The following is a 121,896-nucleotide window of genomic DNA, read 5'->3' as shown; positions in this document are numbered from 1 at the left end:
TGTAGTTTACCCCTCATAGAATTACAATCCCCAGCACCCTCAACAAGTCACAGTTCTCAAGATTCTGTTTTGGGGGGTGGGGAGGAAATGTGCTTTAAATGTGTGGCGTGTACACAGTTCCTGAAGAGTTGCTCGATGTCCCTATGTGCTTTCTCTTTTCAGAGCTCCAGATCAGCAGGAAACACTGCTTCAGCTAAGCAGGCATGGGAATGTAGGCCAGGAGGAAACACAAGAGAGACTGGCGTCACACAACTGCAAAGCAATATAGCCAAATGAATACAGCACGGTGGATGGCAGTGGAGAGAAACACTTTGCACTTCTATTGATTAGATGGACAAGAAATAAATCACCTTCAGCAAATGTGGTTTACACCCACAGCACATTTCAAACAGTAAAAATCACCTCCTACCTGGGGTAGTTAATAAGATTTTGACAGGCGACAGCCACTGAGTAGAGCTGACTAACCATGGTTGTGCACGATGTGTGAAATACCCTTTAAAAAAGATTGCTTAGCCTGGAAGATGATGACAAGGGAATCATTGGTATGACACAGACCTTTAAAAATACCAGCGCCAGTATTATTTACAAGTAGCCTTTGTGCAAACAGTGGGTCCGAGCATGAGCAGATTTTAAATCCCTGCATTACAATTCTGGTGGTGGCTTATGAAATATAAGACACACCGTAAATATATGTCTGCTAAAATTACTTCATAACGTGCAGCATAAATTTTAAAATTTCTTAGCTGGGCCAGATGTTCAAATAAACACCAAACACTACAAAGTTTAACCAACATGGTTCTATTTAAAAACTAGTTTCAACCATGGCACTCAGTGACAACAATACAATACTTTCTTCACAAAGTGATGAATATAAAAATATGCCATAAATTCATTTGTAAACTAGTATTCTAATACATGTATGTCATTACAACATACCTTTATATATATATTTATATATATAACTCTTTCCTGAGATACTTAGGGTGGTTTTCATTTTATTGTGTTGGATGCATTATCTTTGATCACTTTAAAATACTGGTGCAAGTGGGAACAACCAAAATTATACATTTAAAGTAATTAATGCAAAGATTGGGCAGAGGAACAGCTCTTACACATGTTGCATTTAGAAAAGATGGAACAGACACTGCCTTAACCATTTGACTCTTTCTGGATCAGAAAGACACCTGAAGTTTCAATTAAGAATCTACAAAAATGCAGCGTTTCAGGAATGTTAGAGGCTGGAGTAGAAGACAAATGATACAAAGGAAAAGTCATAATTCTTGTTGACTAGACATTGCCTGCAGAAGCATCTGTACATGCTGTAGCCAGTTCACAGTTTCAATATTGATACTAGTCTGTCTTGGAAGAGCAAATGTCTTTTAAGGTTTCTAGCTCTTCTATAAGTTTCTTGTTTTGAACTTCTAACATCGCAACACGACTCTCCAGACATTTCACATATTCTTTCTTCCGCCGTCGACATTCTTTTGCAGCCTCCCTGAAAAAAGCAGAAGTAAAAAGGGCAAACAAAAACACTTTTTGGCATGCTACTGGAGTGGCGGGAGCAGGGAGGGGGCAGGGAAACGCAGTGATGATGGTCAATATAATATGGACACCATTATGCTTTCCAAAATTTAGAACAACTCTTCAAAAACACCTAAGGACAACTGGGATTGCAAGGGCAACACACTGTCCCTTCCTCAAGGGCCACATGGCAATCTGTAGAATTGCTTCATCTCATGCCTTGATTAGCATTTTTAGCAAAAAAGGAAAAGGAAAAAAGGTCCATTGCCCATTGCCAGTTACTCTGCTTTATGGCAATAAAGATCTTTGAGGGCCTTGAGTTCCTCAATGAGAGTCTTGTTTTGGTTCTCAAGCACAGCCACGCGATTTTCAAGACATTTGACATACTCCTTCTTCTTCCTGCGACACTCACGAGCAGCTTCCCTGGAACCAACACAAGGCAAATGACTATAGGAAAAGGCACAGCACAATGACAACCTGGATTAAAAAAAAAGAACCTCCAGCACCAGAAAAGCTGAAATCAGCAAGTGCCAAATTGGTAAACTGTACAACAATCACACCACCAATTCTACAGACAATGCAGAGCAGCGGGAGAAGCTTGATGATAAACACAGGAACAGCGTCAACGTAGCATATTCAGAGTGAGAAAATTGCAACACGGATGGACAGCGTTCTATTCAGATGTTAACAAAGCACCGCTCACTACATCAAAACTCGCATTAGAACAAAAAGCACAGGACTGACAAACATCCCACCTCATCTGTTTCCATAATTGGCCATATTCACATGCATAAACAGGGGGGAGAAGCATCAAAGCCCACGTCTGCCAAAATGTTATCAACTAAACTGTCTGCAAAGATCAATGTCATGCTTTCTCTTCAGACTGAAGTCTAGATACCAGACTGAAATTTTGACCCTCAAAATCCTGTTTTGGGCAAAAGGTCAAATCAGTTATAAAGGCATTAAAAGGAACCTGAATGGGTTTGCACTTCGGATCTTAAGTTTTAAAATAACTATTATAGCTTAACTCATTGTACTGAAAGAGCATGGCTTGCCTGACTCCCTAGTAAGTTCATGGCTGAGCAGACCAGCTGGAGGTTTACTAGCTACAGTTCAAATTATAAGCCATTTTACTGTACCAGCTATGGCTAAATGACAGGAACAGCATTTAAACAAACATGTTGTGCTCTTTACAAAGGATAGGAAAGTCCATCCCTTCCATTGATGGTGTATACAATAAGATCCAGCTCTTCTTTAGGTAAATATGGGAACCTTCTATCTTGGATTTGCTGTTATTGGCACATTTTTTCATACTATTTTGGGAACTCGGTTAACAATCTGAAGCGTCTTCTCTCCTCCTCTGAAACTCAAAACAGCTTAACTGAAGCATGTTTGAAAGTCACCTATGTGAACAGCTCTGAGAACATTTTTGTTGTTGTTGAAAAGCAGTATATAAATATTCTAAATAAGCCCAAACAAGCAACAGTGAGAAGCTTTCAGCCATGCCATCAGCGCCTCAGTTTCTGTTAACTCACCTAAAAGCTAGGGAGATTTTATGGGGCGGGGTCCACCCTCTTTTTCGTAGGGTTCACAAACAAAAGGCACTTCTGCTTGCATGAGGGGGTGGGCAAGATTTCCCCCTAGAAACATCTGCACACTCAAGCTGGGATCCTACTAGCTACCATATTTATTTATACAGAAAGGAAGTACACCTTAAGAAAAACTGGTGCGTGTTGCACATGTGTTACTGATGGCAGACACAAGGCTAAACCTGGTAAGAGAATGAAAGAGAAAAAGAGAGCGCAAACATCTGGAATCTAAGGCATGAATTTTTATGGATGAGCAATTTAAGACAAAGGGCATGAGAAAAAGCAATACCATGGATGCAGTGAGCAATGGCAGGGTTAGTTACAATGAGACGACTTTTTCCTACAAAGCGCATAACAACAGCAGACATTAATATCAGAGTTCATGCACTGACACCAAAAACAAGACACACAAATAGCACAAATAAGCTGACCACCACCACAAAAGGGGGGAGGGGAGACATCCAAATTGCAAATTACAGCAAATTTGTTTTGCTGTAACAGACACGAAATTAGTTGTTGGGAAGTTAACAGAATACCCCTCAAAGTAAGCAAAACACTTCCACCCTTCCTTTATAGAAGCAGATGCTACATTGAAATTGCCTGCCTCAAATTCATATCCCAAACACTGTCAATAAGAGAAATGCATAAATATAACCTCTCACCACATCTACACCATACATAGTTGTATAATATATGAAAATACTGAATATAGCATTTCATAAGCTATAGATCTTAAGGGGGAGAACTCTACAAAACACCCAATAATATGCATTGCCAAAAGCCACCAGTGTGTGCCACCTCCGAGGGAGGTCCAGAGAGTGGCAAAGACAGAACGGGCCTTCTCTGTCGTAGCCCCTTGTTTATGGAATGCTCTCCCCATGTTCATACAATTCTGTTATTTTATATTTTACTTGGGTGTAAATCGCTTCAGGACTTCTTCAGCAGGGAGCAATGCATAAATTCAATAACCTATCCTCACTTTAACCTCCTATCTCCCCCTCAGGAACTATAAAGCAAAGGTAATCTAAGTTTTCCATGATCTCATAAGGAACTTCGGGAGGTTTGTTGCCATTTATATCCCCATAGCAAGTGAAGAAATTGTGTTTCTTTTCTATTTGGATAGTTGGCAGGTGGTGAACTTAGAAACCCGCACAGACTAGGCTGACTCTTGTTCCAAACAGCCACAACCTGTTTCAAATCTGCTACCACATGAAGTGGTGGAAGTTTGGCTGTTCTGCCTTTGGAGAACAGTTGTTCTAAAGCAGCTTTTTTGAACTTGGGGTCCTCCAAATTTATTGGACTACAACTCTCACGATCCCCAGCCAGCGTGGCCACGCTTGCTAGAGCTGATGGGAGTTGTAGGCCAAACATCTGGGGAGGCACCAGATTGAGGAATCCTGCTTTAAAAGATTCAGTAATGCAACTGTATAGTATTCAACGGCACTTTAAGTGCCAGGGCAAAGGTCATCAGCAGTCAAGAGAGAAGGCACTGCCCTCTTCTCCCCAGTAAATTACGTGGAAAAACCCACTGGCCAATTTTATCTTTGGGAAAATGTTCCTTAGCAACTATACTGATTTACCACCCCCATCTTTCCTGTCATCAGCTCTTGAAAGTAAATTCAACTCATTGCTTTTTCTTGAAATAGCAATACCTATTTTTCATGAGCCTTAGCTCTCTTTTACGCGTTGCTTCTTCTGCGAGCTGCTGTGGGCTATGCAATGTTCCTGGGGATGCTGCCATGACTACCCCTTGAGGTAAGGCTGTGGTTGGAGTTCGGATCTGGTAAGTTGGCATGTCACCTGTAGCAGCTACAACAAAAGAAGAAAATGACACAAAAGAAATGTCACACAGTTCCACGATCTAAAACGTTGGTTAGCATGTTGGTTTCGAATACCAGGAAGAACTTAATTCACATTCTGTGACCAGTTCCTTAGATTTGAGGAGGTTCTCCCACCACTGCGGTGTCACAGATAGGGCCTTCTCAGTTGTTGGTGCCCAAGTTACGGAATGCCTTTCCCCAGGCACCAAAAGTTTTGACATTTCAGCACCTGGCTAAGATCTGCTTTTTTGCCCAAGCAGCTTGGGGATATTAGTCTGCTGCTGAAGTTCATTTTGGTAGTTTTAACATGGTATTTTTACCTGATCTTTATTTACTTAATATGGATGCGGTGGTTGTGTTATTTTAAAGTTATACAATCCACCCTGAGATCTGTGGATGATGGGCAGCCTAAAAATATTCAAATAGATGAATTAAATAAGAACCAGACGAGAATGTTCTCCATCTATTCAAGTGCAAACAGAACAAAAAGTGCATTGTTTACTGTAGAGAAAACCAGCAACACAGAAATGTTCAAAGGTCTAAAAAGCACTACAAACATGTTTTCTTATAAAACAAAAACAATCAAAAAATAAGATTCCCAGGAAAATAAAAAGGTGGGATGGACAATACCACAATGTAGATGTGAGGTGAACTTTTCTGAAGAAGGCATCGTACAGCTGGGAAGCCACTACAGTGGTACCTCTGGATACGAACAGGATCTGTTCTGGGGCCCCGTTCGCATCCAGAAGCAAACGTAACTAGCGACGGCACATCTGCGCATGCGCACATCGCTTTTCACCGCTTCTGCGCATGTGTGTGACGTCATTTTGAGCGTCTGTGCATGCGTGTGCGGCAAAACCCAGAAGTAACACGCTCAGTTACTTCCGGGTTGCTGCAGAGCACAACTCGAATGTGCTCAACATGAAGCATATTCAACCCGAGGTATGACTGTATTGAAAAAGCCCTCTCCTTAGCAGCTACGAGACATTTCTCCATCTCTGTGACAAAGTGTTGGGACTTTATACTATACTCTACATAGGGCTTAACACGCTATAGATGTGACTTAATTTATAAGCAATAGCAAAAATTGCTGTAAACCACTCTGGTATTTTTTATGAATAGTGGTATATAAATATTTCTATAAATATAAATAAATAAAAACAATCATAAGAGAAACCATAGAATCATAGAATTGTAGAGTTGGAAGGGACCGCAAGTGTTATCTAGTTCAACTCCCTGCAACTGAAGAAATATTTTGTTCAACATGGGTCTCGAACCCACCATCCTAAGATTAAGAGTCTCATGCTCTACCAACTAAGTTAGCTAATTAATGGGCAACCAAGTTCCTCAAGCCCTGGCAGGCCACTATATATAGCTGTAGGAAGCCATTTTCAGCCTGGTGGGTCACATATTTTGCAGGCCTATTTTGAGAGGTACCAGCAATCAGTAACTCCAGAAAACACAGGGATTTTTAAACAGAATTTTAACAGGGCCTTCATCACCTCACATCTAGGAAGCAAGAGTCTCAGGTCAGCCTAGGTCTGTCCAGACAGATGGATGCTTTCTTGATTTATCGAAGCCAATGATCACAGAAAGTGGGATGGGCTGCCAAAGTGGCAGATTTTTCTTGGGCTCTACCTCACTTTTGCTAAACGAAGTTAATAGCTAAATGCAAGTAAATATCAAAAAGTACATTTTCTTCCTTCTGTCCTTTAACAGAACAAATGTCAGTGCATCCAGATAAATTCTGCAATTATTATATATTGAATCTGTTGTCATGGTGACCACTACCAAGCAATGTCCAATATTGTTCTTTGTAAAGTATGGGGAAGTAGGAGCAAAAAGCAGTAGGATAGATAAAAGAGATAATATCCCAATGAATGTCTTACCCTGCTAGTCCTTCTTCAGGGAATTTCAGGGACATAAAGACTGAACATTTAGATGTGCTGTCCATAGCTGTCAACTTTTCCCTTTTCTTGTGAGGAATCCTATTCGGAATAAGGGAATTTCCCTTAAAAAAAGGAAAACGTTGACAGCTATGGTGCTGTCTCTTCCTATGGTCATAAGAAAAGCATTTTGGGGAGCAGGAATCTCATTCACCCTATTGTTTGGTTTTTTTTTTGCTCCTACTTCCATTTCTGGGGGGGGGTGTCTGTTTTTGTTGCAGTTTGTAAAGTATTTACAAATATCAGCAATAAGTATATGAATGGCCACTGCTGTAATTATTATTATTTATTAAATTTATCAGGCTGCAGTCTGGTAGCTTTACACAGGTAGGGATTAATGTTCCAGTCAGTGATATCATTCTTCCTCTGCTCCCACCCCCCACCATATTATGAAGTTTTGACACTGCTGACCATTAACATTTTAAATTCCAGTGTAAGAAAAGTGGCTTTAAAACAGCATGCAAAAATGCAGAAGTAAAGAGATGATAGTCTGGTTTTAGGTGAACTGCTTTGAGGGTGTTGTTGTTTTTCCCCAATCAAGCAGTGTATACATTTTATGAAATAACTAAATTCCCAAAAATGTATACAGTACACTGTTCAACTTTTGCCAAGTTTGAGTTTGAGAAAAGCACAACAGCCATTGTGTCATTGTTCCCCTTTACCCTTATTGCAACCAGGAACCTATTTTGTACATTGCATGGGGTCATTTAATTAAGCTTTGCTTACAGAACTCCATCTCAAGACTGATACAAACTGGAGAACTCTGGTCTTGTCCATTATGCCAAACTTGCTCATGCTCCCCCATACACACCCCTTTTTGTAATTTTAACATCCAGAAAAAATATTGAGAACTCCAAAGCTTCTCCATGACTCTGAGACATTTTACTTGGCCTTAATAATTTTTTTTTACTCAACTGTGTCTTCTGGATTCCCTCCCCCCCCCCCCCAGGTATCAATATGGCTATCAGCAATGTTTATAGCTGTTACTGTTTTTTTGCTATATAAATTGAATTGGGGAAAGGGGGGGTGAATCCAGGTTTCATTCCGTAACTAAACCATAATTCATAAAATAACCAAATATTCTATGGTACAAAAACTGTACCTTCAAGGAATGATCAGTCCGCTCCTGATTCCCACCACAAATATTATTATTTTTTTAAAAACCCGCCACTCAATACTGGCATGCAGAACCAGGCATGCTACATATAACAGAAATCTGAGTTTCACCCACATTCCCCTCCAGACACGGCTAGCAACCTTTACCACAAGGATTATAAACTTCGCTCAAGTCTGCTGCGCTGCTCCTGGTCCTTTGGCTCGTGTGAGCCTGAGGTCTTTTATTACTATTATTTAAAGAAAATATCCCGTTGGATCAGCAAACAAACAAAAGACACACAAGCCAGGCTTACTTAGCTCCAGAGACAGCATGCAGGCTACTGAATTAATGCTGTAACAAACATGCCAGCAGCGGCGGCAGCACTGGTTGAAGCAGAAAGGAACTGACTAAATCACAGCATGACTCGCAGCTGACGTCAATGTGTTTGTTGTTTGTGGAGTTTAACTTTTCCAGCCCCGCTGAAACGCGATTCCAGGAAATCTATCTGACGTCAGCCTGCTGAACTCTGCTGTGGAACAGGCAGTTTTTCGAGTGGAGGAGGCGCAAAAGAACTAAATCATAAAGCCCAAAGCATTGCTGGAGCACCCACGCGGGTCACTCAGATTTCATTTCTGCTCTTTATTACCTGTCAGAGATGGAAGACCGATTACATGGCTGAAGTGAGCACAGTCCACACAACTACAGGCTGGCTGCCGGAAGCTGAAGAAGCAAGCTTTCATATACTTCCAAGCTGTTTAATCATTCTAAAAAAGCACCAAGGGAGACAAGTTCCTTGTTCGCACTGCTTAAATAAAAGGATTGCTTCAAAGCTCATGTTAGCAAAGAAAAACAGCACAAGAACTGAAAGAGCACCCATCGGTCTAACTAACTAAAATGCTGCATCAGCTAAAGAAATGTTAATGACAGCTTCCAGGAGTCTATAAAAAAAAATGTGCTTGGTAACTAAGTGCTCTAGACCAGCAACGCTGTCGCTGGGTGTTCTAGCAAACAATTCCCCCTGCTTGCAATTTGGCTGTCTAAATCCCACAGATTCCGTGGGATTTCAGCAGCCCAGCTGTGAACAGGACTACAGCCCCAATTTCCCCTTTCGAAAAAGAAGCTTACAGAATTGCCTACCGGTTTCGTCTCTGGTTACAGCCATGGCCAGCGTCTGCTGAAAAGCTTCTCCTCTGCCACCAGCAGAACATGAAATGTTCCAAACAAGCAAGCATGTGCAGGATTACAAGCTCCAGCACTGACATCATAATGACCTCACTAGCCTACCCCGTCATTAATGTGCTTTCTCACTGGAACAGCTCGTTGAAACAGGAGCCCAGGGAAAACCTTTGCTAACAAACAATCACTTCAGACTTTTTATATAGCCTAGCTTCGCTCTCCCCGCAATACAAAGGCAGGCACAGATCCAGGGAGCCGGCTATAAATCAGGCTCCACAGACGCATCTGCAGCAAGGGCAGATGTTATTTCGGTGCCAACGCTTTTCAAAATAAAGGTTCTGAAAACTGTACTTTAAACAATAATGCAATTCAGTATCTGTATGAATTAAAAGTTGGCAAGCCAGGGTAGAACTGTTTCGTACCATGTTGACAGTCAAGACACCATAAGAGGAGCCCTCCTGCTTCATGATGACGACGACTTAACATTTACTAAAACACCTACATTTCTCCAAGCACTATACATATATTAAAAGATGAAACAGCCCCTGCTCAGAGTCTAATAGACATGATACAAAAGCGAAAAGGGAAGAGGAAAGGAAACATGGGGACAACTGCTGCTTCACTAGCTAGTGGAAAAAGTCAGGTTGGTCCCCTTTTTGTCCTAATTTTCTACCTGGGAGGCAGGGGAAGCACCCTCCCAGTTGGTCCTAAGTCACCTGGCTAGTGACAGAGGCTAGAGTGTGCCTCCTTTCAGCTCTGCAAAACCAGGTAACAGAGCAAAGGTCGTCAAGTTCAGCATCCTGTTCCTCACACTGACTAACCAGATATCCCACAATCAAGACATAAAGGCAATATCCTCTGTGGACTGCTGTTTCCCTGCAACAGATACTCAGAGGCACAGTACCTCTGACCCTCGGGGCAGTATGTTCTTACCTTTATCCTCACTTCTGAGTAAGGATGAATATAAACCCACATGAATAAATTTTCCATTGCTATTTATCTACTTTTCATGCATTGCCACCCTGCCTTTCAAGGCATGTTGCCCTCGGCAGTTATCCCTTGGCATACTTACACTTGATAAAAATTGCACAGCTCTTGGTAACTACTAAGAGACAAAAAAGATGATGTTGATTTTCTCTAAACCCATCAGTTCACCCTAACCTCTCATAAATATTTTCCTGCAGATCTTGTGGCTGTTAGGAATTTCTTCTTGTCTCCAACAGCCATGCTGTGAGCCTCTACCATTTCTGTATAGACCCTTTCCAGCATCAAGGCCAACAACTATTATAGGGACTCCATTGCAGAATGTTACAGGGTAATAACCACTTGTATATAAACTACTTGGAATAAGGGGCTCTCATATGCAGTTTTTGGAACCAGAGTTCCATTCAGCCTCTGGTGTGATGACAATGGAGTGCAATCACAGGAGTCACCAGATGTATATGGTTGTTGCTATAAAAAGTATCATGCACATTTCGGTCCTTGGCATGGAACAGAAGCAGCAGCAAAGGAACAGAAGTGCTTTAGTACAGGGTGGGCAGATGATAAATTGGGATCTACAGGTAAATCTCTGGGTGATTTTCAGTGGATCAGCAGGAGCTTTATACTCCCAGAGGTTTAGCACTAGCAACAACTAGAAGGCTCTCTCACACACAATTAGCTTGCTGAAATGAAGAAAGCTTGTGGGGAAAGTAGGAATTGATTTGTGTGAGAAAGCACTCCAACATCAGTGAGAACAAATGCATTGGCTGAGCAGCAATTCTAAGTGTGCAGAAGTCTCCCTGTGCCATCATTCTGATCTGGCTCTGGGTGGTAGATCTGGAGGTTATAGTAAAAATCAAATTAGTTCCATTGAGCCTGAAGTCTGTCCACTCCTGGCTTAGTTTCCAAGTCAGTGAAGAGGCAACACAAGAATGCAAAAGGAAAGTACTCTAGTGCTGAAGTTAATGTAAGAGGTGCCTTTGCTTTGTTGTGTAAATGTCCACCCAGGTGTATTTTCAGAAACCCTCTGTTATGTACTGAGTTGAATAGGATCCAAAATACAGCAGTCTGATTGGTCCTAGAACAATAGGATTCGGAATGCAGCAGTCTGATTGGTCCTATAACAATTCAGCAGTATGATTGGTCCGCAGGAGCCACCCAATCCAGCTCCAGGTGGAAGTGAATCCACAACCTGATTGGCCTACAGAAAAATCCCGGAATTAGCCAATCATGTGCAGCCCATTGTGTAAATAATGTATATAAAGCAGATATTTGGGGGGGGGGGGACTTCCATTCCTCCTCACCACTATGAGCTGAATAAAGAGCATGAAATCCACTCTCAATTCCGAGTATATTTCACTCTCATATCCTCTCTCTCAACCTCCTTCCTATTTTGCTCAACAGGCCTGGTTTATTCTGTGCACAAGAGAAGTTAGCAATGTCTTTTCATTATTATAGCAGCTTTCCAGGCAGTGTTCACAAAGTGGTTGCTTATCATGGTTTATTGCAAACAGGATTTATTGTCTGATGGCTCCTACTTCACTCATTCTCCCCTGGTGGGATAAACAAACCAGGAAGTCATAATTAAGCTCAGCTTTCCATGAGGTCTAGACCTCAGATCATTGTTTCTTCCTTCCTACCAAGCCAGTATTGCTAACCAGACTAAAACTGTTGGTTTAGGAGTACTGGCTAGTTGGGGAGCAAGCCACAATCCTGGGTTTGGATGTTACAGGAAGTCAGTCTTAATTGTTGGCTTCCTGGTTTGTTTATCCTGCTTGCATCAGGGAAGGAGAGAAGTGGGTGTAATTTGACAGTGTTCAACAGCACACTTCCCTTTCCTAGCAAACCATAATAACCCAGCAACACTGGTTTATTGTGACATGTCCATTGAGGTAGCTGTAGTCTGAGCCATTTCCTTTGGGGAAACTGGTAACTAAATGAAATTAGAATTAAATGAGATTACCACTTTTGAACACAACTTTTACCTGGCACCTTCGTTATATATCTTTAGGCACCAGACAAGAACATTCCTCTTATCCCAGGCCTTTGGCTAATTAAACAATCTATGGCTTTTTAAGCTGGAGGGGGGTTGTTTTTGTTTGTTTTTGTGTTATGTATTTTTTCCATGTTTATATTGTAAGCCACCCTGTGATTCTCAGATGAAAGGCGGTATAGAAATTTAATTACTTAATAATAATAGAATACTCTTGACCCTGCTTCTTTGTGGCTTCACACTAGCATCTTAGGATCATCTTGCAGTTTATCGTTATGTCTAAGACTAAGAAACATTTAATCTAATTCCTACTCACACATCATCCATTGTACATAAGCAACACACAGTAGTATAGCATGACAGAATGTGCCCTTGTCACCATAAGCTGGGCACAATGTGTAGCTGAAGAGTATTTGGCTATTTTATTTATTAACAAAATTTATATACTACTTGCTTGTAACAAAATCGAAACAACAACAATTTGCAAATCTCTCCTCTCATTTTGCCTGGTAAAGATCACAGATTATCAGACTTCTGTGTATGACGTGCTTCATCTCTGGACATTACATGCAAGGCAAGGAGGCATAAGAACCTACTTCTCCAGAGTGCATTAAGTTATATGCAAATTTGCCAACCTCTAAAGAGAGCTTGAATTTCGCAGACTCTTGACTTTTAAATGTGGTACTTGAGTTGAAGTTACCAACTGTTCTACCACCTACATTGAAACAAACCCTTCTTTCATGTCTGTTAGAGGAAAGGCAGAAAGTAAAGTGCAAGAGACTTTTTCAAAGCAAGAAGAGGATGATAAAGGGAACAAGTCACTCCCTGGCATAGCATCCAAAAGACCACAGAAACAACCCTGGTGTCCTAGTAAAGGTATACATAAAAAAACAAACCTTTCCAATGCAGGACCTCCTGTCCTGCAGGAGCCACTCACACAGTGAAAAGGTCAACATTGATCAAATTATATACAGAAATATATTGTACCCACCTCAACATTGAAAACTAAGTTACTGTATCATCCTTTTATCCAAGAATCCATACTATGTAAGTACACTTCAATTTTTTTTCTAGCAATGATTAAAGTTTATCAAACCATGCTCTGCTCTTAGATGAATTGGCCATGAAACACATATATCTGCCTATAGTGCATATTTTACAATATTGATGGTTAAACTTTATTTTCATGTTTGTAAGCTTATCATTAAGTATTTTACCTTAACTCTGTCATTTTGTAGATGTATTCTGTTAAGGGAAGAGGGTCTTTTCCTGTTTCTGTTTGTTATTTGCTGGCTACTTATAGCCCACTTTTCTGTTGAAAAATCTATTAAGAGTTCAAAACAAATAGAGACATACAAATGCCATTTAAAAGCAAATATAAAATGAAAGCATACCTTGGACAACAACTTGACTCCCAGGTACAAAGAACTGTTGTGTGCCATCAGCTGTTTGGGCTGCATATTGTACAATTGTAGCACCGGGCTGAGGAGCTCCTGAATTTGTCATTGTTAATGTCTGCAACCCCTGAACGCCGTCAGATGCCTGGTTAGAGATCTGGATTGCTCCACCTTGGGCTATAGCAACTTAACAAAAGCAATAATGGTATTAACCAACGGAAACAAGGGTCTTTGGAACAGCTCTAATCCAGCCATTCGTTAACTGTGTGTTGGGACACGTTAGTGCACTTTAAAAGAACTAGTAGTGTGCCATAAGAAACTAATAATGAAGAGCTTTTTTGAGGCTCTGCAACCACTGCTTTCCAGTCAGTCTTCTTCTACAAATGCAGGAAACACTGCTGAGTCTTTGCATCAGGAGCAAGTGATTTCACCTGATACAGACAGAGAACAGAATTACCTGTCCTCAGAAAAGGCCTGCCATTTCACCTCTGCAATTCTCTAATCCTGGTTATGCTATTTACTCATATATATATAGAGAGAGCGTGTGTGTGTAGTATGCCTCCTGTGTTGATTTAGAAGAAAATAAGGGTGACTCAGTTATCAGAGGTTTAGGAAACACTGATCCAGTGTGTACCACCACTTTTGTAATTTGGATACAATCTAACTCGGGAAAGGGTCGCTTGTAGCCCTTCAGATATATTTGGACTTCAACACTTATCTGCCCAAGCCAGCATGGTGAATGGACAGGAATTATGGGAACTAAAAATTTAGTAACACATTCCCCAACCCTGATCTAAGTCAACTTTGTATTGCCTCAAGGGGTGCTTTGCCATGCAGAGACAACTTTTATCAGTGAAATCTTGTGCAACAGAAGACAGTACAAAACTGCTGCATAAATTATATTTGAATTTTAAAAAGAATACGAATAAGCTGTTAACTTTTCCTTACATGACCTGTTACAGTTTTCATAACAAAATGCTAGATTATAGGATATAGATTTTAGGTGTCAGAACAGGAACAGCGTGATGCAAAGTTAAATGTTCCATTCTCAAGCATGACAAAACAACCTTTTAAATAAGCGCTCCATCACAGATATTTCAACTCTGCTCATACTTTACATGGAAGATATGCTTATTGAAGTTTTATATGTCACCATGTACAACTCTCTACTGCATTTTCCAGTCAATGCCAAGTTGTTGGACTCTGCACTCTAAAGCAGAACAGTAAAAACTAGATTCTACACAAAATCCCCAAAGGGCACAAACTAGTGGGAACAACTTTTGTACAATTATTAGGATTTGGAGTGTTTCCTCCTTTAAGTCAAGGATGCTTAGTGCAGGATTAGTTCCCAGTGCACTGATGTCTAATTCTAAACTCATAAAAAAGATTGCAAGTTGCATTTCTTTTTATCTTAAGGACTGTATTTATGGAAGAAAATTGTACAAACTTCCTTGTGTACCCTAGCTTCCAGTTATATAATGAAATACATTGATTGGAAGCAACACACATTAAGGAGCATAAGATTTGAAGAAACAGAATGGAACAAAGTGAGCAAAATTTAATTTTTGCTTATCAGATCATTACTGTAAATTATAAGAGATCTTTATTGATGTAAACATGAATTTCACTTGGGTTTTAATTGAGACTTTTTATTGAATATTCCCCCCACTCTCCACAATAGATCTAGCTTACTAAGTTAGCGATTTACATTTTGGTTTTAAGGACAAAAGCTAAATATCTTGTTTGATGTTATGAGATACATACTGTACTGCCCGGTGCTAGTCTGATAAAGGCTCGTTGGCACTGCCATGGCAGGGATGCCAGAGGGCGCTCCTTCTTCCTCTGGCTTTCCTTCTTCAATCTTAGTGACACCGGGTGCATCAGAAGAAAGTTCATTCAGAATTTTTCTGACACAAGTAAAAACACATATACATTTAAAAGCAACTGGCCCATGAAATGAGTGACTCATTTTAACCGAAAAGCACCAATTGTTACAACACAAAATTATAGCTTACCGATATGAAGGCCTCCTTGAAAGTATCTCCCTCCGTTTCTGAGAATCAATGACAACCTCTGACTCTGTAGATTCATCTGCACTTGTAGCTGATGCTACCTAAAATATGAACATTAAAAAATTAACCATCTTAGGAGTCGACTCAGAAGAGTTAATTTGCAGCATGGAATCCAGATTTGCAGAGGAGATTTTACTACCAGTGATCCATCTCACAGGACTGTCATAAAACTGCTTTGAAAATTTAACAATGCTTTGTAAATTAAATACAGCAGCACTAGCATCTAATGGTAAGGCTATTGATAGGGGTGGCCCAGAGGGCTGAAGCCTCAGGTGTTTTGAACTGGATCTTGGATTCCCTGTCTACACCACCCTTTTTTAAAAACAAACAAACAAACAGCTTTTTTAAACCTTGCTTGCAGAGCTGCTGGACACAATTCAAATCACTGTACTCGTCATATCCCCGATCACCTACAGGTATTATTATTGGGTCACATCCAAAGCAGTGCCAGAGGTGTTTTGCCAACACAGTGCCAGATCTATCTCCTCTCTTCCCCCCCAGTGTAATCTCCAAGTGCCTATTTTGAGGGCGGGAAAGGGGGAGACTGCTGAGTAGAGGAATGAAAAGTTCTGATCCTCTAGTGCATGTCTCTTCCATTAGCAGAACAGGAGTGTTGGGTACCATACTTGCTTCTATCTAGTTATATATTCTCCTGATGGCAGAATATGAGCAGTGGCATAGCGTGGGGGGTGCAGGGGGGGCCGGCCGCACTGGGCGCAACATCTGGGGAGGCGCTCGAGACTCGAGTGCTAAAATCCACGGGTTAGGGGGCGCAAATTACTTGCCTTACCCCGGGTGCTGACAACCCACGCTACGCCACTGAATATGAGTCAACCCTTGCTATGAAATACAATGAAGCTCTTCTCTCCATTGCTAGGGCAAAAATTAGAAGTCAATGATGCCAAGTAAATGTTAAGTAAAGCCTGCAGGAACGTTAAGAGAGATGCAACTAACCTGAACAGATTGCAACTGTGGTGATTGAATAACTGAAGGCTGAGTTGCTTGAATCACTCCCTGCACATGGACCGTTTGACCAGAAGGCAATTGCACTACAGTTACAGAGGGAGATCCTCTTCCAGTTGTTGATCCCGCTACAGAAACCTATTGCATTGGAGAAAAATAACAGTAAGACATTAGCAGTGTGAGCACCTGCATACCAGTGATGATGATTTGGCAAAAGGTCTCCAGGGTGAAATTAAGGTTTAGCCTTTGAAACATGATGTGCTGTTTTCCAATACAGTAAAAGTTATATCAGCTTATATCACTTTAGTTATTTCATAAAATTTATACATTGCTTAATTGTAAAAAAAAAAAAGACTTTAGAGCAGTTTACGCAGAGAATAAAACAATAAAATCACCAGGGAAACCTGTTAAAAAAACAACTAGTTAAAATATTAAATGAAATAAAATCAGCAATAAGCCAAAAACAGATTAAAACACACATCAATATTCTACATGTCAGGGTAGACCTGCCTAAACAAAAATGTTTTTAGCAGGCACTGAAAGGAGAACAGTGAGGGCACCTGCCTGATGTCAATATATTACAATGACAATTGGGTTTCCAATGCTTCTTGCTTCAGAAATGTAACACATAAAGCACTGGCACATGGTACTTCACCCCAGTGAAAACTGAAAGAGCCTTTTTTGGTTGAAATGACAATGCAGTCCCATATTGTATAACTTTGATGGGGACAGAGGGGTAATCGTTTTTGTAGTCCTTTTATAGCAATAGACAGTCTATTTGTGCAAGTTAATGATAAAAACCATTTTTAATTGTTTTTCTTGTCTAAACACTACATTGTGTATTGAACACAAAGAAGCTCTGAGACCCATTTTACAAATGAAGAACAGAAGAACTAGCAACTTGTCAAAAGGTGAGTCAGCAAGTCCATCATTTAATGTCAACTTGAAAGTGAATCTTTCCCAGCTTAGTCCAACATTTCATTCATGGAAATAAAGGAGCTATTAGTGCACCAAGCAGCTGCTTATACTGAAACTGCATAGGAAGAAAACTATGCCCAATGGTTTGCTCTATATGATGTGGTCATGATAAATTACAACATTTTAAAAAGTTTGAGCCAAAGGTGCCCAATGTATTCATTTTGGGATGTAAAACAAGCATATAAAGAACTGAGCATGAATCACAGGAAAAAGCCCTCTCTCTTGTAACTTACAGTACATGCACAATGAGAAGTACTAAAGTCACTTTTCAATTTCTTAAAATGGCTGGATAATATTTGAAAGTTTATAAGGAGTCTCCCAAGCATCCTGTGCTCCTTTTATTTTTTTGGATTTACAAAATTATTTCTCTAATGGTAAACTGACAGTACAATGAACAAGTTTAAATTATTTGAAAGATGCATTTGTTCCCTCCTCTAGTTTAGTTGCAATATTTTAAAACTGCACCCTTTCCTATTCTGACATTCACAAATGTTTGCTTGATTACTCATGTGGAGGTGGCAGCAGTTCTAGCAATCCTGACGTCAATAAGGAGAGGAACCAGCTATGGCACTTGCATTTGAATACGTGCAAAGACTCTATATTACTGGAAGCAGACAGTCTGCAGAACAATTTAGCAGACTGGGAAACAAAGTTTTATAGCACTGCACAGAGTAATTCCAGAAATGGTCAGAAACACACACACACAGTCAGCTCTTTCAGGGGCAATTTATTTCAGATAAATAGGTATTCTGCAGCTTCTACTGCATATGTGCAGTATTTCAGGCTTGTTAATGCTTAACTTCCAAAACTACACTTAGTCCATTGTACAATATAGACATTTAAATCCAGGTCAGACCCAGCCTCTATGGTTTTATTTAAAACTCGGGAAAGTCTCAAAGGTTTCATTATAAGCTTTAAAGAAATAAAATAGTATCATAATTGTTGGACTGGGGCTTAAGTTAGCTGAACTTAGGTTTGATAGATTTCAATGGAACCTAAATGCAATTAACCAAAATTATCCAACCCTTACCATTATATAGCACTTTTTAATTGTTCAGAGTATGCAGTGTATATATTGCAGCAATTCTTCCAACAACCCTGTAAAATAGGTTAGGATTATTATCCCCATAAGGCAGATTTGAGGTTGAACTCAAAACTGGCTGGTTTGGACTACCTAGTAGAGTCCATGGCTGAGATAACATTTCAAAATCGGGCCTTCCTGGCTCACAACTCATACAATAGTAGCACCAAAAATCAGAGACAAATAATACAAGTGACTTAAAGTGGAGTTTGTGCTGCCAGAGTGCTTTTTCATAAAAAGCCCTACTGGACAGAAAAAAGCACAAACATGATGAAAACAACATAGAGGCAGATTACAGGCAAGGAGAGTTCATCTCCTTGAATATCAATCCATGTCTGTCTTCTCAGTCCTTGCCCCCAAAGAAAACACCTGGGGAAGAAAAGGTGCAACTTCACTGCATACAAAGGACAAAGGACAGTGGCCACGTTCCCAACAAGGCAGCCCCTCATGGCACACATATTCCTAACACTGGCTTGGAATGGGTGAAATAGCCACCTACTGCTAGCCTAAGCCAGAGATGGAGTCCACGTACTTGAGGGGTTCTGGACAAAACTGGACGTAAGTAGAGATTTCATCATCATTTTACACTTAGTTCATGCATTGCTTATGATCAGAATCCCAACTACTAGAAAGGTCTAAACCTAATTTTTACATTTTGCTCAGATATTTATCTCTGTACCCCATGCTATCCCAATCTATCCTCACAGGAACTTTGCAATGCAGACTAGGCTGAATGGCACAAGACCTTCCACTGAGCTAAGTGGGCTTTTGAAGTGAGAGGTCCAACGTTTTATCGGCTTCCCCAAAGCCCAAAGTATGCAGGCAAGTCTTGTATTCTTCTACCTGCCTGCAGTAGCTAACTATATAGGTGTTGGTGTCTGGTTACATGTCAGATTACCTGTGCTATAGTAGATATCTGATTTTGGCCAGATGGAGACTGTATAGTAGCAGCATCACTTTCTGCAACAGAGTCTGCTGCATTGCCATCTTGCTGTGATTCACCTGTTTCCATGGTCATTTGTCTAAAAATGAGAGAAAAATGCACAAGATAGTACATGAAACAATTCATGCCTCTATCACCATTCACTTCATCTCTTCATTTTTGCCTTCTTTTTAATATGTGATTAAATAAAGCATGACATCATAATATGATACCACAAGAGAGGTCCAGCGCATTTATCACCAGCTGAAAACCCAAATGAAGGAACACCACCTTTTGATATATGAATGTCCTCCCCATTATTTAAGACAGGGAACCTGTGGAGCCTGTGCCCCTTAAAATGTTGTTAGACTCCAACTCTCAGATTCAGCCAGAATTTCCAACGATCAGGGATAATGGGAGTTGCAGTCCAGTAATATCTGGAGGGCCATAGGTTCACCATCCCCACTTTAAGACTGGAGGACAAGGCCTTCCTCCATATGCCATTGTTTCAGGAATAAACAACTTCTAGTGATCAGAGTAGGGAATTTCCAGAGGTGGCACTAGAATTGTGAAATGCTGTCCCCAGGGAGATTTGGTGGGCTGCATACAGTGCCATGTATTTCTTGTTTTTTTTGTGTGTGGGTTGGTTGGGTAAGCTGAGTTTGCTTCTTGGTTGTTGCTTTTGAATTATTATTTCTTTGGAAAATGTTATTTATTTTTAGCACCCAAGTAGCATACAAATATTGTTGCCGTATATTTTAAAAGAAGTTGGTGGGACTGTACAGTTGCCCCCCAAATACTGGAAGAATATGTGGATTATATTAAGTGTATTGCTGCCTGTAAGATTCTGTGGCCTCCTTTCAGACTATTACTGAATTGTTTGCATCCTACAGAAGAATGGAACTTAGAACTTAGGTTGCAAACTAATTTGCTTCAGCTAGAATACTGTTGGGCAAATACTAGACTCCGGAGCAATTGACACCAATACAGTGGTACATCTGGTTACAAACTTAATTCGTTCCAGAGGTCTGTTCAGAGGTCTGTGCTGCCGCCGCACGATTTCTGTTCTCATTCTGAGGTAAAGTTCTTAACCCGAGGTACTACTTCCAGGTTAGCGGAGTCTGTAACTCGAAGTGTTTGTAACCCAAGGTGTTTGTAACCCGAGGTACCACTGTAGAGACTTAGCAGAGAAAAGTGATGCATTAGTGAATGTTGTCAGCTTAAAACTATAAAAGACCCCAGGACAGCAAAAGCAGCCCAAGCAGTATGCTACAATAATGTAAGGGTCATGCTTTATTTAGTTGAATTGTATAAGTGTGCCAGGAATCATAGAAGTTTTGGCTTTCTTATAAACTGGGTACATTTGGATTATCATAGTATAAAGAGTCATTTCTGTGGGCTCTGGCTTCTGTCATGGTGTTCCGTTGTGCCAGAAGTGGTTTAGTCTTGCTGGCCACATGACTTGGAAAGCTGTCTGCGGACAAACGCCGGCTCAATCGGCCTGAAGCGAGATGAGTGCTGCACCCCATAGTCACCTTTCACTGGACTTCACCATCCAAGGGTCCTTTACTTTACCTTTTTGCCTAGTATAAATATATTGGAATTAGATTTAGGCTGCAATCCTATCCCCAATTACCAGGGAATAAGCACCCCCTGCCCATTTCAACAGGGTTTACACTTGAGTATAAAAGTTTTAGTAGCATGTCTCTTGGGCTTGATTGCTGTCCCAATAGCAGGCCTGTTAATTGGTTTTCTGAACTATCACCCGAGCCCTGAGACTTTGGTTGTAAAAAGAGACTGTTAAGAAAATAAAAACAGATTGGACCAGTTTAGCTTGGCATATTTGTTCAAAGGAATGGGCTTTGAATCATAGCTAGTTAGCCAAGTAGCCATAGGAGCAAACTGGTAGAGAACTTTATCCTCCACCCAGGAGCTGGAGGTGGTGTCCTCAAGAGGTTTGTTGTGCAGTTAAAGAGAACAAAAGGGAACAATAGCCTTGAAACTGGATTTGAAAGAGGCACAGAGGCTTGATTTACTCTTGGGAAGAAAGCAAATCTATGTACTTCCAAGAAATCTGAAGAGGAACAGGATCTACTGGAGTGTTAATGCAGTGAATTTTCCATCACAAATTTGTGCAGAGTATGTGTGTAAATAAGACTTATATCACATTAGCATTGCAAGTCTCCAATTACCTTCATTCTAAGAAAAGAAAACCCAAGGTTTTTGCTGGGAGCCCTGAAACTTCTCACTACTTAAGAGACTGGAGTGCATGTAACATATTATGTTTTGGTCTCTATCTTATATCTTTGGTTATGTAAAATAGCAGATGTTACAATATATATGATCTTACTTTTAAAATAGCATAATTTTCTTCTTTTTGTATTTAAGAAAACAAGTTAGAGGAGATAAAATTAATAATAAAAACATGAGTCCTTGCACTGTTAAGGACAAGAAACTCACAATAACCCCAAGTTTGTTCAGGTACCAGAAGGCATGTCCAGATAAGGGAAAAGATCACATCCATTTATGGTTACAGAAAGTGTCTTTGACAAACATATGCTCAGTACGTTTCAAGATGCAAGGACCAGCATGACGGCATAAGCCACCAAACTGGTACCTTTGGGTGAGAAAATGTTTTTGGAAATGCCAACAAGGAAATGAAAGGGCCCCCCATGATTCCTTGGAACATCATAGCAGATGCTGGGACACAAGTTGTAGCTGAATGTGCCACGTTGGTCTGAAACAATTTTCCGGTATACACACACAGAGGTTTTTCTTGCAGAAACTTCTGTTAAATTCATTGGTTTTAAAATAGTCTAAAGCCAATAGCTTTATGTATCACTTAGAAGAAAGGAAAGCATTCTGTTAAACAGCTGGCACTGGGGTGAAACTAGTATAATAACTCAGTTGGAAGTCATTCAGCCTTTGTTTCTCCTAAATCAAGGTTTTGTCTGTAGACTAGTAAATTCTGCATGTCATTTTTTTGAGAGAGAATTTTTTTTTGAAGGAACTGTAGTTGTTTTCAACCTGTAACATTGGCTTGTAGAATTAGCTTAGGATACATGAAGCTAATTATTATGGGTGGTATCAGGTATTAGTCACTCAAAGCAGACTCGTTGAAATCAAGAGTTATTAATGTCATTAATTTCAGTGGACATCATTACTTATTTATTTAAAAGCATTTATATACCACTTTATATTTTTAAAATCTCTTAAGCAGTGCATGATAACCATATATGGATACCACATGTCTGCAAAAAGTCTGTGTAATGCACCATATAATTCTCCTTATCCCAAAGGAAACTAGGTTATCACAGTGACCCCAAGACATGTGTCTATCTGTGTGAATGTGAATTGGGTAGAGATGCAGCTGCCACTGTGATGGTGGCAGTCTTGGCTATCTGGCACCTGCAGCTATATGATATAAAGGGTTATAGAATCAAAGAACCGTAAACTTCGAAGGGACCCTAAGGGTCATCTAATCCAATCCTCTGCAATGCAGGAATTGCAGCTAAAAAATCCCTGACATATAGCCATTCAACCTGTTTAAAAACCTCCAATGAAGGCGCCTACCACCTTCCAAGGTAGTCTGTTCCGCTGTCAAGCAGCTCTTGCCATCAGAAAGTTCTTCCTAATGTTTAGTCAGAATCCCCTTTCTCATAATTAGCATCCTTTGGTTTAAGTCCTACTCTCTGGAGCAGCAGAAAACAAGATTGCTTGTGACAACCCTTGAGATATTTGAAGATTATTATTTCACTTCTGTCTTCTTTTTGCCAGGTTAACATATCCAACTCCCTCAGCAATTACTCATAAGGCTTGGTTTCCAGACCCTTGATCATCTTGGTTGCCCTCTTCTGCACATGTTCCAGCTTGTGAATATCCTGTGTGGTGCCCAGAAATGGATGCAGTACTCCAGGTAGGGTCTGACCAGGTAGAATAAAGTAGTACTATTACTTTCCTTGTTTTGGACCCTAAACTTATGTTGGTGCAGTCAAGAATTGCATGAGCCTTTTTGCTGCTACATCTCACTTATGTTAAGCTTGTGGACTCATTAAGACACCCCAGATCCTTTTCACATGTACTGCTGTCAAGGTGTCCCCCATCCTGAATTTGTGCAGCTGGTTCTTCCTCCTTAAGTGTAGAACCTTCTATTTGTCCATACCAAAAATCATTTGATTATTTTCCAATCTGCCCGCTTCTCCAATCTGTAAAACTCATCTTGAATCCTTGTTCTATCTTCTGTGATATTAGCTACCACTCCCAGTTTGGTGTCATCTGTAAATCTGATAAGCATCCTCTCTATTACTTTAGCCGTCATTTATAAATATGTTGTACAACACTGGGCCCTGGATAGATCCCTGCGGCATATTACATTTCATTAACTGGCTCCTACAAAAAAATCATGCCTAGCAAGTAAATGAGTATTTTTTTTAAAAAAAAATTGACATAAAAATTTCAACTTTGTTGCTAGTCAAATTGAGAGCATTAGATTGAATACATAAAGAAAAGCCTTCTTTCTAAATGTTAAGGTCTTTATGTGCTTGGTTGTTCCTCAGGTTATCAATCCACTAATATATGAAACACATTCTACATATTTGCAGTGCGGAAAAATTTTAACAAACCCAGCCAGATGGGCGGGGTATAAATAATAAATTATTATTATTATTATTATTACTAATTAAACAATGGCTACCTTATGTTAATTCTTGCATGCTGTTTTTTGCCACATTTGCTCATTATGATTGAATTTTTTTTAAGGACTTCTTCCTTCTCCAGACCACTCTCCCTGTTAGTGAACCTTGCAGTGAAGTTATGTTCCATTTATGATGTCATAACTAACTACCATAGCAACCAACACTCACAATGTTACAATACACAAGGTTCATTAGAATATTGAACAGAAGCGCAGAAGAGAGAAAAAAGCTTTCGTTCAATCACATGCAAGAGATTTTATAAGTCTTATGGAACACACTCACCCAGTGAAGAATTGGGAGGGGGGGAGCATCTTAGCTAAAGTTCTGAATTAAAGATTTGACAAGAGTTTTGAAGACCTAATTGCGATGCAAGAAAGACTGTGTGATCCAAGGTACCTATGCCACAATGTCCAACTCAATTTCATACTCCACAACTGTGGTTTTCAAACTTTTGTCAGCAAGTATTTTCCATACATCAGGTAAATAATACGCATTCACTTGCCAGAGAATTTCTGTCCATGGCCAAAGATTCTGGGATAGGTTTGTTGTAGGGCACATGCCCCATTGATTTGACATGTTTAGGAGGCTTGTTACCCCATGTAAAGTGAGAGTGCACCTCCAACACTCCCCAGCACAAATATAGAAGGGTTTTAACACAAAGAAGAGCCTCAAACATTGGAAACAAACCTTTATTTGGGGAGGGACACACGCCTGGATGCAAGAAAATACATCCTACAAAAAATCTACATAGTTTTGCACTTTATAGAATATATTCTCAGGAAACACGGAATCTTATTTCACATGCTAGAAACAAAAGTGGATCCAAATGTTTAATAATGAAAGTTGCTGAATAATTGAATAAAAATATGCAGCATTATGCTGATGATGTCTTAAAAGTACACTTTCAAAATTTTACTTTATTCCAAGTTATAGCTTTGTTTTTTATTGTTTTTGTAAAGCCTTGTTATACTATTACCATTAATTTTTTGCAGTTAACAGTTTATGGATGTAGTTTATAAATCTTGAAGCTGGGTATTTTTTCATGTTCATGTGCAAGAGAAAGAAATTTCTCTCCATTTATCATTGTGGCTTCAAAGACTCTGAAACCTTGCATTTCGTAATTTCACACTTCAACTCGTGATGACATAAAAATCATATGTGCTTCTTCTCTGTACGTGATGGAGCTGCATCCTGGTCCAAGAAATGTCGAAGTATGAAGAAAAAAATGCTAAACATAGCTTCATATACTGCACAGCCTGAAATTTTCCTCACTACAGTGACTTTGACTGAAAAAAGCATGAATCTCACATTTAGCTGAAAACTAGTCCTTTTCAGGTAACCATAGTTAATACAGCATCATTTTTAGGTGACTTTTTACAGAAGAACATACTAAACAGCAGTTGTTTCATTTAACATTCCAAGTTCAAAAAAGCCAAAAAAGCCATACCCATAATCCAGGTACAATGGAGGTATAAGGTAAACTAAACAGCTATGTTTCTTGTTACAATACATACATAAACATGTTCTAGAGGAAAATCCGAACCTCATAATATGACATGGTACAGTGCAATGATTCTTGACTTATGTGTTTCCCAAACACCTTTTGCTTACTGTTACATGGAAACAAGGACTATTACATAGCTATATCACCTCTGTCCCAGCAATAACATAAAGGGATGATCAACCTGATCACTACTGGAATTAAATGCCCATTAAGAAACTCACTAATATGTCATGTAAAACTAACCTTTCTCCTGTACCTTCCTTCCTCTGCTTCCCTTTTGTTTATACTTTTAGGTTTTAAAATTAGTGCAGGGCTTGAGCTATTATTTTGATGTACTAGTTCATTTAAACAGTAGAAATAACGGCAAAAAACCCTATTCCTTGAAAGTTGTGAAACTTTCAGTTCTGCTTCCTGTTTTTGTGTATAAGATTACTTTCACTGGACCAGATACTGTCTCACTTGCTCTGTTATTCTGTATAACCAACAACTAAACACTGTTACGCCTAAAGAGTATAGCTTTTGGGGGGAGGGCAAGATGAGGAGAGAAGCACTTTCTTTACTAGTTATTTTACTCCATTTAAGCAGTATTTAAAAGACACCACCCTGCAACAAATAAATTAGATATTTTTATCAACATAATTGAAAGTCAAAGTTATTGAAGACAGCTAGGGTCTGCATGAATGCTTTCCATATACAGATTGAAGGGAGATTATGTATGCCTTGGTTGTTTGTAATATTACCCCTCATACAGTCCCTTTTTCCTAATTGAAGCCTAGTGTTTTCTATTTCAAGATAAAGAAAAACTGGTGGCTCCTTTGACAACTTCCTTCAGCCTTGCTGGAGAATATGGTGCCTTTGTTTCTTACATTTTCTCTACAGTCTGTGGCAGGGTATGCATGGAAGACAGATGAAACAGTCAAACAAAGCAATCCTAGGCATGTTTACTCAAAAGGAAGCCCCACTGTGTTCAATGAAGAGCCAGTTATTTCATACTAACAGCCAAGCAGCTTCACAAGACTTGACCTATGAAACATTTATAAGGGGGGTCTGCATTGGGTTACATCACACCAATCAGCTAAAAATACACTTTAATGTTTTGTAAACTATCCTCTTTCCTTCCGTACACAGAACGTATACTTTCTTTCTTTTGCTATCAGCAAATATTGCATTTCCCGGGCTCATCCTGTTAAAATTTAAACTGTAATATGCTTTACAATCTGTGTGCTCATGCTTACCAAAAGAGTGTGACAGATCATTGCTAGGATTCCTTTCTTGCCTTCAAACTGAGGCTATGATAACATAACTTGACCAAAGCCAGATCAGACAGTGAGACCATAACATCGTATCTTCTGAATGATATGTTTGCTTATTAGAGGCCAACTGCAGCCACTGGATCACAATGGAACTCTCCTTGCTTTATTTTCAAATTTTCCTTTCTCATTCTTAAATTATGTGATAAGCCCAAACCTATCACTAAGGGGAGGCCTCCCCATAACTCTGCTTTCTTATCTCCATGTGAGTTCTGACTCCACATGCCTAATGTGTTGCTTCCTCTTTCATATCTAGCCTAAGGCAGGGCTTAACTTAACCCCTTTCTTTCTATTAAACTCCTCACCCTACCCTCAGCAGCAGCATAGTTACCAAAGAGGAAATCTCTTGAAAAAAATGGAAACACCAGAGGAGAAAAAGCACAAACTCAGGATTAAGGCTGCAATCCTAAAACACGTTTTACTAGGAAACAAGTTTGTTTTAACTCAGGAGGGCTTACTCCTGCATAAACATGTTGAAGACTATGCCTTTAGGAAGGAAATACAGAAAGCGGCCTTCTGAGTCAGGCCCATTGGTCCATCTAGCTCAGTATTGTCTGCACTGACTGGCAGAGGGTTCAAACGGGATTTCTCTCCCACCCCTGCCTGGAGACCCTGCGAAGCAGATGCTCTGCCCCTGAGCTGTGGCCATGCCCCTACGGATAAAGGGACCCCTGACCATTAGGTCGAGTCGTGACTGACTCTGGGGTAGCGGTGCTCATCTCGCTTTATTGGCCAAGGGAGCTGGCATACAGCTTCCGGGTCATGTGGCCAGCATGACTAAGCCGCTTCTGGCGAACCAGAGCAGCGCATGGAAACGTTGTTTACCTTCCCGCCAGAGCGGTACCTATTTATCTACTTGCACTTTGTGCTTTCAAACTGCTAGGTTGGCAGTAGCAGGGACTGAGCAACGGGAACTCACCCCGTTGCGGGGATCTGAACCGCCGACCTTCTGATCAGCAAGTCCTAGGCTCTGTGGTTTAACCCACAGCGCCACACACGTCCCCTATGGATACTTACTGGCAAATATGCACTATAGAGAGAGATAGTGGGACTTCCCCTCAAGTAACCCTGAACAAGATTGCGCTGTATTTTTAGTATTACTGTGTTCCGTGCTTTTATTCTAAAAATATATATATTTAGGGGTATTCTCATTTTCCTACTAATACTGAAATACGGCTCCTCAATGAGGCCAAACTTAAGATTCACCAAATGTCATGGGGTCTGCGTCCCTCCAGGGGGAAAAATACTGTGTTTTCTGAAACCTGCCACGGTGCGTGGGACGGTGGCCACTCTGTACATGCGCAGAGGGGGGGCAACACGGCTGGTCTCTGGCTGTCACAACGAAGCCGCGTTGATTTCGGCCTTCGTGTGTGAGGGAGAAAGCAGCCAGGCTTTGACTCGGCCTCCCTCGAGTGCCGCCGATGCTGCCCCCCCCCGCCCCGCTTCTCCCGATCTTCGTCGTCCCGCCTAGCCCCTTCCGAGCTGCCTGTCAGAGCTCGCCCCGCCGCCCCAACCGCCTTCCCCTCCTCAAAACCCGGGCCGCCCCCTCCGAAGGGCCCGGCCGCCTTGCGCGCTCCCGCCTTGTCCCCGCCCCCTCCTGCGACTCACCCGAGTACGTGGCGCCCCCGTCACAGGGGAAAGTAGGTCGGGGAGGAGGGATTGGGCCGGGCGAGGCCGCGCGTCGCCCCCACGTCAGCGCTGATGCCGCTGCGCCGTCACCGCGGGTGGGGAGGGGGGGTTGCTCAGGAAATGGCCACCATCGCCGCGCCTTTAGCCTCGCTCACCTGAGCCGGCGGCGGAAGGAGGGGGGGGAGAGAGAGAGAGAGAGAAAGAGGGAGAGTGGGGGAAGCGGAGGGCGGGGCCACGGCCAGCGAGGGCCAGCCTCGCCCCCCCCTCCCCACCGGCCAACGCCCATTGGCTACTTAGGCGGCCTAACGGCTGGAACTCGCGCCAACCGCCGAGCCGACGTTTCGGCCCACTGATTGGCTAATCGGCGGGGGGGGGCGGAAATAGAGCGAGGCTGATTGCGGTGCTTTTCGTGGGTGTTAACACCCCCCGCCCCCGCTCGCAAGATGCAAAATGAATGTTGCTGTGTTAAAACAGAGGCTCCGAGGCAACCTGTCCGAATTTTGGCCGCGCTCGCTGACAGACCAGGGATTTCAGCTCCATTAAGCAGTAGGGATTTACTTCCGAGTAAAGTTTTACAAAGCGATACGCGGCGTGATGATGATGATGATGATAAATATTTATATCCCGCCCACCTGGCTGTGTTTCCCCAGCCACTGTGGGCGGCTTCCAACAAAATATTAAAATACAATAATTCATCGACTATTAAAAGCTTCCCTAAACAGGAATGTCATGGGCTGAGAGAGATATAGAATAAGAGAACCAGAATGTACGTTCAAAGAAATGTTTACTGAAGATATGGGTGAAGACTGTGTTTATTTAAAAACGCTGGTAGCATTAAGATAAATTCAACAGTGTAAATAAGTTTTGATGGATATAACAATGGATTACTGAACGGTCTAGTTAATGTAAAATATGCAGGGATGTATAGTATTCAAATGAACCATGGAAAGAGAAGGGAAGTCATTGATTTTATTTTATTTTTGCCTCTTTATAAAGAGATCTGCTGCTGCTGCAGGGTTAGCCTCATGGGCACATTTCTTGAGTAAAAACAGGTAGGATTCTACTGTTAGGCTGGACTTCAATACGACAGCCTGCGTAATTCATATTACATTGACGGGAAATGTGCCAATGGCAGTGAGTGTGCAGTGAGGGCTTTTTTTAAAAAGTTACAAATCAGAGGTGGTGAAGCTAGCTGTGCATATGTTTTTGGACTACTATTCCCTATTAGAACTTCTGATCATTGCCTGTGCTGGACATCCAACAGCAGCATCTGGAGAGCTACAGGTTTAGATCATAGATGTGTAGAGTTGGAAAGAGACCACAAGGGTCATCTAGTCCAGCCCTCTATAACTGAGCAATCCCAGAACTCCTTAATGAGAGAGGGAGAGGCTTATAAAGCTACATAGGTTACCATATATGCAAGGACAAAAGACCCTTCTGTATCAGCTATTAGACCAGCATCCTGCAGCCAACTGCGTTTTGGAAGTCCCTCCAGCAGAAACTGAGAACAAGAGCACTTCTTTTCTCTTGGAAGTTTCCAGCGACTGGTATTCAGAAGCAATAACGGCCTCCAGCTGGATGCAGAGCATAGGTTTCTTGGCTAGCAGCCACTGATACTAGTAGTTACCTGTTTCTTTGTTAAGCCGGGTAAGAAAGGGAGAGCCAGCTTACTTCATAGCTGGACTTGCTCAAAAGGTTTTACAACCTAATTCCTATGCTTATAGTTTTGCTGCCAAGGATGAGATTTTGAAAATGTTCAACCCACATAGTGGGGTGCCTGGAAGGATAAGCTGCAATTAATATAGCATTTCCAAGGCAGTTAGCTCAGTTGGTTGGAGTGTGGTGCTGATAATGCCACGGTCATGGGTTCAAGCCACCAAGGATGGGTTAATATTCCTGCATATTTCTAGATGATCTTCAGGGTCCCTTCCAACTTGACGATTAAACCCCATCCCCCAAAACACTTTTCACATGTATTTCTGATAGTCTCCCCAAGATCACTGAACTGTAGGAGTACCATACATAATTGAAAGTACGCCATGAGACCAGGAATGCACATCATCAATTTATATTTTAATGTGCAGTTTTATTTTCCTATTGCATCAGTTCTTCAATAAGACAAGCTATGTAAACTTTACTGAGATTGAGTTACTGCTTTATATTAAGTCAGAACATTGGTCTATCTAGCCCAGTACTGTTAGCAGTGACTGGCAGTGGCTCTCCAGGGTTTCAGGCAGGGGCCTTTCCTAGTCCTAAAGGTAAAGGGATCCCTGACAATTAAGTCCAGTTGCGAACGACTCTGGGGTTGCGGCGCTTATCTCGCTTTACAGGCCGAGGGAGCCGGCGTTTGTCTGCTTCTGCAGAGTTTTGCTGGGTCATGCGGCCAGCATGACTAAGCTGCTTCTGGCGAAACCAGAGCAGTGCACGGAAACACAGTTTACCTTCTTGCCATTTATCTACTTGCACTGTGTGCTTTCAAACTTCCAGGTTGGCAGAAGCTAGGACCGAACAACGGGAGCTCACCCCATTGTGGGGATTCAAGCCGCCGATCTTTCAATAGGCAAGCTCAAGCGGCACAGTGGTTTAATCCACAGTGCCACCCATCCCTTTCCTAGTCCTACCTGGGTACAAACAGAACCTTCTGCATGCAATGCATATTATGAATTATTTATTAATTCCCCCACCTTTTTGCCTGACGGGGTTCAAGGGGACTTACGTGTAAAAATGAGAACTGCTAAAAACAGAAAAAAACTGATTTATAACAATTAAAACTATATACATACATAAAATCTGTTAATATAGATACATATGGATACATATATGAAACCATACAAATAATTACAATAAGAGCACAGCACCAGCCCTTTCATTAAAAGCAACAGGTTTCCAAAAGCTTGTTGGAACAAAAAAGTCTTCACCTGCCTGAAGAAGGACAATAAGTAGGAGGCCAGTCTAGCTTCTCTAGGGAGGGCATTCCAAAATCTGGGAGCAGCCGCCAAGAAGGCATCTCCTGAGACCCCACCAGGCTTGCATGTGATATGCATATGCTATGCCACTGAGGTATGGTCTTTCCTGGATTTGGAAGCAAATGCATTACAATAGAATTTCCTGGATGTTCTTTATACAAATTCAGCAATTCGGATTGTGCAATTACTGTGCTCCTTTTCATAAAGCTTGGCCTTGGGAGTAGGCTGTTGGCAGAATTCTGTAAGGCATTTGAGATTGCAAACTACATCATTTGCCACTAAGTGCTGCTTGTTTATAGTTTTGCAAGAACCCTGGTGTTCCTCAACCCTGTCACAACTTTCCCCCACTTGATATTTAATGTTTCATCAAGTTAGCTTTTTACTTGCACAGAAAATACACTTGAGAGTTGACCTGCTTGTTTATAAATGAGCCTACAGGTTTTTTTACTCTATGGGATTTATCAGTGCTTTTTTTCTCTAAAAAATTCTTTAGGGGTACTCAAGAAAATCACCGGGAAAGGAAATGAAGCCAACATCGGAGGTGGTAACAACGAAACTGACCAATCACCGTGCTACAGTCCAACTCCTACTTCACATATTAAATGTTCGCTTCTGTCTGAGACTCAGGAAACACCGTGACTGGAAATGAGGCCGCCATTGGGGTTAGCAACGGAACTGACAATTCACCATGCTTTTCAACAGAACTGACAATTCACAGTGCTAGAGAAGAATCTATTTTTTTAAAAAAAAATTAGTTTCATCTCCCGTTAGATTAACAAAATGTTTAGGGGTATGTGTACCCCTGTGCCCCCAGAAAAAAAGCACTGGGATTTACTAATCACATTGGTAGCCGTAACTTCCCTGTTATTGTACCATGTAAGATATGCATTTCGTATGAGAACTCTGCACAAACTCAGAATCACTTTTATTTACTGTACACATTTTTATATCATGTATTTTTATTTCATGTATCTCTTCTTTGTTATTGTAAATGTTTTCACTGGCTTATACTTTGATGATAATAATATTAATAAACTATGGTAAGGTGGAAAAACTGCACATTTTATGATACCTGGCTGCATGAGATGCTAGTTTTACTTGACTTAGGTTTGCTATAGCAAACATGACACAATTTCTAGAGAGGTATCCTTATCTGTTGCAACAAAAGCAAGGAGCTTTGTGGCACCTTAAAGTCAAACAAATTTATTATGGTATACTGTATATGGTTTCATAGACTACAGCACATTTAATCAGATGTGTGAAGTATTATCCTGTCAAAATACTCTCCTCAGTTATTAAAGACACCCTACATTAGATAAAAATAATTTATCTTCACTATTATCAGAACTTTATATTTGGCTGAGTAGTGAAAGACATGAGGATTCTCATTCTGCAGTCTGCCAACTTTAAATTGCAAAGGATCGGGTGCCCTCTAGGTGGCTGCTGCTGCTTTTTCAGAATCAAGACGGTGAGGCTTGGAAGTATAACTGGAACCTATTCAGTGCTTACTTATTTTGCATGGGATTGCAAAATTAAAATGTTACAGCAGCCTTATCTTCATGAAAAGGGATAAAGCTGGCCTGGATGTATAGTCTACTAAAATCAATGTTGTTGTTGTTTAGTCGTTTAGTTGTGTCCTACTCTTCGTGACCCCATGGACCAGAGCACGCCAGGCACTCCTGTGTTCCACTGCCTTCCACAGTTGGTCAGACTCATGTTGGTAGCTTTGAGAACACTGTCCCACCATCTCGTCCTCTGTCGTCCCCTTCTCCTTGTGCCCTCAATCTTTCACAACACCAGGGTCTTTTCCAGGGAGTCTTCTCTTCTCATGAGGTGGCCAAGGTTAAATTTATGTTAAATCGTCAATCCCAAATTTCACTAATGGTTGAAATTTCATTTCAAACCAATCAACTTGTATACCAACTTCTAACAACAAAAACACAGGTTTTGCTGAGTTTTCAGAGGGGATTCCACAGCTGAGGATAAGCAGACCAGTGACAATCCAGTTCCACCCACCACAGGTTCATTGTAGTGGATACCTCAAAACACACACACACACACACACAAACGAGGGAGGACCTGGAATTTGGGGGAAATGACTCAGCCCCAGCAAAACCTGTTCTGCGGTATTCCACAACACAGATTGCCTATTGGTCATTGTAGAAACAGAATGCTGGAGGAAATGGGGTTTGGCTTGATCTAGCAGGGCTCATGTATGTATGAAACAATAGTGATTGCACTTGAGCATATGCAAAGCACATCACTTTTCACCATACTGCACAATCAAAGCCCAGGCTTCTCACCAGGCGTTAAGATACTGGATTTCTATGAAGTCTTGGGCCCCAATACTTTCAGCTGATACATCACTCGCACACAGAGATGCCTGTTTCTATTTCTGTGCGATTTCGTGTGTTTGCTTTTGTTTTTACAATCAAACGGTATATACATAATTTTAAAAATACATTTTTTCTCTTTCACCATACCCCATCTTGCATTTGCTGACTTGAGGACTAGCGACAATATAGAAACGCCTACTTTGCTAAAACGTTCCCTTTCCCGCGGGGCCACTATTTTATTTTTGCACGTTCTAACTCGTTCCACGCCCGCCCCGGCGAAAGAGCACGTAATCACGCACGGCCAAATTAGGAAGCGCGCGCATACAAAGAAGAGAGCGGCGCACGCGCAGCCCAACCTCTCTCTTTCGTCTGCGGTAAAGGAAGCCGCGTTATTTATTTCTTGGAGGGGACGGAAGTGGCGAGGAAGCTTGGCCTTCCGCGCTTCCCGTAGTCCGGGCGATACCAACTGCCTCCGCGATTCCGAGGGAGAGGAGTGAAAAGGGGGAAAGACGAAGGCGCGCTTATGAACGGCCTGCCTCCGGGGGCCGAACACGACACCTTGATGGGGGGAGCCTGACGCGCCGAGAAGCCGGGAGAAGCGGCCTTGGCGCGCGCCTCGGAGGCGGCCGCGGGAAAAGGGTGAGGTGAATGGGCGCGCCCTCCCCTCCCACAACCTGCCCGCGCTGAGCTACTGGGAAGCCAGTGGGCGGGGCTCAACGGGCAGCCGTGGCGGCTGGGTAATGGCAGCCCTGTGAGGAGGATCCCGGGGAGCGGAGGGGCAGGAGCCGCAGCCTGCGCAGGAGACGCGCCGTGTGGGGAGGGGGCGGGGAGGCGACACTGACCCAGGCCTCTCCTGTTGCCAGGTAACGGGGGGGGGGGAGCGGGGCCGCCCTCTCTCTCCGCTTCTCTTTCCTCCGCCTCCCCCCACCCCCTCGCCTATTTCCCTTGTGGGTCAGGCGCCCCTTATGTTCTGCCTCGTCCCCGGCTTGCTTCTTCCTTTCGGCCCTCTTCCCCCCATGTCTAGAGAACGGGCCATAGGATCTCCCTGCCGGTATGTGTCCCGCTGCTGCGACCCGTCCCCGTTTGCTGCCCTTTACCCTGAGCCCCGACCTCATGGATGTTTGCGGGCGTGTTCAGAAACTCCGGGTCGGATCCAGACTTGTGCAAAGCTCTTTGCATTGCTTTCTATGGGGCTTAAGCCCCTTGGCTCGTTCAGGGCTCGTTTCCTGGGAGCAAGATTGAAGTCATCAGGGTTTACCTCTGAGTAGACACGGTTAAGGGTTGCGATGCTAGTTTTGGATCATAACCTTACCTGTGGCATCGAAGAACACCTGAATAAGACTGTGCTCAAGCAAGCACTACGAGGGTACAATCGCAGGCCTTTTGTTCCCATTTTGGAAATGGCAAGTCAGTCACAAACAAAGAAGTGTGTAGATGAATGGCAAAATGCAGGGAGGGTTAATGTTGTTTTAGTTCAGTGTTTCCGGTTTTGCTTTGCATGAGTAATACTGCTGGATTTTTAAACCAGGTACTGAGAATGAAGGTGATGGTTCTAAGAATTCTGATAATGAAAAATCCGGCTTGCATGCAGTAAATTGAAAATTTATGTATCACCTTTTTCCATTATCGCCTCAGCAAAACAAAACAGTTTTATTAAATCCACTGGGAGTTTGGGCATCCAAAATGTGTCCTTTGATATGCCACCAACTGTCTGGCCCATAAAGTTAAATTTATCTGCAACAGTTTTGAAGAACTACCTCTAAGAAAGCCATAGCCTTAAAAACAACTTCTCCAGAAAAAAAGTATCATTGACAATACACTCTCCTGGCATTTATCCTATCAGAAAAAAATCCTCCTACACAAGAGTATGAAAGATATTAGCAATGAACATCATATTCCTGTTGTGGTTTACATTGCAAATAAGGAGCTAGGTAGTTGACACTGCCTTGACAGAAGTCAATAGTGAGCCTTCTTTCATTGCTTCCTGCTCTCTCCAGACCTCTCTCAAATGATCTGTGAGAGATGAATTAAAATAGTCAGTGTTGGACTGCATGTTGGTGAATGCAAGAATTATATCTCTTGCACTTCTTCTAGTTTAGAATTAACTGAATTATAATTACAGCATTATAAAATACAAACATCATGCTGTGTCATGCAGTAAACCAGGGATACATCTTATGCACATTTAACTTGCATGCAATCAGCTTTACATACTTGGCAAAAAAAAAAAAAAATAAGTTAAAAATTGGAAAGCGAACAGGCTTCCAGGGGGATTTTTTTTGTTTTTGCAAATCCACTTGTCGTTAAACCCGCTGTGCTTTGACTATACGTGATTTTGGCTTTATACACTATCACCAGAATTTAACCACCACATAAGTTGAGAGTCACCTATATATATGTATCTCATTCCATTTTAGCATATAAACCTTTTCCTTTTTTGGTGTAATCATATGTTTTGTATGTTTTATAAATCCATTCACACACCGCCAAATTCACCATTCACTTAATGTATCCTATCAAGATGACTTCAGCAGTGGACCTGGCAGACTACCTACCAGGAAGGATTTTTTCTTTAGCAGGTATCAATTTCCCAAGGTTCAGACAAAGTTAAGATGTGGAGAGGTGTAATGTGCATACCTCAGCAATGAAGTACTACCACAATGTCATTGTATTCTGTAGAATCTTAGGACCACTTCACACTTGATAGGGACTCAAAAACCTTCTCCATGGTGGCGCTCCTATTTTTGAAGTGCTCATGAGAAATGGCTGGCACCAACTCTTATTTGCTTTTACACAGGGCATTTGTTCTAAGACTCGGCCATTTGTTATTGATGGCTACTCCTGTGCTGGGTAGTTGTTTAAATTTATTAACTGACCCATTTATGCTATTATTGAATATTTTTTGTAGTTATCTTTTATTATTTTATCCCTGAGCTCACTTGCTAATGAGGGGTGAGCTAAAACAAGCTTAGATTGACTGAAACAAAATTCATGCCCACATTTCCCTTAATGCACAGTTGTTATCTCCATTAGGGAAAATGTCATTAAGACATCTGATATGGTGTTAGTCATGGGTTTGTTGTTTTTGTTTTTAAAAAAGGACTGGACAGAAATTCATGAAAGATAGAGCCATGAACTGCTATTAGCCATAATAGAGATAATGAAAATTATGTATTTAAAGCTGGTATACTTTTGAATATCAGGTGATGGGGCAGCCAACATGGGAAAACACTTATCACTATCATGCTGTACATGGGAGTTATGGGGAAGAATCTAGCAGGCCTCCAGACGCTTGTCAGATAAGTTCAGTCCTTGAGGATATCGTTTTCATATATTGTGTCTATCTTCCCCCAAGTTTTGTAGACTTAAGGATTAAGCAATTTTAGTTCCAACTCATCTTAAGACATCTTTTAGATTTATCAAGAAAGACCAGTCTGAACTTCTTGTGTGTGAAGTATGCCTGGATAAGATAGGTATGCAGGTGGAAGTTGGTGTTAACAGAATTGCCTGAAGGTAAAATGTTGTAATTGATTCATAAAGAAGATACTATAGGAAATTGTAACTCTATAAATTATGCACCTTAAAGAGCTGTGTTAGGTTTGTTCACATAAACAGTTTTTTACTTATTGACATACCACCCATAGTAAATTAACCAATTTCCATCTTTCCGAAAAGTAATAGCAATTGATTCACCACTGTGAGAACTGTCAACGGTTTTATTCTGCTTCTGTTTCTATACTATTTCCGAGTGTTTGCCCTTGTTTTCCATTGTTTCTTCTCTTCTTTCATTTTATTCTGGAGATAGTTATTGATACATCTTTGCTATGAGTAAGGAAGCATACAGTGTGCTGTGTTTTAAAATGGTGATTTCACTTATTTCTACAGTATGGCAAAAATGCGCTTTTAGAAATAGTCAGCATTATCAGCTAAATTTGGGCTCATTGGTCTGCTCAGATAACTTGAAGTAATGTTGGTATTGCTGTTATGAGTGAACAAATACAAACATATTGAGGAATATTGAATATTCCACACAACTTGGAAATTGCTAGGAGTCTAGGTGTAAATAGTCATTTTCATATGTTATACAAATAAAACCACTTAACTCAAATTTTAATAATGACAGTATTTTTAGTGTGACAGATGCACCTTTTTGGAGTGCTAAGTTCTCTGAAATGACTCTTGCTATCAAAAAACCAAAGTGCTATGTCAAGTCTAGATACTTTCAGCTGCTTCACAACTTTTCTGTGGACCTGAATGGATTTTGTGAACTAGAGTTTGAGAATCTCTGCTCTAGCCCTCAGTGAGCCCAGGGTTAGTACAGTTATTAACTGCAGTTTAGAGATCGGGATATGGGTATATCTGCCCCCCCACCCTCTCTTCTGGTGGATATCCTTGCCTTGCCGTAACCACACTTAGAAGTCAGGTTGGTGCCAATGTTGACTGTGGATTATTTCAAATTGTGGTTCTGATTCTGTTTTGGAAGCAGACTGTTATTAGCAGTAAGCAGCAAACTATGGTTACTAGTGACCAGGAAGTGGCGGAGGGAGTCTGCTTGCATGAGAAGGAGGAGGGGTTGTATAAGCCCGTAGTAGGTTCCTGATGGCAGAAGAACTGATGTGTTGACCTGAACCAGTTTGCTTTGTAGAGAGTCTTGGATTCAGTGCTTGGTTAAGTGTACATTTCAGTATGGTTTATGTTTAAATTCAGATTTAATTTTAAATCTATATAGCATAAAATGCACAGACACACATCAGATCTTATATATATACAGTATAAGTAAACGATCTCTTTGGGACATTAATACGGGACAGTGATTGTCCCAAGATCACCCAGTGATCCATGACTGAGTGGGGATTTGAACCTTGGTCTGTTCAGTCCTCCTCCAATGCACTTAACTGTTCTGCTACACTGACTCATTTAAAAGTAATTTTCTACAATTGAAGTGCAAGCTATTGAAGTGCAACTCAAGTTTTCTGTTTGTTTGCTACTTAATTGCAGCAGCATCGGCCTCCCTATTCATTCATTGTTACGGGATTCCATTTGCTATTGCAAGAAACACCTAAAAGGAAACAGTTTGGCTACTTTTTCTCGGCTCTGTGCTACTCTGTGTACTTTTCCTAGAAACCTCTCTAGGTCTGATGCATGTAATTGACCCCGATCTACTCAGGCTCTTTCTGGGAATCACGCTGTTTGTTCTGTGATTCATTCTTGCGCGCATTATTTGTAGTATACATGGCAACAGTGAGGACCACGGAATATTGCACTTTGCTAGAGAAGTACCACAGAGCAACATTTCTGTAGCAAAGATTTCTAAGAGTACCAGCAGAAATCAGCCTGGGTAATAGAGCAGGTCGGTTGGGGAAGCTTTTAATGTTTGATGTTTTGTGTTTTTAGTATTCTGTTGGGAGCCGGCCAGAATGGCTGGTGCAACCCAGTCAGATGGGCGGCATACAAATAATACAATCATCTACACCCTCCTCCTCCTCCTCCTCTAACCAATTATAAGGTTTAAAACAAAAGAGTTAAGCAATACAGTAATATTTTGTGGCTAACATTAGTTTGAAACTAATCATCTGGATTTTTCTCTTTTTTGCAGATCAATACTAACGCCCCACAATGTCCTTGAAACCACGAGTAGTAGATTTTGATGAAACATGGAACAAGCTGCTTACAACAATTAAAGCTGTTGTTATGTTGGATTATGTGGAAAGATCAACATGGAATGACCGCTTTTCGTATCCTTTTAATAGAAGCTGGCCTCTGATTGCATGTGATTGTGTGTCTTGCAGATATTCGTTTGGCGTAACCTTGCATAAATGCCAGCTGGAATAAAATGTCTTCTATGACCCCCATTTTTTACTACTTCTGAGAAAATGAGGACCTCATTGTAAAAAAAGTTGTCAGAAATGTTGTATACAGTGAAATGGGGAAAATCTGAATCGATCACTTCCTAAGAACTGTTGCTATGGATGAATGATAATGATTGTCTAATTACATTGAGTTTAGTACATGATTTTTTGGTATCTATTCTGAATGCAAGATGTGGCTTTTTTATTCACTTAGAGCAGACAAATTGACATCCCTAATAAATATGCCAACAGTCCGACTGGCACAAGTAGCCTCATCTGAACTATTGTTTAGCTTTACTGCAGTTGGGTTAGATTTCTAACTGTTGCTTTGATTGACTATGACAGTGGATAGCTTGATGCTTGGTTTGCTCTGGAAGAAAGGATAGCCATCCTTTGTATTATTGGTAACACTGACTGCCTTTTTCCAGAGAATCATTCAACAAAAGGCTTTTTTGAAGGATTGTCAGTGTATTTGCAATTAATTATTTGTATAAGCTGGATGCAACCCATCTATATATGCAAATAGTGAACGTTTACGTTTGCAAGATAAGACACATGCTACTGAAGGAACTAGTAAAACCTCAAGCCAGATGGAATCTGTCAGTAGCTATTTCCTTTATGACTCAGTAGCAGAGCGACTGTTCTCATCAGCATATACAAAGCTGGACACTTGGTCTATCTGTATAGTCTGCACTGACTGGCAGTCGCTCTCCAGGGTTTCAGACAGGATTCTTTCCTAGCCCTTACCTGGAAATGCCAGGAATCGAAGCTATATTTTGCTGGATGCATGACCAGTTATCTTTTGGAATATGTAGTATAGGGGATGGAAACAACCTGCTTTTCTTACAGAAACAACCTGCCTACCTATGATGTTGATATTGCATCCCAGTAAACTTAGTACATCATGATGCATTAGTAGAGGGGAATCTATTGTATCTTACAGATGGGTGCAAACAAGTTGTCCTATGTAGGCAGTTGCTGTTCCTTTGCTCATATGATGCCCAAATGTGTTGATGTTCACAGCAGGTTTTAATTCAGTTTTTCGACAGTGCGTACCTTCCTTGAGACTGAAAGCAGAGTAAATATGCTCAGGATACTGTGCTCCAGTATAATACCAAGTCCTCTTGTAAAGAGCAATGGAGATCACATGCTACTTTTATTTAAAGCATTGACTCACTTTCAGCTACCTTTTGACCTTCAGATCTGTTCAGCCTGAACCCCTGCAGGAACAAGATATTTCTGGCACTGTGCTTCCCTCACAGCATAACTTAAGCATGTTACTAGAAGTAATTTACTATTTTATAACTTCATTCTAGAAAGTTAGTTTTGCTTTTTAAAGTAAAAGTCATTTCCAAGTTTCCATTGAATAGTTTAGGCTGGTAGAAACAGATTTTTGATGTGGGAGGGCGCCTTTTAACACAATTCTGTCATTCTGTCTTTACTCCATTTTTCACCCTAGTAAATGACTCCTGTTTCTTTATGCCCCTGCTCTCATTTCTTGGCATTGGTTGTTCTTGAAATTGGTGGATAGGCTTTCAACAAGATCTTATTGCAGCATTTGCAATGTGTTACCATAATACCAGTGGATACCAAAATACCACTTCTGTCCCCTGGAAACCTGTTTGTTGCTTCAGGAAGGTAGACCCCAGTAATCCATAAACTGCAGTATAGTTCTGGTTCTAAACACAGAAAACTAAATATAGGAAGAAGAACAAATTATGGAGGTTTTCTGCTTTTTGAGGGTGCCCCCACTGCCTGCTACAGGAGTGTCCTCGCCAGGATGCTAAGCAAGGTGTGAAGGGAACTGAAACAGAATTTGGGTTAAGAGAATCAGACTTTGCAGCACCAAGCAAGGCAAATACAACAGGACCCAAAATTCAGCTGAGACCTTATCTCATCAAGCAGGTTGGATAGCCTCTAGAACTCTACCCATCAAATGAAAATGCTGGGTATTAAAGGACTCAGGTGCTGTTTAATGATGATGATAGCTTCTACCTTTTAAAACAGAAAATTGCTTTGGGTAGTGGGTAGACCAATTCAGATGTTTCACCCAAAGGTCAGCTGCCATTTCAAGACCTGAGGTCTAGTCACTTTTTCTTCTCCCTTTGGAAAGTTCCCACTGAAATTCTACATATTGCAGATTCTGGGGCCATGAGACAAGCTTCTGATCATTATTGGAAAAGTTGCTATCATAGGGGCTTGATCACACAGAAATCTATGAGTTTAGTGAATCTTAATGCAGAAAAGCTTAGGAATTGAAGAAGGGCTTCCACTTGGTTCAAAGTCCAGTTCACAATTTGTTGCTTATCTTTGTATTTTTCAGAATAACATGGTTAGGGCAACTGCTTATTATTTGCTACAATGAGTCAGTCCTTATGAAAACTACTAGGTATGTAATGAACTCCCCAGACTTTAAAGGTTTCTCATAAATGTAACAGCAGCAACATTTTCTGGTATTCAGAAATAAAAAGCTGGCTTCATAGATTCCTTCTAGAGGCAGGATTTTATTTTATAAAGAATTCTTTTTGTTTCATCCTTTATTTCGTGCTTCTAGTCTACTCAGTTGCTTTAGAAAAGACCAAGAGTATAATAGTTCTTTTTCCACATAGATGCATCAGCTATGGATCAGATCCTTCTGGAAAAACCTTGCTTGTTTCAATGCTTTGTGTTTTGGATGGCTTATGGAGGAAACAAATTTGACAGTGTGTTTTTTATAATGAGCAATGATAATGTGGTGCCATTATCATATTTTTGGCTAGATATCTTACTTTTCTCTTCTGTCTTCCAGGAAAGCTTTAATAGAGGTGGGGTATGGGGGGGGGGAGGCTTATTTTAGGAACTATGTAGCCTGTTATTACAGACAAATTAGACTGCAAGACATTTTTCTGGAGGAGATATTATTTCACATATGGCCAACTGTTACGTTGTTAGTGTTGAGTATTCAAAGGAAGCAGACCATTATGAAGAACATCCTCTCGGAAGCCAAAGTTTACAAGAAGAACATGCTGAAGCTTCTACTAGTATGAAGTGGTGTATTGTTAAAAATCTGTAGGTAACTTTGCTCTTGTTGTGAGGAACTGCTTCCTGCTCTAGACTTGGAGAAATAACACTGTTCTCAAAAAAGGATTGTTTGAAAGATACCGTTTCTTTACAGGTTATGCTACACTGTAAATACAGGCCAGGGCAAAAGGCCCATGCATGGCATTCTGGTGATTTTCAGACCCTACATTCCCACTTGTGGTGCTTTTTCTATAGGCTGGGAAGGCCTCTCCTGAACAACCTTCTCTGCAGTACATGGAACTGCAACTGAAAGAGAAAGCCAGCAACTTTTCCATGTGCAAGTCTTGAAACCAAGCCACATTGTTCATTTGTTTTTAAGATCTTGTTAAAAGTTTGGGTTAAGAGAATTTGAAAATATGTTTCATCCTTGACTTTAAACCCAGGGACATTTACGCTTTGTGTGTGGCCTATCCTGAACCACTGGGGGAGAGACTTTATATGGAAACAAAGAATTTTTTGGAAAATCATGTACGCCATTTGCACAAGGTAACTATAAAGTGTACAAGACGTGAGTCTTCTCACTGTATGAGGATTTCATGACTGTGAATACAAGCTGTTTCACTATTTGTTAAGGATTACAGTCATTTTTTAATTTGTAAAATATTTTGTGAATTACAACCTGGGAGTAGGGCTAGCCGATACAGTGGTACCCCATTTTGAGTCCGGGATCTGTTCTGGAGCCCCGGATGCTCGATGAAAGGGACGCTTGACAAAGCGCAGCTTTGCGCATGTGCGTGAGCAATTTTGCACTTCTGCGTGTGCACAAGCGACAAACCCAGAAGTAACCCGTTCCGGTATTTCTGGGTTTGCTGCAGACGTTCCACAAAATAGACGCTAAACAGGCCGGACTCACTACGAGGTACTGCTGTATATCAATATATAGTCCAAAACCGGTATATCAATATATAGTCCAAAACCCTATTGTGATACTGGTTTTATAATTTTTGACCTGGCAATATATTATGCATCATTATTTGTGTGTGTATGTGTATTCACGCTGTGCAGAAATCGCAATGTAGGAAAAACCGTGAAGCCAGACGTTCCCTCAACATAGCTCCATTGTTATGTCAGACATTGTGATATATCAGTATATCACAACGTTTAGCTGGTGATATAGCATGAAGTTGAAAACCAAATATCACCCAGCCCTACTGTTTGTGTCTACGTAGTTCCATCCTTATTTCAGACATCATTATATATTGGTATATCACAATGTTTAGCTGGTGATATATTGCAGTGTTGACAACCAGATATTGCCCAACCCTACCTGAGAGTAGCGTGTAAATATGTATGGTATTTCCCGCAAAAAAATTTGAAACAGTGCAGATATGAGAATGTATTATAGAATTTTGTTCTTCAGCATTTCTGACATTGTTACTACAGTACAAATTGTGGAATTGATCTTTTTCCCTTATGCTTTTTTTTTGTAGAGAGTCATGGACTCTGAAGAACAAGTACTGGTAATGTATCATAGATACTGGGATGAATACAGTAAAGGGGCAGACTATATGGACTGTTTATACAGGTAAATTTTGGAGAAAACATGTTAAAAGTGTAATTGATGCAAAAAAAAATTATAGAAGAAAGCTGAAGCTGTTGGGAGATGGACACAGTCACAATTTGATTTCAAAACTATGTTTAGGACAGGATTATGAAGTGCTTCCAGCATTATTTTATTTATGTAGGTTACAACATGTAGATGCTTCTCTTATTTACAAAACTCAGATTAATAAAAATATGACAACTAAAAAGATATTCTGTATGAAATATATTCTTTGCTGTGTGCATATATGCAGAAACGTGGAGTTTTATAAAGGTTTGTTTAGCTATTAAATGACAGTTTAGATCAGCAGATGCGCAGGAAGAATGTGAGCAATTCTTGCAATCATTCCATGCCTTTCCAGAGAAAGCCTCACTATCCTGTGGATCCAGCAACCATAGATTTAGGATAAATATTTTTGGATAGTTTGTTGAATGCCTGTAGGATGGACACCAAGTGACCTCATTTAACTAATTCATTTAAAGTAACGTAACAGTGGAATGGGAAAAGAGTTAACTGTGCCCCTTTGAGGAAGAACTATAAAAAGTGAGAGTGATAGTGAGATGTGTCTTTTTTTCCTGACCTAGATTTGCTTCAGAAAACATCTGAAAACACTCACAATATGTTTTGTTTTCATAGATACCTCAATACACAGTTTATTAAGAAGAACAAATTGACTGAAGCTGATCTTCAGTATGGTTATGGAGGTGTGGATATGAGTGAACCATTGATGGAGATTGGAGAGGTAGGCAGTCTATGGATGTTATTCCAGAAAGTTAATAAGAAGTGCATTTAATTCTCTCTTCCTCACAATAACTTGCCATGGTCACCTTTGTTGAAAACCGTATAGCCCATTTTGTTGGATCAGTAAAATAAATGCCTCATTTATTGCCTTCGTAAGTCTTCACAGTGAGGCATTCAATGCTTTTATTGGTTTTTTAGCCAGCCTTAGTGAACAGACTATTGTTGTGTATTATTTACTTACTGAAATGAATATAGATTATACAGTATCTTGGTGGGATTGGTGGATACAGAAAGAGAAATGGGGCTCTGATGATAAAGAGCTGCAAAGAAAGAAGTACAAAATGCACAACACTCAATAATTTACAGTAGTGCCTTTAATATGAAGCTGACAAGAATAAGGCCTTGGTGAGGCATTGTTTTATTAGGTTGTTTCATTAGAAGTGATGCTTGGGGTGGCATATACTTAAACCCTACATACATACTTTTCTCAAAGAGGAAAGTCTGATCTCTGAATGACACTCATCTCTGGACCCTGTTAATTGATCCCTGGAATTGACGAAGTTTTTGCATTTCTGATGGAATAAAAGAAAGCCCAGATATAAGGAGGATTGTATTAGGGCTGTTTCACATGTAAAAAATAATAGTGGGTTGTATCCAAGCCAACAGTGCAGTCCTATACATGTCTACTTAGAAGTAATCCTGATTGAGTGTAACAGAAGTTACGCCTAGGTCAGTGTTTATAGGATTGCAGCCTATGCCTGTAACCGAACTACACTGACCTGGGAGTAAGTCCCCCCTTGGGAGGAGTCATAGTTCATGTTCAGTTATCTGCTTTGCTGCCTTAAGGTGCTGTGTTAAATCCTCAGTATCTCTAGGTACGACTGGGAGAGATCGCTCTTTGAAACTTGGGAGAGCCACTGGCAGTTATATCAAACTAGACTCTATATAAGACACCTTCTTATAACACTGATTACTTCTGAGTAGACACGGCTAGTTCATTGTGCAATAAGTTAGTTATCTAGTCCCATTGATTTCAGTGGGAATTAACTTGCCCTGTTGATTTCAACTAATTTAAGCCCAGTTTGCCATTGGCTTAGCGTTACGTGCAAAACATGAATGAGTAAGCATCCAAGTGCATGGAGCAAAAATCATGGCCACTTTGATTCCCCCCACCCCTGTCCTACTGGTCTCACATTTCCCAGAGCTCAGCTTTTGTCTCCGAACCAACTAGTGGTTTGTCTCCCTCAGACAGACCACGAGTGGTAAGGCAAGAACAAACCATGGCTATTGAGCGTACACTCTGAGGCAGTTTTAGTGTTACTACTGTTGGTTTCTTTTGCCTTGCACACGTGCAGCAGGCCAAAGAGGACCACTTTTCCTTTCTGCGCATTCCAACAGTATTGTAAGGATTTTTCAAAAGATAAATGTAGACTGGCATTGAGTAGCCAAAGCTAATCTGAGGGGATGCTTGAGTTTGGTACTGGCTATTGTTGATCACAAGTTGGGAACCTGTGGCTTTCCAAATGTTATTGGACTTCAGCTCTCATCAGCCCCAGCCTGCAACACATATTTCCCAACCCTAGATTATGTTAATTTAATCTAATATTTTCTACATTTAAATACAATATTACCTTATTTTAATGCAATATTACCCTACTGAATCCATTAGGATTGAGTAGTTTTTAACTCTAAAAATAATCTAAAATAAACAAATGAATCATCTGTGCTTGACATGTTTCTGTTGTGCATTTTTTCATAACAGCTAGCACTTGATATGTGGAGGAGGTTAATGATCGAGCCTTTACAGGCTGTCCTCATTCGAATGCTCCTCCGTGAAATCAAAAAGTGAGTTAATCCTTTTGTTGTTGTTGTTGTTAATGCAAGTTGCCTGCTTTATATATGCTTACTTACTGTACTTACCCGAGAATTGTAATTGCTTGATTTAAGAACGTCACTATTCACTTCTTACTGTTGTTTCTTTAGATCGTAACTGGGTTTTTATATGTTGGCAACATATTCAGGGAAAGCAGAATCTTTTTTGAGACGTGAAATTGGCTCTAAAAGCAGGTAGTGTGTCCTAGCAAATAGAAGATGTTATTGGAGCCCTAAAGCCAGTGTTCATTTCTGCTACTTGCTGTGAAACCTTGATCTTGATCTAGTGATTTTGCAGTCTGGCCTAGAACATTTGAATCTATTGAATTACCAAACAAATGTTGTACTTTAAAGTTACTTCGAATTAGACGTTATGGAGTATTGTATAAATGTTTTTCTTAAAAAGAGGACTGACACTAGATCTAGAATTCTTTCTGAAATTCTGAATGTATTACAGAACTGAGCAGCAGTACAAGCTTCAGCTACTTCTGTCAGTCAGCCTTGTTCCAGGGTAAGGCTCTGATTGCCAGCAATGTAAAATATTGCATATTCTATAGCTTGTTAGCAAATGCATAGAAAAGCCAACCGAATCTAACCAACCAACCGTCTATATTTCACCATGCACTGAGGTTTCTTTGTGACCTCCTGTCCCAAAGCTGCTGTCAGGTGAAACAGAATTTGCCTTATGGCACCTTTACAGGAGTTGCGAAGAGCAGCCGCAATCCAAGGCACAATTAAGTGTGCTTCAGTCCTGCTGATCTTGCAGGTCTTCCGCATGCTTAACTGTGCCCTAGGTTATATTTGGTATCATTTGCAAAAATAAATGCATAGGGATGAAGTGCCCTATAGCTCTAAGCAACAGTTTCGGGCAGATAACAGTTAAATCAAGCTTGAATGTGCTCTTTAAAGCTCACATATGGAAGTAGCTTCTCTGAGCATACAAACAGAGGATTCCCATCTTCCTGGATGGGTGTTTCATAGAAACCAGTTCTTTTTGACAATTAAAAAAATAATTAAACTCCAGGGCCAAGTCATGACTCTTCTGTTAATTTTAAGAAGTGCAGGAGAGGAAAGAAAAATATATACTCCCAATAGGAGTTTGCTCCATGGAGCCGCTGTGAAACCTGCAGTGACCCAGTGCTCAGCAACTGAGGCAGAATTGTAAAGTTAGCAGTCCTGTGGCCACGATCCTGAGTACCACCAGATTTGTTCTGTGTGTACTGGCATTTGCATGATCAGTGTCTTCCACTAGGACATATCTTGCCCTTTTTATCCTGAATTTTAACTTCCTTTTCTTTTCATGTAAAGCTGTTCTTGATTGCTTCTTACTGTCCTGATCTAATATCTATAGAAGCTGCTATAGTTTGTACGGAGGACTCTTCAGGTTGGCCTCTGCCCGCCCCTAATGTTTTTTTCTCCTACCTAGCCTCTTGAATATTGTGCGGGTTATCAGTTTCTGTTTTGCAGATGTAAGTGTTGGTGTTTTAGTGGCCAGAAGGTTTTGTGTGTTTCGGTTTGCAAGTATTGAAGGCAGATATGTAGAAACGATATCATGTTTAAAAGATTGCAATAGAACTTTTGCATATTGGGCAGCTGTCACATGTACTGTAGTAGTTTTGTGTATTCACGTTCCCCCTTCATATACAGACAAGTGTCATATCTGATGAAGAAAAGGTTCTGATATTTACTTTCGTAGGCATGCTAGGCGGTTTGTGGTCATCTTAACTGACATGGTGAAAGGGGCGGGGTGAAATCTCTGGATAAGAACACCTGATACTTCTTTTAGTTAAGCTCAGCCACAGAAATTTCTTCAGCTGTTAATGCTGCAATCCTAACCACATATAACTGGAAGTAAACCCCACTGAAATCAACAGGGCTTGTTTCTGAGTAAGCATGGTTATGATTGTGCTGTAAGAAGTTTATATGTGGTAATCTTCACATTCACAATCAGTTCCAGACTTCCAGATATGGGTAACTTCATAGAACTGGGAGTTGACAGCCCAGATGCTTGGTTCAGTTTGAATTAGGGTTTCCTGAAGAACTGTCTGTAGATAGTTTTTTCCCCTTACATTTTTTATTATTCTTGATTTTGTTATTTATTATATTGTTCTTCAGCACACACAAAAGCCTCCCAGAATGGCATGCAATTATCAGTGAGATGACAGTTCCTCAAATATACAATCTAAGAGGCATGACACAAAAAGAAAAGGGGAGTGGGAATGACTTGGATATCCTGGAGCAATTCCCTGTGCCAGAACTTCATGTGACATAGGTTATATTTCATAAAATGTTAGAGTGGGGACAGACGCAAAGAGTCATCTAATCCAAGCCCCTGCAGTGCTGGAGTTTGATCCTAGGTAGTCACCAATTGGGACGCAGGTGGCGCTGTGGTCTAAACCATTGAGCCTAGGGCTTGCTGATTGGAAGGTCGGTGGTTCGAATCCCCGCGACTGGGTGAGCTCCAGTTCGGTACCAGCTCCTACCCACCTAGCAGTTCGAAAGCAAGTCAAAGTGCAAGTAGATAAATAGGTACCACTCCTGTGGGAAGGTAAATGGCGTTTCTGTATACTGCTCTGGTTTCGCCAGAAGCAGCTGGCCACATGACCTGGAAGCTGTACGCCGGCTCCCTCGGCCAATAAAGCGAGATGAGTGCACAACCCCAGAGTCATCCGTGACTGGACCTAATGGTCAGGGGTACCTTTATCTTTAGTCACCAATTAGAATTGTGTTTTGGGCTTGGTTCTATGGTACTTAGCACCTCCATGCGACAGTGAGGAAGACATTGTCGTGCAGGTTTGCGGCTTGAAATAACAGTGCATCTTACCAAGAGAAGAGGCAACCTGTCACGAGGAAGCACTCCATTTGCTCTTGTTAAGCCTAGTTGTTCTATGGCTCTTTCTGTGACAGTCTCATGCTTGCGTGTACTGTAATCAGGGAAAGATTAGCTCAGGCATAAGTGAGAGACCAAGGAACAAATCTGGAGAACAAAAGTTAAACCTAACTGATTATCTTCTTAGGTTATGATTCAGTTGGCCTCAAGTTCACTCCTGGACTCCTGGATGGGGAGGAAGTGGCATGCTGGCAAGAGTTGTCCCCTTTAGCACGACACCTTGCAGGGTTCTAAATTGTGCAAGGAATTCTTGGAGGGCTCCAGGAGGGGCTGCAAAGACATGCAGTGTGATGTGCAGAAAGGCGTAGAGCTTGCTACCACACCCCTGCTATCTGTTGCGTGATGATAATGAGCACCATAGAATACAGCTTGTGTCAAAGTGTAGCTGAAATGGTTTATACATTTGCCTGCCTCGAATGAAGCTTTTTCTGTTTTGAAACTACTATAGGGAAGCCTAAAGCAAGTCCCTCTCAGATTTTAAGACACTTTGGGATTTGCCATTTGCTCGGGTTTAATTTTTGTCCTTTAGAAGCCCACCACCTGCTTTTTTGCTGCCTGTTCAAGGAAGGTGGGAGGAAACTGAAGGTCTGCTACTTGTTGCTTCCAAGCCATTGGGTCAATTTTGTGTCTGTTTATTTTCACACTGTTCAGTCTCGAGGGTACCAGTTTTGGTGGCAACATTGCTTTCAAGTTTTAATCTGCTTGGCATAAATAAGAATGTGAGGTCAGTGTAAGGTGTCAGCTATTAAACATTGAAGCCATCCTTCCCCCCTCTTCCTGTTCGTAATATGTGGTGGAATGAAAACACATTTCTCTTGACTCTCTTCCTGCTGTTGTGCACTTTTGCCTGCATCATATAATGGTGTCAGAACTCCTTATCCTTAGCCTGCAATGTGGGATGTAGTTGGAATATTGTACAGTATACCTTGAACTTTCTTCTCTTTCTTGGTCTACCTTGCTCTCCTCCACTCTTCTCTCTCTCATGCTTTTGCCTCACCTTGAAAACATTTTAAAAGGAAAAAGTGGACTGCTGCTTGTTCAACCCACCATAGGTGAGCAAGCCAACCCAGCTGCAAGTCATCCTCACCTGTTTATCAGGTGTTAATGCTTATTGCTCTCTGGCTAGAAGGACTCTCAGAAGCCTCAATTGCATTGTAGTTTGCATAATAATCGGGGGACACAGGTGGCGCTGTGGGTTAAAGCCTCAGCGCCTAGGACTTGCCGATCGAAAGGTCGGCGGTTCGAATCCCTGCTGCGGGGTGCGCTCCCGCTGCTCGGTCCCAGCGCCTGCCAACCTAGCAGTTCGAAAGCACCTCCGGGTGCAAGTAGATAAATAGGGACCGCTTACCAGCGGGAAGGTAAACGGCGTTTCCGTGTGCAGCTCTGGCTCGCCAGAGCAGCGATGTCACGCTGGCCACGTGACCCGGAAGTGTCTCCGGACAGCGCTGGCCCCTGGCCTCTTAAGTGAGATGGGCGCACAACCCCAGAGTCTGTCAAGACTGGCCCGTACGGGCAGGGGTACCTTTACCTTTTACCTTGCATAATAAAAGAAACATTTCTCCTAATGTTTTTTCCCCCCTTATCCAAATCTTGTGTGCAAGTGAGGCAAGACTCTGCCTGCTACTGCTAGCAAGAAAGCCATGCTTTCTGGAAATCTTGAATAATGATAGTCAGGAGAAATTGAGGCTTCCCTTCTGTTCTCAGTAAGAAATAGCCCAGCTTCTGCCTCCCTGAGCTCTGGCAAATAAATCCAAAGGTGATCAAGAAGCACTTTATAAATTTAAAAAATTAAAATTAGGTGCCAAGTTCCATTTCAAATGAAATATGCTTGGGTAGTATTACAGAAATAGTATTTTAAGATATTATTACATTTTTTGTGGTGGTATTAAACAAGCATACAGTTTTTAAATAATTTTAAGGTAAACGCACTAACAAAGATTACCTGTATTTTGGTTTCGGCTATTTGCGTTGAGAGGTCTTAGTGCTGCAGAAGGGGTGGGAATGGGGAACGAGATCCAAAGACTTTGCCTGAGTACTGGGAAAGTACAAGCCTGCACTTTAAAATAGGTGTCAGTTTGCATTTCGCTTTTTCCACTAATGAAATGCAGTCAGTGAGGTTCCCTCCAGATGCTGCAGTCCAGCCACTCCCATCAGCCCCAGCCAGGGAGCTTTGAGGTTGTAGCCCCATAACATGTGCAGAGCCCCACACTGGCTACCCCTGCATTACATATGCGCTCCCCAAAGGGTTTGTGAATTGAACAGCACAGACAGCAGACTGCTTGGTCCTTGAAAAGGCTACCAACAGCCAGGCCTATTTGTCTTTCTGGTTTTGAAGTCTGGTCCATGTGTAAAATTGCATGCATTATGAGAGCTTCTTTTTTCCACCTTTCAGTGATCGCTGTGGAGAAGATCCAAATCAAAAAGTAATCCATGGGGTTATTAACTCCTTTGTTCATGTTGAACAGTATAAGAAGAAATTCCCTCTGAAGGTAAAAGATCCTTTCTTTCTTTTTTCTTTCGTTGTCTTGGCTTATTGTGGCAATTGTTCCATCTCTTGCCTTATTTGTACTTGATCACCTTCTCTTGTTTTAGTTTTATCAGGAAATTTTTGAGTGTCCTTTTCTGAATGAAACAGGGGAGTATTATAAACAAGAAGCTTCAAATTTAATGCAAGAGTCAAACTGCTCACAGTATATGGAAAAGGTAAGACACTCATATTTATGTGCAGCATAGATGCCAATTATTCAGTGTTCCTCAAGAGAAAATATACACCAGCTCATTGGTTTCTGTACATCAAAGGCAGGGCCATCTCAGGGAGTATGGGGTGACTGCCTGGGGCCCTGCACTTTAGGGGTTCTGCACCTCATGCCAGTGACCATCGTTCACTGCCAGCACTTTTGCCTCTTTCTCACCTGTGGGAGGCTTTGTACCATCTCCCTTCCTTGAGAAAGGCAGGCAGGGAGGAGGTTTGTCCCCCTTGTATATACTGGCACTGCCAGGAAAAGGAAAAATATAAGCCAGGGTAGAGGTTGCCACCATTAAAAGACAGCAAAACAACTAAAATTAAGGCAAATGGGAGGGGTTAGTATACTCCGCAAGTTATGTTCATAGGATCATGGAAAGAAAGCACTTTGCATTCTGTAAACTTTATCATATGGGGGTCATTTGACCCCTGGATTGTCAGCTTCCATGGCAAATGAGAAATGTGGGTGAGCAACTGGTGTGGCAGTGGAACTTGACCATTTTCAGGGATGAGGCTCAGCTTTCTTGCCCCCTAGCAAGGTGGAATGCTACCCTTGGGTTTTGGAGTTGTGGACCTTGGCCTGATTGATTAAGGCACTTAACATGTTCCTCATATCCAGTCACCTGCCACCAGGCAGCAGAGAAACCCAAAATAGGGCTTCTAAAGTTGATCTGAGTGCTAAAGGTTTTTTGGTAGGGTGAAAAGGATATCCATTTGCAATGGAGATATCTAGCAACTGATTGCTTTTTTATTTTTCTAAGTAGGTTCCATTCTTCAAATGCAGCTGACTTCTAATGCTGATTTATAAGAGAGATATTCAGAAGGCCTATTTCCATTCAGAGATCTCATGCTATCCATATGGACAATCATGCATAGCTGATGATAGTTGAGAGAACTTAAGAAGATTGCAATAAATTTGATTAGCATCCTAAAGAGTCAGGATAAGGTCCACTGTTCTTTCCATTTCAAGAATATGAGCAATTGTGACAGGAGTTTGCAGTGTATTGGGGCATCCATTCTGCCTAAATAGTTCCCTTGGTCATAATTTGTTTCTGTTACTTTAAACTTGAATGTTTGTTCTCCCCCTAAATAACCATGCAGTGCTTCGTTTTGTTCTCCCATCTCAAAAAATTCTTTTAGGTTTTATGTAGATTAAAAGATGAAGAAATGAGGTGTCGAAAATATCTACACCCCAGTTCCTATGGCAAAGTAATTAATGAATGCCAACAGCGAATGGTAGCAGATCACTTACAGTTCCTTCACGCAGAATGCCATAACATTATCCGACAAGAGAAGAGAAACGGTAAAGACATACAGGGTGATTAAGTTTGAATTCAAAATATAATATACCTTCTAAATATTTTTAAATTGAATTTATAGTCACCTATGTTGTTTTCTAGTATAAATAAGCATAGTGATCCAGGAAGGGACACTCTCAAGTGTCTCGATAGGGGGGAACCCTTTTGGCTCCACAGAGTAGATCCTTGTCAGCATCAGCCTCATGGGTCAGAATTGACAAGTGAGCAGCCTACCTACCTGCTTATCACATGATGTCATTATGATGTGACATGATTAACAAGAAGGTTTTCCTGCCCACCAGAATCTCTTGCGGGGCTCCCAAGCACCCATTGCCGCTAAGGGAAACCCGAGAAAGAAGGCTGCAGTGCTATCAATGTTTCCCACTTCTGAGAGAAGGGAAAACTATGGACCTACACTTCGTCCAAGGGCTTTGGTGGTGTTGTGCAGGAAGCATCTCCTCAGTGCTGCTCAGTCAACACCTGTGTGGGGAGCAGACCTGCATTTGTCCATGCCTATAGGTCCTTCATGCACCCATTGCAGCATCTCTTCCTTTAGAGCTAGGTACCACCAGTATGGTGCCTTTGAACAAAACTCCATCCAGCACATACAAGTCCCCAGCAAAGTAGTTCTCAGGACTTCATGCGTTTTCCACATCCATCGGAATTGATTACTTGTATTATTTGTTTGAAAATAATATCCTGAGCTTGTGGCCCTTGCAATTATGGACCACATCTGGTTAGAGACCAGATTTTCTTGTACTACTCCAGAATCTGAATTTTCATCAGTCTTAGTCCCATCATAAGCTCTGGGCAAAGTGCCTTCAGTTACTAAGCATTTACCAGAGCAATATTCCGGTTGCAAATCATCTGATTGTAATTCAGAAAACAGTATGTCTAACCTGGAAGATGTATCTGCTAAACTCCATTTTGCAGCGCTACCAATTGCTTGTCTGCTTCTGCCAATATTGGTTGTTCATATATTAAAATATGAAATTATTTTGCATGTTTGCTATGCCCATAATTTTTTGCTAGTCTTTAGCTGCTGCTGGTAGCATGTTAGTGATTGCTTGGATTCTTTCTGGATCAGTGTTACTTTTCTCCTAGGTGGGTTATTTCCTTAACTCTAAATCTTCATTTTTGTCTATTTCAAGACAGCTTTACAAGCTCTTTCCAGAGCCTTCTGTAGTCTCTGGTTATGTTCATCTAATGTTCTCCATATCAGAACAGCATTGATATAAACTTTAGTACCTTCAGGCCCTTCAAAGATTTATTGTATCTTTCTATGGAAGAGTTCAGAGGTGGAACAAATTCCAAAAGGCAATCTAGTAAGGCAATGCCTACAAAAAGGAGTATTGAAACATACAGTCATTTACTATTTTGTTCTAGGGGCACCTTCCCCGAAGATTCATTCCAATATGAAATAAATGTTGCACTTGCCATTTAACCAAAGACTTCCTCTCTAGTAGGAATTGGAAAATGTTCTCTCAACTTATTTGTTTAGTTCTTTGGGATCCCAGCCGTAGGGATCCATCTTTTTTTTTGTAACTATGACTAGAGAATGAACCCATTCTTTGGGTTCTTCAACTTCCTCTATGATGTCAAGTTTAATTAGCCTATCTAGTTTTTCTTTTAACTCTAAGAGCCAGCTGGACATTCCTGGGTGCACGTATAACTTGAAAATAGGGTTCAAACAGTTTCTTTTATAATCTTGAGAGCTTACCAATGCCAATAAAGACACATGATCTTCAGTGTTCATGTGACCCTGTCATTCTGCACTGTACAGCTTCTTAATAAAATCTATAATCTGACATGTTTTTCAGTCCCAATATAGGTATCCCATTTCCAGCAGCAACAACTACAGATGATAACTTTACAATTTTGTTGCTTACTTGAACATCAGTTTTCCAAACTCCCCTAGTTCAAATAAGCTTTCCACTTTGAAGTTTTAAGTTGGAGCTGTTTGCATGCTGTATTGGCTTGGCTTTCTCTCCCAAGTCTTTCACAGTAGCCTCAGATACAGATACATTTACTTGAGCTCCAGTATCCAATTTGTAAGTAACAAAAGTCCCATTTGTATTCAGAGTCCAGTCTAGTAACTGAATCCTGATGCCTCTGGAAGACTTCCCAAATAAAAGTTTTCTCCTGTGCTGGTGCTGTAATCCTCTTTGTTTTGATCCGAGCCCGGTGTGTGCTTGCTTTCAAACCTTTGCAAAGTGAATTTGTTCTTTGCAAAAGTTGCAGACCTTTCCAAATGCAGGACATTGGCTGGGTCTATGTCTGCTCCTACAGTGTGAACACTCAGTATTGCCAGAAAGAGGCGCCATCCAACCGCCTTAGGGACTGCACTCTGGGTTTGTGTTGGGTTTACTCCTTGGCCTTTCCCTCTCCTGATGATGTCCCACAAGGCAGTGGGATGCGGATTATTCCTCAGGATTTACTCCCGAAGCCTTTCTCATGATTGAGTATAGCCACAAGGCAGCCAAGGTTTAAGATTACAGTTTTCTTTCTCCTAGATGGGCTACCTTTCCAGGTTAATGAGCCCCATCTGTCCCTCACTTCCCTCTACAGCACTTGCAGAAACCAGATTCTTGACCTTGGTCTTGTCTATTCTGTGTGGCAGATTGACTGGACAAGTCCCTAATTTGCCAAGGGTTTAAGACCCATTGGCTACCCTTACTTGGTTTAGCTGGCCAGTCGTAGCCATTCCTGGGGTGTGGATATAGTTGCATGCCAACAGTTCTAGGAACCACAGGTGAGAGCTGAGTCCAGGGTGGGGACCAAAGATGGCCAAACTACTCCAGAAACATGTCTTGCTTTACAGCAATTACAAAATTACATGTCTTGCTTTACAGTCTAAGATGTGTCATAAAGGATTCAAATGTTTCCCCATCCTTTTGTACTTTCCTATGAAACTGGTATCTCTTGAAGTTTTCATTTATCTGTAACACGGTCTCATAATTAGCTAGTTCTTCACTCAGTTGCAAATTGAGTGAATAAGGCTAATGCCTCTCACCTAGCAATATTTAGAAAACTAGCTGCCTTCTGCTCTTTGTCTTTCTCTGTAGCTCCACTTGCTTTCATAAAGAGGTCAAAATCTTGCCTGAATCTTCTCCAGTGCTCTGCTGCATTCCTGGAGCAAGCGAGAGGTTCTGGAGTTGCTAGATGCTCCATCTTTTTTTCTTATTTAAAAAAATCTCCCCCTCTCCCTGGTCTTTTGTATCTTTTCCACCTTCTTTGTTACTCTGTGCAGTCAGTCTGGCCTGCACCCAACCACTTCTGGTGCCGTGTGTTATTCTTTGATTAATAACTTGCAGAATCCAGGATGTCCATTAACATAATATAAACTTTATTAACTACTTGCAAAATGAGGAGTCTCTGTTAAAGGAAGCCATAGCTTCTCTATTGCTGCATCATTCTGTCCAGAGGCCCCTTCCAGTCTCACCTGACTTACTTAAGCACAACCCACTTAAAGGGATAGTGTCCTCACAATAAGCTTCCTTATCGTAAGTAATCGTAAGTAATCTCAATAACACAGGGTTGTAACCTACTGAGGTCTACTGTGAGTGACTAGCACTGGAAGGAATCCACATATACTTGATTCGGTATCACAGCTCAGCAATCTGTTCCAGGGCAATTCTGTCATTTTGTCTATAGCATCATCTCACACATCGTAACAAAGTTTCATAGTATTTTCTAGCAGGAACATTGGTAACAATATATTCACACATTACTTTAAAGCAATTCTGTAAGCAAGTGGTCTTTCTGATACATAACATCATTACAGAATACAATTTCTGACTACATCAAAGGTTTAGAAATACACCTTGAAGCTAGAAGAATGCTGTGCTGTTATTGCCCATGTTAGGAAGCAGAGGTGGTGAGCCTGTGACTCTCTTGATGTTGATAGACTACAATTCCATCATACCTGAGCATTAGCCATGCAGGCTGGGCCTGATGGGAGTTGGAGACCAACGATGTCCGGAGGACCACAGGTTCTTCACTGGTGCTGTTTGGAATGACTTACAATAGCTTAACCAGTGCTTGCTCAGGTGGTGGTGGTCTAGGATATGTAAAGTAATGAGAATTGGGGTGGGGGGGGGTTGTTCCTAATTTTTGTAAACTGCTCTGAGAGCCTTTCTGCTTTAATTTCAGTTAATTTTCATATTAATTACAGCAGGCATGTCCACCTCCCAAGAGACTGCAATCTACTCCCAGTATTAAAAAAACTGGCAGTGATTTGACCAAAGTTGTTGAGCTTTTCGGGGGGGGGGGAATCTATCAGGATAATGGGATCAACCAGAGACGTCCCATAATCGACACCCCTGAATTACAGCATAGTCTTGACCACAGCCTCTTTCCCTGTTGCTCTTTTGCCAAATTTGCATGTATGTGGTGCCTTCATTTTTTAGTATCATTATGCTGTTTAAACATTGGTGTTGTTATAGTGAAATTTTTTTTAGTACATCTGAAAACCTAGACCTTCCTTTTTTGCAGACATGGCAAATATGTACACGTTGCTTCATGCTGTGCCAAGTGGATTACCTCATATGATTCAGGAACTACAAAATCATATCCATGATGAGGGCCTTAGAGCAACCAGCAATCTCTCTCAGGAAAATGTAAGTTTTCCTTCAATGGGAAGAGTGTGGAATTTCTGATCAATCCTAAGCATAAAGATGATGTTGGGAAGTTGGGGGGTGGTGCTTCTATAAGGTTGTCGCCATTTAGTCTATACTAAATCTGTGTGCTTTCTTTGCTGCCATTTTTGTTTTTTCACAAGAGCTAGTGGTTTAGCATACAGTGGAATAGAAACTATTATTATAGCCATGGCATTCCTTTATTACTGAACATGTAATCAGTGTAAGAAAGTCTACCGTGTTTCTGACCCTGCCAAAAATGATTACATGGTAGTAGTGTTCCTCACTACTCTTTCTAACACCGCGTGAAATTTGACATTTGTTAATATGCTCATGTGTCCTTTAGCATTCACGCACCCAGGGAACCAATAGGATGGAACTAGCTTAAAGTAAATGCATTTATAGCTGCAGTTTGCTGCCAATCTTTCAATAAGAGAGGTGCAATCACTACATTTCTGTATGAGACATGTAATTGTACTTACAGCAAATATTCCCTGGAGGTTGTATTATTCTGTTACATTTTCACACCCTAGTACCTGGGAATAAGCCACATCAAATCCAGTAGGACTTACTTCTGAGTAGACATTATAAGGCCTGTGCTGCACTTCACATCTTCTCTCTGGCATAATTCCCAACACCTTTTGGCCAAGCAAAGTGCCTGTTTGTAATATTGCTCTGTTGCATTTGGAAAAAACACACACCTGTGATTCTATCCTCAGATGCCCACTCAGTTTGTGGAGTCAGTGTTGGAAGTACACAGTAAATTTGTTCAGCTCATCAGCAGCGTATTGAACGGTGACCAGCGATTTATGAGTGCCCTTGACAAGGTAAGCCTAGTGAAAAGGCTTTGTCTACCAAATAATTGTAAGGAACATAATTGATGAGGAATCCTACCTGTTGCATTGAATAGTGAGATTGAATATCAGTCGTGAATATGGCTTGATGTATCATAAATTGGTATGAATGATTTCACCTGACATAAAGTAATTGGAACAGGATGGCGATCTAATGTTTTCAAGACACTTTGGAAGCAAAATCAAACAAATAAGCACAGGTTTCCCTAAACATATAAGGCTTTGGTACATGGATGTATGAAACCAGGTAGTGGAAACCTTTGGTCCTCCAGATGTTGTTGAACTACAAGTCCCATCAACTCTGCCCACTGACCATTACTAGGGCTGATGGCAGTTGTAGTTCAGTAAGATCAGGAGGGCCATAGGTTTCCCACACCTTTTGCTAAACTAATCTCCCACACTGTATTAGATGGATAAAAGAGATAACCATTCACATGTGCTACAGGATCTAATGTCAACAAGCCATTCATGGATTGTGTTTACTGGGAAACTCACAAGCATAATCCATGGTCCTGAATTACAGGTGCTCATTGGCTTTTCATAGTCATTTAGAGTGGTCTGTGCATAGGTTTCTATCCCAATAAATGAGCAATTATGGAAAATGCACACAAGTTTGGAATTGGAGGCATAGGTCAATGGCCTATACAGTACCATTGTGATTTTTTTAATCATTTAGTTATGAGAAGTATACTCCTTTTGGTAATACAGTGTTTATGCAGTTACACTTAATTATCATACGATGGTGTCGCATTTAAAAAAATCCTGCGTATTATCACAAAATACCTGTAAGTTCATTGCACGTTGGAAGGAGACTAACTCCTTTCTAACCTACTTGGATTAGGTTTGTATCCAGTACTAGTCCTACTCAGAGTAGACCTGTTGAAGTTAATGGGCATGGCTTAGTTTCATTTACTTCATTGGATCTCTTCTGTACCTGTCTAGCACTGAATATAACCCACAATTTCTAAAATCTTGGAAATCTAGTTTTTGGTGTTCCTAAAACACATATCCTTTGCAGACATTGAATGCAGTCCTTAATAACAGACACCCATATTCATGTCTCCCAGCATGCTTTGCATCTAGCAGGCACCCTATTCCCCAATATTGTCCTGAGACTTTCTTAAAAGCAGTTACTTGAATGTTTCAGTCTTGAGTTAGTGGGAAGGGCTTGACTTTTCACCCTTACATTTTACACTAGGTTTACCCAGTGGCCAGAGCAGGGTTTTTTGTGTTTCTTGTTTTTGTGTGTATACCTGATAGACACTTTTGTACCTTACAGCACACTGCTAGCACCCAATAAATGTTTAGTAATTGAAAACAGTTGTGAAGAGCTTGATTTTGCCAGGATCTAGTTCAAGAAGCATGATAGAGCCTATATGCATTTGTTCGGGACCCACTTGGAATTGCCTCTGATATTATGTATGACCATGTGAGTGGGGCTGATATATTTCTTGTGTTCCTAAATAGGCCTTGACATCCGTAGTGAACTATAGGGAACCAAAGTCTATCTGCAAAGCTCCTGAGCTGGTAAGTACCAGATACTTGTTTAAAGTCTTTAGATGTAAGCATTAACTTTATTCAGGTAACATCCTCTGATTTTTCAAAGGCTTTTCCAGACCAGTGCATCTAAGTACTGAGATGCCCTGTTGAGGCAAAATGGTCCTTGCTTTGTCTTAACCAGGGGTAGGCAACCTAAGGCCTGTGGGCCGGATGCAGCCCAATCGCCTTTTAAATCTGGCCCGCGGACGGTCTGGGAATCAGTGTGTTTTTACATGAGTAGAATGTGTCCTTTTATTTAAAATGCATCTCTGGTTTATTTGTGGGGCATAGGAATTCATTCATTCCCCCCCCCCAAAAAAAATATAGTCCGTCCCACCACATGGTCTGAGGGACAGTGGACCAGCCCACAGCTGAAAAGGTTTGCTGAACCCTGGTTTAAAGAATGCAAAGTGCTTTCTTTCCATGATCCTATGAATGTAACTATGTCTGTTTGTCAATTTATAGTTTTATTTGATTGTATGTTCCTTTGTTGGTTTGTTTGCTTTCCTGGCATAAATGTATCTATTTTAAAACAATAAAGATATACATTTTTAAAAAAGGGTAAGACCCCTGGTCGTAACATACAACCATGGTGGGACACCTGTGTGCCCTCCAGATGTTGTAGGATGCCAGCTCCCGTCAGCCCTAGTCAGCATGGCTGGTGGTAAACCAGTATCATCTAGAAGACTGCAGGTTGCCCATCCTTGACTTACAAGCCTTAACAATAACTGAAAGTGTATGTGACGTTCTTTGGACACTTGATCTGTGCATTCTTAAAAGTACTCGCCGTGGCACGTACATTTTGCAAAAGAAGACACAACTATGCTGCCTTAACTACGTTGTTAGTCCCACCTTAACACTATTCTGCTTGACGAATATCCTTTTCTTCTTTCTTTACACTTGAGCTGGCCAAGTATTGTGACAACTTGCTAAAAAAATCCGCAAAAGGCATGACAGAAAATGAAGTAGAAGACAAACTTACTAGCTTCATTACTGTTTTCAAATACATTGACGACAAAGATGTTTTCCAAAAAGTAAGTAATCGCTATTTTAAAAATTATTTCTATTCTGGTTTTTTTCCTCTCTCGGAATGTGTCTTGAAATGCAACGAAATCTGAACTCTTGCTCTTCTTCTATACAGTTCTATGCCAGAATGTTGGCAAAACGACTTATACATGGTTTGTCTATGTCCATGGACTCTGAAGAAGCTATGATTAACAAATTGAAGGTAATTTCCAGCTTACTAGAACAGTAAAATCAACAGTACAGTAGTAGCCGTTCTTGACACTTTTAAGCTGCTACTAAGCTGATTCTAAGGAAATGTCCCTAAACATGCTTAGAATCTGACCTAATTTTAGGAACCTGCTTTTAGTTGTGCTTATAAAATCATACGATTACAAACCCACCCCCACCCCCGAAAAGCTGGTGGGCTTGTCCAGTCTGTACGTTTTATCTGAGAATTAGCAAGCTGATGCTTGTCATTTTAAAAACCAACCAGCAGATGGTGCCCAAAAGCTGCAAGCTGGCACATTGCATTCCTTGCCATTCTCAGCACAGTTGAGATGTCCAGATGTTATTGGAGCCTCAACTCCTGCCAGCCCCAGCCTGCCTGGCCAATGGCTATGGGTGATGGGAGTTGTTGTAGTACAACAACATGTGGTCACAGCTTCCCCACCCGTTGTGGAGCTTTTGCTGAATGAAATATGCATCTTAATTTTGTCTGCTACCACAGTCTGGTTCTGCAGAGCTCATCAGCTGGTATCTTGAGAACAGCCAAAACTAGTCCTGGTACTGCTGTGATCAGTGTGTATATGGCTGTTGGTTCTGTTTGTTGAGCCTCATGGCACCACTTAGGTTGAGCACCTCCTTGCTCTCATGCCTAAAGCCCTTTTAGGTGGTTTTCTGGATTACAGTCGAGAGTGTGAGCATATCCACTATTATCAAGTAGCTTTTAAAAGAGAAATACAATTGCAACCCTAGTGTCACCACACCTCCAACCTCCAAGTGCTGGAGTGGTTTTAAAACTTGTCCTCAAAAGTGCAGATGGTGTGCCTGTTCAGTATTTTATCATGTAGCTCTTTAAAACAAAAGCAGGCTACTCACTTGCTGACTGTCTATGTGTGCCTTAACTACAAATCTTGTATGTGCATTTTTTGTTTTCCAGCAAGCCTGTGGTTATGAGTTTACTAGCAAGCTCCATCGAATGTATACAGACATGAGTGTCAGTGCAGATCTTAACAACAAATTCAACAACTTTATAAAAAATCAGGACACCGTCGTAGATTTGGGAATTAGTTTTCAGATATACGTTCTTCAGGTATTTGAGGCGTGTGCGCATGTGTGTGTGCGTGTTGCTTCATTTCAAATAGCCTTCTTCATGCGTTCAGGATGAACACATGTGGCCTTAAAGTGGAGATAGGGGGTGGGAGTGAGCATGCAGGCCTTGCTGCTAATATTGCTGTGCATGCCTGTTCCAATTCAGACATTATTACTATTACTATTATTATTATTTATTTATACATACATACATACATACATACATACATACATACATACCCCGCCCATCTGGCTGGGTTTCCCCAACCACTGGTTGGCTCCCAACCAAATATTAAAAACACAATACAGTACAGCATTGAACATTAAAAACTTCCCTAAACAGGGCTGCCTTCAGATGTCTTTTAAAAGTAAAATAGTTGCTTATTGCCTTGACATCTGCTGGGAGGGCGTTCCCACATTCAGTGCATTGGGACTGGGGTTTGCATGTGCATAGTCACTTGCGCCCCACTTTAAGTTCATATATGTTCACCCTGAATGTCTGAATACAGTTAGCGTGGCCAAGCTATATGTGTGATAGGGAGCAGCACTTACGAAGGAGCAACTTGGAGCGTGTTCAAAACTCCCAGGTGTCTCTGTATAATTGTGTCCAGAAATGCAGATATGGGATAGATGGGTGTGGTTTGTGGGGAACCTTGCAGGCCAAATTGGGACCCATGTTAGTAGGCCTGCTTTAAACCAAGGCTTGAAGCGTTTCACTCAACTCCGGGGACAAGGTGGCAAGAGCAGAAAAGCAGAGTGATCACAACCAGGTATAGCTTGGATGGATGCAGTATGGGAGGATAAACAGTATGTGCCCGAACAGTCAATCTCTAGTCAACCCAGCCTTCCTTCCTTCCTTGGTTGCTAATAGGGAAAGCAGCCATAGTTTTCAGCCTGTAGCAATCAAGGCTGAAACCCTTATCAGCTGGCTTTGACAGATGGGAGAGTCTTTCTCTGCTTTTGAGCCAACTCTTCCTATTGTTTTGTGTTCTGAAACTTTTTTATGGTATTCCATGGGTTTCCATTTGCACCCCATAATTTCAAATAAGGTTGCTGTGATTCAGCTTGGCTGTCATGGCGTGTGTGTGTATGTATGTATGTATATATTGTATATGTATGTATGTATACACACACACACACACACACACATATATATATATATATATATATATATATATATATATATATATGCAGGTTTTGGTGTCCTCGGGTGTCTTCCCGTGTAAAAGTTGGGGTGTCTAGGCGACGTTTCGACGAGGTCTCACTCGTCATCTTCAGGCTGGTGCTTTCGGCTTCTTGTTACTGGAACAGAGCAGGATCTCAGTGTTTGAGTTCCTGTAAATACTGTTGAGGGGTGTGGTGTATAGCCTCCAATGTTCTGGGCAGAGAGGAAGTTCCCAGGCTAGTGTGCCTTTTCTTCTTTTGTTCCTTAATTACTTGAGGGATATCTTGAGTGATTTCTTGAGTGATATCCTGAGTACCACTTAGGTGGGTCATTAGGTGTGGGTCATTATGCTGCACCCCCCCCCCCTGCAATCCCTACACAGATCTGGCTGACACAGGCCACAAAACCACAGCTCGCCCCTATACACGAACCCAAACTTTGGCTCAGATATGTTGACGACACCTTTGTAATTTGGCCACACGGGAAGGAAAAACTGGATAGCTTCCTCACACATCTCAACAGCCTACACCCCAAAATACAATTCACTATGGAAATAGAAGCCAACAACCAACTTCCCTTCCTTGACGTCCTAATCTACAAAAAACCTGATGGCTCCCTAGGACACACTATCTACCGGAAAAAAACACACACCAACCGCTACTTACATGCACAATCACACCACCACCCTGCACAAATAAACTCCGTAGCCAAGACTCTCATCTCCAGAACCAAACGCCTGGCTGACAAAGACCACTTGACAACTGAGTTACAGAATCTCTCAAATGTGTTAATTGCCAATGGATACCAGCAAAACAGGGTTACGAAGCTAATCCAAAAAGAAACACCCCCCAAAAACCAAGACACAGAAGAAAACAATGGCATGGCCCTCCTTCCTTATATCAAGGGCACTACAGATAAAATTAGCAAAATCCTCCATAAACACAATATCAAAACAGCCTTTTGCACCAACCAAAAAATAGCCAATATCCTCAGAAACCCCAAGGATAAAATCCAGTTGGAAAACCAAGGGGTCTATGAAATACCCTGCAAAGTCTGCCCAGCCACGTACATTGGACAAACAAACAGACGAATAAATGCACGTATCGCAGAACACAAGAATGCCGTCAAAAAAGAAGAAAAAACTTCCTCTCTTTTCCAACACATGAAAGAAACAGGACACGAAATTAATTTTGCAGATTCCAAATTGCTCTTTAACATGGAACATCACCACAAGAGAATAATCATGGAAGCCATCGAGATAGAGAAACACCCTCACAACATGAACAAGCGTGACGACACATCCCGCTTGCCAGACATCTGGAAATTAGCCCTCCCCACAAAAACTGACACCAGATCCAGAGGCACACAGAACGCTATCATCAATCAACCACACCAGACCCAAACCCAGACCCTCTCCACAGATAAATTACAGACACCATCCAGTAGCCAAACCATGGTGGCACCTCCGGATGCTGCACCCCCCTGCAATCCCTACACAGATCTGGCTGACACAGGCCACAAAACCACAGCTCGCCCCTATACACGAAGCCAAGCCAGAGCACAACTAAGTGCAGTACAGCCATCTTCTCAGAAAAACTCTTCACAAAGTTCAAGAGGTCAAGACACAAAGACTTTAGCAACTAATCCACACCTAATGACCCACCTAAGTGGTACTCAGGATATCACTCAAGAAATCACTCAAGATATCCCTCAAGTAATTAAGGAACAAAAGAAGAAAAGGCACACTAGCCTGGGAACTTCCTCTCTGCCCAGAACATTGGAGGCTATACACCACACCCCCTCAACAGTATTTATAGGAACTCAAACACTGAGATCCTGCTCTGTTCCAGTAACAAGAAGCCGAAAGCACCAGCCTGAAGATGACGAGTGAGACCTCGTCGAAACGTCGCCTAGACACCCCAACTTTTACACGGGAAGACACCCGAGGACACCAAAACCTGCATATATATATATATATATATATATATATATATATATATATATATATATATATAATGTGGGTGGGTGTGAGTGTGGGTGTATGAGAGAGAGAATGATGGCTGGTTTATATGCCTTTTCTAGAAAAGTTTTAGTATGACACAATGTATTTAATGTGTTTATTTTTCAGGCTGGTGCGTGGCCTTTGACTCAGGCGCCTTCATCTACATTTGCAATTCCTCAGGAACTGGAAAAAAGTGTACAGATGGTAGGTTAGTAGGAGATTTCTTGCAGATTTAATAACTAACAGTCTTACGTTGAGAATTGAAATTCTTCAACCAGCCCTCCCTGACCTGTTGCCTTCCAGATGTTGTTGGACACCAACTCGTATCAATCGTAGCCAGCATGGCCATTGGTCAATGATGATGGGAGCTATAGTTCAAACATATGTGGAGGGCACCAGCTTGTAGAAGAAAAGCCGCCTTTAACTGATCAGTGTTAGTGTAGAAATAATTCACATTGCATATAAATACAGTGGTACCTCCGGTTACAAACAACCCGTTCCAGAGGTCCGTTTGTAACCCAAAACTGCTGATAACATGAGGCACGCTTTCACTAATGGTGCCTCCCGCTACTGCCATGCTGCCGGGGCGCGACTTCCACTTGCATCCCAGGGCAAAGTTCACAACAAGGGGCATCTACTTCCTGGTTAGTGGAACTTGTAACCTACAGCTTTTGCAAGGAGGACAGTACATAACACTAGGTTCCACTGTAACTTTAATGCTTGTTCAGTTTGGATGCTGTCACAAAGTGCTTGTATAGTTCTGTAAGGAACGTAGGTATGATAACTTACATTCTGCTAACAGGACAGCACAAATCTCCTATCCTTTAATATTATGAGAATTCTCCTGTGGCAAGGAAAAGGGTTGAGGTCCAGTCTAGCACTTCCAGATTGCCAGTAAACATACAGTGGTACCTTGGGTTACAGACGCTTCAGGTTGCAGATGCTTCAGGTTGCAGACTCTGCTAACCCAGAAATAGTGCCTCAGGTTAAGAACTTCGCTTCAGGATGAGAACAGAAATCGCGCAGCAGTAGCGCGGCGGCAGCGGGAGGCCCCATTCACTAAAGTGGTGTTTCAGGTTAAGAACAGTTTCAGGTTAAGAACAGACTTCCAGAACGAATTAAGTTCTTAACCCGAGGTACCACTGTATCTTTAAAATTCCCATTTTGATTCATTCAGATTTGAAGTTTAATTGTATTCCTCTCTAAGTTACAATGCAACCTGCAAGCATAAAAAAACCTACAAAGTGTTTGGAATACTATATACTGTCTCCAACAAGGGGGTGCATCAGTATCCTTCCAGTATATGTTGCTTGCTACATATTTTCCTATGTGTTATGATTTACAACAAGTTTATACTATTGATTAACTTGACCCCATTCTCATGGTTGTAGTATTGGTGCATTGAGACAAACCTGTGTGTTCATAAGTTCATAGCTCCCCTCTGCTGCTTTTACTCATTGGCATTCCATACTCACTTGCTGAGAAATTTATCTTAATTTCTAGACCAGAAAAATGTATTTGTTCCTGAGCGCTGAATGCTCTGGACATTTTCACTGCCTCTGCCCACTTTCATCTTGGACAAATAGCTGCTTAATATTTTTTTGGAGCTAATTGTGAGAAACATCCCAAATTTAGCAGCGAATACTCAGCTTTAAGCTTCTGGCAACCATTAGGAACTTTTAACACCCTGGTATATTACAACTTGAAGGTGACTGAAATTTCAGTATTGTTGACTTTTCTAATAAACAAGAAGGTTTTTGTATGTGGGGATATCAGTAAGATGTCTGGATAAAATGCTCAGTTTCCAAGTAGTTTGATTCAGGTTTTTTCCCCCCATGTGTACAGCTAGCATAAATCATGTGTTCCCTGGCAAGCACGGTTTTTGATGTTCTTCTGTATAATTTGAAAAACCACCTGTTCTTTCTGTAGGTTATAAGTTGGGTGCTTAGGGGAAGATTAGTTGTGTCATAAAACTCTTGCTGATTCTACTGAAAGATATATTCTCTCATACGTGTGTGTGTGTGTGTGCGCGCACACACGCACGCACACACACACACACACACACACACATGAAGAAAGAAACTGAATTCAACCCACTGGCTCATAGTTTGTTCCTAACAGTTTTGAAAACACTAATTGCTTACTGACATTTTATTTTATAGTTCAGACACTCTCTGGTCCTTCTGGATTTTAAGAAAAAGCAAAATATTGTTCCTCCAATGAAAATAGTTCCTTCATGTGATAGACTTTACCTCCTAAAACACAATGCAAATTACGTATGATATTTGATTGGAATATATTATTTCTAAGAGTGCTCCAATTTCCATTACTTCATTATGGGAAGATCTTTTGCATCTACATTGTTAGCACAATGGTCTTAAGAGTTCACATGTCATGTTTAGTGTCAGGGTTTATTTTTTCTTTCTTTCTGGCAACTTTGATTAACAGAGATTGGGTCATATTCCCATTATTAGAAACAATGAGACACATCTTTCTGTCTGCATTGTGCATTTTATAGCCAGAGAATTCATTCTTGAACATAGTTCCTGATTTCTTGTTGCTTTTGTGGCAATTTGGGGGGAAAGATGGCTTTTCCTTTTAAAACAGCCTTGTACTTGCAACCTGATGTACTCCAGTTGACATAAAGAAAATACCAAGCTCTCTTAAGGACCGCTTTTTATTTTCCTCCACTTAGACAGCCATCAGCTCGGCCCTAACCTCTTGATGCCACTCGGTGGCACCAAGGGAAGAGGCCACTCTGTTTTCAAGTGACTAGTTAAATGAAAAGAATCCGACCAGTTCTGTGTTGTTTGCAGATCTTGGATGGCTGCTGAATATCTTTTCAGATCTCTGGGGAAAGGAGTAGTCAGCCTTCAGACTGGAAGTTACTTCCGTTGTGGCACTTACACAGAACTTGTCAGATAAAATGAATTTGACACCCATCTGCTAGGGAACCTTTTCTCGTTCCCTAAGAAGTCAGAAACAGTTTAGCTTTCCTCTTCCACCATCATTTTCTTTTTTAAAAAACTGCTTTTTTTCTCCCTAGCACTATCAGGATTGGTGGGTTAGACATAGTGGAAGAATGGGAAGTATCTGCTCTTTGCCCATGAGGTGATTTTTCCCATGGAGTCTTTAAAGCTCCTGTTTGCTGCTAGGCTGTTAACTGTTTAGGGAAGTTTTTAATGTTTGATGTTTTATCGCTTTATTATTATCATTATTAATATTATGTTGGGAGCCGCCCAGAGTAGCTGGGAAAACCCAGCCAGATGGGCAGGGTGTCTCTCTCTCTCTATATTATTATTATTATTATTATTATTATTATTATTATTATTTTATTTTGTTAAATGTGAATGCTTTAGAGTTTTGGAAGAATCTGCTCGGAGAGTATGAGGTACTCTCTGCCTTTATAGGCTGGGGGCCTGGGTACCAAGAACACTCTAAATAGCTACCTCACTTTTACCAGTGTGAGGATTGGCCGACTGCGTATATATTAGGAAACCAGGTGAGAAACATAGCTGTCCTATGATAGCAAACCTAAAAGGCATTGTTAAAGTTCCTAAACTTTTCCCATTCCTAACAGCTGGTTTTGTAGGCTTGTTCCTTCCATCCTTCATGTGGTATCAGTCGTTGTGTGGTTTTGGGTTGGAAACCGAGAACTGCCACCACTGTAATTCGTGCATCTTTTCACAAGTTCCAAGAATTGTAGAAATCAAAGTGGCAAGGTTATGATAGTGGGTGGGAGCTAATTCTTTTGGGTACAGAGAAGCTGGTGAATCCTAACTCGGGTCCCTAGTTTGTTCATAAAGGGAGGGCTTCTTTCAGGTAAGGACAGTCTTTGTAACTAATACTCAGTGCTTGAGACAGCCTCAACAACCAACCACATTTCATCGGAGCCAACTGTGTTATCTGCCGATGTAAAATTCACATTTTGGCGGCTTCTTCTGCAGACAGCATAACTAATAAATGTTCCACTCTTGTCATCCTCCGTTTGCACTGGATTCCTGCCTCCTAATACGTTGGGGCTATATGGTCTCCCCTTCTACTCCCTCTCCTGCCCTAAAAAGTTGAAATAAAAAGACAGCAGATACTATCACAGTATTGTTGGACTTTTGCTGCCATTCCTTTCTAACCTTCCACCCAGCACGCTTGGTAGGGATGTGGGAGAGGGACTTCTCAGTGGCTTCTTCCAGATTTTGCAACTCCCTAGAGAAGCTAGAGGGATGCGGGTGGCACTGTGGGTTAAACCACAGAGCCTAAGCCTTGCCAATCAGAAGGTTGGTGGTTCGAATCCCCGCCACGGGGTGAGCTCCCTTTGCTCTGTCCCTGCTCCTGCCAACCTAGCAGTTCGAAAGTACGTCAAAGTGCAAGTAGATAAATAGGTACCGCTCCAGCGGGAAGGTAAATGGTGTTTCCGTGCACTGCTCTGGTTCACCAGAAGCAGCTTAGTCATGCTGGCCACATGACCCAGAAGCTGTATGCCGGCTCCCTCGGCCAATAAAGCTAAACGAGCGCCACAACCCCAGAGTCGGTCACGACTGGACCTAATGGTCAGGGGTCCCTTTACCTTTTAGAGAAGCTAGACAGGCTCCCTCCTTGTAGTCCTCCTGCTGGCAGTTTAAGACTTTCTTTCTTGTTTATCCAAATTGTTATTGGTTTTCATGTAAATACAAGAACAACATATAACTACAGTAACTTGTCGAGTGGTACATTCTTACTAAGTTTCATATGCAGTTAACTGGGCATCAGGGTTAAGACTTTCTTGTTCCAACAGGCTTTTGGAAACTGGCTGCTTATAATGAGAGAGCTGGTGTGCTGCTGTTTTTATTGTAATTATTGGTAAAGTGGGGAGGCAGCCAAGATACATTTCAGACATTGTTATATATCAGCATATTGCGGTATTTAGCTGCTGGTATATCATGTTGTCGAAAACCAGAAATTGACCCAATCCTGAGAAGCAGAAATACGTTGTGTGTCCTTACAGATGGCCAAGGGAAGTTAGTAGGAAATTTTAGTACTACAAACTGGTATGAAATGCAGCACATTAAAATTCCATGGTTATTAGGAACAGCTTGATACCAGTGGACTGTCCAGCATGACTACAAAGGGATACTGCTTACTTTTTTGTGCACATCCCTGGGGCCAGATGCTGCTACATAGTGAATGGTAATGACGGGACTGATGCACAAATTGTTAGTTGACATCAACCTTTCTTGCAGATTTGCAGAATTGAAATGTTAGCAACAGCCTTAATAAGGGCTTAACTCTGTGCTATTTAAATTGTCATTTTAATCAGTGATTTGCTTTCTAAATCCCGCTTTCTAATTTATTTGATCAGACAAAATTAACTAATGTACTTAGAATTTAGATAGAGTTTGCCTTTTTCTGAGCTGGTTTCAGACAGGCTTCAAAGGAAAAGGGGAGGCTCTGAAATGGAAAGTCCCCTGTGCTTTTTCTTTTTATGAACCTCCTTGTGTCAGTGGGAGATGGCCCCAATAAATTCTAACCCCTGAGGCTTGTGAATTAAATTAGACCGGGGTTTTTTGATGTTGTATTAGCAATCTCCACTGTAGCTATCAGTTTTATTTAATGAGCAATTAATGTAAGTAATGAGTGATAAATGTTTCTTAATAGGAAAGATATGAAATACAGTTCTAAAGGCTATTACTTGAATTGTTAACGTGTGCGTTTGACTTTCATGAATATCTAGTGCTCAATTCCAGTAATAAACCTTTATTAATTATCATTAGTGAATTATTAATCTTTTGGTTTATCTTTTATAATAAGTATAGCATGAGGCATTCTTTGGATTTGCTTGAAGAATTGCAGGCTTTTCTCCCAATTCCTCCTTTAACAAAAGACAGAATGTTCAAAGTTCTGTTGTGGTGTTTAAAGATTCTGTGGCCAGTTTCAATAATATGATTTAACCCTCTTAGGAAATAGACTAGTGTGTGGTATTACATTCTACCATCTCCGAAGATACTGCTGTATAGTTAGTTAGCTCAAAGTAAGGGGAAAAGAAAGGAACTAGGAATACTCCTCTTGAAATTTTATAGTCCTCTCATCCATGACTTGCTCTGAATTTAGGGCTTACCTAGCAGCTTTTGAAGCTAATTCTTAGAGCTAAGGAACCCTTAAACAAAGCCTGATTTGCTGGCTCCTCTAGTGACCTTTTTGCTATCTTCCAAGAGGGACTCATTGGGGTGCTCAGGAGTTACCAACACACATTTCCTTAGAAACACTGTCAGTCGCCCAGCAAATCTAAGCTTTAAGAAGAGCGGGAACTGCCTGCCTTGCAAGTTGCTTGCTTGAAATTGCTTCATGTGTGTCTTAAGGAGCTAGTTACTTTCTTCACAGGGTGGTGGCTGATCATATTAAAAATCTATATAAAGTGATTAGCTATGAATTAAAAAAAAGTATATTTTGCAGTGGAATACTAATAGATCCAGTTAAAGGTACATGTCAATAATTGTACTAATTAAAGTTGGCAGTAATAATAGTAATTATTATTCTTATTAAACTGTATTATCCACCCATCACCATCAGGTCCCAGGGCAGATTGCAGCAATTTAAACTTCAATATTAAAAAATAGTTAAAACAGATTCGTCAAAAGAAGGCCCTGAAAATGCAGTGTCAAAAGCCAGAGTAAAGATGCATGTCTCCAGCATACTATGCTGAATTTAACACCCAAGAGGGTCTGTAGGAAAGGAAGTGATCTTTCAGAGATGTGGGGCCTAGCCCAAACCATGCTATCAAAAGCATTGAGTGCTGGTAGCAATGCAACACACACACACACACACACACACACACACACACACACTACCCCACTACCCAGTTCTACAGTGGTTAAAATGTTGTATTCAGATGGGGAGTAGGATGATTAAAATGTTAAACTCTTAATAAATATTCTTGCAATGCAGGGGGTTGGACTAGATGAACCTCAGGGTTCCTTCCCACTTTACAGTTCCATGATTCTGTGTTTGCACTTTCTTTGTGATTGGATCTTTTAGCTTCATGAGTTTACAAGCATATGTTGCATTATATCTGACATTTGAAGAAGGTTCATTGTATTATTGTGTATTATTATGCTAAGCTCTGCACTAACCAGAATTCTTTGTCTTGAGGTATTTGGCTGAGGACTTAATCTCTTAAAATATTTGACCCAAAGAATGATTTTGTTTTACAGTTTGAATTATTTTACAGTCAGCATTTCAGTGGGAGGAAACTCACCTGGCTTCATTATCTCTGTACAGGTAAAAATAAGTGTGCATGCTTTTTACCTTCTGGAAATTTCTAATATGCTAATACTAGTTTTTTATTATTGGAACCCATAAATCCTTTGGAAGTTTAGTAAATTTTTTAAAACCCTCTTAAAATTACTTTCGTTGACATTGTTAATATGGTTGTGCTGACTTAGCACTAATAGGTATCTTAATTTCATCTCCTTTGAAGCTTGCCTGTAGGATTTATTGCTTTACAGATTGTATCTTTGCGATATTAACAGAGTGTTCTCCAGAAATGAGTTGTATTTTGAGACAGCCTTTTGGAAAACACCCAGTTATTAGTATAGGTTGAAAAAAGTAAAATGTTAACATAAGATTCAGGTTGATTATACAGGCAACTCAGCATAGTTTGATTCTTTAACAGTGTATTGAGCTGGAACAGTTTAAGGTCCTTGTTAGCAAGACCTAGAAAACTGGGACAGAAGGCCGTTATGGAAGTGTGTGTACAAGGAACAAATTAATGCAGACACCGGGAGACAGGATTGGGGGGTAGTGGATGTGGATATGACTACACTAAATGAAAGACTGAAAATGAATAGCCCCGCTGAATCAGACTGGCAGCTCATTCGGTCCAGCATCCTGTTCTTACAGTGACCAACTAGATGCCCATGGGAAGTCAGCAAACACAACCTAAACTCCACAATATTTTGCCCACTTACATTTCCCACCAGCTTGTAATCACAGGCACATTGCCTCTGGCAGTATAGGTAGTAAATAGCCATCATGGCCAGTAGCCACTGATAACCTTAATTTCCATGAATTTACAAATAGGTGGCCAGCACTGCTACTTGTGAGAGTAAATTCCACTGTTCAACTATGCGCTGTGTGAAGACGTTTGTTCTTTTGTCTGACCTGAATCTTCCAACATTCAGCCATATTGGGTGGTCTTGGGGCCTAGTACTATGAGAGAAGGAGAAAAATGTCTTGCTATCCACTTTCTCACACTGTGCATAATTTTTATATACCTCAGTATCCCAGATGTGTACAGAAACATGCTATATTTGAGTTATTTCTTTCACTGAGAGAACCAGTTAATAAAACCCTTAGCTCATTTCTTCTCGGCATGCTTGGTTTGGTTAACCACCAGGCCTTGGGCTACTCCATGCCTGGCCCCACGTTGAAGGAGAGTGCCATTTTAAAAATTTGTAATGTGAGCTAAACCGGTTCATGAAATGCATTGTTGATTTGCAGGTGAGGTTAAAATGAATTATTTGTGCAAACCATATGTAGCCATGGTTACAACATACCAAATGGCAGTGCTGCTTGCCTTCAACAACAGTGAAACTGTCAGTTATAAAGAACTTCAAGACAGTACGCAGATGAATGAGAAGGAATTGACAAAAACAATCAAGTCGTTACTTGATGTCAAAATGATCAACCATGACTCTGAGAAGGTACGTCGCCAAAGGGACATAGAATGTATTTGCTTCTGTCTCCACTTGCTGGACATTTGCAAGTGTTTTGTGTTTGTTTTATGGGGGAGATGAAGCACTGCCTTCCGTCACTATCGCCCACAGCTTGTATAGTAACGGAGGGCAACCTGTGCTTCCCCAGATGTTGCTGAACTGCAGCTCCCATCATCTCTGACCATTGACCATTCTGGCTGGGAGTGATGGGAATTGGAGTCCATCAACATCTGGAGAGCCACAGGTTCCTCATCTTTTGCTTATAGAATTTCAGATTGGCCACATTTTTATGTGGTTTTGGAACACTCTGTCAGGAGCTTGTCCTACACTCGAGTAGGACCCTGGCAGAGACACATGCCCGACTGGCATGTTCTCTCCCTCCTGGTCTTTCGTTCAGGAGCTTCAAAAGCTTTCTTCTGCCCGAACATCACAGCGACCGATGCCAACAGACATCGGCACACTTAGGGATCCACAGAGTCTTGGCAGCTTGCGTAATAGACCTCAGCAACTCAGCATTTTGGCTAATCTACTTTATTTATGTATAAACACACACGGAGCATTGCAACATGGCTCCCTCTCTAGCATCACACAGCAAAGAGAAAGAACAAAGGACAATAGTCCCACTTCACGGAACACAGTAACACAAACATCCTGTCTCTATCACTTCCCACTTCGTGGAGTCAAAACATACCATGTCATGTGAAATACAACAATCCCATAAGAGCCATCATGGAGCAGGAATTTTAACACATTGTCCATGAGAACAATGCAAATTACACCTGCCTAAAAACCTTGAACTTCATGCCTCTCAAGTAAGGTAAAGGTAAAGGACCCCTGGATGATTAAGTCCCATCAAAGGGGTGCGGTGCTTATTTCACTTTTCGAGGCTGAGAGAGCCGGCGTTTGTCCACAGACAGCTTTCCAGGTCATGTGGCCAGCATGACTTAAACTGCTTCTGGTGCAACGGGACAAGTGCCAGAGCACATGGAAATGCCGTTTACCTTCCTGCCACTGATATGCTTTCAAACTGCTGGGTTGGCAGAAGCTGGGACAGAGCAACGGGAGCTCACCCCATTGTGCAGATTCAAACTGCGACCTTTCGATCGGCAAGCCCAAGTGGCTTAGTGGTTTAGACCACAGCGCCACCCACGTCCCTCTCAAGTACCAGTCCCCATGCCCCTTTGCAAACTGCTTTTGAAACTCAGTGTTCTTTCAGAAACAGTTGGTAAAAATGACTTGAAGTTTTACTCCTCAAAATGGACAAAACCTCAAAAATCTCACTGGGCCCCACCTAAAGTACTGAAGCTTGGAGTGCTGTGTGTGCCTGTTTCCTGTGCATCTGAGGGGACTTGAGTTTCCATAGTTAGCAAAAAGAACATCCTGAAGTACAGCTTACCCAGAACATTCCTGACTGTGGGTCTCCTAGACAAGGCAGTAGACAGTTTTTACAAACCTAATCCTTGAGCAGTGCAACAAACTCATGTTCTTAAAGCTATATCTATCCCCATAGGCTGAAATGAGATTATCTGTAAGAAATGGTCCATTTTTCCTCAGTGCCTTTTTGTAATTCAATTTAAGAGGACAAGGAAGTGCACTTTCTAACTTTCTCCAGGAATGTCACAGGATTGATAGACTAAAACATGTTCTAATTATTTTTCAGTAATTGGTCTTGCTATATTTCAATCTTGTTAACAACATTAGGCATTTTTGTGTTCAACGTAGTGGAACAATTGCACTGGGCTCATTTTAAAAACAATCATATATGTAAAATGCATTATCTTGAGTGCCTTGAGTTGCCAAACTGCTCCATAGGGAAGTTAAATAATTCAGACCTGCCAAATTGAAGGAAAAAAATAGCAATATGTTTATATTTCAACAGCGAAGATGTAAGCCATATGTAACTCTAGATATTTTTCATGCAAGCTGTTCACTGTTCTTGGGGAAACAGACAAGCTGTTAATGTGTTTGGCATCATTTGTGTGTGAAATACACATGCTTTTCTCATTGCAGGAAGATGTAGAAGCAGAGTCTACTTTTTCATTAAATATGAACTTCAGCAGTAAACGGACAAAATTTAAAATCACTACATCAATGCAAAAAGATACACCGCAGGCAAGTATCAACTTCTTTGATATGAACTAGCTTGAATTGCATGAATAGTATAAAACTGAAACCTATTTTTAAAACTGCTAACTTTTTGGTGTTAGAAGTAGAAAGAGTTAATGGGAGACAAGCAAGATCATTGCAATGAGGTTGCTAGTATAGACAGCATGGCATTTTCAAGGCGATCCAGTGCAAACTGGGCTTCAAATTGAGAAGTGTGGATTAAATTGGGAATTTCCAATTTACCGAATTGCTCTAAGTCTCATCAGTCCTTTACAGCTAACAGCATTAGTCATTCCAACTTGTTCACAGTGATTACAGCTTGAAAAATAAAATATTCGAACTAGGAATGTCATTCCTTTCAACCATGTGTCATGGCAGATATCTAGATAAGCTAAGAATTAATATTTCTTGACTCTCAGTTGCATAATGAACTAAACTTTTATCAAATTAGTCTTATTACTTCACTGATCCAATTGATCCACCCACCTTCTCCAAAAACCGGATATTGCAACTGGCCGATAGCTGGGAGTCAGTAACCTCTGGACCTTCCATAATTACTCAGCTGGCTGGCTACTAGAGGACACAATGCAAACTGCAAAAAGAGCTTTATTCACAGCCCACACTTCCACATGGCAAGCATGATTGTGAATTCTTGCCAGTGTTCGGTTGGCTTCAGAGCGAGACTAGCCACTTGTGCTCCAGCCTTCTCCTGCCTGGTCCATAGTCTAGAGCAGAGTTTCCCAAACTTGGGTCTCTAGCTGTTATTGGACAATAACTGCCACCATCCCTAACTAGCAGGGCCAGTGATCAGGGATGCTGAGAAGTTTGGGAAACCCTGGTCTAGAACTCCTTAGAGTCCCAAGGAGCTGCTCCAGCTCCATCATGCCTCTGAAGGCGGGCCATCTGAATGGGCCCACCATTCTTACAGGGGAGAATTGCCAGTGTCCGCCCAGATAATCACAGGGGTCTGACCATGACAAGGAAGTGCCTTACACTCCTGCTACATCAAGAGTGTGCCCTGCCTGGAGTGTTGGACCAATGGCCATCTGAGAGAGACCCATGGTTGTCATGGATGTCATGAAGTCTCTAGCTGGCCTGACAGCAGCCTCCATGTGGATATGGATATGGAAATCACCCAAGATTATCATCTGAGGGTCCTCCTCAGAGACTACTTTAGCAAGCCTGATCAGGGATGTTTAGTAGACCAGGAGCACCCCTGTCTTTCTGGCCCAATACCAGATGCAGACCCTCTGAGCCCATCCCAAGATCAAGAGGCTTCCTGGCCAAGGAGATGTTGCTCTTATGGACAATAGCAACACCCCCACCTCAACCCCCTAGTTATGCACAATCAGGCTGTGCATGAGCATGGTTTTATTATGGACCAATCTAGCATTCAGCAACAGCACCACCGGACCAGAGGAGACAATGGATATGCTACCAGTAACTTCTGATGGAGTCAGAGGGCTGAAATATGGATTGGAGACCAAATCCCTAGGCCTCTGTCCCTGATGGTGGTCAGCCCCCACCCCTGCTCAAAATGTGCCTTCCCCTGCCCAACACCACTGAAATCTTGCCATCCAGAAGCATTGGCACGCCATAATTCACCCCATATGCAGCTTGGAGATTTGAATACAGAATAGCAAGCTCAGGACCAGTACTATATGCATCCTACACAGCCAGAAGTTGATGTTAAATCCCTTAGCCACTCTCTTCCCCCTGCCTCTCACTCACAACTTCCACAAAGCAAGACTTCCCCTCCACCTGGCTCTCACCCTAGCTGAGGGTCACAGGCCTGTTTCACACAGTGCCTTCTATATCCTGACTGACAGTATGGGGCGCCCCTGCCCCTGCCCCTCTCTCTTCCTGACGTATGACTCAAATGACACGGGGACAAACAGAAGAAGACGCCTTCACCCCGGTATGGCTCCCCTTTATCACATACACAGCCCAACAGGACAATGACAATAATCCACCAACAGCATACAAATCAATATGGCTAACCTGATCCAAAACACCCACCCACCTCACGCACACACGAAAACAAAGATCACCACAGCCAATCACAAGCAAACAATCACACCCTAGGCCAACCCCAACCTCTCTCACCACCAAAGGAACACAAGTGAACAACACAGGCAACGCAGACACCAAACTCTACATACATTAAACATAATAGAAACACCGCCACCCGACCCCACCCCCATCCATCTTCCCTCTCTCCACCCCCTTTCTTTTTTCTTTCTTTTTTCTTCTCCCCCTAATGCCTCAACAAATGAAACAGATTTGTAAAAACGCTACGTGGAAGAAGAAGAAAAAAAAAATACGAGGCACTACACTTCTGTAAAACAAGAAAATCCTTAATAAAAAATATTTAAAAAAAAAAGTGGCAAACCCCTTTGGTGTCAAGCTGGTTATAGCAAGGCAGGCCCTGGAACCCCCCCCCCCCCAACTGCATTCACTCAGCCAGCAATCAGGCAATAACCCACACTATTAAGCAGAGCAAACACTGTTACCTTCAGCCAGATGATACACAGGTCAAGCAAACGCTGGGAGGACAGACCAGGCAAGGACCAGGATGGTACAAAGTCCTCCCTGTATTCTCTGTGAGTTTGCTGACTTTTTGTTAAGTAGCTTAGAGAGTGTTTCACTGGTCTCACATCCAGACACTGCTGAAATCCAACTCACCTTAACTTCTAAGTGCACAATAGCATTAGCGTCGCCATCAGGATTCACTAACAGAAACCATAGTGTTAGCTATGAGCACAGTGCAATGCACAGCCTGAACATACAATTCCACGACTGCATTCCTGGTGCAAACTTCACAGCCAACCCCCTGAATTATACCTTTTTAGACTATTGAATCAGTCTCTTGGTATATAAATCAGTTAATATGTGTGTGTGTTGCAGGAAATGGAGCAAACCAGAAGCGCTGTAGATGAAGATAGAAAAATGTACCTTCAAGCTGCTATAGTTCGTATCATGAAAGCGCGGAAGCTTCTGCGACACAATGCTCTTATTCAGGAGGTAAGAGCATGTGCCGACCAGTGTTATGGACTTGATGAAATCATGTAACTTATTCTGTTCTGGTGGAAATTTGTAAAATGTAGTAGGAGATCTTGTTAAGGACAGTGGTTTGGTTATTGCTGTTTTTGGCCAGGTTGGAAGCCCCTAATGCTATATATACATTGGAACTCTGGTGTTAGAACTGTCAACTTTAAATACAAAACAGGGCACAAAATGCCATGTTAGGTATCCCCAAGCAGATGCAAATCAAACAACATAGAGTGTCATAATGCACCCAAAAGATGCTTGGGCTTTCAGTGAGAGGTTGCCTAGAGAAGTGCTGTAAACTGAGTGGTACACGAGAACAGCAACTGACAGCAATAATTTCTGTTGTCACAAAAGTCATTTTACCAGCAGTGCTGATTATGGAAATAGCTGCAGCAGTTTCCATTTTTACCAGCAGGTTTACATGTGCATTCCTCCACATGAAGTACATTCGTACCTTGGTTTTCAAACAGAATCGGTTCTGGAAGTTCGTTCCACTTCCGAAAACGTTCGAAAACCAAGGCTTCCAATTGGCTGCAGGAGCTTCCTGCACTCAGTCAGAAGTTGGACGTTCGGCTTCCAAAAAAAGTTAGCAAACCAGAACACTTACTTCTGGATTTGCAGCATTTGGGAGCCAAAACGTTCGAGTCACAAGGCGTTCAAGAACCAAGGTACGACTGTATACTCTGTGGAAAGCTCAAGACTGTTCACAAGGAGGAAAAATAATATTATATGAACTATCCCACAGTTCAGGAAAAAAATGAATGTATGCCCTTTTAGAATGATGTGCAGAAGGTTGTCATTGGTTTGGTTTTGAAGCTTTATAACTCATTTGAATTAGGTGTATGTTAAATAAAGCATCTCTCTCTCTCTCTTTCAGGTCATTAGCCAATCAAGAGCTAGGTTTAATCCAAGTATCAGCATGATTAAGAAGTGTATTGAAGTTCTGATTGACAAACAATACATTGAGCGGAGCCAGTCCTCAGCAGATGAGTACAGCTATGTAGCATGAGGTTAATATCCTGCAGGTATGGTTGTACGGAGATCATTGCTGTCACTGCTTGGTGTGTCCTGTGGGGGGGAAAAAAGCAGGCCTGCTGTGTCTCCATAATTGGTCACTTTGGCAGCCCCTGTTTTTTCTGCTGTTTACAACATCACCAGTGCCACGTCATGAGCGTCAACGAAAAGAAATGAAAAGCCTATAGATATTCCAAGCTCATGTCATTATGACATTTCTTAAAACTTTACTAAACGAGAATGAGTAAAGTATTGCTGAAATGTGGAAATTTTGGTTGGATACCATGCTTCCCCCCTTCCACCCCCTCCATGCCCCCCACGTTTGCAGTTGATGTTTTTTAATGTATCTTAAAAGACAAAGTTAAAACAGACTAAATATTGTAATATGGCAGATAACATAATAATTGTATCTACATTAAAATGTAAAAAGAACATGATACTGCTGCTTGTCAAATAAATAAAGAAATGGAATATGTTGTGGTGATTTGATTTTAATTAATAAATTAACTTTGAAGGACATCTAAATTACTGTTCTATCTGCACTTCCATCTATGGGTTCTGCAGCTGCATAGAGCTACCTGCAGGTTGCTGTGTGTTTCTTATTTGGAAGCAAAGGCCCACTAAGCTCAGTGGGGTTTATCTCACGTCAGTGAGATTGTGGTCTAGTTAGTTTTATTATGTTAAGGCAGTTGTTCATATTCCAAGTTACGCTGTCCAGCACTGAAGTGCAAGTCTGGAAACGGGGATTCTGATCATCTGCAATATGATTAGGGCTCTTTGTGTCAATTTATCTAGTATTAAAAGAATTGGTGTGTGTGTGAGTACACAACCATGTGACTAATGTGTGTAAACCAGTTATAGGGAGCCAGGAAACAGTTCTTTGTTAGTGGCTGCACTTTTTCTAGCAAATGGCACAATGGGAAATGATTAACCTTTGAACTTACATTAGGATTGCAAACACATGCATTTGCGTTTTGTCATCTCTTTTGACTCTCCTAAACATAACCGAAATACCCGTTCTAAACATTGACCCATCCAGGAATCCTTAAAAGCCTCCTTTTGATCTTTTCCATTATTGTTCCACTTTTGGTTTATCGATGAGCCATTCAGAGACCATTAAACTTTGAGCGGGATTTGCCACCATCCTGCCTAAGTTGTAGTGGCATAGATCGTCTCCAGGACAACTTCACCCACAGTGCCTCACTCTTGAAGGACTCCTTACTCAGAATGAATTGTGCTGGGACCAGAAAGCCCTGTTGGAGGACCACCGCCTGTTTTTCTCACAGCAACCGCACACCATTTCTATCAGGCTCACAGTGCTCCATTCCTTTGCTCAGATTAGCAGCAGCTGCCGCAGGTGGGTCATCCATGGTACAACACCAGCAGGTTTCAAGAAATAGTCTTGTGTAGAACATGGCAAAAGATTGGCACAATATTTCTTTCAAGACACATTCCTGAGTGATTTTTTTCCCTTAACATTTTAAAAGTGACCATAGCAGTATAATAATTTTAAAACTTTTTTTCCACTCAGTGGTGGGGTGGGACAAAGCTACTGGAGCCACATATAGCAGCTAAGAACTTGCATCACTGTCTGCTAGCAAATGGCAAGTATCCTTGCTAGGATAAACGAGCCTGCCCCATCCTAGTGCCCTCTAGATGTTTTGGACTACAGCTTCCATAATCCCTGACCACTGGCTAGATATAAAGATGCCATGAATTCCTTGGATTGGCTCAGAGTACAAAATACCATCTTGATGAATTTTAATCTGCTAGAAACTTGTTAAGTCTTGCTGTGAAAAGTGTAGTGGAATTTAAATAGCACTAATGCCCTGGGGAAATGAGTCCACAAGGGCAAGCAGCAGCAGCAGTTACATCAACCGGCTATTAAGGTGTTTGGGAAAGAATAATATAAAGTCCAAGAAGGACCCGGAAGGAGATGGGCTCTTTAGTTCATGAGATTTTTAGAACAATATTTGAGCACATGACATGTTTAATTGTTGACATGGACTCTGGCTTAGCTACCTGACTGCTGGGTAAAGGGAAGGAAGGGGAACTTGAGGCTGGGTATGAAGAAGAAAGGGGAGATGTTTTAATTCTATACTGTGTTCTTGCAGATTCAACTAGTGGTCTAGCTGCTTGTCTAGTTGCTACCCCTAAAAATGTTTGGACTCTTAGGAGGTTGATATTATTGGCTTCCCCTAATTCAATAGCATTTTTGCAAACCACACAGCAGTAGCACAAGGAAGCATAATGCACTTGCTGCATGCTGCTGCTGTGCTTTTTGCTCATTTTAGTACAGTTTGGCAGAATGGTCGTTCTCCTTTCTCTCCTGTTTACCGCTGGTTGGATTTCAGCATCCTTTGCTTGCCCTTCTTATATGGCATCTGACCGAAAGATATCATAGTAAGAAATGCATATCTTGCTTCATATTCCTATCCCTGAGCAAATGTCAGGTTCTGCTTGGTGGTTTTACTGGAACATTATGATTGACAGGCTTCTGCACTCTGTGGAACAAGGATGTTCAGCCGAGGAGCATATTTTTACAACCCAAACTGACCTGAAGATCCTGTCATACACAATTCCACTCTACAAGCTTTATTTGGAAGGTATTTCGGTTGCTATTGTGAAACTACTGGGGGGGGGTCGTCAAACACTTTCTGATCTACTTCAAATCACCTTGAGATCTACCAGCAGATTCCAAACTACTTTCTGGCCCAGACCAACCCACTTGGCAGGGTGACACCACTATCTCAGGTGGCGGAAGCCCCAAGGCAGCATCCTCACTGGCACCCTGCCACCTACGCCACTGGGGGAGAAGCAGAACTGACATCAGCGCTGATTTCCAGTGAGATCTCAACAGAAATTGGTGCCAATGTCTGTACCACTTCACCACTGGCAGAGGCAGCCGGGCAGGGAGACACTTCGTATTTTGCCTCAAGCTGTGAAATGGGCCACAGTGCACTTGTTTGTCCACCCCTGCTCTAATTTACTTGCTGTGCAATACCACTGCTGGAGCACTACCTCTGCCTCCTGTTTTAAAAGCATGACTGCCCCTCTGCTTTGCTACCTCTCTGCCTTTTCTGAGAGGTCAAGGTTTAAGGGAGCATTGAAGCCAAGTATAAAATGTTTGGGGTGGTGTGCATACTTCTTCTCATTGTAGTGGAAGGGCCAGAGTGAATCCATTGTACTGTGGAATGTACACCTGCTTATAAAAAGCAGTTCTATGGCGGCTGCATTCCTCTCTAGTCAGATCTCCTGAGAGCCTGTGAACTTGTGACTTTTGAAAGAAAAGTGGATGGAACGGGAACAGTTAGCAAGCTAGATAGCTCGCCCTTTCCAGAGTATAAAGTGATGTCAATTTGTCTAATTCAGTGGTATTTTATTTATATATTGTACTCTTCCAAAACCTCCTTGGCACTTTTATAACCCAAATTCTCTGGTGCTTTCTTTTGCTAGAGCATGTTTTTATTTTTCATCAGGCTGGTTGGAAAACAGCAATGTAGCGCTAACTACTCCTTTTTATTGCCTTTTTATTTATTACACTTCCACTTTTTATGTCCATCTCTTGCAGCACCACATTTCCCCGAACACATTGAAATGGTATGAGCATCAGCCTCCTGTTAGACCAGCCGGGAATTAAATTAAGTTTGTATTGTGCTAGCAAAGTGGATGTCAAGTTTTCATTTCAGGAGGTGCCACACTTTGAAGCATCATTGCAGTGCAGTGTGCAAACACTTTCCCTTCTCCATTGAAAGGTTTTATTTTAAACAAATGGATAAGGATGTAGGGTAAATGTGTGCCAAGATTGTGCAAGGTAATGTATGGAATAATGTGAAATTCCTCCAGCTCTTAAAACCATTTGGCCTGAAGTAAAGAATACTTTTTTCCCAATATAGGCAAGGTAGAGACAGAATGAGAGAGGCAGTATGCTCAAACAGCTGCAGGTTTTGACTGAACATTCATGCCCTTTGCCCTACTCATGGACCACTGTTCAAACTGTGTGTATGCCGTGGATGGTATGTGCTTAGGATCACCATATATCCTACTTGACAAAGCACAGTCCTCTATTTTCAGAAATCCTCTATTTGAAGCTCCAAACCTTGTTTGAAGACAAAGAACTGCTAAGAAAAGAGAATAGGGGCTGGACCAGGACAGCTGACGTGAGCAGACAGCACTGGCCAGAGGCTTCCTCAATGCTGAGACGGATTGCATATGTATTAAATTACAGCGATTATTTCTAAATTTGCAACAATATTTTAAACCAGGCAAATTTTATGGAAGTCTGTCCACTTTTGTTCTCTTTTGTATGTGATCCATTTCCTCTTATTTGTTTTATTTAACGCATTTATGTGTTGCTTAAATCACAACTCTAAGCAGTGTGCACAAAAACAATCCACAACATGCAATAAAATGAACAAAAAATCATAAAACTCAAACAATTCAAAGTTATGGTTATTGCTTGGGATCCCAGGTTGACTGTTCAACATTTCTATTAAGTTCTCAGCTAAATTTTACCATTCTTCTCTTGTTGTAATACGTTTGTAAGCTACTTTGGAAGCCCTGTTTGTACCAAAAGGTGAATAAACATATTATTTTGTAAGGCAAGGTGGTAGAGGTGATCTCCCTAAGAGAGGACAATACTTCCTCATTACAAATTGGAAAATGCATCTATCATCTCCCACACCCAGGCCATTCCTTCATTTTGATACTTCTCTATGCAGCTGAAGTTAAACTTCCATGAGGGAGGGGGCAGAGGAAAAAGAAATTACGTCTTAGACAATTATCACAAGAGGGATGGATGCATAAAAACACAAGGTTAAGAGGATGGCAGCTGAGATTACCCTGTTTTCAGCACATTCAGTGAATGAGAAATACTATAATTATTGGCCTTTTGAGTGCCCGTTATTTTCTTCAATATTGAAGTGCATTCTGCTGCAGCTGTGAAGCAGTTAGACCCCTTGCAATTGCCTTGCAATTTATTTTGGCACCAGCGATGGTGTCTTGTTTCAAGGCTGTAACTCAGTGTAATCCTAAATGTTCATTGTTTGTCAATAACATTATCTGCTAAACACAACTTGGCTTAGTGATGTGGAAGAGCTTGTTTGCTGAATCACATTCGTTGTGAAATGCCACACCTTTATGTACAGTACCATGGAGGATAAAGCTATATTCTTGCTCCTGCATATCAGGTGTTGGGAATCACACGCAGGGAGAGTGCTGGTTTACTAATGTCCTGCTTGGAGGCTTTCTATAGGCATCTGGTTAGCCACTGTGAAAGCAGGATGCCGATTAGATGGATCTTTGGCCTGATCCAGGTAATGGTTCTTACATTCTTTTGGCTGTTCCTTTTTCCACATTCTAGGCCCTCACTGTTTCACTGGCTATACTTTGCCCTAGTAATCAAATTGGAATACTTGAGAACCTTAATTTCGCAGTATGCCACATAGGGTGGTCAGATGCAAAAAAAGCAAGCTGGGGTCCTGTATATAAATAAAATAATCAAATAAGTAGGGCATGAGTGCCATAGCATTCTCCCCCTTAGGATGCTCAGCGACTGGTATTCAGAGAGGCAAGCTGATACTGGAAGTAATATAGACATCATGACCATTGATAGCCTTACCTTCCATAAATTTGCCTGATCCCCATTTAAAGCTATCTGAGTTGCTGGCCATCCCTACATCCTGTGGTAGAAAATCTTATAGCTTAACTCGTGCCAAATGAAAGTTCAGAAATCTCGTTTCTTTTGCATATGGTCACTCCAATTAACGGCCAACCAAATTACAGTACTTTATGCTGCATGTGTGCCTAGTTCATGTTCTAGTTAAAGGATCCCTGAGTTAATAGGGTTTGGAAAGAAGCCTTGCCAGAAACACTTAAAAGCCTCTGTCAGTCGGAGAAGGCCATGCTGAGCCAGAAGCACCACAGATCTGACATCAGTAAGGTGCAGCTTTGTGTGTTCTGATGTAGCTTCTAAAATGGTGAAACAATGGTCTTGCTAGATCAAACCATCTAAAGGTTTGTTGCAGCTGGCTAGGCGCTTCCAGCTGCTCTGACTTGTCCTTGAGAACTGCCAGCTGCTACAGCGCAACAGTGAGAGAGGGTTATTGCCCTCATGCCCTGCTTGTAGGCTTCCCAGAGGCATCTGATCAGCCCCTGTGGAGAAACAGGAGGCTTGACTGGTGCTCCATTCACACTATACATTTGAAGCACTAGGATACTACAGTGATACCTCAGAAGTCGAACGTAATCCATTCTAGAAGTCCGTTCAACTTCCAAAATGTTCAGAAACCAAGGCCAATCGGAAGCCACAGAAGCCATATCAGATGTTTGGGTTCCAAAGAATGTTTGCAAACCAGAACACTCACTTCTCGGTTTGCGGTGTTCAGGAGCCAAAACAAAGGTTTGACTCGCAAGGCATTTGGGATCCAAGGTATGACTTTATAACAGTCATGGCTTGCCTTCCTTCAAAGATTCCTGGGGGTTGTTGTTTGTTAAGGGTACTGAGAATTGTTAGGAAACCCATATTCATTCCTCTCTCATGAGTTACAATTTCCAGAGCAGTTTAGCAATTAATTCCCACTTTCCAGAGAATTCTGGGAATTGTAGCTCTGGGCAGGGAACATGGATCTCCTAACAACTCTCATCACCTGCAGCTGGCATAATTCTTGGTTTAAGGCAGCTGAAGTGCTTTGAATGTATGGTGTGAATGTGCTGTCATAGGTCTGTGATCTGATCCAGCTGGGCTAATTCAGTTAATTGACGAAACTTGAGGTTGTTAAAAGAAAAAGAAAAAAAAAAAGCCCGCTAGGATATTAGAAAGGAAAAATCCCCTATTTGAAGAGGAGCTTCGCCAGTAAATAAAAATATGCGCTGTGGGTGTTTCTTTCTCTTTTTACTCATTCTCACACCCAGAAGGAGCTCTGGAGTGTGGGCCTGTCAGGGCCAGTAAACCCACTCCTTCCCTTGTTTGTGCTGTTCTTGTGAGTGTGGGGTGGAAAGAATGGGTCCCAACATGCCTTGCTTTGTTGACAGCTCCGTGAGGAGATTTCATGTGGGAACATCTCTAAAGCGCTGTTAGGTTCAGCACCTTGCGACACAGAGTAATTCAGGTAATAATAATAAAAATAAATCAGAGTTGGCAGGGCTTGGACTGTCTGTGAAATAAAATAAGCATGGGCTGAAAATGAAATGCTTTGCGATGTCCCACAATGGGCAGAGGAATTGTCTGAGGGAATAATGTTCTGACAGTCAAGAGTTGTGAAATGCCTGTTTTTCATATTGAAGTATTCGGAGGAAGCCCTATCTATTTTAGTATTATTATTTTACAATATAAGAGAGGTAAATTTTAATACTTTGGGGAGCAAAAGGAATATTGAACACAAAACAAAATATGTTATCTTTATCATAGTTCTATAACATTGTGCCATAGATTTGTCGTTATTCCCTTCTAGGGAGCATTTAGTTGCATGAAATGCTCTCAACTTACTCTTCTTAATTTAATCTACCCCCTGTGAAGTAGAGATTTAACCGAAGACATAGAGTGAAGCAGAGGATTTAAATATGGGACTGTATGCATGAATCAGACATCTCAGTGTAAGCCTTCAGTCTATCAATGTGTAAACAGGCACATAATAAATTGAAGTTGAGACCTCGCAGGTAATCCGGTATGGCATTATCATTGAATTTGTTTTTGTTCCAGGCAATTGGAAACTAGTGAACCTCATCTCTAGCAGCGGAGTGGCCTGCCATGGGCTTCTGACTTTACAATTGGACTTATTTATATGGAAATATGCCTAGAGGGCAAGAAGTAGGAGTTCTGTGGCAGCATCTGAAAATCCTAAAGACATGCGCTCCATTTGTTAATCTAACATGGCTTCTACCACCCCATAATAATTAAAGAAGGCCCTTTTAAATAATGGAGGGTGGGGGGTTAATTATATGAGGCATAGTTTCCTATTCCCATCTGCATTGACAGTAGGACTTGTGCTGTGTTTAAAATCAATGCAAATGAGTTTCCTGTCAACCACACTTGCCACCATCGTCTCCTGAGCCTATTCAGCTGTCAGTGCTTGCCAACTAATAATTGCCATGCTGTTTTGGGCTACGCCACCCTGCTGACCTGCTTAGCTGATACTACCATCTTCTCTAAATAGCCCTTGAGGAGGGAGATCATTTTCCTCTTAAAAACGCTGCTTAAGAAACCACATGGTTGGGCTTTCCTTTTTTTAAAAAAAAACTGTTTTACTTACTGCTTTAAAAAATTAATTTAAAATGGCAATTTATTTGGTAGCTAATATGAAGGCTGCTAAACAGGAGAGCGGAAGTAAAAGTCATAACCAATTAAAGCAGCCTCCCCCAACCTAGTGCTCGTCCCTGACCAATGACCACACTGGCTGAGACTGATGGGAGATGTAGTTCAAGATCATTTGGAGTGTGCTATCATTTTGTGGCAAAGTGGTTAGAGATCTGGAAGACCAGGGTTCAAATGCCCCATTCAGCCATGAAAGTGACCCTGATCCAGTCACAGTCTCTCAGGTTAATCTGCCTTGTAGTGTTATTTTGAGGATTTAAAAAATAGAAAGGAATATGGCACCTTGATTTATTGCACCTTGAGCTCCTTCAGGTAAAGGTGTCATTGTGTAACATTTAATTTACAACTTTGTGCCAATTTGCAGGGGACAACACATTCGTTGCAATTAAAAGGGAAAGGGAAAGCTGAAGCCCAACACAGGTTTTCTGTCTGATTATTGGATGCTGACCTCGTTTTCAGAGGATCAATTCCTCTTCATCTGAACATCCCACTTTCTTCTTGCAATATAGAAGGCTATTTTATGCCTGCAATGTGTTCCCTTCTCTCTTCCAGGATCAATTTAGTCTCCCATCTCCAGATTCAGTGCTTTAGCCCAAACTGAAGATGCCATTGCTTATGGCAGAAAATAGAAGAATTTGCAATATTACTTATCCTGCCCCCTTTGTCTTCATCATAACAAACAAACCTCTCATTTCCACTCAGAGAACACATGACATATCTTAAAAAGTAGCAAACAGGCAAGCCAACTATCTCTTTGCTTGACAGACTTTTCTCCAGAACATTTTTGACATAATAGCATTGTGTATTTGAGTTAACTGAACACTATAATTAATTGAAGTGCATTGTATATTTGTCAGCTGATTGAGATATTTATTCTTCTTTCTATATTTAATTCTGCTGTGAACTTTAAAAAAAAAAGAAGCAGCCATGTTTCCCCTTACTAACAACTAGTCCTCTTAAACTAGATAGGACTCTGAAAAACACTGTTGCAGTTGATTGGGATCAGTTTTGCCTTTCCTCCAAATTTAATAACATTACCCAGAATAAATGGTACAAAACTTGGGTCTACATTGGAATTTCATCAGTTGTTTGGTTGCAACAGTGTGCATATTCCCCTTGGCATTCGCTTGTGAAAATTGAGGCTTGGTTCTAGATAGTGATCCTATGATAATGGCATGACTTCCATGCTGTGGGAAGCACTCTGTAATTGCAGGATTTGCTCCTGCTTATTAAGTGAAGAGGAGCCTAGTGGGAGCATTTTAAATTATTTAAGGCAAAGCAGTTGTTTGTGTAGCTCATTATGGAAAAGAGCGGATGAAATCTGGGCTCTTCAGTATGAGCTGTTTATTTTTCAAGTCCTCTGGGAATTTCAGTGTGTGTTTGAGAAGCTCTTTTGACCAAAGTCAGAGCAAGTGAATTTTCTGCCCTTGAGATGATTTTTAAAAAATATATATAAAAAGGAAAAGCAAACTGTGTAATGAACATTTTCTTCAGGGAAGGAAACATGATCCTATGTTGCAATTGCTGTGTGTGTATTTGTGGCTGCCTTATATTAGGAAATGAAGGCGTTTGTATATATTTTTACTTGAATGTAATACAGTCGGGTTTTAGAGCAACATTTCCCACACTTGGGAGAATATATTTGTCCTTTTGGGGATTCTAACTTTGAAAATGAGATAAGAAACATTTCTCCATTTTTAAGAACAAGGCCAAACCACAATTGTTATGGAAGCATGGCTTAGTATTTGAACAAATCTAAAACAAATCTCAAATGGAACATCTCTTTTCTTGCAACAGTAGAGACATGCTGATGCATGATTAGATATAGTCCCTGGTGGATCGGTAACTATTAATGTCAGTGGCAAAAAGAGAATCGGGCAGAGAAGTGGAAAGTAGCAGAATTGGGGAAAATACAACAAAAGCAAATATGGAGTGAAGCATTAAGGTGTGTGGTTGGTTCTATGACTCCAGAAATAAGGGATTTATTGATATAGGGTTCTAGCTGCACATAGGTATTAGAGCAAAACAGCTAGTGGCTCCAGACTGGAGAAACATCATGAAAAATGGAGAAGAGTTGTACTCTACCACAGGCAATTTTCTAGTAGCTGATCAAGGGTTGCATCCAATGCTAGCTATTTTGGGTAGGTTGCTACTAAACCAGCCCCTTCACCCCTACTTGTGATTTGAGGTAAAAAATCTATTCCCTGGGCACTTCACAGGAACACACAAGAAATAAAAAGCGCTTGTTTGCTCACTCATTATGTAGCCATGGAAAAAAACACCTAATATACACGTATACAGTGTTTTAGTGTTTTGTAGCATTGCTGGCCTACTCTCTTGAGAACTAGATGGGTCCCTTTCCCAGAGAGCAGAAATTTCAGGTGCTTTTATAAGTAATTTGAAGCCAGCTCTAGTGTTAGCAGCTCTGCCTGAGCATCTGCGGCTTGGTCCTGAGGGAACCGTGTTAAATGCTGGCAACAAGTGAGACTCTGATATCTCGGATGAAAGAGGAAATAAAAATTAAGCTTTCCTCTGTGTCAAATGATTAAAGGCTGTAGTAAACAAGCCAGCAAAGCTTTCCATCGGTAGCAGCCACATACTAATCTTCACAAAGGCGCAAGATGTGCTTTGTACAAACAAGCAGCTACTATTACGGACTTAGTGGCTCAGTACTTATTCATCCTAATGGCTGCTCTTTGAATTGTCTCAGTCCATATCATGCAAAAATAATTTTCATTGCTGCCACATCTGCACTGTATATTTAAAGGAGCCATTTTAAACAGCCATGTTTCACTCCCCCAAAATATATATCCTGGGAGCTTTGTTGGTTTAAGGGTGCTGAGAATTCTTTGGAGACCCATATTCCCCTCACAGAAATTCCCAGAGTAGTTTTAAAAAAACAATCCTTCTCGGGGATCGGGGAAATCATTCTACTATTATAACGGGGAGTTCTGTGGTTTATTGTTAAAAAATGGTTGAACAGATTAATTTGAAGCTTGACAGAACAGGAGCAGTAAGTTTGTGGATGGTCTTTGCTGCATTTGGGGTAGAAGCAATAATAAGTGGCTTATTTTTTTAACAATTGCAACATTTGACGAGGGGCTGTTGACAAGCTCTGTGCAATTTTCTTCCACACGCTTTCTTGGGGTGTGCTTTCCATAAAGATTCCTCTGTTTTCACTACATTTTTTTTGGGGGGGGGAATTGTCTGATGTATTAGGTTCAGGAGGTGTCTAATATGTGCTTTTGTGTAGTAGATGTGTTACATGTTTGTAGTTTTTAAAAGGCTTGGGGGGGGCAATGCAAGACAAAGGGATTTCACAAGGCTCTTCCCAGAAATGCTCAGCATGAACCTGTTTTGAGAGGGTAAGTGGGGGGAGGGGGAGGGGCGTTGAATGGAATGTTGGGTGGAGTGAGTGTCAGGCAGAGAGGTTGACAGTTGGAAAATGACAGTTAGATGAGGCGGTGTGAGGAACAGGAAAAACTGGGGGGGGGAGGAGACAAGAGAGATGCAAATAAATAAAATGAATATATGTCTTTATTATAAGGCCACAGCTGTAGTCCTATTTGTTAAGGGTGAGTCAGGTAAAGAGCATTCTGCCATTAAGCTGGAAAAAAATGGTGTCTTTTTTTTTTTTTTAGTAACTTTGATGACTTGAAAATGGCTGCATAGCAGTGGTCTGATTTGAAACTTGGCAGTGTAGTTTGAGGACAGACCACGCCAAATTTCAAGTTTGCCTGATGAGGGTTGTTGTAGGCATGGCCTTCTCAAATTCAGTTAACAAACAAACAAACAAACAAAAACAGTTCAGTTTGGCATGCTTTGTTGAGGGCATTCAATATTCACTCCAAAATGCCAAGGAACGGCTGCTTTCAAAGGCCACATTTGTCTCTTCAGTCTACGCAACTGAAGCGACCATTCCACATTACAAGTAAACAATGGCAAGCAGTGCCCTTCACATAGAATAATAGTGTTGAGTTCTCCCATGGGAAACACTCCCTGACTGAAACCCCAGAGAGCCCCTGCCAGTCAGTGTTGACAGTTCTGAGCTAGATGTTCCCATGGTCCCTGACTCAAGAATGAGGCAGTTTCCTGTGTTTCCTACACCTGGGCAATGTTAAATGATGATTGCCCTCAGAAGCTAGATAAGCTGTCAAAGGTCTGGTGCAAAAGGAACAGTGGCCACTGAAGGGCAAGTTAGTCAACAACTGCCTATGGGCCAGCGATCAGGAATGTGAGAGCAAAGGCAGACAGGTGGCAGCTGCCAGCAGCTACACAGCCTTAACCCACTGATAACTCTTCTTTCCCTCCACCCCACCTCCCATTTTTGAATTCCTGACTCAGCTGTCTCAGTATAACTGAACACTTGGCCTTGCATCTGGTGTCTGTGATTCGGTTACTGTTTTGTACACATTGATCTTTCCGCCCATGTTAGCCGATGCAGTTGTGGGCTCTTGGAGAAGAGGAGACACACACCACATGCACACAAAATGGATTCCACTTAGCAAGAAATATTTGCATAAGGCTTTTCCACCAGCTGGCTAAACCGTTCTGCAATTGCATCATAGTAAAGAACACATTAATATACGTTTCTCTGCTTTGCTGGGTAAATGTTACATTATAGCTCTTTTCCTCTGAATTAGGGGCACTCTTGGGATTTAATTTAATCTCTGAGGCTCAGGAGAGCCCAAACCCAGTATCTATATTGATTGCCAGAGCTGAGCCCTGGACCCTGTGCATTAGTAATGAAAGAGAGTGCTTCTGAGTGTATGCAGAGTACAATTTCCCTCACTACAGCTGCCAATCCTCTTCACATGAGAGACTAGCCTAACTGCTTGTGTAGGCTCCCAGGTATCGGGTGAAGAAGAACTGCCCATTTCAACTACTAGTTTGTGTGCAATTTTAAAAGTGCGTATATTGAACAAGTTATCACATCTATAGATAATAAACGGGTGGAAAAAAGGACCTTGAAACTATTTTGCCCTATGACAATAACAACAGCCCCGCCTCCCATTTTCATGGCACAGAAGTACAAGTGTATTAAGAGTGGGGAGTGACATATCTGGTGACATCAGCTGTTATGTCACGTCACACTCGGATACAGTGGTACCTCAGGTTAAGAACTTAATTCGTTTTGGAGGTCCGTTCTTAACCTGAAACTGTTCTTAACCTGAGGTACCACTTTAGCTAATGGGGCCTCCTGCCGCCGCCGCGTGATTTCTGTTCTCATCCTGAAGCAAAGTTCTTAACCTGAGGTACTATTTCTGGGTTAGCGGAATCTGTAACCTGAAGCGTCTGTAACTCGAGGTACCACTGTATTTAGCAGGACATAAATAATCCATAGTTCCAGAACAGAATGGGTACTGCAATGTAAAAGGAGCATTTGAAGCTAGGACAGAAGTGCTAATAGCGTCATAACTAGGAAAACTAATGCAATAATCCTCACAATAATAATCTGAATGCACCCATAGTAGTAAAATACTCCACATTTTAACATTGTTTTTCTCTTTGGGCCCTGGGCCCTGGGCCCTGGTCCATTAGGGCAAATGGGGCACTGCCCCAACAACCCTCAGCCTGTCTTCAACCCACCCCACCTGCTAGCCAGAAGATGGTTCCCCCTACTGTTGGCCTCCTTGCCTCCTTCCTTCCCAGTTCCTATAAGCACTAACCACCAGTACTATTTTTCTAGAAAAAGAGGTGCCAGAAATCACCATATACACCTCCCTTGTTCTCTTATAATGGCAATGGCACCCACCTGAGAGGTTCCAGAACTCAGTTCTGGCTGAAAAAAAGCCCTGCTAACCACTATTGTCTTTGGGAATTTTGTGTGTAATGCCCCATCATTGCCTGACTTGTAAAACCCTTATTCCCAGAGGGCTCCTGGTTTAACTGGACATGAATTTTGATTTTTTATTATGAGCAGATGGAGGGAAGAAAAGAGAGCTATAAATTAAGAGAAAGTAAATAAATCAATAATTTAAACTTGCCAATTACACACCTTAATTTGTAATGAGTGGGCTTACGGGTTATATGTAGTAACCAATCATTATTGCTAACTATGGAGAGACTTTGGATGTGTAAATTATATAAACCGCAGCACAGTCAGAAAAAAACCCTGTAGTTGATCAAATCAGTATTTGATCAGAAGCTTCACTGGCTTTCATATAGAACAGAAGCAGAAAATATGCCATCAGAGTATCTTCTGTAATTCTATGCTTGCTGTACTTCTTCAGTGAATTTGTACATGGTTATCATTTCCCAGATTTTAGCTATTTATTTATTTAAAATATATACCATTGTATCATAAAAACATATCACAGTGGTTTACAACAGTATAAAAACATAAATTGTTTTTATGCTGTTTTATTGCCATTTGGAGGCTTGCTTGGGAGACTTCTAGTTATTATATGACACATCCTGTCTATGAATGCTTACAAAAGTATTTCTTCATGTAGGAATCCAGAAGCATGGCTTTTAGGAGGTACTCATTGCCTATGTGGAGAAATTCTCCTACCCAGCAACCATGTTCCAGATCTTCCCCATATTTTGCTCCCTCCTCCATGGAGTATGAACCAACCTGCCCATGCTCCTTCTAACATTGTCGGCTATAACTTGGATACATTAGCAGAAACTTCGCAGAGGTAATATATAACTTACTCAGAACTCTTATATCCTGTTTTTCCCCCTTTGTATTTAAAATGATTTGTAAGGTGGCAAATGTCCAGATGTCAATCCAATTATTTTGCCCAGCCTAGCCCAAGTCATCCCACCCCATTCTTGAACTCAGACGGGGTTGTTGTCCAAAAATTGCATTTGGAGGATATTATAAATGCAGGTTTTTCTCTTGGATTTTTGACTGCTGGCTGCATCTCTGAAGGATTCAAAAGATACGAGTGGGAGTTTGGCCACCTACTTGATATGAGACTGGCAAAGAAAATGATTTATTGCAGGTATACAAAGATGGCGAGATTGGTTTTGCCTTCCCACCCCCTTTGTGACTGCAAACTTTATTTGCAGATCTTCCCCAATATCTTTAACAACAGTTCTGCATGCAGGTATTGACCTGTACATCTTTGCCCTGCGAGTGCCAAACTATAGTCAGAACAATGTGAGGGGTGGTGGAAACACAATAGCAGAGATGATTCTGTGTGCAGCTCCCCCCCTTTCCCCCTGGAAATAATTTTTATTTGATTTTACAAACAAGAAGTTATAGCAATATCAAATACATAACCATATATTGAGAGTTCTCTGAATCTCCTGACTTCCCACCCTCCCCTCCATGGGTCCTATTGTCAACATCATCAACTGCATTTTATTTCACAGGCCATAAATTGTATATCTCCATATTATCCACAGTGTTTGTTACATTACAAGTGTTATTAAAATCCTGCTAGTGTTTTTATCTGCTTACAGTGGTCTCCTAAATAGACTGTGATTTTTTCCCATTCTTTCTTAAAGTCTTTTTCTTCTTGGTTCCTGGGCTTTCCAGTCAGTTTTGCAATTTCAGAATACTCCAACTGCTTCATTTGCCATTCCTTTCTGGTAGGCACTTTGTCTTCTTTCCATCTGGTTCCACCTTTTTCAAGGCAGCTGCAATAGCAGAGAGGTTCCTCCTTATCTAATAAGTCAACCAGTCTACATATATTTGCATCATTTTATTATGGAAACTAGACTCTTTGAGTTTATAGTGAACCACTGCCCCCCACAGAGCACCCCCTTGAAAGTTAACCATCCCTGTTCATGTAGGAAATAGCTGTGCTCTTGCTTTTACCCCTGGAAGAGTCTGTAGCTCAGGAGTGGGGAACCTTTGACCCTCCAGATGTTATTGGACTCCATCTACCATCAGTCACAATGAGCATGACCAAAGATCAGAAATGAGGGGAGTTGTAGTCCCATACCATCTGGATGACCATGGGTTCATCTCCATTGCTTGAAGCTCTACTTATATAAGAAGGCCATGTTAATGTGGTGTCAGTTGGTTTTGAAGATAAAATTAGCCATTTTTCAGTTTAGCAGTTTTGGAGGTTCAGATTTTGATTTATTGTTTAGGGCTTCCACATTAACATTTGGAAGGAAGTTGTAATGTGTGTGACAAGGGCTGAGTCGGAATGAGGTAACCATGTAACATTTCCAGGCATAGTCCCTTGCACAGGCTTCAACAAGAATCTAGGGTGGCATCCAGAAGTCATTGCAGGAACATAAAATATTATATGGAAATGGGCCCTCAACAGATGAATATCTTTCCTTAACTTGACATTAGCAAATCTTTAAAAGATAAGTAGAATATGAACAACAGCCTTCTTACCCCCACACAAATGGTTGGCAGTGAGGCTTAACTAGGTAACAATCTGAAATGTCTATATAAGTGTAATTATTGATATTTTCACACCTCCTTGGCAGCTATCGGCCAATGCATGTTGGGAGCAATTTCCAGTTCCAGCTGAACTGAACTGATGTAAAGGTGGCTTTAAGCCATCTCTGTGCTGCTGCTCCTTGACTTGCACATTGCCTTGTGCCAACACCCGAGGCCCTGGCCCATTCATTTCTTTCTCAAGAGTGGATTGAGACAGGTTGAGGCAGATCTCCTAAAAGCCATTCTCCCTTTTCTGAAGTCATTGCCTTCAGCCTTCCCATGCACACACCTGCTGCATTGTCATTTGGGTAGAACTAACGTTTTACACACATCAAGTGGCTCTGGATTCTTTCTCTGGCACTCTCTGTGATTAATTAGAATGAAAATGTATGTACCTTTCAGAGGTTTGTTTCTCCTTGTTGGGGTCAGGATGTGATGTGTTAATTTCATAGCTCCTTTTTTTTTTTTTTTTTGCTTCCTCCCACAGCCCATAGTCACTATTCACTTGTTGAGACTTGTCATAATTCTGTAGGGGCAAGCACTTTTTTCTTCTTATTTAGCTGCGTAGCTCCAAATAGTCAGGAGCTCTTCATTTTGGCTTTGTCTCACCCTTAAGCACCAGGTCAGATTCCGAGAAGTGGGTCTTCAATGGGAGCCTTCCTAAAGGCCACAATTGCACCTGCACAAACAAGAGGGAGAACATTTAATGAGAGCAAGTACACCAAGTCATTTGGTGAGGATTAGAAGCTTGCCAAGTGCAAGTAGATAAATAGGTACCGCTCTAGCGGGAAGGTAAACGGCGTTTCTGTGCGCTGATCTGGTTCTCTAGAAGCAGCTTGTCATGCTGGCCACATGACCCGGAAGCTGTCTGTGGACAAACACCGGCTCCCTTGGCCAGTAAGCAAGATGAGTGCCACAACCCCAGAGTCGTCCACGACTGGATGTAACGGTCAGGGGTACCTTTACCTTTACCAAGAAGCTTGAACCAAATAGCAGAAGCAAATTTAATGTTTCCATAGCTAAATCATTTGCATACGGAATACATACATCCCCAGGACAAGGTGCTGAGCCTTTAATGGTTGCATGATAGACATAAATTAAATGTAAATATTTTCTCACTAATGCACATTCACTGGCAAATCTTTACTTATTATACAGTTGCTAAAGGCACAGAGTATCTGAGACATATAAATAGTGGCAAAATTCCTTTGAATATGTACATAGTGCTTTTCCTCATCACTAGCACATCACAACCTACCAGTACAGAGTTTCCAGGTCAAATGGTGTGATGCCCAGGTTGACTTGGAAGGTTTTAGAACATTTAAATTACTTGTTACTTATTCTGTGGGATTAAATGCTACTGATTATTCTGGGCAGTGCTTCTGTTTTCTTCATTTTGGATCATGTGTTTTCAGTCAGGCTGTACGGCCCTGGCCTGAGAACCATGCTGTTGCCCATGTGTTGTTTTCTTGGCTCTTCCCCCAAAACTAGTGCTTACTTTATCCTCTAACTCTGTGTTCTTGGAGCTTGGAGCCAGGCACTCCCAAAGTCTAAGAGCTGATTCATTACTTAGCCTTCAGCAAGTCTAATAACTTGCCGCTTTGTATTTCAGGTTCCCATTTCTGTCTTTCATAGTGGTTGTATTATAGCTCTCTAAGGGAGGGGGGAGAGGAGAAAAATATTGTGTTCGAGTGGCATTTTGGAAAGGTGCAGCCTGATCCTGTGTGCTTTCTTGGTTAGCCCAGTGAGGCTTTTTCTCAGGAAAATGTGGACAGGACTGCAGGATTTCCATATGGTGTTGGTATATTAATAATATACTTCAGCTTCCTGGCTTTGCTTTTAGATATGAGTAATCATGAGCTAGGGTTTCATCTGGGCCATATGGAGCAGTTGCAGCAACAGTGGGATCTCTCTCCTCCTCCAGCTTATATACTCTCATCTGATAGGTTGAAGTCATCACTGCTCTTCACTTTTCTGCTTCAGACTGCCCTGACTCTCCCTTGTCCCCTGGCTCCTTGTGGGTGGCGTGATACTCCACAAATCACTGGTGCCCTCACCTAGGTCACTCTCCTCGTCCCCTGCCTCCACCACACATACTCTTCAGAGCCCTGCCACTCCCTGATGTCTAATAATAATAATGTTATTATTTATACCCCACCCATCTGACTGGGTTTTCCCAGCCACTCTAATATTCCTGGAGACCCACTGGGCAACAGCACAGAGTGCTTTGGGGTGACAAGTGGTGGTGAGGTGTTGGTTGACAGAGTTGTATATGCCATACAGCCTGTCCCACACTTCTAACATAGCCTGCTGCCCATCACTCCCTAAATTAACTCTGTTATCTTAAGTCCTGCAGTCACAACGTCTATACACAGAATGGGGGTGGACACCATCTTGTCTATCATCTCAAACAAAATGCATCATGTCCATCCCAAATGCACAGATTTAAGCAAATGTTATAATTTATTTCCACAAAACAAGCTGGATACTTTGGAATTATAGACCCCTTTAATTACCACTGGGTTCATTGCTAGGCCTGGTGAAATGGCGTTATGTAATTGGGGTGTGACAACCATTATAAAATGGACTTTTGTGTAAACTGTGGGTGTTGCACTAGCTAGCAGAGAGGGCCTTCAAATTAAAATGGCTCCTGCTCCTGCTCCTGTGGATGAGAGGTCTGCAGCCTTCAATTAATCTCGCTGGAGCTGAACTCTTATAACCTTGTGGTTAGAGAATTATAGGATAGAGTGAAAAAGGAAAATGTCTGGGGACAAAGTATGGTTTTGGCATGGAGAGATTTAGGAGTGAAAAGAAAGCTAGCTATATGTTAAACTCTAGGAATGTTAAACTTCACATTGTATTCTCCCCCCCCCCCTCCAAGCAGGGTTAAAAATACACACACGTCATTAGTTGCTTTGATGGGTTTCATATAAAAGACAATAACAAGCTCTCCTTTTCTGTCGTTACCCTTCATTTTGCAAGCATCAGTGTGGCCGAGCTGTTATATTACTGCATCTGTTAACAATTTGGTTCGGTTTGCGTATGTCTATATGAATGGTCGGCTCTTTACTGGTCTCCAAAAAAGCTCCATGCATGAGCTATGAGAAACCATGAAATAGCATTAAGTGTAGCAAAAGAAGGTCTTTAGATACCTAAGTATGGTTCTGAAATTAAATCACGAAAATGAAAGGCAATATGCCTAGAGTCAATCAATGAGTGGGCCCCTAACATTCTATGTGGTCTTGGTACAGTAATTGGATCACTGTAATCTATAGACTACTCACTATGCCAATCCTCAAAACAGATGTAATAATCACATCCTATGAAAACACTTGATGGTTGAGAATTCAAAAGACACACTAAAAAGTGCTTTTTAAATAGCACCAATGTGGAACATTTTCTGCTTGCTTGTCCCCATGCTTGCAAACTGTATACTAAGTTACACCAAAATTGCTTAATTTACATATACACAGGTTGTAGAATTCAGCTAATATACAGAATGTGGATCATCTTTTGCACTTAAACAGAATTTTGCACTGAGCAAATAGAAACCTGGCTATAATATAACAATTATGCCATGTAGTGAGTTGTATATATAAATATACAGTTTAAATATCTTTGTTTAAAGACTATTGTTACAACAAAGATCCCAGAAAGGCTGGAGGACTCCATTAATAGCCTATGATTGCTTACTGCCACATAGAATCATGATATGTTGTAATAGTGAGTCCGAAATCATGATATGATCTGTGAGAAAGAGAAAATGAGAAGAACAATTAAAACTTCTGATAGCAAACTTTACAATCAAATTGTTTCAATCACAGCACACTATATAAGAACTTCAGTTTATTAAGTCTGAGATCCTAAACACACTTTCTGTTAGGAGTAAGTCCCAGAAAAGACAGTAAACTTCTGAATGGACATATACAAGGTTGCACTATACAACTTGAGCTTGATGGCCCCCATTCTAATAAAGGTAAATGCTTCCCAAATCAGCTTCCCAAGCTGATTTTATTTATTATCATAGTTATATCCTGCATTTCCTCCAAGGAGCTCAAGTTGGTGTACATGGTTCTCCCCCTACCCATTTTATCCTCACAGCAACCCTGTGAGGTAGGCTAGACAGAGAGATGGTGACTAGCCTAAGGTGACCCAATCAGCTGAGTGTGTATTTAATCTTGGCCTCCCATGACAATGTTTGACACTCTAACTACTATACCACATAATATCCAAATATTATCCCCAGAAACAAACTATTGTGCCAGACTCAAGAGACTTGTTATTGCCAGTGGACCAACATTGGGCAATAAAGCTTCCTTTCATTGACGCTACAGGTGCACAGTGGGCTTAAATAGTAACTAATATTTACATAATGCACAAGCATATATTTAATAGTGTGCAAGATCAATGCAATGTTTCCCAGCCCTCCCAAATGAAATGCATCAATTTCTCATTCTATACAAACAGAATCTGAGAGGATATAGAGGATTTGAGATCAGACAAGATCGGGCGTGTTCAGGGTAGTATGGCCGTAGACGATATAGAGGATTTGACTGTGTTTGTTAAAAAAACTCATCAAGAGAAGAGTAGGAGTGTCATATTGTACCTCCTTAACGATAAAGCCACATTGTCCCCAGTTCATCTGGCTCCTTCAGATAGCTTGATGCTCATTCTTCTTACAGGCATTACTAATGCTCATAAATAAATACTGAAAATGCATGTGCTGCTCTGACACATTTATCAGCAGGTGCATGTGTGGGCATGCTTATAGAGGTGGATAGAGTACCCCCAGTAACAGCATTAACAAGAAACAACTTCAGGGACTAGGTGTATATATAAATAGATTCCGTAACCACTGAACTACTGTGTTAATCAGAGAGATGCTGAGCCTACAGAAATGTTACGAAAACTGGTGAATGGGAAACACAATAAAGATTTACATTCTGAGATCTGGCACCTTTTATCCGTGCTAAAATTACCACCACTCAAGTACTACAGACAGCCCATGGTTCTTAGCATTCTGTGGCATTCCTCAAGTGTAGGGTAGAGAAGGTGATCAGGATCAACCAGCAAATATCTGAGTCATTTGTAGTAGAGTGGCAAGGATGTCTGACTCCCAACTGTTTAACCAGTGGTGTGGCATGGGGAAGCATCTTGGGGGGGGTAATATGCTAGGCCATGCCAGATCCTGTCCCCGTGGGAGCACACTCAGTGCCCGCCCTGGGCACTGTTTGATTACACTCTGCCACTGTGTTTTAACAACAGCAGTAAAAAAACGATTCTCCTTATCTTGGATTATAAGGCTATCAATGGCTACTAGCTACTAGATAAGCACCTGGTCTGATCCAGCAAGCTCTTCTTATGAGCTAATGTTCTCCTCATCCTGCTCTAAATTATACTAGTGAACTGAAGAAAGCCTGAGGTAACCAGGAGTGGAGATTTGTACATGTGAAAGGACAGTGAGCTCTGTTTAGTTCTCATACTCAAAACAAATTCCTGGGCTCTGAGTTCTGACAATCTTTAGCTATGTCTTTTTTCATCAGGCTCCAGTTAACAGATCTCAGGATTTTTGTAAAAAAAAATAAAAAGGAAAAAAGGAAAAGAAAAGAAGAAAGAAATCACAAAGTAGAGTCTAGAAGTCTGCTCACTTCTGCTGTAGAACGCTAGCAACTATTTTTGGTAGCTGTCAAAGCAGACCAGCTCACTGAATATGCAACATGGGGGTCTGAGCAGTGGTCTATGTAGTCCAGAAGTGGGGAAACTGTAACCCTCCAGATATTACTGGTCTGCAACTCCCATCTTCCCTGAACAAGTTCTTCAATCTATCAGAGTCTTCCACAAGTGGGAGAAAGGCAATTTTCACTGGTTCCCACTCACATCTGCACCCCCTGCACCTTTCCAAATCTGCTCCAGAAGGTTGGGAGATCCTAGGAACTCAGGGAGATGCCTTATACCAAGTCAGATCATTGGCCCATCTAGCTCAATATTCTCCACACTGACTGACAGTAGATCTTCAGAATTTCAAGCAGGGAGTCTCTCCCAGCCCTACCTAAAGGTGCTGGAGATTGAACCCAGGATCTAATGCATGCAAAACAGATGCTCTACCCCTAAGCTACACCCCATCCTCTAAAGTTTAGAACTGTTTGGGAAGTTATGCAGGGGTGGCTACAGGAGAAAGATGGAATGTGCAAAAATCACCTTCTTTCCTATTCCCTTCCCAGAAGCTTCGGTTGTATCTAAAAGCCTTTTATAAGTGGAGGAAGGCAATTTGATATAACCCAAAATGTGCTATGACATCAAAACATCGTTAACAAAACTGGTAACACATCGTTTTTAAAATATTGGGTAGAAAGAATTGTAAACTTGGACTTGAGCACATTTTGAAATGCAGGCCTGGCAGGACTTAAAAGCTGAATCATACAACATAAATATTGCATTTCAGACATCTTATCTTGTTCTGTTTATTGTCAGACGTCTTCCTTATGCTCTGCAAAATGCAGATGTATTTACAGTATATGACATACTGTCAAATGGGGTTTAGCTCAGCAGAAAGGGGTCTCCTATTTCACTGCATTTTCTTGCTGCATCTCAAGAGCTAAAACTATAGCTTGAAAAGACAGGATGGGTGGAAGATGACGACAGTGGATAAAAGGTGAAGAGGAGTGGTAAAGAAAAGGATATACTGTATACCAAATAATGGTGGGGAAACAAAAAAATGTAGTGCAAAACAAAACAAAATGGTAAAGGAGAAAATAATTCAATAGAATTTTTTACTCTCTTGGTCTCTGTTTCTTAGACTTTGTTTCTGATTTTTTCTTTACATCGTTTTCTCACAATTTGGTCAGTCACGACTGGACTTAATGGTCAGGGGTCCCCTTTACCTTTACCCTTTACTGGACCTGGAAGCAGTCTGCGGACAAACACTTGCTCCCTCGGCCAGTAAAGTGAGATGAGCACCGCAACCCCAGAGTTGTCCACGACTGGACTTAACGGTCAGGGTCCCTTTACCTTTACTTGAAGGGGACAGGTCTGAAGAAGTGAGTTCTTAATAATATATCACTGCCCCTTGACAAATGAATAGCACTCTTCTAAGTATACACATCTGGGAGAAAGTCCAATTTAATTCAGTGGGACTCACTTCCAAGAAGATATGTACTGGACTGCCCTGGGAAATCCGTTGGAGGCGGCAAAGACATAAATTATATGGATCTAGGTTTACCAGTTACAGTGGCCAGATGCAAAAAGAAGGTGGAGCCCCTGCATATTTAATAGTGATGTAGAAGAGGGCATTTCAGCAGGTGTATCTTGCCTGACAAGCTACACCAGCTGAAATCCTTCTACACAGGTACAGGAGTATTGCCTTCTTTTCCATAGTAGCCAGATATGTTCAAAGTTATTTAAAAGTCATTTAATTACACTACAGGGAGGAATTAAGTAGAATACTGCCTGCATCTTTTTCCTTAGTGAAAGAGCTACAGAATTACTTTTCAGAATGAAAGTTGAACATTCATCTGCTCTTTCACAGATTTTAGTGGGACCTAAATCCAGCTGAGTCTGGATCCAAACTATTGATCTAATCACAAACACTCATGCACATGGTGTTTGTGAATGAGCACTGGTATGATTTGTTTTCCTGCAAACTAAAAAGCACCACATGCTCACACCAAACGAACATTGTAAAGAAAGAGTGTTGGGGAAATACCGGTAAGTCAGTTTTGCCAGTTTGAAATGAAGATGAACTGTTTCAACTATTGTTTCACCTGTTGCGTGGATACTTAAGTAGATAGTGCACAACAGGTGAGGCTTGAACTTAGCATCCCCCCAAGCCCAGTTGCCCAGCCAGTTGCCTAGGTCACATGCCCTTTACTCCAGCCCTAAAGATGTGTGCTCGAGAGGGGGGAAGAATACTGGTATGTGTGTTTTCAAAAAAGCTACATATATTAATAAAGGAAAGGAAAAGTTACCCAAAACAATGTGTGTTTCTGTGGATAAGAAAAGCCACTCTTGCTGAAATTGTCTACTTCAAGTGCCTATTTGTATTAGTAATGTAGGGTATACATTATGGAAAGAATGAAAAAAACAATTTAATATAGTTGTATTAATAATATGCATTAATTATAAATAATAAAAATATGTACAGAAACATGTACAAATGTACATCTACATAGAAAAGGGATGTTGACATACTTGCTTGTACAAATAAATAATTTTACTTATATATAATACTTCTTACCCACTCTTTACCATAAGGTCCCAAGGTGGGTTACAACAACAGAATCTACGAGAGTTAAGTCACGTGTTGTTTAATTTGGAAAAAGAAACATAAGAAACCAGCAAGCTAGGTAAGTATTTAGAGTTATAAAGTAGGAGAGTGGAGGAACTGTTTCAATAAAGGATTCAAAAGTAACCCTTGCAAAAAGTAGTTACAATGGTGCAGATGGAGTTGGGTAGTTGTGTTGGTTACTAGTCACGCTCCTACAGACATTGGCTGAGTGTGATACATGCTGTACTCTGAGCTGTAATTGATGTAGTAGAATTAGGGGTGTGGTAGGAAAGGAGTTGCATTTTCTAAAGGGCAAAATATTGTGGCCTATGTGTTGGGAAAATACAACAATAGGCCATATTGGAGAAAAGCATTCTGGATCAGGTACAGCAACTGAGCTGTAGCTGCACAATTACTGAACTAAATTAACAATCTGGAAAGTCATAGTAAATCCTAGTGATGCCTCTGAGAATTAATTTTACTCGGTGTTCTTCCAAGAACAACCTACCCACATAGCCACTTGTTTACAACCTAAAACAATATGTTAATTCTGTGAGCAAAAGAGAATATTGCTCTGGATCCAATATTTACACAGGAAATTATATGTGGTTCGAATTTTGGTGACCGCAAAAAGCATCTCAATAAATTTTAGGAGCACATGCTTAGCCATGTTATTGTGTAAATCTATTTCCCTCCTTTTAGTCATCCTCCTATGATACTATAAAGTTGTGGAGGGGACATGTGGCTCTCCAGATGTTGAACTACAACTCCCATTGGCCATACAGGCTAGGGCTGATAGGAGTTGTAGTCCAAAACATCTGGAGAGCACAAGGCTGGGAAAGGCTGGGCAATTGTTCTTCAGTCCTGTTCTAATGACTTCAATAAGTACAGAGACTCCAAGGAGACCACCATGTATTTCAAGTACATTGAGACTATAGAAGATCTATAAGGCCCTAGGTTGGGAGGTTAGACAAAACTGATTTCCTTGAAAGCCTCTTTCCCTTTTGCTGCTCCATATTCTAGGAACTGCTTCTCAGAACACCTTCATGAAACCATAGCTGCATTCAGACATGGAGGTTATTATGGTAGTTTTACTGGTTATAATGCTAGCCCTTCTGCCCTGATTTTTAATCTTCCATTTACACTGCAGTACCTGTTGTGCTATAGAACTGTGGCTCTTTGACGATATACTGCCATGTCATGCTACATTTCATCCACACCTGCAAGTGTGATGTGACACAACAATGAACACCATCAGACATATTGCAACTCTCTCACCCTTTCTACACACACACATTTCTTTCCCCCCATGATTTACCATGCAGTATGTCAAAACAGCACCCAAAATTTCATTACATGAGCAGTGCGGGAAACTAATTCACGAAAACTGCAGGAAATTAACAATGCAAAACTCATGAGAAATTCTAGGTTCCAGGATTGCAAATGTTTTTCTTTCTTTCTGGAAACAATTACCATGGGAATGAGCACTAAACCTCTGGTAGATTTCCAGAAGTGGATTTTGCATTATGAGACATAAGGTCATTTAGGTCACATAAAACATGGAAATTAACAGGTAAGGAACAGTAGAAAGATAGAATTCAATGCTATCTGAATGCTGTCCTTCTGGTCCAGTAGCATTCCTCAACTTAGGGCCTCTAGATATTGTTGGACAATACATCTATTGTTAGACAATATTAGAGGCCACAGCATGGCCCATGGTCAATGGTTAGATATAATCAGTGCTTTTTTGGGGGGGGATACACAGGGGTACGCATACCCCTAAACATTTTGTGAATCTAAGTTTGGCCTCATTGAGGAGCAGCATTTCAATATGAGTAGGAAAATGAGAGTGCCCCTAAACATTTTTTAAGGGGAAAAAAGCACTGGATATAATGGTAGCTGTAGTTCTGCAAAATCTGGAGAACACCAGGTTGAGGAAGGCCTACTATGTAACTAAGCCTAAATACAAGCAAATGAATGTATATTAATCCATTCTCCAAACTCCTGGCTCTTTCTCTGTTGTCTCTCCCTGTGTCAAATTACAAACTGTAAGCTTCTCAGTGCAGAGATCTTTCCTCTTGTACTCTGCAAAGTGCATGTACATAGGGGAAGCTATGTAAACCGTGATCCACCACCCAATGCTAGGTTTCTGATACAGACAGTTCCTCCCTCCACAAATACCCCTTCAATTAAAGTGGCAGGAATTTTGCTAGTAAAATACAGTCATCCCTTTTAAAAACCCAAGCTTCTTCCAATGATTCATGACTCTATGGAGTTCAGATGTTGACTTAAGTTGTGTCAAGTTCTTCCCTACTCATTTTCTGTCACAGCCTTCTGAACTCTTTCAAACTATTATAGAAATCCTGTCAATGAAAGTTATGAATCACTTCAAATATAGGAGGAGAGAGACGTTGTCTCTACCCAAGCATCACCCCAATCTTAGGCAAACAGAAGACCCTAATCAGCTAAGAAGCCCTCTTACAAATCCTTGAAAGTCATGCTTGTGGAATAGGATCTGAGATTGAAGTACTGTAATCTAACAATGCTATAGCATTGGAGAACTCTCTGGGTCTTAAGGCTATTTATCCAACAAGCCCTAATGCTACTGTGGTAAATGAAGCAATTCCTCCTGATTTCCTGAGGTGCTCACTTTGGAAGAGAAAGCCTTGGATTCAGTTTAAAAACAGTGTGCTCAACACACTTCTAACTACAAGTATTAGACCACTGGCAAATCATTTAAATCTACAACTTAAATAACTATGCTTGCATTAATATAAGTACTAATATTAGTGTGCATCCATACTTTCATTTATATATTCCTATATAATACAGTATGAACTGTTGCCAGTTTAGACTTCTGGGCAGGGGGCAAGATGCAGTGCCAGTGACAGCTCAGGCCACTCACCAAATTGCCAGAGGGAAATGCATGTCATGGACCTGTCTCCCAAGCTGTTTAAGTGCCCAGAAAAGTCTCTGCCAACATTAGGTACTATGTTGGTCAACTCAGTCCTGGCTCCACCCAAGCTTTCCCAGATCAGTGGTACCAGCCAGACCACATACCCAGATGGACCTTAGAGAAGCAGCCAAGTCTGAGAGGGCTTTGCGTGTGCTTGTAGATTTGAGAGTTGCTGGCTCTGGCTCTGTCATCATTTCTCCATACTTGTGGGAAACATTCACCGGTACCAAAATGGTGCCTTTTGGCAGTAGGCAATTGTCAATAGATACCAATATGTAAAAGATTCATAGTAAGCATTGCCTGAAAACCCCTGGCTGAAATCCAGCTCAATGTCTTTGGAAGTATCCACATTTAACTCATTGGGAAACTACAGTACTTCCAAGTAAACTGGTCCAGTTATTAAGAATATTCTTACCTTGCCAAAACTAGACTGGGATCTTCCATAGGCATCAGTAAAATTCTGTGTCGTATGTATTCAACTACCAACTTGGAAAAATAAGTGCAAAAGAGCAATAATAGGTCACATCCACATTTAAATCACTCATACCATTTTAACAGTTATAGCTTCCCCCAAAGTATATTGGGAACTGTTCTCAGCACCTTTAACAAACCTCAGTTCCCAATATACTTTGGGATTGAAGCTACAATTCCCAGCACCTTTAACAAACTACAATTTCCAGGATTTTTTGAGGGAAGCAACATGCTTTAAATGTGTGTTCCTGCATTGCAGGGAGTTAGACTAGATGACCCTTGTGGTACCTTCCAACTCTACAATTCTAAGATTCTGTATATGTGATCCTCCAGCACTTGGTTCTCACAGTGGCCAAACAGAAGCACAAGCTACAAAGTTATTTCTTAAGTGACTCCACAAGGCATTTTTTTTGGTAAAGGGATCTTTTGGTACTCTCAATGACTTCTTGTTGTCACAATAGTAATTGCCTCATAAAGGAAATCACCCAGTAACTCTCTGGTTAATGAGGGATTTGTCATATCTTGAAGAATATTAGCCCTAGCAAAAAAACAAAACTGGCACCTGAAGAAACTTCAGATACTTATTTGCCACCCACACTGAAGCGGGGTGTTGTTCTAGTCAGCACAGAGAGAGAATTCCTAATTTGTATAAATCAGTAACCTGTGCCAGTTTTACTCTTGATTACTATAATCTGTTATGTTAGGAATGTTTTATATTTCAGGTATTTTGTGGAGTTAACCCTTGGACACTTTCAGAGATATGCTTAATTTTTCCTGGACCATTTTTTATTTGATCATCTGTGTGATGTCTCTTTGGATATATGATCACAAAATACTGGGCGGAGTTGAGGGATGAGATATATTTGCTCTACTATTTTCAAACCCCTTTTTGGGTTTAAGATTTGGCAGTCACATAATTCTTCCGCTTCCTAATCTTGAAAAACAACAACAACACTTTATTAACTTGAACTTGATAGTGTGATTACTTACGTAAAATATTCCCATGGGTTTGCAAGAATTGGCTTTCAGTCAACAAAACAGGCAAATCTAGTTTATCCATTTGTAAGGATATGATGAAATATTTAAAGTTCCTTCCAAGCATGTTTCTATGTTGTTTAAGAGAACAGTACATAATGCTGAGAGAAATGAAGAAGCAAAAAAGGGTAGCCCTTGAAGGCAGAGCTTCTGATCCTGTTCAATTTGTTTAAATCCAATGTAATTTGCATGAGAATAAGACTACATATTTTCAAGTAACCAGATGTAAGAATGTGTTGTCTGTCACCCTAATGGAGCAAGTTAATCATGCCCAATTTCAGGTCCTTTTGCTTTAAATGGGCCAAACCAGATGCTATGATAAATATACTGCTGCTACTAAAAATGGTAACCTGCCATCATAGAATGGTTATCTAGTTGAACCCCCTGCAATGCAGGAATCACAACTAAAGCATCCCTGACAGATGGCCATCCGACCTCTGCTTAAAAACCTCCAATGAAGGAGAGTCCACCACACCTTTCAAGGGAGTCTGTTCCAAGCAGTTCTTACCATCAGAAAGTTCTTCCTCATGTGTGGTCAGAATCTCCTTTCAGCTGATCCTTCCTCTCCCTCTATAATGTCCAGTAAAATGAGTCTAAATAAAAAATGTGGCTTCCAACCAGCAACCTTATTATTTATATGTACTTAATTTTGCAAGAGAGAGAGACGGTTGGATATGCTACAGTGCTATTATGTTTCAGTAGTTAATGGATATGACAAGTGACACATTAAAACTGCATATTGCAAAGTTTACTATGCCACTGTAAAAAAATTACTTATTAAAGACAGTGCTCCTCTGCATTGCCTCTCTCAAATTACTGCTCCTAAACAACATTTCTCAGGTTGACATTTATTAATAATAATAATAATACCATGATTTATCCTCCCCCCTCAACTGGGCACATTTTCCAGGAACGTCAACAGTCAGTGGAAAATACAATAGCAGGCTGATGGAAAACTTGATGGTTTTCAACAATAAATTTGATAACCCATTGCTATTAAACAGCTAGTGCATTTGCTCACTCTAGGCGTATCAGCTGTAAAACTGTTTATGCCAGTTTTAGTTTTACAAGGCACTACACATTCTGTTTCATTTTTAATGCAACTGGAAAATTATGGACAGCAAGCGCACAACAGAATGTACTCTAATTTGGCAGCCATCGTCTTATTTACCAGTGGCTTGCATTAAAACTGTCATCCTTCAAAAATCCAAATAGGATTTTGGTAGCAGCCTGAGGGCCTAATTCAGCCCCGGAGGGCTTCAAATGTGGCCCAGGAGTCTGTTTTCCCTAAGCCATGCCCACCTGTCCTACACTTGACATCATGTCTATATGACCCATGGAACCTAAACATCTGGGTCCTTTGGCTGCAGTTCCCCACCCCTGGGCTATGGCTACAAACATGAGCACACTAACTTGAGAGCAGGCCCCACTGAACTTGGTGGGGTTAACTTCCATGTAAGCATGCTGCATAGGCTCACAATTAAGGTTATGATCATCTCCATGTTTACCTGGGAGCGAGTCCTGTTGAACGCAGCTCATGGAACATTTATTTCTAAGTTCTACATGCATACGACCAAGCTTCCCATTGACAGGAGACAATCTTTTATAGCTGGCCCATCTGTCAGGCACACATTTACGATGGCCTCTTGGACATGTCTGCTGGCAGAGGTTCCCAGAAATTTGGGCACATCTAGGAATGAATGATTATTTGGATCTGCCTCCCCCCCCAAAATAAATAAAAGAAGAACGTAGCTGGAGTAGGCCAAAGGTCTTCTAGTTCAGCAACAAGATTCTCACAGCAGTCATCCAGATGAAGTCCACAAGCAGAGCTTGACGTAAATTCCTCTCACCTGTTCCCCCTCTCCAACAATTTGGTATCCTCCTGCTTGTCAACCTGGATAGGGAACTAGATCAAGGGGCAGGTCAAGTGTTCATTTCTAAACAAGGGTGGGGGTGGGGCGTTTCCCCAGCTCAAGGACTGTCAGCTGATGGGCAGGTGGACATTGTTTGGGGAAAATGGTTTTGAGGGCCAAACTGGATCCCCTAGTGGGCCAAGATTGGTCTGCAGAGTGAAGATTTGCCACCCTTGGATTAGGTACTGGTTTAGTATTTTGTTTTCCTTTCGATTGTGCATAGTCTATGTTTCTTCCCTTGTCCCCCACTCCCTTCTCCACTTATATAGATAATTAAGAAGATTTCTGGAGTGTAATTGTTTTTGAATAGACTAAGATCTAGTCTGGCAACATTGTTTTGGTCTTTTGGTCTATGTTGCTGGTTTAAAATGCCTGAGAAGTCAGGAGGGAATTAAGGCTAAAGTTGCCAGAAAGAAGCCTTTGAAAAGGGCTGGCAGTTTTCTTACTTCTGAGTATACCAGCATAAGGCTGTAGAAGTACTGCAACCCATCTTCTAGGTGACAAATAAGCATGTAGGGTGGGAAGAGAGAGAGAAGCAGTATGGGTCACTGCTAGTGAGCTACTCTAACTGGATTGGTGCAGGAGTGGGGTCTCCCCATTCATCACCATGGGCAAAGCAAGAGATGCGACTCTTACCTTTGTATAATAGATTACATTCCAGCCATTAAAAAGTCAGAGGTTCCCACCCACCTTCATCCCCCACCCAGGCCAGAGAACAGGCTTTGCCACATTTCAAGGGCACATTTGAGAAAGAGAAGGACAAACCAGACGCAAAGGTGGACAGGCCTCCTGTTCCTTGAATTGTGGAAGGTGCAGTTTTCCAGATCACTAACAATGTACACCTACCATGGAAAAGGTACAGACAGTCCACATCTCTTGGCTGTAGTTCAAGGTGGATCCTAGTTTGAAAAATTTGAAGAGTACTGCTCAAAGGCATCCTCTTCATCACTGTTGCTTCACATGTCTGAGGCCCAGACACCGAAATATTATTGGCATTGAAAACATGATCTGGGGCTAAGCTCAGCTGCGTGTCGTTGGCAGGTAACTCAGCATTGGCAAGTGGCTGCAGAAGAAAACAAAACTGATGAAGTTGGGACACATCCAACATGTCCTAATATTTAATCTGTTTCCTGTCCAGTGTATAAGATGCAAACAAACTACTTACTCTGGAATATGCATGAGGAACCTGTGACCCACAGTACGAAACAGTGGAATTTGCCCCCAGAAGACGTAGTAATTGCCACCAACTTGGATGACTTTAAAAGAGGATGAGACAAATTCATGTGCTATTGACCATGAGTGTTGTGTTCTGCCTCTACTGTCAGATGTAGTATGTCTCTGAATACTGTACCAGTTTCTGGGAATCATGGGTCAGGAAAGTGCCACTGTGCTCAGGTTCTGCTTGAGAGCAGAACAGGATGCTTGACTAGATGAGCTGCCGCCTTATGTTTCCCATTGACCCCTGCAGCCATGGCAGGGGTGATCTTGGGCCAGTCAGTTTTTCTACGCTTAATGGTCTTCACAGCATTGTTGTGAGGATTTAAAAAGAGGGGCAGCATTTTGTGCTAGCCTTCCCCAGCCTGGTGCCCTACAGATGTTTGGTTTGCAACTCTCATCAGCACCAGTCATTAGAGTTGTGGTTCAAAACAACTTGAGGGCACCAGATGGTTGTTCTAGAGATGGATGCTCTATGTTGTCCTGAGATCCTTTGGGAAAGGGCAAGATAAAAGATAAAGGGGTGGGGATATATTGAAAACTTCTTGGGGCAGGGACCTATATTTTTAATTTATGCTGTGTCAACCACCATATACCTTGGTGATTCTGAATCTCAAGTACAACTGTTTCCCTGAAGTCAATGACGTTTTTCAAGAGTATTGAGTTCAGGGTTGAAGGATGTATTACAAGTAATGGCTTGAAAGTAAAGGAAAGATAATGAATCTTATGGCTACAGCCTTAGCCATGCTTATTTAGGAGTAAGCCACATGGAACTCATGTATTTCTGTGTAGGATGCTTGCAGCTGTCTGTCCCTGACTTGCTGGCGCTGACAATGTCAAAGTGAACATTCTTTGCAGGATTGGGGTATAGCAGTTCAGTTAATCTGGACATTGTTTAGCTACACATTACAAAACCTGAAATGCTGTCCAACTATGAACTGCATTCCAAAAGCTCAGAAGATTATATTTTGTACCCATTTACATAGGAAGCTGTCATATACCAAGCCAGGCTGTTGGTCTATCTATTTTAGTGTTGTTGACATTGACTGGCATCAGCTTTCCAGGTTTTCAGATGCAGGAATCTTCCAGCCTTACCTGGAGATGCCAGGGATGGAAGATCGAATAAATAACAAGATCCTGAATCAAAAAGAAGAACTGTTTCCCCATCCTTTTAAAACAGTATATTGGCATAGTTTTAGACTAAAAGGAACACTAGTCACTTCCACCCCCTCCTTTCTTACCTACTCACTTTTGAACTTCAAAATGCATAGCCAAAACTGGACATACTCTATTGAAGGAATGAGGAATACTGTTCTCAGAAGTGTCAACATGACTTTGACAAGTATCATAAGCTTTCAAGATGACTTACAGCATGATCTGCTAAAAATAGCAGGCGTGCACTTAACTCGACAACTTCCAATGAAATCAATGGGACTAACTCTTCTTTAACCAATTCTGATCTGAACTGTTTTCTCCACTTAGAGTAATTCCTTCCTAGAATCTTAATTCCTCAGCTCCTTGAAGGTATTTCACATACAAGTTTCAAGTTCACATTTGCTAATAAACATTTTATTATTTATTTTGTTGCTTATTTTTCTTCAGAGGACCCTCACCCTCAAGGTGACCCCTCCCATAATATAAACAGAATGAAAACATGTTAAAAGCATTCATATTCAGTGTAACAAGGGGAAAATGGCTATGTATATGTTGTCATTCTTTTTTTGCTGATCTTTTATAACAGTACAATTGTACCACTGGTCTGATGCAGTGCAAGGCAGCTTCATTTAATACAATTCTATAAATGTATTTATACATGGATCACTGCCTTGCCATGGCGAAGGGGCTTGAATAACTCAGAGAAGCTATGAGCTATGCCGTGCAGGGCCACCCAAGATGGACAGGTCATAATGGAGAGTTTTGACCAAACGTGATCCACCTGGAGCAGGAACCGGTAAGCCACTCCAGTATCCCTGCTAAGAAAACTCCATGGACAAAGACAACAGGCATATAAAAGTTAAGAACCTTTTAATGGGGGTGAAAGAGGAGAGCGCAAAATATGGTCTGAAGCTCAACATCAAAAAAACGAAGATCATGGCCACTGGGCCCATCACCTCCTGGCAAATAGAAGGGAAAGAAATGGAGGCAGGAGATTTTACTTTCTTGGGCTCCATGATCACTGCAGATGGTGACATGATGGTCATGAAATTAAAAGACGCTTGCTTCTTGGGAGAAAAGCGATGACAAACCTAGACAGCATCATAAAAAGGAGATACATCACCTTTATAGTTAACGCTATGTTTTTCCCAGTAGTGATGTATGGAAGTGAGAGCTGGACCATAAAGAAGGCTGATCACCGAAGAATGGATGCTTTTGAATTATGGGGCTGGAGGAGACTCTGGAGAGTCCTACGGACTGCAAGAAGATCAAACCTATCCATTTTGAAGAAAATCAGCCGAGTGCTCACTGGAAGGACAGATCCTGAAGCTGGGGCTTCAATACTTTGGCCACCTCATGAGAAGAGGAGACTCCCTGGAAAAGACCCTGATGTTGGGAAAGATTGAGGGCACAAGGAGAAGAGGATGACAGAGGATGAAATGGTTGGACAGTGTTTTTGAAGCTACCAGCATGAGTTTGACCAAACTGCAGGAGGCAGTGGAAGACAGGAGTGCCTGCCGTGCTCTGGTTCATGGGTCATGAAGAGTCGGACACGACTAAACGACTAAACAACAACAACATAAATGTATACTTAGAAGCTCCATCAAGTTTAATGGGACTTACTCCCAAGTAAATGTATATAGGATGACAGCTTTACTGAGGAATAAGCCACATTGAACACAGTGTGACTTACTTCTGAGTAAACATAAATGAATTTAATCATGCTTTCGAATATGGACTCTGGGGCAGGTCATAATACATATCCATTTTACAGGTGGAAAGCAGATTTTTTTTAAAAAAAAAATATCTAAGGTTAAAGGGCACTGAACTCCATAGCTTAGTAGGAATTTGAAGCTGCATGCCCTATTCCTCAAACTCACCACTTTATTCCAATAGGACAGTAACCAATTAATTTCAGAAACAAATATATCACAAGAAAATATGTAGTATGTTCAATTGCTACAGTATAGTTTTAGCTGCCTATCTAGCAGAAAGACAGCATTTCAAAGAAAACACGCATCAAATGTTAAGTGTTTGAACAAATTGTTACAAATGTCATCTGGAATGCATAATGGTCCAGCCACCAAACCAGAGCAACTCTTTTCTGTTGCTAACACTATGCAGGTCTGGGCCCGTAAGGCTGCTGCAATCCTATGCACATTCATCAGCTGACTGGATCAGCTTTCCTCTTTATCATTTGATTTTGCTGATTGTATAAACTGGTTTTTAATGCTCTGGTGCTTGTGCCTTCAAGGGTCCCCTCTGTGTCTTGACTTGCAAAGGAGGCAAAGTTTGCAATGGGACTCTAGTTCGATCTTGCATCTCATGCAAAACCTTTTTCTTTCTAGCTGTCATAGTTAACATTGCTTAGAGCATTTCCTCAGCTGAGAATTTGAATCAGGGAGAGAGAAAGTGTGTCCCAGAATTCCTTTATGTAGTGACACCCCCCATCATAGACTGAGTAGCTTCTTCTCTCCCCACACCCTTTCCAGCAGACCCTTAAAAGTATCTGGATTTATTCTGTGCATTTTGAGTGGGGTCCAGTATTAACTATTATAACTTTGAATGTTGCTTCCTACATTGTCTGTTTGAATGCTTTATCTCACTTTATCTTCTGGTAGTTACAGGTTTATGCTTTCAATGCTGTTTGCAACTGCAAAAGTTTCAGGGTGGACATGCTGCTGTGCACCAGTGCACACGCCATAACTTTCTGCTGAGAACCTGCAAATTTTTTATCCCACAATGCTCCACTTTTGTGGTGCTATAGCATAAGAGTGCCCCTCTAGATGGCAATAATGTGATGATGCAGAGAAAGTATCACAGAACAACTAATAAAGTGGATGCATGGATGGTTTGGCATAAATCCACCACTAATGTACTACTACTGTATAAACTGGGATGTTGCAAAATACACTCACAAAAAACCAGTCTGAAGGGATGCTTTGAGGAGACTAAGTCTGCGATCCTAAACCCACTTAAGGTACTTCCCGACCACAGTCTACTTGTGCGTCAACATGCACAGAATCCTGCTGTTGCTCTCAGTGGAAAGTAAGCATGGGCCGGCAGCCTTACTCCTCTCCTAACGCTGAGCACATTTTCCACCGAGTAATCCCGAACCAGCTGGGTCTGCGCATCTGTTGCGGATCATCCAATCTCTGGAGCCACAACTGCTGCGGGCTCACTTAATTCCACCAAGGCGGAGGGGCCTGGCGCCCCAGCTCCCACCCCATTTTGGACTGCGGCCTCCCTAGGCAAGGAGAGGGTTTGCAAGACGAAAGTTACTCCGGAATAAACCTGATAGCGGGAAAGCAAACAGCCAGGAAGTAGAGCAAAACTTTCAAAGTGGTGGGAAGGTGGAAAACAACCAACTCTCCGAGAAAAGAAGAAGAGAGCTGGCGGATACCTAGTGCGCCTGGCCATGCATCTGACCCCTTAACGGGGCTGGGTGTGGGGGGAGCCTTGGAGAGCGACTGGTGAAGAGCAATGCCCTGCACGGCCTTCGCGGGGAGACAGCCCGGCCCTTCCCGTGTCGCAGGAGTGAGGCAAGCCGCCGCCTAGCTGCGCGCAGGAGGAGACGCCGAACAGGTGGCCAGAGGCAGCGGCTGGCGCGCCAGGAAGGGAGCGGGCGAGCAGCGAGCGAGCGAGGAGCGAGCATGCCTGCTTAGCGCTGGCGACAGCGGCGGCACCCCGCTCCTCCTCCCCCCGCAGCATGTGAACGGGCGCCCGCCCGGGCCTCCCCCTTCGCGCCGCCACGGGACTCCGCCGACTTGGTAGCTGCAGGCTCCGCCAGCCGCCCGCCCTCGGGCCGGGCTCCCGCTTGGCGCTGCTGGCCGGGCGCGGAAGCGGGGAAGCGCGAAGGGCCAGCCGAGCGGCGCTCGTCTCCCTCCGCGCTGCCGCCGATCTGCGCGTAGTAGTAGCAGCAGCAGCAGCGGGCTCCGGGAAGCGGCGGGCCGAGGATCGGGGCCGGGAGCCGCGCTGGGCGGCAGGATGAAAGTCACCGTGTGCTTCGGGCGGACCCGGGTGGTCGTGCCCTGCGGGGACGGCCAGATGAAAGTTTTCAGTCTGATCGAGCAAGCGGTGACCAGGTACAGGAAGGCGATCGCCAAGGTGAGTGCGTGGGCGCGACGTGGGGGCCGAAGGGTGGGGTGGGGGAGCTGGGCGGCGGGGAGGGGGAGAGAACTTGGGCGAGGTGAGCAGGAAAGACGGGCTGGAGGCGAAGGAGCAGCAGCAGCTGGAGGAGGAGGGAGAGCGAGAGAGAGAGGGCGCCTGGGATCAATATGGCGCTTCCTGGAGAGGGGAGGGAGCTGGAAAGAGAGGCAAAAAGTGGAGGCTGGTGGGGAAGGGAGCCAGAGGAGCGAGCGGGGCTCCGATCGGGACACCCCCAGCCCGGGGTTGGGAGCTTTGTCAGCTGAGCTGGAGTTGGGATTCGGAAAGTCTCCCAAGGAAGCGTGGACGAGAGTTTTGGGGAGCAGGGCTCGCTTCCTCTCGCTTTCCGTCGTCGTCCGCTGCCGCCTCCCCCTTCCCGCCCCGGGACAGTAAACTTTCAAGCGCCCAGAGCTCTTGTATCCGTCCCTGTTACTGATCCAGAAGGAGGAGAATGTGCGTGTGTGAGAGAGAGAGCGATTGGAAATGGGAAGCTTCCGAGTTTGGGGCTGGCTGAACATCATGGCTCCTTTTCCCCCCTTTTGTGCTTCTTCGCTGAGATTTGTGGTTCTTGCCTGTTGTTTTTTAAGTCCGGTGTGGCGAGATACACAGTTGCAAAAGAGAGTCGCGCGTGGCTTTTGGGGCCTGAACTCTTTGTTGCAGTTTTTGTGTTGGGGTGTGTGTGTGTTTGGAACCAGCAAGTGGTCGTCGTGGCTGTAGTTCAGCCTCTCCCCCCCCCCATTCCCACTTATAAAGACCCCCGCCCACCCCCTCCAATCACGTAGTTCTTTAGAGGAGGATAGTGTTGGGGAGCTGTTGTGTTGCATTCATCGCCTATGCACGCCGAGGGTTGCAAAGCACAGCTAGGCTGTTAGATGTCACTTAAGGCTGACATCTCTCCAGTTGCAATTGTTACACGGAGTTGTAGTTCGGCGTTGTTGTTCAACAGCGAGTTATATCCACAAAGGTGTGTGGGTTTCCAAAAACAACAACAACGCTGTGTTATTATTTTTGAAAGAAAAAAACCCTTCTTTCATTCCTTCCTGCACCGTGTAAATTTCACCCCACCCCCTCTCTTCGTGAGCTGTGGTTACTGCAAAGACTTGAAATCCAGCCCCAGGCTTTCCAGCTAGTCCAGGCCGGAGAGAGAAAACCCTAAACATGAAATCATGGAGTTCTCATGCATAGGAACAGTAACTGAGTTCTGCTATTAAAAAATAAATAAACTCCAAGCTTTATTTTTCTTCCACCTCCTTTCAGCTCTCAAACACAGAATTGGTTAACTAAAGCAAAAATTAGATTTCTTTTTTAAAAAATTCTTTCAAGTGAGTTCTATTTTCCTGTAAGATAAATAGCTGTGCCTTGATTATAATTGTGCAGGTCACATTTTGCACAAATTACGGGCTGTACCCAACTAAGTGCTACTCAGAGTAAACCCACTGATATTAATGGGCATAGGTTAGTCACTTTCATTCATTTTAGTGGGCCTTCTTTGAATGTGGCTTAACATTGGATGCAGCCATCACATCCTCACCATGCTTCCTGAAACACTGTCAGCATGTAGAGTGAGGCTGTAAGACACCCCAGGGGCTGAAATCCCTCCTTTGCACAATTGCCTTTTTGGGTGCTGAGAAACATAAGCAACTGTTTAATTGTGGGTTCCATGAGGTGCTGAACAAAATTAGAATATGTCCAGAGTTGTAACTGCTCTGTTGTTCTGGAGCACACTGTCCACTGGAGTTCACATGTCCTCCTGTCTCATATAAAGCTTGCTTGGATTTTTACTGGATTTGCAGGACGCCTGCAAAATAATAATAATAATAATAAATAATAATAATTCTGATGTAGTTTTGGCAGAATACATAGCTATTTGTAATGTTCAGCTCTTCTGCCTTATTGTAAGATACAATCCCCTTTCTAAAACAGAAAGAAAATACATTCTGTAATTCTGTAACTTTCCCTTTGACTGACAAGTTGATTGCAGGCTTTCATTCTAGAGATGTTTAGTTCTCATCTCTATCTTGCAGCTTGGCGAATTTTTTTGGAACTTTGTTTGGAATTGAGAGAGAGCATAGGTAATTACAGGAAGGGGTGTTTGGGTAAGCCATACAATCCTTTTCTGTTGATATTCCTACTTCCCAGTATATTTTAGAACCGTCCATTGAAAATAACAAAACACAGTAGACTCTAGATTCAAAGGAAGCTGGCAAATAAGTCTTGTGTGCTCACAGTGCTACTTGTTCTGGGTGGGGGGACCAAATCCATGGGAAAATCCAAATGACATAAGGAAATACAAACAAAAAAGGTCCCTGTTAGGAAAATAAGCAACCTATTTATTTTGGAAAACAAAATAGGACACCCCCCCCAATCGAGGTATGTAAGCTCCTAAGAAGTGTTTTTATTCACAGCTTGAACCCCCATCCAAAGTGCAAGAAAATGCCTTGCTGTGAAGAGGAGAGCTGGCTTTTAGTGAGAGACAAGCCCAGCAGGTTGTGAGTCATATCAGAATGGCTGGTAGAGGCAGCAGCAGCAGCATGTTGCGCAGGACAGCGTGAAAAGAACGGTGCTGTTGCTTATATAGCACTGCCTTTGACATGCCCAGCACTTCTTAAAGCCAAATGAAAGGTGGTGCATGATGGAGTTTTCATTTTGAAACAGGCAACTGGAGATGATTGCAGAGGCACCTTGGGAAGTAGGGTATCACACATATAACAGGCTGGAGGTTGCTGCTGTTTTGCAT

The 121,896-nt window shown here is 41.6% G+C and overlaps 3 protein-coding genes across 21 annotated transcripts in view; 2 read left to right on the top strand and 1 right to left on the bottom strand.

Annotated features, from left to right (window-relative positions):
• Positions 1–297: 297 nt before the first annotated feature.
• CREM (cAMP responsive element modulator) lies at positions 298–28,941 on the bottom strand. 8 transcript variants are annotated; one of them, XM_081882637.1, is made up of 8 exons: positions 24,229–24,383; positions 19,512–19,635; positions 16,546–16,692; positions 15,535–15,632; positions 15,284–15,426; positions 13,517–13,705; positions 4,763–4,919; positions 298–1,495 (listed from the first exon to the last, which is right to left on the bottom strand). In XM_081882637.1, the coding sequence occupies exons 1-8, from the start codon at positions 24,354–24,356 to the stop codon at positions 1,351–1,353; spliced, it is 1,131 nt and encodes a 376-aa protein (XP_081738763.1). In that variant the 5' UTR covers positions 24,357–24,383; the 3' UTR covers positions 298–1,350. The 8 variants fall into 8 exon arrangements, with proteins under 8 accessions (XP_081738763.1, XP_081738764.1, XP_081738762.1 ...); XM_081882638.1 differs by lacking the exon at positions 24,229–24,383 and adding an exon at positions 28,652–28,941 and having other exon boundaries at positions 1,267–1,944; XM_081882636.1 differs by having other exon boundaries at positions 1,267–1,944.
• Positions 28,942–29,080: 139 nt separating this feature from the next.
• CUL2 (cullin 2) lies at positions 29,081–81,817 on the top strand. 8 transcript variants are annotated; one of them, XM_081931688.1, is made up of 22 exons: positions 29,081–29,218; positions 39,571–39,709; positions 43,267–43,369; positions 44,314–44,408; positions 45,063–45,168; positions 46,930–47,012; positions 47,497–47,550; positions 52,322–52,418; positions 52,522–52,632; positions 53,813–53,990; positions 58,465–58,589; positions 59,327–59,434; positions 60,929–60,988; positions 61,906–62,034; positions 62,142–62,228; positions 63,165–63,317; positions 66,610–66,687; positions 73,668–73,734; positions 74,956–75,158; positions 77,181–77,282; positions 80,184–80,300; positions 81,205–81,817. In XM_081931688.1, exons 2-22 carry the CDS (start codon positions 39,591–39,593, stop codon positions 81,334–81,336), a joined length of 2,307 nt encoding a protein of 768 aa, XP_081787814.1. In that variant the 5' UTR covers positions 29,081–29,218; positions 39,571–39,590; the 3' UTR covers positions 81,337–81,817. The 8 variants fall into 8 exon arrangements, with proteins under 8 accessions (XP_081787814.1, XP_081787812.1, XP_081787813.1 ...); XM_081931686.1 differs by lacking the exon at positions 29,081–29,218 and adding an exon at positions 34,386–34,613; XM_081931687.1 differs by lacking the exon at positions 29,081–29,218 and adding an exon at positions 34,386–34,618.
• A 37,034-nt stretch (positions 81,818–118,851) lies between these two features.
• PARD3 (par-3 family cell polarity regulator) overlaps positions 118,852–121,896 on the top strand; it is a 527,255-nt gene continuing 524,210 nt past the window's right edge. For 2 of the 5 annotated variants that reach the window (XM_081931473.1, XM_081931472.1), the window contains exon 1: positions 118,853–119,120. In XM_081931473.1, coding sequence (XP_081787599.1) covers positions 119,001–119,120 — 120 coding nt within the window. In that variant the 5' untranslated portion in view covers positions 118,853–119,000. Of the gene's footprint in view, positions 119,121–121,896 lie in introns of all 5 variants that reach the window. The other 3 variants (XM_081931470.1, XM_081931469.1, XM_081931474.1) reach the window with 2 other exon arrangements.

The sequence above is a fragment of the Podarcis melisellensis genome (assembly GCF_964234715.1).
Source record: "Podarcis melisellensis genome assembly, chromosome: 12".
Lineage (NCBI taxonomy): Eukaryota > Metazoa > Chordata > Lepidosauria > Squamata > Lacertidae > Podarcis > Podarcis melisellensis.
This window is presented reverse-complemented; position numbering and strand designations above follow the sequence as displayed.

Bases quoted from the DNA above. Each gene is read 5' to 3' on its own strand.
- CREM (XM_081882637.1), bottom strand. From the start codon at position 24,356: ATGGAACATAACTTCACTGCAAGGTTCACTAACAGGGAGAGTGGTCTG. The intron at 19,636-24,228 runs GTAGCCATTGTT...TCTCATTTTTAG, and splicing joins CATGCAAGAATTAACATAAG to ACAAATGACCATGGAAACAG. The intron at 15,633-16,545 runs GTTAGTTGCATC...TTCATATTTTAG, and splicing joins CACAGTTGCAATCTGTTCAG to GTAGCATCAGCTACAAGTGC.
- CUL2 (XM_081931688.1), top strand. From the start codon at position 39,591: ATGTCCTTGAAACCACGAGTAGTAGATTTTGATGAAACATGGAACAAG. The intron at 43,370-44,313 runs GTAACTATAAAG...TTTTTTTTGTAG, and splicing joins ATGTACGCCATTTGCACAAG to AGAGTCATGGACTCTGAAGA. The intron at 62,035-62,141 runs GTAAGTAATCGC...TCTTCTATACAG, and splicing joins ACAAAGATGTTTTCCAAAAA to TTCTATGCCAGAATGTTGGC.